Genomic DNA, 144,179 nt, shown 5'->3' on the forward strand with positions numbered 1-144,179 from the left:
AAGCCAGTACAGTTTACCAAATGCAGGAGTAAAGCCTAATAGCTAGCCAGAGACTAGCCTGATAGAAGTAGTCTGTGTTAGCTAAAGGTGGTGGATTATCTTCTCCAGCAGTCTAAGTTATAAAGTTTTCATAGAAGGTAAGCAACTAGAAGATAATAAGGTAATAAGTAACAATCAACATGATTTGTCAAGAACAAATCATGTCAAACCAACCAAATATCCTTCTTTGACAGCGTAACAAGACTTGTGCATAGGGGAAGAAGCAGTAAATGTGATATATCTTGACTTTAGTAAGGGTTTTGATACTGTCTCACATGACCTTCTCCTCAGCAAATTAGGAAAATAAAGTCTAGACAAACCTACTATAAGGTGAGTGCACAACTGGTTAGAAAACGGAAGGATAGTTATAAATGGTTCACAGTCAAGCCGGAAGGGCATAACAAGGGGGGTCCTGCAAGGATCTGTCCTGGGTCTGATTCTATTCAATATCTTTATAAATCATTTGGATAATGGAATAGAGTGTACACATATAAAGTTTTCAGATGATACCAAGCTGGGAGGGGTTGCAAGCACTTCAGAGGACAAAATGATCTTTACAACCTGAAGAAATGGTTTGAAATAAATAGGATGAAATACAATATGGACAAATGCAAAGTACTCCACTTAGAAAGGAAAAATCAAGTCCACAAATACAAAATGGGAAATGACTGCCTAGAAAGGAGAACTGCAGAAAAGTATCTGGGGGCTATATTGGATCACAAACTAAATATGAGTCAACAAGGTAATACTGTTGCAAAAAAACCCAAACATCATTCTAGGATGTATTAGTACATCTGTTATAAGCAAGACACAAGAAGTAATTTTACTGCCCTACGCAGCACTGATAAGACCTCAGCAGAAGTATTGTGTCCAGTTCCGGGCACCACACTTCAGGAAAGATGTGAACAAATTGGAGAAAGTCCAGAGGAGAGCAGCAAACCAGATTAAAGCTCTAAAAAACATAACCTACAAAGAAAGATTGAAAAAACTGAGTTTGTTAGTCTGGAGAAGAGAAGGCAGAGGGGGGACCTGATAACACTCTTCAAGTATGTGAAAGGTTATTAATAAAGACAGGGGGGATAAATTGTTCTCCTTAACAACTGATGACAGGACATGAAGCAATGGGCTTAAACTGCAGCAAGGGAGATTTAGGTTAAACATTAGGAAAAACTTCCTAACTCTAAGGATAGTTAATCACTGGAACAAATTTCCTAGGGTGGTTGTAGAATCTCCATCAATGAAAGTTTTTAAGAAAAGGTTAGACAACTAGATAATATTTAGTCCCGCCTCAGTGCGGTGAAAAAAACCCTATCGAGGTCCCTTCCAGTTCTACACCGCTATGATAGGCAAGTATCAGATAAAAAGGTGATATATAAACTAAGCTTCCAAACATGGACTAGTTAAAATAGATAAAAGGGTTGCTCTAGCATAGAGGGTGGTGGGAAGTCTCCTCACCTCCAACTGCCCAGACCACCATCTCCTTTCCATCAGAGCAAGAATTTCAATGGAAAATAATCACATGATTCTTCTACATCTCAGTAATCACCAGCAAAATGAATCCCAGCCCTTCCTGTAGGGAAATAAGTGGCAAAGGCGGTGGCAACCTATTAAAGATACAAGTATAATTCAAAGGTAAATCCAGCACCTTCCTCAAAGCCACGGGGGAAAAAACAAAACCCCAACAGGTTAGCTACGGTAGAGAGTGAAATGCAAACTTGAGCCCCAGTTCTCTGTCCAAGCTGAGCAATATTCCGTGCAGAACAAGAGGGGGAAGAGACATAGCTGGTTTTAAGCCACTTATGAATGGGGAAGTCTGAGATTGTATGCAGCCTTTTGTGTAGCTGTTCATTTGTATTTTATAGGAGTACTTCTTAGTAAGTCCAAAGGCAAAGTATACATGTAAATATTTGGTGTAATATTGCAGAACAGAAAGGGACAGTGGATTTTGGTGTGGTATTGTTATACATAACTATGTGTATAGCTATTGAGTTTAACTATTGTATATTCAGAGGTATTCAGTGCAGCAGGGTTATACACAGGTAGGGTAGGTCTGAGATTGTTATACCCAGATACATGGCTGGTTTGTGCAGCATTATGTTCAGGCTGAATTTATTCAGTGATTGATATTTTTTGAGAGATAGTACAGTGGAACTTTAGCCCTGAGGCACTGCCACTTGTTTCCTATGTGTTAGCTCTTCAAACAAGTTACAGACTGTCTGATTTAAGAAGAGATCTATTCCCTTTCCTCTTTTCATATTTCGGTTAGCTATGTTGTAATTTTCCTATGAGTCACAGTCTTTGCTGCTTCAGTTAATAACTTTTGTTGCTTTTTTATAGGTTTGGGGTGTATCTCCGGGAATGTAGCAGTGTAAGGTCAGTGGAGCTGCACTGATTTACACCAGCTGACGACTGGGCTGTGATTTTTTTTATTAATCTCTCTGGTTTGTCAAAGGTTTTATAAAGTCTGATCAAAGTGGCTGGATTTGGGGGCAGTGCTAGAAAATGTGTGTGTGGCAACTAAAGATGCCACCCAGGGCTTAAAGAGACAAGACACTGAACAAAATGGAAAGCTTCCCACAGTATTTTTTAGAAAAGTTATTTTGTTAATATTGCAGCGATTGCAAATAACTACCTGGCTTTTGGAGAGAAGCATAGCCTGAAGGGCCAAGCCTCAAGTTTGAAGTAACTAGATTCCCTAGAATGAAATGTTCACCTCCCATCAGTTCTAACATAGATCAGTTTGGTTCCATGCAGCTTGTTGTGCGGGGTCATTCAGGTCAGGTCTGACAGTGTGTATCCACCTGTGAGAATTACTATTTATTTGGGCTTATTTAAACCATACATTTAAAAAGTGCTCTGGTGCTAGGAGGAGGGCCCAACCCTAAAAACTTCTGGAATGTGCTGAGCAGCCTCAAATCCCACTGAGGTAGGGTGACCATCCGTCCCGCTTTTAATGGGACAGTCCCGTATTTAAGCCCTGTTGCAGGTGTCCCGCCTTTTTTTAATAAATGGGCAAATTCTCACATATTTTCTGCTCCCCGTGCTGGTCAGTCAGTGGTCAGTCGGCGCAGCCCAGGCCGTGTCTTGTTTGTGGCTGGCGAGCGAGTGTGGGAAGGCGGTGGCTCGTCAGTGAGAGCTCGTGGTGGCCTCAGGCCGGGTGGAGAGGTGGGAAGATGACACATCAGATAGGACGAGAGGCAGCCCCGTGTGTGAGGGGGTGGGGGTGGGTGTTACCCCTCGCCATGTGAAACCTTAAGCAAGGGTTCTCAATTGGGGTCTGAAAGTGCTTTTAGGGGGGTCACTGGGCACCAATGCTGAAACCCAGAGCCTGAGCCCCAGCGCCTCCCATGGGGCTGCAACCCTGATCCCCAGCGCCCACCGTGGGGCTGAAGCCGAAGCCACGGGGGGGTGGGGGGTTAAAACCCTGATTCCCAGTGCCTGCTGCAGGGCTGAAGCCAGAGCCGGGAGGGGGCGGAAGCAGGGGGGGGAACCGAAGCCCTGATTCCTAGTGCCCGCCATGAGGCTGAAGGCAGGAGCCGTGGGGCTGAATCTTGGATCCCTGGTGTTCTCCATGGGGCTGAAGCCCCCTGGGCCCATGGGCAGAGTTGGGGGGCATCGGGAATGTTGCCATCCCAAATGGCAGCTCCACACCCCCCACACCTCCTTCTCTCTCTTCCCTCTGGCCAGTTCAGAGGTGGGAAACTGGAGCTGGGCAGTGCAGGGCAACTGCTCCTCTGGCTGGTGTTCCCACCTCTCCTGCTGGCTGCTCCTCAGTTCCCAGCCCCCTTTTCTCATGCAGCGGGTAAGTGCCGTAGGGGTGGGGCTGGCAGAACCCTCAGGGAACAGGGACTGCTCCCTGCTCCCTGAGCTACCTCCTGCCTGCACACAGCCCCTAGCTACCCCCTCACTTCACCCTGATCTACCCCCTCTGCGCATGCAGTCCCCAGCTACCCCGCTCCCTGCACCCTGAGCTACCCCTTCCACGCACACAGCCCCCAGCTACCCCCCTCCCTGCTCCCTGAGCTACCTCCTGCCCACACACAGCCCCTAGCTACCCCCTCACTTCACCCTGAGCTACCCCCTCCGCACACACAGCCCCCAGCTACCCCGCTCCCTGCACCCTGAGCTACCCCGTCCCCGCACACAGCCCCCAGATACCCCCCTCCCTGATCCCTGAGCTACCTCCTGCCCGCACACAGCCCCTAGCTACCCCCTCACTTCACCCTGAGCTACCCCCTCCGCACACACAGCCCCCAGCTACCCCGCTCCCTGCACCCTGAGCTACCCCTTCCACACACACAGCCCCCAGATACCCCCCTCCCTGCTCCCTGAGCTACCTCCTGCCCGCACACAGCCCCTAGCTACCCCCCTCCCTGCGCTACCTCCTGCCCACACACAGCCCCTAGCTACCCCCTCACTTCACCCTCATCTACCCCCTCTGCGCATGCAGCCCCCAGCTACCCCGCTCCCTGCACCCTGAGCTACCCCTTCCACGCACACAGCCCCCAGCTACCCCCCTCCCTGATCCCTGAGCTACCTCCTGCCCGCACACAGCCCCTAGCTACCCCCTCACTTCACCCTGAGCTACCCCTTCCACGCACACAGCCCCCAGCTACCCCGCTCCCTGCACCCTGAGCTACCCCTTCCACACACACAGCCCCCAGATACCCCCCTCCCTGCTCCCTGAGCTACCTCCTGCCCGCACACAGCCCCTAGCTACCCCCTCACTTCACCCTGAGCTACCCCCTCCGCACACACAGCCCCCAGATACCCCCCTCCCTGCACCCTGAGCTACCCCTTCCGTTCACACAGCCCCCAGTTACCCCCTTCCCTGCACCCTGAGCTGTTTTCAAACTTTTTGAGCTGAGCTCCCCACCCCCTGCCCACCTTTGAGTTATAATTTTTGGTTGTCCCTCCCTCCCGTCACAACCAAGAAAGGCTGGGTGGCCTCCTGAGGTGCAGGGACGTCTCCAGACACCAGCACGTGCTTGGGGCGGCACCTTGGGACTCTGGAGTTTTTATAGCATGTTGGGGGGGCTACTGCATAGTTCGGATTGATTGCTGTTGAATACGAGCAATTTTACAAGGTGTCCCATATTCAGCATAGGGAAATATGGTTACCCTACATTGAAGCCAATGGGAGCTGAGGTGTGGCTCTCAGCACTTCACAGTTATCAGTGGTACCTTATCAGCAAGGGGCAGATATAAAGTGTAGCCAGGGTGTCCTTTGTAGAGATAGTGTTGTTATTTTAAGACTCTGTGCCATATGTAGGGACCCTGTGCTCTTCAGAGCCCAACAGATCCAAATTTATGTGCATCAGGGAGTAAAGTATTCTGAATCCAATAACTGTCTAAGACAGAGAGCATGTTCTCTAGGAGAAACATCTCAGGCGACCACCAGCCCCAAGACTCTCTGTCTAACCATCTGATTTACCACACAGTTTAGTACAGGAAGCTTCCTCCAGTTAAAACCTTTGGTGAAAAGATCACACCAGGCACATGCACGACTTACAGAACATGCAGGGCAGAGTTTAGCGGAAGATGACACAATTAATACATGTATCATTAAAAACCATGTTATAACAACGAGGAGTCCAGTGGCACCTTAAAGACTAACAGATTTATTTGGGCATAAACTTTCCTGGGTAAAAAAACCCCCACTTCTTCAGATGGGGTTTTTTACCCATGAAAGCTTATGCCCAAATAAATCTGTTAGTCTTTACGGTGCCACTGGACTCGTTTTTGTGGCTACAGACTAACATGGCTATCCCTCTGATACATGCTATAATAAAAGTTATAGACATGAGAAACATGTAGGTGCCTAAAAATAAACCCAAATGTTCCACAAAGTCACGGACAAAAGCTCCTATATTCTTTGGAGGACGATGTATGGAGAGGACATTAACCCCAGCGTTTAAATGCCTAATAAGGCCAGATGCTCAGAAAGCCATCAAGGCTGTGGGATAGGCTGCATTGTGTAATCAGGATATACAGTACTGGCTGCACACACGCCCCTTGCACCTTCTTCTACTCACTCTTGGTACTTTATTAGTATAAGTAATTTGAATTGCTGCACAATTAAAATGATAAAATAAGCAGAGGGGATATTTCTTTACCAGCTTCTTGGAGAAAAACAGACATAAACCTATTAAGTTGTGGCTGCATCTTTCGCTTCGGAGTTGCCAGCATTTTGTATTGTATTGGAAGTCCTGCAATATTTTGTACTTTGTTCTTAAAGCCCCAGCTGTTGGAGTCAGATTATGAGCCGAGTATCTCAACTTTCATTAAAAAAAGCAAAATAAGTCTCTCCCCCCCCCCCCCAGTTGTGAAGAATAACTTGAAATATGTGACTTGAGTGTACTCTAAAGGCCTAGAAACAAGATGGCAAATTAAAGAGGAGTGCAATTTTATTTTATTTTTTAAAATTCATTATTTTTAAGCTAGTGTTATGGTTTGGAGGGGGGGGCTGACTTGTGATTTTTGAGTGCTCTGGGTTGGCCCTATGGCACTTAAGAAAGTCTGATACAGAAGGAAAAATGATATCATTGGGCCAAATGCTTCTCTCAGTTATCTGAGTAGAAACCAGAGTGACATCCTCAATCCTGGTACTAAGCACATTCCAAACTAACTCAGCCTAAAACATTCCCAGTTATGCAGCGAAATGCAGCGCCCAATGCCCTCATTTTAAGCACCAACTCACCTCCGTGCCACCCATAGTTTCTATCTCACTTTTATCACAGTGAATTATTGACATAATGCTGATTCATGAAACGGATATGATAGAAAACTTTGTACCTATGCTAAATCAGAGGCACCTGAATGTAACGTCACTGAGAGCTGTACTGGCAATTGGCCAAGGGGCTAGACCTGGCTTGCATGTACATTTATCCCCAGTAGACGATTGAATGTGGGCCTTAAAATTATATGAGAATCATTTCTTTTTTCAGGGGCTGCTCACTGTGTGGCACGAAGCCTAAAGTGTGATTTCAGTCAACGAGCTCTCACTGCTCCCCTCTCAAGGAAAGTACAAGTTCAGGCCTTTCACACTTCTAATGGTGATATGACTTCACATTTTTCAAGATTTTTTTAAAACAGATCCAGCCCTGACCCCAGCTGATTGCCAACACAGATGTCACTGACTTTACCTTTGGGCACCTTCTTGCTTTAGCCAATAACAGCAACCCCCCCCCACACACCCCCGAACCTCTCCCCACTGACCCCTATGCCCAGCACCACCTGCCAAGAGACCCCTCCACTGAGTGGGGACAGGAGCGGAGTCCTGGGCAGGGGTCCAGGCAGCAGGGACCCCGGACCCTGCCGTGCAGAGCTGTGCGGCAGCCCTGACCTGCTGGACCCCGCCGCATGGGGCTGGGTGGCAGGGCAGCCAGGCAGCAGCCCAGACCCCGACCCCACAGGGCCGGCCAGCATCCCCGATGCCGACTCCAGACTCCAGCCCCGCAGGGCTGGCCAACAGCTTCAGACCTGGACCCTCAGGGGCTGTGTGGTGACCCCGGACCTCTGCTGTGTGGGGCTGGGCAGCAGCTCTGGACCCCAGACTCCCGCTGTGCAGGGCCTAGGGTGACCAGATGTTCCAATTTTATAGGGACAGTCCCGATTTTTGGGTCTTTTTCTTATATAGACTCCTATTACCCTCCACCCCCATCCTGATTTTTCACACTTGCTGTTTGGTCACCCTAGCGGGGCCTGCCGGTAGCCCCAGACCATGCTATGCGGCCTGTAGCACACAGCTGGACCACAGCTGTGCAATAATTGGACTGCATGCAGCCCAATGGGTTGAGAACCGCTGGCCTAGAGACAAAGCTTTCTGTCATTTCTACTGCATGAGTCAGCATAATCTTACGTCATTAACTTACTGTAATAAATGTGAGATAACAGATTTGGGTGGTACAGAAGTGAATTGGTCTCTAAACTGAGGAAGAGTTGTGAAATGCATTTCAGTGCATGAGTGGGAATACTTAGAGTGATTTGGTCTAATACGCACTTACACTTACTTATTTCCAGTCTATTGTTTTTCCTCCAGTTACCATCCCTTAACTAGGGAGATCAGATTTTTGAAGTGGAAAACCAGGGCAGTTGCCATGGTAGGTTGTGGGTGGAGAGACCAGTGCTCTGCCTGGACATTAAGAGGCACCTCCCCTCCAGAGCTAGCCATGTGCCCCACCTCCAGAAGAGAAACCAGGACTGTTACCTAAAGGATGAAGTGGGAGAAAACAGTCCTTACATCCCAGTGCTCCCTTTAGTCAGGGCTTCCACAGTCTCAGCCCCACCTCTTGCAGGCTTTGCTCCCTTTTTAATTTAGTCCAACCTTATTTCCTTATTGCTGTTCTGAGTTTCTGTCACCCTAAGTTCTTGGTGCTTTATCTTCTCTCTCTGTTCTCTGCTTCCTGTGCTTTCCCTCTTCCTTCAACCAGCATTACTTACACAGCTTTCCTCTTCTCTTGTACCAAGCTTCTTCTCAGTTTCCCACTTATCCTTCTCCAAGGTCTCTTTCCTTGCTCGTTCTCTTCCCACTTCTATCAGAGGGTGGTGAAAAGAGAGGGGAGACATCTTGACAGGGGAATGGGGTATCTGAAAGCAAAAAAGGAGCTGTTGGAAGGGAGAGGGGGAGGGGCAGAAATCAGAAGAGAAGTAGCTGGAGAAGGTTGGAGGCCAGAAATGGAGGCCCTAGGGTAGAGAGAGGGAATCTAAAAGTATGCCTGGAGTTCAACAATAGATGGGCTGGGCATGAGATGTGCAGGGAAGTGACCTACAGTGGAGACAGGAGACAGAAATGGAGCTGCTGTGTACCAGGCAGGAAATGATGTCAGAGTGCACAGCTGAGAAATGGCCCTCAGGAGCTCCAGAGCAGCACACAAGGCCAATGAGGCAGCCATGTCTTCCAGTACTCACTCAGAGAAACTGAGACTAACCCAACCAGCAGGGGAAGACAGGTCCCCTAAACTGGAAAATTCCCCGTAACCCAGCTCCCCCTGACTGTAACCATAATGCTGGCTAGCAAAAGGTTGGATCTGCCAGATCACCATGCTGGCCCTGACCCAGAAAAGCACATGCTTAAACATTAAGTGCTTTTGTGGATTAGTGCCAGCGCATACAGCACCTTGCAGCATTGAGCCCTCAGCGGGTATTTGTGGGCATAGACAATTTTTGGCTTACTAAGCCTATGGAGTCCTGATTTTTAGGAGTCAAGGGCCACATCCTGAGCTTGTGTAAATCCACATAGTTACTTTGACTTAAATGGAGCTATGCCAATTTATATCAGCTGAGAATCTAGCCCCTACTTTCTAGTTACAGCTGCTTCACAATCACTGTCTTATGCTACAAGTGACTGGTGACCTCTCTTCTGATGTTAATGAACACTTACAGTGGCATTCTTCAAACATATGTTAAAAATGGGTATGCCTTAATAATAGGGTGACCAGATGTCCCGATTTTATAGGAACAGTCCTGATATTTGGGTCTTTTTCTTGTATAAGCTCCTATTACTCCCCACCCCCTGTCCCAATTTTTCACATTTGCTGTCTGGTCACCTTACGTTATAATCACACTCCCAGTAATAGTGTTTTGTGTTTTCTAAGCACCTTCCATCTGATGTTCTCATACAGCTTTCACCAGCATTAATGAACCAAGTCTCACAACATCCCTTGGAGGTGTTCGGATGGGGAAACTGAGGCACTGGGAACCCCCAGCTCCCATTGCAAGCCAACAGCTACAGGGAAGTCAAGGGGAGCTGGGGGTACTTAGCACCTCTCCAAATGGAGCCATATGCATGCCAAAGTCATGCAGCAGCCAAGATGGATACAGAAACCAGGTCCCTCCCCTGCCCATGGCCTGTGACATCTGGGTGGCAGGTCACACACCCCACTACTGAAACGCTTCTCCCTTGTACAGCCGGGCAGCACCTCGCAGCACAATGCCGGAGTTCACTGAACAGCAGCTGGAAGCGACAACGTGCTGCACGCGAGCAGCTCCACTTGGCTTTTCTAACCTGCTTACTAACAACTACTATTGTCCTGGCGCTTTGCGAGCACTAAGCCCTGGCAACAGCTTTGCCCGGCAGCCCCCTCCCCCACACAAAGGGGGGGGGGGGGAAATGTGCACCGACCAGAAAAACAGCTGAAGCAGCCCGCAGAGGCTGCAGCGATGATCGACAGCGCCCTGCCACCGCAGACCCCGCCTCCCAACCCATTTGCCCCGCCAATCGGCAGCCGCGGAGCCCGCTGTCGTCCCGCGCCCGGCTTCCCAGCCCCCAGCCTTCCACCGGCGGGGCCCGGGCAAAAGGGGCGAGCGGGCCGCGAAACCACATTTGCATGGCCCAATGGGGCGGCCGCATGCAAATGAGGAAGGAGACGGTTGGCTGGATGTGGGCAGGATAACCCCGGCCGAGGCCGCCTTTGTCCCTCAGAGGCTGCGGCGCTGCTGGCGGGTGTAGCCGGCGCGGCGGGGGCAGGGGCTGCAGCTGGGGGGGCGCGAGTTCGTGTGAGGGTCGGGCTGGGCACGCTCCGGCGCCCCCCGCGGCTGCACGATGACGCTGGAGGAGCTGGCTGGAGAGCAGCAGGCGATGGGCAGGTACCGCGGGGCGGGGGGCTGCTCGCGGCGGGGTGGCCGCGCTGCCTGTCACGATCGCAGCGCCGGGGGGACGCGGGGATGCCGGAGGGGGGCGGGCGGGCGCCGCGCGGACTCTGCCCGGGGCTGGCTGACGGGAGCCGCGGCTTGTTCTTGCTGCTCTCAGGATGGAGGCGCCGGGGAGCGCGCTGGAGGAAGTTCTCAGCAAAGCCCTGACTCAGAGGAGCGTCACCGTCGGGGTCTACGAGGCTGCCAAGCTGCTCAACGTGTAAGTGAGGGGGCCGGGGGCCCCCGCCTGCCTTCTGCTGTTGTCTGGTAATCCCCCCCCCCCGGGCACAGCCGGCTGCCAGTCCGTGCGCCGTGCTGGGGGGGGGGGCGGCTAACCGCCTCACACGCCTGGTGTGCGGGGAGCACACCTGTGTGTGCGCGTGTGCAGCCGGGCCGGGCCGGGGGTGTGTGAGCACATCTGTATGTCTGTGTGTGTGTACGTGTGCAGCCGGGCCGGGGGGGAGCACATCTGTGCGTGCGTGTGTGTGTGTGCGCGCAGCCGGGCCGGGGGGGAGCACACGTCTGTGTGTGTGCGTGTGCAGCCGGGCCGGGCCCGGGGGGAAAGCACACCTGTGTGTGCGTGTGCAGCCGGGCCGGGCCCGGGGGGAAAGCACACCTGTGCGTGTGTGTGCGTGTGCAGCCGGGCCGGGCCCGGGGGGGGAGCACACCTGTGCGTGTGTGTGCGTGTGCAGCCGGGCTGGGGGGGGAGCACACCTGTGTGTGTGTGTGTGTGAGCAGCAGCGCCCGGGGGAGAGGCGAGCACACATGTGGGTGTGTGTGTGTGTGTGCAGCTGGGCGGGGGGGGGGGGAGGGGAGCACACCTGTGTGCGTGTGCAGCCGGGCCGGGGGGGGGGGGGAGGGGAGCACACCTGTGTGTGCGTGTGCAGCCGGGCCGGGGGGGGGGGGGGGAGCACACCTGTGTGTGCGTGTGCAGCCGGGCCGGGGGGGGGAGGGGAGCACACCTGTGTGTGCGTGTGCAGCCGGGCCGGGGGGGGGAGGGGAGCACACCTGTGTGTGCGTGTGCAGCCGGGCCGGGGGGGGGAGGGGAGCACACCTGTGTGTGCGTGTGCAGCCGGGCCGGGGGGGGGGAGGGGAGCACACCTGTGTGTGCGTGTGCAGCCGGGCCGGGGGGGGGGAGGGGAGCACACCTGTGTGTGCGTGTGCAGCGGAGCTGGGGCCGAGGGAGGAAGTACATCTGTGTGTGTGTGTGTGTGTGTGGAGCGGGGCCAGAAGTACCTCCTGTGTGCATGTACAACACTGGGGGAAGTACACCTGTGTGCATGTAAAGCCAGTAAATAGGGATGCATCTGTATTGACTACATGTATGTACTGTGTGTACACAGGTCTCACCTTGTGAACATGTGTGTGCATTTGGTTGCTTGTGGCTCAGACACATACCATCAGCCTGCATAATAGCTTTTGCATGTGTATAAGCTGTGACATTGTCTGTTTCATCCGTGTGTAAGCTGTGACTAATCAGGTTGTATTGTTTCATCCTTCAGGGATCCGGATAATGTGGTGCTTTGTTTGCTAGCGGCAGATGATGAGGATGATCGGGATGTTGCTTTGCAAATCCACTTCACCCTGATCCAGGCTTTCTGCTGTGAGAATGACATTAACATTCTGCGAGTGAGCAACCCAGGCCGACTGGCTGAGCTGCTGCTTCTGGGGGCAAGTGGGGGAGCTGAGCAGCCTGCAGACCTGCACTGTGTGCTTGTCACAGTAAGTGACCATCCCCTCCTTCCTCCCTCGTAGCAGGAGCACAAAAGACTTACTGGCACAGAGCTCCCTTTCTGCTGCTTACGCTGGGTCTCCGAGGCCTGTTTCTCACCTGATTACAGTTGGGTTTGCTTTAGAGATAAGCTAAGATATGCATTTGGGTAAGATATTGAACACACCCACAGCTTTATGGAGTTTGGGATCTGGGGTTCTGCCCATTTATAAATTCAAATTTGGGTTTACACCCCCCGACCCCAGATCTGGGAGTGCTCGGATCTGGGACTTGGATCAGGCCTATCTTTAACTTGCTATGGGGAATGACGTGCCCTTTTCCCTACTTAGTTATTTCCTGTACTAAGGACATTGCATCAGAGCTGTTCCTGATTTGATCATAAAGGTTTTCCCCATATGGGCATGTTCAAACATGTTCAAGATCCTGCCAGCAGCAGAGAGATCCTCATGAGTCACCTTGCTACAGCAGCCTCCTCTATTTGTTATTCCTTATTACAAATTGGCTCAGAGTAGAGATTAGATAGAACAGGTTAGTTGCTTTTAGAGGGGGAAGAATTTTTCATTGATGGGTTTTGGCAAGCCTGAACACTTTAATAATTTCTTAACTCTAGCCCATGGTCAAAAGTTACTGTGTACATTTCTGTGGAGAAAAATAGGGAAATAATTCAACTCAGTTGAAATTCATCAGCTCTTTAGAGACACAGAGCAGGAACTGGATCAATAATTTTCTGTTTAAAAAGTAGAGGAAGTTTATATGCATGCAGCTTCTATTTTCCCTATACTAAAAATAATCTTCAAAACCCTTGTTCCGTATTTCCATTATGCCCATACTGCAGAAGAAACATGAAAGGACTCTTAAGTGTTTGCTTTGCTGTTGTGGGTTATAGGTTTAGATGCAATAGTATAGGTGCAGTCTAATGGTAAAGCTATTTTTTACCACTTCTCTACAATATCCTGACACTCTCATGGAACTCTCACTGAAATCAGTGGGAGTTATAGCCCATCATATATAATCCAGTATTTTCAAATAAGAAGCCAGATTGTTTGTGTGTGGTTTTCAGCAAGATTAACACTAGAATGAAGCAATTTCAAGACGTCAAGAAAATGCCAGTACATAAAATAGGAATGTATTTAAAATGCTCTGACCACTAGATCACACCTCCACCACAGCCAAATTCTGAAGCCCTTACTGAGCTTTTAAATGTTGAATCCCTGTTGCAATGCAATCAAGTATATAGCATAGGATTTCACAAAACCTCTAAAGGATTTAAGGAGACTATTTGTATCAAACTACAATCTGAGTTCAAGGATCCATCTTAGCTTTGCTTTTGGATGTTAGTTGTATGTTAGTTAGTAGCATCGTCTTTTTGCACTAGTGATTTAAGACCATTCAATTTTGTTTTGAACAATTTTTTTTTTCCCCCCCAGAATCCCCATGCATCTCAATGGAAGGATCCAGCACTGAGTCAGCTCATTTGCTTTTGCCAGGAAAGTCGCTACAAGGATCAGTGGGTCCCAGTGATTAATCTCCCTGAGCGATGATGGCATTTGGATGAAAACTAATTGAACAAAATTGCACAGAAATTTTGAAATACTTTAGCAGTTGGTCAGGAAGTAAATCCCTATACCTGACGAATGGATTACAAACAACTGATGTCAAGTGGGTAGACTGAGATTGAACAACATGGTGTGTGGGACTGAAGGAAGTTGACTTTGCAGCCAGAAAGTTATGGGAATGAAAAAAGAACCTGTGCTGAAAGTTATAAGCAAGTGTGTCACTAAAGGAATTAAAAACCAGACAGGAAGATTTAAGAAGCTGCATGGTTGAGTTACTTTCAAAATGCACCAAACACGTTGAAGTTTTAAAAGTGCAACTAGTAGTTTCTGGTTTAAAACACCTTTAACAGGAAAGAGCAAAAAGGTTAATCAAAATTTTTTAACAAATTTATTGTATTTTGGGACGTTGATGCTCAAGGTTTTATTCTAAGGTATACTAAGTTATTTTATGATATTGACGAAGATTTTATTTATGCTATGAATTTCAGAACCAGAATACCCTTAAGCAACTGGTATACAACTACACCACTTTTTTAATAAAATAAAATGTTAAAACAGCTACATTAATATAATTTGTTTGAAACTGGATGGTGTTTATTTTACTGAAATAAAAATTTAAAAACCTCAAATCCTAGTGTTAACTTTTACTTTCTTGTCAGATTCAATATTCTGCAATGCTAGGGGCTGATTCTGCAGCTAGAGTTCATTTTAGAAGACAGGTATTTTATATACACAGAAGTTACAGGACCAAGCCTGAATGTGGGTTTAATTCCTAAACCCCATCATGGTTTAAAAAAAAAATACATTGAGAGTGAGGCCTGTTATGTATTATTCAAGCACTTTAAAAGCACCTAAGTAACTTAGGAGCCCAGGTCCTATTGAAAGTCAATGAGTTAGGTGCTTTTGAGAACTTTATACCAAGGTTCCTACGCTGAAAAGCAGTTAATGTCTTGGTCCATGAACCACTTAGCAACTCCTACCTCTTTTTGTATTTGAGAAGGGTAACACTGAGTTAGCAAAACCCACTTAAGACTTTCCCTGCTGGATCAACACCTGTTAGCAGGATGGGGAGATTAGGACAAACACTGCCAGTTCTGTTACAAGGAATCTATGCTTAGATGGTATGGAGCAGCCACCAAAATCAAAGAAAGACAAAAGAGGGGGGGTGGATGGGTTAGCCATTAGAATATCTCCATCAGCAACATGCACCCATATTCCTTACAGCCCAGCTGTACAGGACCTGATGAAGAAGGCCTTACAGGCCAAGAAGGAATTTAGAGGCTAATCCATCTTCGGCCAGGGTCATTGCCCAGAAACCCTGGAAGGACTGTCTTTTAGCATTCCTACCTGGGAAGACTCTCCTCATGCTCTCTCTATATGCTGCTTCTAGCTGGTTTCAGGCCTAGTTACACTTGACCTTTGGACAGCAGGGCATCTACTTCAGACACATGGCCTGGGGGGTACATAGGCAGCCAATATAACCTTGCAAATGGCATTCTTTCTGCAGCAAGCCTTGTGTCCAGATTAACTGCATGTAAAAGAAGACTGACAGGCAATCCATAGAGCCCAACCAAATTCTGTCCTCATTTACACCTTTGGGTTCCCCCAATGACCAGACTGAGTTTGCACTATGGGTAAGGCAGGGTAGAATATGGCCAATTTTAGTATGGTTCTGGGAAACACAGACTAATTGTAGGGCCATACTGTATGCAATACAAAAGTTTCATGTGCTGGTTCATATTCCATTAGGGTCAGTTTTTGGTGGGAGACAACATCTGACACCTAACTTTAGAACCTTTTTGATGCACTTGCTATCAGCGTGTGAGAATCTTGCACTATAAGACAGCTGCTTTTGGCTAATTGCAAACTTGAGCCCTGATCCAGCAAATGTCCCTACACACATTCTTTACTTTACTCCCAGAAATGGGACTCCTCCCAGGATTAAAGTTATTTACATGTGTAAATTTTTGAAGGATTAAAGCCTCAGTGGGTTAACTTGCCCCACTTAATATCCCTTCTGATTACTGCTGCAAAGGATATACTTCCTCCATGCCTCAGAGAAGTTCCCTATAAACATCTGCAAAACTACCTCATAATCCACTTTCAAATCTCACCTCAAAACTCTTTGTCCCAATGCCTACACAAAAATTGACAATACTGAGACCACAGGGGTGTTCTGAGACTACTACCTATCATGCTAACGAATACTGTCTCATTGTTTCCTTGCACTTCCCATCTGTTGTCTTGTCTTCTACTTTTACTGTAAGTTCTGTGGAGCAGGGACTATCTTTTTGTTCCATGTCTTTCCAGCACCTAGCAAAACAGGGTTGTGGGCCACGACTAGTCCTAATGGCTACAGTGATACTAATAATAAAGTTAAAAGGAAATGTTTATGGCCCCCATTTACTAATTTTTTTCCAGACTTAATAGAAACATTTTGTTATTTGAAACAAAGCCAGTAACAGTTTTTTAGTTCAGGTTTAAACATTCCCCTGCAGTGTTTGCATCCCACATATTACGTAAGTCCAGGATCACTAGAATGTGACAGTGATTCTAACCACAAGTGACACTGACAAATTTACACCAGAAAGGGTGAAGAGTAAATAATTCTAAGATAGCATTAGTGACAAAGGAAAGGAATTTTTGGAAAACATTATTTTTAACTTGACAATGTCTCTTTAAATTCTGATTTGCTGCTTTACCATGGCATTTAAATTTACTATCAGCATTTCAAACGTAAATACACACTGAAGACTGAAATGTGTTCGAAATTCCCCCTCACTCATGCCCATCTCAAAAATCCCCTCTCTTTCTGTTGTGCTGGAGGTAATTTAGAAGCAGAATTATAGATATTAAGGAAACAGTTTAGTCATCCCTTAAATATATGTGACTATAAACATGTAATTGGAGGTTGCTGGATCTTTAACCTTTCTTCAACTCCATGTGCCAGGCTTTGTTCCTAGTTCCTGAGTCAATAAGGTAAATGGTGTAACGAATGTTGGAATCAGTATCTGGAGGGTGTTATGTATCAGAGGGGTAGCCGTGTTAGGCCTGGTCTACACTAGGACTTTAATTCGAATTTAGCAGCGTTAATTCGAACTAACCGCTCAACCGTCCACACCAGGAAGCCATTTAATTCGAACTAGAGGGCTCTTTAGTTCGAATTTGGTACTCCACCCCGGCAGGTGGAGTAACGCTAAATTCGACATGGCTAGCTCGAATTAGGCTAGGTGTGGATGCAAATCGAACTTAGTAGCTCCGGGAGCTATCCCACAGTGCACCACTCTGTTGACGCTCTGGACAGCAGTCCGAGCTTGGATTCTCTGACCAGCCACACAGGAAATGACCCGGGAAAATTTGAATTCATTTTCCTGTCTGGGCACTTTGAATCTGACGTCCTGGCTGGACATCGGGGCGAGCTCCGCAGCACCTGCAACGATGCAGAGCTCTCCAGCAGAGGAGTTCATGTTATCTGTGAATAGAAAGAGGGACCCAGCATAGACTGACTGGGAACTCTTCGATCTGATCGGTGTGTGGGGCGAGGAGTCTGTGCTTTCGGAGCTGCGCTCCAAAACAGGGAATGCGAAGACCTACGAGAAGGTCTCCAAAGCCATGAGAGACAGAGGATACAGGCGGGATGCAACGCAGCGCCGCGTGAAAATCAAGGACCCCAGACAAGGCTACCAAAAAATCAAAGCGGCAAACAGACGCTACGGAGCCTGCCACCACTGCCCCACCAGTGACCGTGGACTCTGACGATGGGACAGTGTCGACGGCCAGTTCCTCGGTGATGTTCGCGGACGGGGAAGATGAGGAAGGGTTTGTGGAGGACGAGGCAGGCGAGAGCGCTTACAACGCTGGTTTCCCCGACAGCCAGGATCTATTCATCACCGTCACGGAGATCCCCCAACAACCCTCCCCGGCCATTAACCCGGACCCTGAATCAGGGGAAGGAGCAGTCGGTAAGTGCTTTAACCATGTTAACTTTTATTCTTAATATAACAGGAATCTTAACTGTGTGAAAAGGAGGGATCTCTATATATGGGGATAGAACAGAAATCATCCTTGGAGATCTCCACGAAGCTCTCCTTGCGTTAATCGAAAAGCATCAGCAGGAGGTTCCTGGGGAGAGCTGCCTTATTGGGTGCTCCGTGGTCGCACACTTTTCCGCGCAAGGCTTTCATGAGGTACTCAGGGAGCACTGCCTCCCCGAGCACGGCTGCATCGGGCCCTGGTTCGTGATAGATTTCACGCAGCATGCGCTCTCTATCTCCTTCAGTGACCCTCCTCAGGGTGATCTCGCTCGGAGACTCCTGCATCTAATTAGGTTAATTACTGTAATTTTACGCCTGGTCCAAAGTATTTTTAAAAAAATCTACGGACAGACGGCATAGCACAGACTCAGCACGCAGCTGCGTGACGAGCGTAATGGAAAGCCAAAGAATATAATGGACGCTCATGGAGGGAGGGGGGAATGAGGACGCAAGGTATCCCACAGTTCCTGCTGTCTCCGAAAAGTATTTGCATTCTTGGATGAGCTCCAAATGCTTCTAGGGTCAAACACAGTGTCTGCGGTGGGTCAGGGCATAGTTCGGCAGTTTGCGCACACACCCCACCCACCACCAGAAGTGAAAACAATCCTCTGTTGACTCTTTTACGTCACCCTATCTTTACTGAATGCTGCAGATAGACGCGATGGTGCAGCACTCAACACCAACATCCTTGCTCCCCCCACGCTATGGATGGCTGATGGTGCAAAAAGATGGAAATCCGTCCTCATCATCAGCCTATTGGCACATGGGGCAATGCAAAAGGGCTGGTAACCATGCCGACTAGCATCAGTAAGGTCGATCAAGGGCGCCTGTCCCTAATTTTTGATGGCAGATGGTGCAATATGGCTGGTAACCATCCTCATCATTGCAACAGGGGGCTGAGCTCCATCAGCCCCCACCCTTCATTGTAAATAAAAGATTCAATTGCCCCTGGACTAGCAGAGGGATGATGGGCTCCTTCATCCACACTCCTTAATGTCCTGCCTGGACTATCATTGCAGCTGGAGGCTTCCTTCCACTCATTTCTCACAAACAAGTCAGTGTGTCTTATTCCTGCATTCTTTATTACTTCATCACACAAGTGTTGGGACAATGGTATGGTAGCCCAGGAAGGCTGAGGTAAGAACGGAATGAACAGGTGGTGTTGTTGCAGGAGCACCCCCTGTGAATAGCATACAGCTCATAATTTATGCAGGATCGGACACAGAGCAGCTGTGCTCTCTGGTTCTATGATACAGTGGTTCTCTAGTATACTTGCCCATAATCTAGGCAGGACTGATTCTATTTTTAGATACCAAAAAGGAGGGATTGACTCAGGGAGTCATTCCCAATTTTTGCTTTTGCGCCCCTGGCTGCTCGGCCAGGGGCACTTATGACAGCCCCAAATGGGGCAGTGCAAAAGGACAGGTAACCATGCCCATCTTATTACCATCTTATTACCAATTTATGGTATGGTAGATGGTACAATATGGCTGGTAACCATCTCTGCTGTCATGCAAAAGCAAAAGCATGCTGCTGTGTAGCGCTGCTGGCCCGCCTCTGTCAGCGGCATCTAGTACACATACGGTGACATACACAAAAGGCAAAACAGTGTCCATGGTTGCCACACTATGGCGTATGCCAGGGCAATTCTGGGAAAACGGGCTTGAAATGATTGTCTGCCGTTGCTTTCCCGGAGGAAGGAATGACTGGCGACATTTACCCAGAATCCACCGCGAAAATGATTTCTGCCCCAGCAGGCACAGGGGTCTCAACCCAGAATTCACAGAGACAGCCTAGACTCAGTTAATTGTTCGCAAAAATGTATCTTTGCAAGGAATTCACTCCCTGTTTCCCATCTCACAGCTTCCACTGTCTCCAGACCTGCCACAGCATCCCCCTCGCAGAGGCTGGCAAAGATTAGGCGGCGAAAGAAAAAGACAAGGGACAAGATGTTCGAGGAACGTATGGGCTGCTACCTAGCAGAGGCGGACCAGCAGAGCCAGTGGAGGGAGACCGTCTCTCTGTGCCAGCGCTCACACAGCGAACGGGAGGAGAGGTGGCGTGAGGAAGACAAGCAGGCAACTGAAACAATGCTTGGACTAGTGAGGGAGCAAACGGACACGCTCAGGCGCCTTGTGGATGTTCTGCAGGACCGCAGGAGGACAGAGACACCCTGCAGTGTATCTGCAACCGCACTCCCCCGCCACAAAGTCCCATACCCCCCTCACTGAAAATAATCAGGAGGAGGGGCGGCCGGGGACGTGAATACTGTCACTGCACCACAGCACAGTGCTCAAGTACCCAAAAGCTCTCATACCCTACATTTGCCGAAGTCCTTCACTTCCAGACTCACAGTAGTCCCAATCCCAGTCCCATCCCCTAACTGTCTACTTAATTAATAAAAATGCTTTGCTGTTAATTACTGTTTCCGTTATGTTTTTTCAAAGAAGACTGTGTTTGAATGGGGGGCTGGGCAGGGGGTGGTTAATTGCATAGGACAGTCACCTTTCCCAGGGTACAGACACGGGGGCAGGATCAGCAGCGGGTCACACACACGGTGCAGTCAGTAGGCACCCTGGTCGGTTTTTGGAGGTGGTTTCCAGGATCTGTGTGGGCGGGGGAGATGTGACTTTGCAGCGGGGGAGGGCGGTTACAGATCTTATACAGCGGTCCTTGTCCTGGACCGCTGAGTCACGCAGCTGAGGAATCTGTATCCGTCGTCCTCCACCACAAGGTCACATATCCGCCCGCACACAGAATTCCATAAAGAGGGATGGCAGGCTCCGTTGAAAGAAGCCTTCCGGCACTGCGGACCGCTCTAGGAGCAGGAGCCTGTCATTCCTTGAGTTTAGAGGCGGTCTTTACATCAACGCACACCCTACCCAGCACAGCCTGCGTCCCAGTTTCAACCCTTTCACGAAAAGTCATGAATAAAGAAACCTTTCTTAAGTAATAATGGGACATGTATTTTATTTTTACACGTGTGCTGGAAGTGGGGGTAACGGGGTGAACGGGGTATGTAACCGAAGAGGAGAGTCAACAGTAACTGGGTAAAGAAACAGGGGCAGGTTCAGCTTCTCTGTAAAGAAACTGAACAGTCACAGGTCACGCTGCTCGCTGGTATTTGAAGAGTTCCTTGTCGCTGTCCCAGGCGCCTGTATAGGGCTTCATGAGCAAGTGCATTAGCGGGCAGGCTGGGTCCCCGAGGATGACTATAGGCATCTGCACATCCACAACAGTTATTTCGTGGTCCGGGAAGAAACTACCTTCCTGCAGGCGTCTGAGCAGCCCACAGTTCCTGAAAACACACACATCATGAACCTTGCCCGGCCACCCGACGTTGATGTTTGTAAAACGTCCCCTATGGTCCCCCAGTGCTTGCAGCACCATTGAAAAGTAGCCCAATTTCTCATCAGCTGACTGTGGAAGAGGTGGACGATAAAGTGCGAGGAGGAGAAAACGGCGATGATCGCAGCGGGCTCCGTGCTTAGCAGTGCTGTGGCGTCCGCGCTGTCACTGACCAGAAAAGTGCACGAACAGATTGCCCGCAGGCGCTTTCAAGGAGGGAGGGAGGGAGGTTGTGATTGATGGTTCAATGACGACACTTACCCAAAACCACCCTCGACACATTTCTCCCCCCAGCAGGCATTGGGGGCTCTACCCAGCATTCCAATGGGCAGCGGGGACTGCGGGAACTGTGGGATAGCTTCCCACAGTGCACCGCTTCCAAAGTCGACGCTGGCCCCGTGAATGTGGACTCAGAAATTCGAATTAGTGTATTTAGTATGGATACACAAATTCGACTTCATAAGGTCGAATCCACAAATTCGAACTAAGTTGATTCGAAATAGTCTTGTAGTGTAGACAAGGCCTTAGTCTGGATCTGTAAAAAGCAACAAAGAGTCCTGTGGCACTTTGAAGACTAACAGATGTATTGGAGCATGAGCTTTCCTGGGCTTGAAACTAACTAACCTCGTTATCTCTAGCCTGCTTCTTGCTTGCTTATATATACCTGCCCCTGGAAATTTCCACTACATGCATCCGACGAAGTGGGTATTCACCCACAAAAGTTCATGCTCCAAAACGTCTGTTAGTCTTTAAGGTGCCACGGGACTCTGTTGCTTTTTACAGTATCTGGAGGATTAGCTACGATCCCTATCTGTCCCGAGCCAGTAGCTTCATTTTATCCTGATCAGGCATTAAAGCCCCATCTACACAACCAATCTAATGGTGTGAGCAGAAATTTGTCTAGCACTCTTAGGAGCATCCACCTGGTCTAACACTGTCTTTTTTGTTGGTAGTGTTATAAAATATTATTAGGGAAGCACAGCACAGACTGACAGTGTGCTACAATACAGACACTCCTAACTGTGCCAAACCACTATGAGTGGGCATGGATAGACTTGTAGCATATTTGGAGTCTTACATTAACAGTGCCCAGACAACATGGCAATTGGCACAGTATAAAAGCCTAGGTAGAATAAAATGGCATAGATCTTAAAACTTACTGCTGTGTGAGATCTGCCCCAATCACAAATCTGAAGGGCATGGGAGTAGAGCTTCCATGTCCAGTCACTTTTCTCCAGAGTTAGAACATAAGAATGGACATACTGGGTTAGACCAATGCTCCATCTAGCCCAGTACCCTGGCTTCCGACAGTGGCTGGTGCCAGATGCCTCAGAGGGAATTAACAGAACAGCTCAATTTAGCAACTGATCCATTCCCTGTCATCCAGCCTCAGCTTCTGGCAGTCAGAGGGTTAGGGAAACTCAATGCATGGGGTGGCATCCCTGACCATTTTGACTAATAGTCATAGATGGATCTATCTTCCATGAACTTTTAAAGTTCTTTTTTGAATCCAGTTATACTTTTGGCCTCCACAACAGCCCCTGACAATGAGTTCCATGGGTTGACTATCCAAGTTAGTTGTTTTGTAATCACATACAAAAAATCTCAATTTCCCACGTAATGTCAATTGTAGCAGTTATTCATTTCACCATCTGAAGCTTGTGCATGTTACTGATGCTGAATAGTTGCCCTGCTCCAACTCTTCTCAAGGCTGTGTTTCAGCAGAGGAGATGGAGAAAATGGTTACTAACCTCCATAATTATTATTCTTCAAGATGTGCTGCACATGTCCATTCCACCCACGGTGTGTGCGTGCCCCGTGCACAGCCATTGGAAAATTTTCCCTCAGTGGTATCCATCGGGGGCGGCTCAAGCACCCTCTGTTGCTACGCGCCAGCAAAAAAGGGCCCAGTTGCCCCTGAGCTCCCTCAGTTCCTTCTTGCCAGGCAACTGTGATGCAGAGGAGTGGGTCATGGAATGGGCATGTCCAACACATCTCAAAGAACAACAGCTATGAGAGATTAGTAACTGCTTTTTCTTCTGAGTCATTGTACATGTGCATTCCACTCCTGGTGACTCACAAGCCGTAACGTAGAGGAGGGATTGGAATTCACATCCACAAAGACTGTAGTACAACTTGGCCAAATTTAGCATAGTCTCTGGAGTACTGAGTAACAGCATCATGGGATGCAAAGATGTGAACTGAAGACCAGGTTGCCGTGCTACAAATGTCCTGGATTGGGACTTGTGCAAGGACTTCCCTCGAGGCTGCTTGCAATCTTGTGGAATGTGCCATCAGCGTGCCCAGCAGCAAACATGAATGCAGGAAATCATCCAAGATGAAATTCTTTGCGAAGAGACCAGGAGATCCTTCATTCTGTTTCCTAATGCCACAAATAGCTGGGTCTGACAAACAAAACTGTACTGTCCTGTCTCTGTAGGACGCCAACACTCTTCTAATGTCAAAGGTGTGCAGATGTTGCTTCTCTCTATTCACATGTGGTTTGAGATAAAATGCACATAAGTAAATTGACTGGTTAATATGAAAATTAAATACCACTTTAGAGAGACATCTCAGATGAAGGTGCAAGTACACCTTATCCTTAAAAAAGATCACAGAAAGCATTTTGGATGTCAGAACATGCAGTTTGGCCACTCTCCTGGACAAAGTGATAACTACCAGAAATGCCTTCTTCAGAGATAGGTGTAGTAAGGAGCACATTCATACAGGCTCAAATGGTGACCCCATGAGCTTCAACAAAATTAGGTTAAAGCCCTTCACAAATCTGATTCTCATATCACTAGTAAACAAAGAATGGGTATCCACATGGGGATGGAAAGCTGTTATAGCTGCCAGGTTGACCTTGATAGCAGAAATAACTAATCACTGCTGTTGATTAGTTAGTCCAGGATATGCATGGTAGAGAACTGCATTGACAAGACCCTGGATTGAGGAGACCAGATAGAAAAAAACCTTCGTTTTGATATGGAAGCAGGCCTGGTGGAGGGCTTTCTACTATTTGGTGAACTTGCTCCACGCAAAACTCCTCCCTAGGATTTAGCCATAAAGCCTCCAGGCCATTAAATGAAGGGCCCACAGGTTTGGTGGAACAGCCAACCATGATCTTGGGAGATCAAATCTGGGTGCAACAAGAGTGAAACTGGAGGTGCCACTGACAGATCCAATAGAGTGAGTACCAGTGCTGGCATGGCGATGCTGGGGCTATTAATGTAACTCAGGCCTGGTCCCACTTGATCTTCAGCGCCACTCTGTGTAGAAGTGGGACTAAAGGAAAAGCATAGTAGAGCTTGTTCATCCAGGAAAGCCTCTGCGATGGAACTGGGACTGTTGCCTTGGAGGGTGCAAAATTTTTGGCAGTTCCTGTTGGCTTTGTCTAGCTAGGCGTCCCCACTGTTGAAAAACTTATCTGGCTACATTCAGGAGCAGAGACATCTCATGGTGGCTCATAAATGATCTGCTTAGGCAGTCCGCCAGCTTGTTCTGCACCCCTAGAAGGTAAGAGGCTTTGAGATTGATGGAATTGGCCCACACAGGCTGAAGCGGCTCTTCCTCCGCTAGCTGTCCAGCAGGGTCCTCCTGAACTACCTCTAGCTGCTCGGTATCAGGCTATAGAAGAGGTAGTGCCTGATGAGTAGGTGCCCCATGCCTCTCTGAGGACAAAAAACAGGAACGTCTCATGTATGGCCTAGAAACCAGGAGGGAAAACCACAGGTTCCAATAAGGCTGGACTGGTAGTGGGTCCAGTGACCTCCTGGCCATTCACTTGATGGTACTACTCCTGCTGAAGGTTCCCTAGCAGGGGAGTAGTGCCTTAGCGGAGAGTAGGGAGAGCAGCTCCAGGGCTGGGAAACATAAGAGCCAAATCTCCAATTCAGAGGACGACGACTCTCCCTCCCCTGACTGAGGAGGGGCTGCTCCCTGCGATGTTGGAGTCCAGTGCAGAGTTGGAAGTAGCACCACCAACATTGCAGGCTTCCCTTTCAACAGTACTGGTGGACGTGCAGTTTGAGGCAACAGAGGTTGACATGGTACCAAGCGCTGCATCAATGCTGATGCTGCCCTCCTGCATCTGCTTGTGTTTAGTGCGCGGGCTCCTGCACCGCTGGGCATACTGGCACTGAAAGGCTAAGCAGCTCTCTCGCTGCAGCAAATGCAGCCCATTTTTTACTGGCCATAAGGACAAGCGATGGGAGGAGGGCGGAGAGGAGCAAGCGGGGGGCGGGGTCTTGGGGGCAAGAGATGGCACAGGAGCAGGGCCTGGGGAAGAGGTGGTGCAGGGGCAGGGCCTCAGGGGAAGGCCAGTGTGAGGTTGGGGCTCGGCCTGGTGGGTGGGACCATGGTTTGGGCACCTGTGGCACCCCCACTTTTAGGGTGCTTCCGCCGCTCCTGTATCTTCCACTAGGCCGATGCTGGTCTCGGGATGGTGCAGTGCCGTAGATGCAGAAGGCACTCCCTCATGCTCCGAACAGGACTGTGCCAGCCTCACTGCCAGAGTTAGCCGAGCCAGCTTGGAGAGGAGTGCTTAGGTGTCTGCTGCACTTTACTCTTATGCCCATTCCTAGATGACTTCGGTACCAGTGACCATCCCCTCTTGGTGGTCTGCTTACAGGTCTTGTACCTCTTCTTAAGCACTAAGGAGGGTGAGCAGTGCCGGGACTCAGGCCAGATAGTAGGCACACGTCTAAACAATGCTGAGGCATTTGCTGCTGAGCCTGATCGATCAGACTCTGACAGAGGTCTCATGGCAGCCTTCGTGAGCAAAAACTTTAGCCTGGCTTCTCTGTCTTTCCTTGTCTGAGGCTTAAAGTCTTCACAGATCTGGCAATGATCCTGAATGAGAGCTTCACCTAAACACTTCAAGCAGTTTGAGTGTGGATTGCTTATGGGCATTGGCTTAGTGGAAGATACAGGAGCAGTGGAAGCACCCTAAAAGTGGGGGTGCCACAGGTGCCCAAACCATGGTCCCACCCTCCATGCCACCCCAAGCCCCTGCCCCCACCCCTTCTCCCCCAGGTCCCAACCTCACACCACCCCTTCTCCCTGAGGCCCCACCCACACACTGGCCTTTCCCCTGAGACCCTACCCCTGCACCACCCCTTCCTGAGGCCCTGCTCCTGTGCCATCTCTTCCCCCCTGCTCCAAGACCCCACCTCCCACTTGCTCCTATCTGCCCCCTCCTCCCATCACTTGCCCTTACAGCTGGTAAAAAAAATGGGGGGGTGGACATTATCCCCCCCCTTCTGGTGCCACCTGGCAAGAGATGCAGGGCTTGAAGCCCAGTGACTGAGGCATCCCTCACTACTGAGTACCAGAAAAACACTCCAATGGGGACCAAAAAAGAAAATAGCGTAGATGGTATAAGTTTAACTAAAAGCTATCACTATAAACCATCTACAGTTAATTTATAATGAACACACAGAACACTTGCTAAGGCAAGCACAGCAATTCCAACAACCGTCATGGGTGGTAAGAAGGAGCTGAGGGCGCTCTGGGGCAGCTTGGCCCTTTAGGCCAATGTGCAGGGGTGTGCCGCAGCAGGCAGTGCTTCAGCCACCCCAGTGAGGGAAAATTTTTTTGATGTGTGCAGGTCGGGTGTACATCAAGAGCAGAATGAACCTGTGTAATCCCTCGGAGAACAGGAAGTTCTTTGTGGCTCTTCTCACTGAAAGGCATTTAGCATGTATACAAATATAAGCTGTTTTCTGGAAAGATATTGTAAAACAGCTGTGGCTACCTGCAACATCACTGCTATCGCTTTGCAGCACAATATAGCTACTCTGAACTTTGTGGCAAGAGTAGGGCTAAAATACACATCCTTCCACTCCAGAAACACAGATCTCTAGTACATGATCTAAAAGAGAATCTCTTATCCGTTTGCAGTACATGGCCTATGACACAACTGAATAGTTTGGAACCCACCCCATACAGGCTAGTGGTACACAGAGGCTAATTCATTACCAGATGGAAGTTTCAGACTAATTATTACAGATTCCACATCCTCCCAATTATTGTGAAATAATGTCATGGAAAAAGACTTAAGCATTCAGGGGGGCCTATTAGTTTCTATATGACATCTAATGACTAGAGTACAGGTCTGGGAGTAAGTATTCACGAATACAATTGGCTGGCTCCATCCTCAACTTACTATGTGACAATGGGCAGGACACTTTTTATTACTAACTGTAAGCATGCAGGCAGGAAGAGCTGATGTAAGACATTTTGGATCATTCCTGCAGAATCCTAAAGTCTTCTTTTATTTATAATGATGAACTTAACCACACTCCGCCTCCATGCATGAAATTAATGTATTTCCCCTACATGAGTGCTATTGGATTTAGTGTGTGCGAAGCACTTTGCACTTATCAACATTCTAAAACCAAAACTTTTGGCTGAGAGCAGTAGAAATTCTAAACTCTTTCATGGCAGGCTCAGGGCTCTTACTTCAGAAAGTGTCTTGGAATTGCTTTATGACTTGGATGAAACCCTTTGGCAGCCACGATTTCTCACTTTCCCATGACTCACAAAGGCATTAGATGTGCCCATATGCAAAATGACTGGAAAGCAGCACAGTTAAAGCCAAAATAAACACATCCTGACCCCGTTGACATCAATGGAACCAGGTTTTCACCCTTTTCATGTCCCCACCTATGATTTCCAATCATTTTAATTGAAGAGAGTAAGCATCAACAAATGGGCATTTTGTAATGCTGCAGATTAATTACTAAGTGAGTTTGTGAAAATAGTAATATAAGTAGACCCCCCCTTAAGTGTAGAAATATTTTCCATTGCATTATATGCCCCAGTCCTACAATCAGGCCCATGACAAGTCCCACTGAAGTTAGTGGGACTCCCTGCAGATGCAGGGATCTGCTCACATGAGCCATGATGTGGAATGTGTCGTATTTGCAAGTGCCACGCCACCAGTAGTTTAAAAGGAGTGCACTGTGATAACAGCCTGATCCTGCTCTCACTGAAGTCAACAGTAGTTGTACCATTGACTCCTACCAAACAGGATTGGCCATTAGGTCAGATCTCTTATGCTCAGGGACATTGACAGATTGTTTTGACTCTCTGAGCCTGAACTACCATACTGAAACATGTTCTTGATGTTAAAAAAAAATTCAGTCGAAGAGCTTTTCGTTTGGATTTAAACCTCCCCCTTCTCTGTTTGGAACTCAAACACGGAACCAGTGCCTGAGAACCAGAACCAGACTATAAAATGATTATAAACTAAAGTAAAATGGGACTACTCTTCTGTACTGTACAAATTGAGTGAAATACAAGGAGCAAACAGCAGAAATACACCTCTACCCTGATATAACGCAACCCGATATAACATGAATTCGGATATAACGTGGTAAAGCAGCACTCCGGGGTGGGCGGGGCTGCGCACTCCGGTGGACCAAAGCAAGTTTGATATCATGCTGTTTCACCTATAACGCGGTAAGATTTTTTGGCTCCCGAGGACAGCGTTATATCGGGGTAGAGGTGTACTGTGAAGTTGAATCTTCTTTTAAAAAAAATCAGTTTTAATAACGTTGGGCAGTAATTCTATAGAGAACTAAGTATTTGTTTTAAAATCATATTTTAACTCAATAGAATTCCTTTCCATTTGAATTTCTGCTGTCTCATTTCTGCATGCTGCATCACATGGGGGCTTTTGCAGGATCTGTGTAAAGGAACATTAATAGCCCTTAGGTACTAGTTTAGATGGGGCCCTGTAACTTGCCTTAGTGCTCTGCATGTGCTCATTGATGAAGGGCATGCTTGAAAGTTCCCCTCAGTGCTGTGTTTATCATTATCTGTATAGCAGTAGCCGTGTTGTGGCTGCCAAGTTGTTCAATGAATTTCAGCAGCTGTTGCTTCCTTCTGGAATGGGCACAATCTGTGGCACCAGCACAGCAGCCCCAGATGGAACATTAATTTAGAGGAGCTTTTTCTATTAACATATATGAATGACACATGGATTTGGGATGAAGGAAGGATGGTGTTCTAGCAACGGGGTAGGACGCGGGAGATCTGGGTTGTAAGCATTCAGGAGAGAGAAGTGCTTCATACCTTTGGGGAGGTGAGAATGATTCTCCCCGAGTCCCCTATTCCAGTGGGAATATGGAGTTTATTTCTAGCCTGGCCAGACTGAGATATCACCCCTTAAAAGTTAATAATTTTTATGGATTTTAAAAGTTTACTAGTTATAATTTCTCTCTGCCTCTGAGGGCTGTGCAACTGGACTAAGACAGACCAATTTTGTAACTGGAAAGACATGAAAAATAATATTAAAATTGGTATGTACTCTTACTATGGGTTTTTAATAACAAATAAGCATCTAAACCAATTTTCCAGTAAAATATGTGGCATTAACAAAATGCCTGATGGTTTGGCATGAAGTTTTTACTACTGGCAGTCAGTTGGGATGATTTGCATAGCCCACTGGTGCTCTCAATGCTTGGGCCAAACAAAACATTTATACAAACCTGCTCATTGAGAGTGTGTTAAAGAGACAGATCACACTCACACAGGATAATCAGGAATACAAATTATAGCCTCAAATTCTATTTCACGATAGTAGAACCTCACAGTTACGAACATCTCAGGAATGGAGGTTGTGCGTAACTCTGAAATGTTCGTAACTCTGAACAAAATTATAATAGTTCTTTCAAAAGTTTACAACTGAACATTGACTTAATACAGCTCGAAACTTTACTATGCAGAAGAAAAATGCCCCCCCTTTGTTTTTAAAAAAAATTATGTTTAAAACAGCACTGTACTGTGTTTGGTTTATATTTTTTTTGGTCTCTGCTGCTGCCTGATTGCATACTTCCAGTTCCAAATGAGGTGTGTGGTTGATTGGTCAGTTTGTAACTCTAGGCTTTGTAATTCTCAGGTTCTCCTGTATGAAAGACTTAATAAAAGGGAACTAGGGAAATAGAAACAAGATTTAAAGAAGGCCCAATGGGTAAATTTCCAGGATATCAATAGGCCTGTCTTATAGTCATGTTTGGGTTTTGTAGAAAGACATGCACTGAACTACATGTCTCCCACCAGAATTTAAGCAGGGGTCCTTATAACTCCGAAGGGATAATACTGAGGAAGTAAGAAATACCTTTGAGCCAGGGGAGCATTTGAATCAGAGATCCTCATGCAGGGCTGAATCTGGGCTGGCACAACTCTACTGACCCCAGTGAAGCTCCGCAAGAATAGAACAGGAAAAAACAAAACAGTCCTACTCTTCCAAGCTCTGCCCACTTGAGATACCACTCACTAGAAAAGCGTGCAGCTGTTCCAAATATGATCCTCCATGCTCTGCTGGGCTATGACTTGGGTTCCCCTCTGTGCAGATCAGGTATCTGTTAGGCTCTGCTAGCTTAATGGGCTTCGCTCCTCCTCGATTGTGGAGTTAGGGGAGGAGAGAGACACCAACTCTTCCAAATGTTACCAATTAATGGCGCCACATATTATGTCACTTGTTCACCATGCGGATCTTCATAACATGATCTTCCCTCTCCTTCCCTACAAGTTTTGATCAACAGTGAAAGACAACATTCACATTTAAATTTATTCTCATTCGGCAACCAAGTTAACACTCCTTTGAGATGAGCAGTCACCGTTTGAGTTTCTCTCAGAGCTTTTAATTCAGGTTCTCTGCATGAACAGGCAGAGCTCTCTATCTGCTACATTTTCACTTTTTTTGTTGTTGTTTTGTAACCACAAGGTGAGAGAGACTTTTTTAAAAAGAGAAAGCTAAGACTTGGCGCATAAGATTACAGTTGGTAGTAACACTGCACATACACAGCCACCCTCCCAATTTAAACCCTGGCGCTTAGCAAAGTTGACCTATAGAGTGAGTCATTCCTTTCCCTCCACCCTCACCCCAAATTTACATCTAGTCTGTCTTTCTTCCAAGAACATCGTCTTTGTCAGTGTTTGACACCATTGTGCTGAAAGCCTTCGGACCCTCTGGATGGTTGACATTTGTCTAATTCCTCAATAGGCTCTGTGCTTTGGAAAGTGAACTGAACTACAATGACAAGCTGAAACAATATACAAAGTAGTGATATTTTTAATAAAGTATTTCATATCCATGATATTGAACATTAGCCATCCATCAAATTCTCTTGGATAATAGTTTTTTCTCTCATAAGAAGCCCTGTTCCATACAAAGACCACAATGAACTACTTTAAGAGGCTTACTGGTGAATGGCAAAATCATGTTAGAGAAAACAAAAGGATTTCATAAAGCCATTTGTAAGTCAAAGGCAAATCATTGTGACAACATTCATGTGAATCTGAAGTTACAATTACAATACAAAACAACACAGTATTAAAACAATCAAATTAGTAAACCCAGAGGGGGCGGGGAACCAAGCAAATGGGCCTTTTAGTTTAAGAAAAAGAACCCTAAAATTTTCTGGAATAATATCAGGTTCATTTTACATCACAAAGATTTTACATTTGAGGTATCTGCACTCAGAGCACTAAGTAAGTTGCAGTACTGTGGTTCCGCTTAGCTAGCCTGGCTGAAAATCATTCCTGCAACCTCCAATATCCCAACAGCTATGAATTTGGGGTGGTTTGGTTTTCATTATTTCATCTCACTAACTAGAAAGTCCATATATCTTCCCAATTCTTCCCAATCTGCATGACTCATTCTCTTCACAAGTTCATCAAACAAAAAGGTCTACTTTATACTGCATTTTGTATACTTAAAGAGTAATATAAAAACATAAGTAGCTGTTTGAACCTTCAGATGACACTACATATTGTGTTTAAAATACAATACACAGAGTTTATTTAAAAACCTACACAAAAGTAATCAGAAGCAGTCAGTGGTATTTTACTGTTTTATTATAGTTTCCATGTGTTTTAGGCTAAAAGTTAGAAGGCATCTGAAAGAAGCTGGCACCCTATTTCTAATCATATATATGTGGGTAAAAGGGCAATTATGTTCTAATAAAAATCTTTTGCTATTTAAATGCATAAGTTTAAGAAGGAATTAAACAGTTGCTATTTGTCCTTGCATTGCAAAGATGTCAAAAGTGTATGAAAAAAGTAGAAAAATACACTTCAGATTAAACAGAGGTAAATAGATCACTATTAACTCATCCTTTAAAAACAGGCATACATTGTGGCACTATGAACATTTAGAATCCTAATATTTATGAAGATACTTTCAACAGGTTACAAGTACAGTATGCTAGTCACCCCAAGTCTCATCATACTCCCACTGAAGTCAATGGCAAAATTCTCATTGACTTCAATGGGCACTGAGTCATGTCCGAGTTTATGAAAATATTTCCAGTAGCGTATGTTTTATGGCAACGTTTGTGATAATACTTTAAAATGTATCATTTACATGTTTTGATTCAGTAACTTAAAAAACACAATCATGGCACTTATGACTCCAGTTGTAAAAATGCTGAATAGATTTGGATATGGAAGTCGTAACTGAACAAAATGGATTCAGGTCAAAAGAAAATCTGCAGTTTAAAGAAGTCTGCAGTTCAACTCATTACTCAAATTAATGCAACGTAAGTAGTTATAAGACGAGTTTGTAAAGTTCGAATTTAGCTGAATACTTCTGACATGAAATTCTATGAGTAAGAAGGAGCATAAACCAATTGCTTAGAAATGGCCAAAGAGAAAGAGCCAAGTATCAAAATGACCTTTGTATCACCATATTTGCATACATTACATTTTCATATATTCATTTGGGTTCTAAACGGTTCAAACATTTAGCCACAAATTGCTGACAACACGGGCCATAATAGATCAACAAAAGGGCAATATTTTGGTTGTAAAAAGTTACTTTGAAAAAACCAAGATATTACAGAACTGAAGAAATACAGCATGACTGCTGCTAGTAGCTCAGTTATGAACGCATATAGCTAAGTTAATTACTATTTTTAACAAGACGCATTATAAAATGACTGAAATATGGTGAATACAATCAGTGAAAATCTGGATTGTTTTGAACTTATTAGAAAAATATTCTAATTATAAAAATAATTTGAATGTCAGCACAGAACAATCCGTGCATTTATTTTTTCTTACAGGATGTCTCAAATTTAGATTTTTGAAAGGAGGTGTGTTAAAAACATAACATTATTAACAGTGTCTATATAATTTAATACAAAATTAGACACATGCAACATAAAACAGTAAATTAAAAGTGGTTAATAATTTCTGTAAATATCATTACAGAAGATCACAATTTCAGGCATTGTATAGCTGGCTATAGGGAAACACCCCCCCCACACAAAAAAACATTGGTAACCTACTAGAAGTCAGTATTGTTTTCTTTCCACTCACTTATTCCATCAATACACAAGACTTGTATATAAACTTTATTAGGCTATTTGTACATCAGTGATGTTATGGAAAGGCCATCCAATTACAATTGCTTGATCATAATCTGGATAGGATTTGGCTTCTTTTTCCTTAAAAAGAAAGGGGAACTCAATTATTAAAAGAACCAAATCCTGGATCACTGCACAAAACCTAAATGAGACTTGTACAGGTGACCCATGTGGCTTGGAGTGATAGAATCCTCCCCCTCACCTTAGCCATGGGGCAAGAGAAACACTAGTTCCAAAGTGTTGGAGTCTTACTGTAGCCCTATTAAAGGAGCTACATTGATCATAACTTGAGGAGAAAACTTAGAGGGGCAGAATAAAAGGGTTAAAATTCTCCTTTATTGGACCCTCTAAAAAATGAAAAATTACATAAATCATCAGAAATCTATTGATTCTTGACACAAAAACAGATTTTTCACTTTTTAAAAAGAGTTAAGACATAACTGAAGGTAAAGGCATGAACCTATGGAGTTTATCAATAATTGCAGCAGCTGTTTGCAAGGAGTCTTGTCAGAGAATGCACTTCGGAATGTGTATATACACACAAACACATATATATACACACACACACACACACACACAAAACCAATACATAAATACACTAATTGAATACAAATACACTCATTTAAAAAAACTACAGTAAATTAATCTTGAATAAGAGCCATATTACTTGTCTATCTTGCTGATTTATAGGCGAAGATCAGGCAACTTTGGTCTTGATTGTGTAGCCTAATACCTTAAACTGAAATGCAGATACTACACATTTTTAAAAAGACTTTCACCTCATCCAGCCCTCTCTTCTTAGGGCTGGTCTTCACATACAGCGCTGCAGCAGATCGCTTTAGTGTAGTTAATCCACCTCCCAGAGAGTCAGGAACAATGTTGACGGGAGAAGTTCTCCCGCCGACAGAGTTGTCTACACAGGGGGTTAGGCTGGTATAACTACGTCACTCGGAAGGCATGGATTTCTCACACCCTGAGCAACATAGTTATATCGACATAAAAGCCAACACAAGGGAATTACCAGCTGCATGCCACAGACCCCATTCCATTTTACAAGAAATAGGATAATTTAGTTTACAATCTTCCTTCCCAGTAAAGATACTATAAAGAAAAAAATCGTAAAAATTCGTTTACACACATAGTAAATACACTGCTGTTTTACACCGCTGATATCAGGTGACCATAAGGTTATTTCTCTAATAATTTGCTTGTAGTCTGTTTTGCTTGGGAAAGCTATGGAGGTACTTACTGCTCTGCTATAATATAATGCATGTTTTTTTATCCTTGAAAGGGTTTTCAGAAGCAGGTATGCCCATTAGTAAAGGATCTTTCCTGGCATGTTCTTCACAATAGCACATGAGATCTGCTGATGCTTTTGATACCTGGCAAAAAGACACAAAATGGTAAATATTCCCAGATCATTTGCAATAGGATGGAATGGGCTGTGGGATGCATCCATAGCTACAGTGAATTAGTTCGGCATATGGAAGAACAGAGTTTGAGAAATCCATAAAATCTTCAGGTCCAGAGCTAAGGCTACCGAGCATAATGCAAAGGTTTCTGTGCTTTGCTGCTTGGACTGGCCTTGGTGAGGTTGGTAGAATGGGAAAAAAAGTAAGCAAAAACAAGGATAAGCCAGGATGCTGTGTCTTTAAAGGTACTTTGGGGTTAGTTTGGGAAGATAGGAATGAGTAACTTTACATTTTGCTGAGATTTGAACAGCAGGTTCAGAACAATCGAGCAGGCTTCTAGTAAAAAGATTTTGTATCTTTAGACATGGTTAATAATCACTGAAATGTCATCAATTGACTTACAGTTCCTAGGAAATTGATTCAGTCATTTCCTTGCAAGATATTGCATGTTCCTAATCTCTAGCTGACTGTAAGAAAAGTACCTACGTTAGGTGTATTAACCAATCTGCTGATCTTTGGACAGTTGGTAGTCTACAGAGAGTATTGATAAAATGGAGAATGAAAGCAAGGAAAGGTATGTTTAGAACAACAACAAAAAGCCAAATCTTAATAGGTGATATTTTAGCTTAATCAAATTCCTTAACCACTGGGGGGGGGAGGAAGCAGGGAGAAGTTTGGACTCCTTGTCCACCATAATTTAGGTGCATCCTGTCTCAACTCTCTTCCTCCTTCAAGAGGGCTACAAAACCTTGATTTACCTGCAAAGATTTATACAGTAAAATTTAAACATTCAAAACGAACATGCTCAATTGGAAAAAAAAAACTGCTTTACATCACATCTCATCTTCCACCCACTATGTATTATAGATTTAGATTATAAATTCCCAGTAGCAAAGATTTGGTCTACTCACACGTCCATAAAGTACCTATTATACTGTTGGTACAATTTTTTCTATAGCAACAATAAAGAAATCTGTAAAGTTCAGTACCACAGGTATGAGTGAAACTACCACATTCAGAGATAACCCCTGTGACGTATACTGCATAATAAAAAAATATATACATATATATTGGGAGTTTAGTAAAATATACCTGCCGTAATTCACATGGTTCATATAAAAAAAAGAGAAAGATCAGTAAGAACATTTCTCACCTTTATTCTTTCGATAGAAGCTTCTATTCTTAACTGCTGCACAGTTCTTCGTGCCTGAGCTATATTGTTTGTTGTGCTAGTTGTTTTGCTAGTCATTTTCAATGAAATCTCTCAAACTCTGTTAAAAAAAACAATTGGTTATTTTTCTAAAAAACTGCATCCCTGTATAGAGGCAATGCCATATGCTGAAAAAGGAATTTTAGTTCTTTTATGTGAAATGTTGACAGATCAGATATTGTACATAGAAAATACCAGCAAGAAAAAAAGTGAACACTGTTGAAGCGTTTATGTATCTTTTTTTCTCCCTAATTCCAAGCCCATTAATATGAATACAACCTCCACTAATAGTTTCTCCACTTGTACTCCCCCCCCCAACAGCTTTTTATTAATCTATTTATTCCCTTAAAGTTGAAGACATTCATACAAAGTATTCCTATGCTCATTTTAAAAACAGACATCTGCAAGAAGATTATGGAAAGTTGTATACTGGGCCAGATACTAGCTTTAGAGCCACACACAACTCTCCAAAGCTAGAGTATTATTACTGATTATCATGGGATGAACTCTGCCCCTAGGCACAACCCTGAGCAAGGGGAGGTTGTGGAATCTAGACTGTGCCAGGAGGCACTATGTCAGAGATAGATGCCATTTCTCTCCTGCTGGCCTATGGTTCTCTTGTAGGAGGAGGAGTATTTTACAACCATCCTTACATGGCACAGCATCCTTTCCCCAGGCAGATCTACAGGTCAGCAGAGAAATGTCCCACTTGCTCATTAGGAGAGAGAATGTCATGTGTGCACCTCCAGCTCTCCCCCACCCTCCGCCCTTTACCACACACCCACATAAGGTTATGTTTGGATTTCGTAGTGACTTAAGAACAATCTTCCAGCTTCTCACAGAAATCAGACATAACAGCTGCCAAAGTCTAGAGAAATACTCCCACTCCACACCCCAATATCCCTCCCAACAATCACCCCCCCTACCCACATGGCTGGCTCAAATGTGTTTTTGGTAAAAAGAGTGAGCAGCTTTGAGACTGATCATACTTTTCTTCTCAGGATGAGAATTTGAAGCAGCACTCATGCCACACAGTTTTAACAGTGCTGCACTTGGACACTACCCATTGTGTTCAGTTGATCTCAGCAGCAGCACATGACTGCAATTTGATCAAAGCTTTTAGACATTGACTCTACAGTGTGTAAAGTTAGCCTCTGTGAAGGCATGTGAGTGATTAGAGTGCAAGTTTTGATCACTGTGACTAAACCAGTGCCACTAAATCAGAGTCATGCACAGAAACACCAGATTTGCTCTCAGCATCACAGACAACCAAATCCTAAGTAGTAGTTAATGAGAACCCTGTGTAAGGCCACACTGCGACAAGCATGAGAGCAAAACTGTCACTGTGCCAGATCCAACTCAATGATAATGAAGAAGAAAAAAAAGAAAGAAAACTGCTGTCTAAATCAAAATTGCTCCAAAAGTAAATAATTAAGCATAACTGTTTGCTCAGACTGGTGTTTTCATCTGGCAGGCATAATGGTGGTCTCTTTACAAAGACTCTTAAAAGATTGCACTATCATGGCCACAGACGTGTATTTCATAATGTCTGTCTGCTCATGATACATTACTCTGCCAACCTGACACCATTCACACTTCAATAGCTATCAAATCACAGGGTGGCCTCTGACAGTTGTGTAATAAGCAAGTTCTAAAGACGTCATGTAATCAAGTCACTTTCAGTTTGTTACACATGCAGGGAGGACAACAGGATTGCGGAGGACTTCACTGCTCAACTATTGTTCCCCCTGCCCCCATACAGGGGCGGCTCCAGGCCCCAGCACGCCAAGCCGCGGGGGGCACTCTGCTGGCGCTGTGAGGGCGGCAGGCAGGCTGCCTCCGGCGGCTTGCCTGCGGAGGGTCCGCTGGTCCCGCAGCTTCGGTGGACCTCCCGCAGGACCAGCGGACCCTCCGCAGGCAAACCGCCGGAGGCAGCCTGCCTGCCGTGCTTGGGGCGGCAAAATCCCTGAAGCCGCCCCTGCCCCCATAAGTCCTGCTGAAGCATAATCTTTGCAAGGTCTTCTTTCTAAAAGACTTCTGTACTTTGATTTACCATCACTTCCTTATTACAATAATACTGTAATAAAGGTGTAAAACACTGGAGTGCTGGCAAGAGATGGATCTTTGTTTCCTGACCCTCATCATAGCCTAGGGTCATGGACACAAAAGGTAATACCTCTGTTACATGGCTGGGGTCAGTATCCACTCTCAGCTAGCTGCAGTTACACTTTTTTTTTTTTTTAAAATAAAGGCAAATGCAAATGAAGCATATCATCAGTCAAGACCAACCACAAAACAATGCGGCAAATTAAACAACACATGAAGAGAGACATCTAGGATGCATAAGGGTACTCTTAAAAAGATCAATAAAGATGGGTCCAAGGAATTTGCCTATTTCATGATGGATTTAATCACTACTGAGGCTGAAGTCTCATTTTTTGAGCAGAAAATTTTGAGGCTTTGCTAAAGGTAGAATGGGCTATACTGGAACTCATAGCAAAGACAGACAATCCTGGCCCTTATGTTCAAAAAATTATCCTTGATGAGCAACTGCAGCTCCCATTGAAAATGCTGGCCTAAAGTGACTTGCCTGAAGCCTCAAAGGGAATTATTGGAAGAACTGGGGAAAGATCCCCTTGGCCTAGTTCTCCAGGTGCTGAACACAGTTCCTGTGCACTTTGGTTGGAGCTAGCTTGCGCAGCACTCCCAAAAAGCAAGACTGAATGAGTCCTGGCATCTAGTTCTCTGCTCTAACCACTAGACCATGCCACCCATGTAACTCTCCACCTAGCAAGTGTCCTACATAAGAGCGAAGTATAATTATTATTTATTTTAGGGCAGCAACATTCGTGCCATTTGTCCTATGCAATCTAAGTTGTTTCTCATCTCTGTAGAAAGTACAACCTACACTTCAGAAACAGGCATTATTTCTGCTGAAACAAGCACTGATCAGAGACCAGCATGAGGAGAGAACAGGCAACTTGAGCATTTTGCAGCATCAAATTTGAAATAATATGGTCATTCCACTAATTCCTTATGCAGCAGCAAAGAGATTAAACTAGTAAATTTTACCCTCCACAAATACTTCTAGAAAACAGAAAAACAAGTACAGTAAAACCTGCCAAGAGTGACCACTCATGGGAGTAAGCAAATGTGGTTGCTTGTAAGAGTGGTCTCTCTCCAGAGGTTTGCACACGAGAGAGGGGTGGCGTTCCGTGGCCTCTGCACGTAGTCACTCGTTCCTTCGTTTAGCCCCTCATACGGCAGGGATGACAAGTAAAAAAGCCAGAATTTAGAGAGGCACAGGTTTAGCTCTGTTTTTTATAGCCAAATGGTATTTCTTCTGCGTAGTGAAGACCTTAGCCTGCGGGTCATTGCAGATGGCAGTTTGGAGGGGGTTGGACAGGGAAATATTAAGGTAGAGGAGCACAGCTAATAGAACAAAATCAACACAAAAAGGTATTTGTTTCAGCAGTGCTATGGCAATATTTTGAATATGCCTTTACGGTGCTTCTATATCTAGATAAGCAAAAAAGAGGTGGTTAGGACAAAGCCACTGTGCCAGGCTGTAATTTAGACTATGTCAATCTTCTCTGAAAATACTGGCATGTCTCTAATAGGATTTGTATACAAACTCAGCAGTGACAGTCTTATTCTCCACAGATGTTGGTGAATAATCAACTACTGCTGTGCTGTGTTTAAATTCACTTATACGACAACTCAAACATTAAAAGAACACCTCTCAAAGACCCTAAATATAGTATTTCAGAGGAAGTTTCATATTTCTCACCTTTGTGCAGCTATCCAGACAACCCCATTCCCCCCCACCTTGATTCTTGCACTTGTCTAGCCAAACAAGCATGGCGTTATTTTATTCTAACAAAAAGCATTATTCCCCCGCCCTTTTTTTTTTGCACATACTGTAGTTTTCAGCCTGTTCAGCAGCACCTTGCTTTTTAAAAAGCCCTCTTTGCACAGAATAGTATAGAGCATTCTCTCCCTCTCTGAATTTAAATCGTATCCAGTACTTTTCTAGATCTGATCAAACAGTTCTACATTGCAAAGCAGCTACGACATATCAAGACTTAGATACATTAACAATAGCTGTGATATGTGCAGAAAGTATATGAAGTTACAGTATTTCAAAACTCTCCCTGCTAGCTTCTTGCCAAATATGTACTCAGGACTCCTTATAGTCAGGGCCGGCTCCAGGGTTTTTGCTGCCCCAAGTAGCAAAAAAAAAAAAAAAAAAGCTGTAATTGCAATCTGCAGCTGCGGCTGGTCCTTCACTCCGAGAGAGAGTGAGGGACCCGCCGCCGAATTGCTGCCGAAGACCCGGACGTGCCACTCCTCACCGTTGGCCGCCCCAAACAGCTACTTGTTGGGCTGGTGCCTGGAGCCAGCCCTGCTTACAGAGAAAGCTGGGCAAGCAACAGGCTCAGATCCTGTCCCAGCGCAAACACAGTCTCCTCCCAACTCCCTTGGCCTCTTCATTAATGTCACTGCTCTCCCCAGACAGTGACATGAATAATTATCTAGTATTTCCATTAACTGTGAATTCCACGTAATCAGGACTAAAGGCCATCTATAGTGGCATTCTAATTTAGCAGATTCTACTATAAATAATGAGCTGAACATATATAATAAAGATGTAATTACTCTGAGGGCTCCCAGTGACAAAAAAGGAGCAAAGAGTGTGTGTTATGTTCATGCCATGAGTACAAAGAAAATATCAAAAGTAACCAATCTTCATTTACACATATTTTGATAGCTTCTTGTTTAGTAAAATACAATCACTAGTAAAGAAAAAACACTCTTTACAAGTGTAAAGAAGGTCTTGTGGCTAAGGCACTGAACTGGAAACCATAAGATCTCTATTCTATTCTGCCATGGACTTCCTGAGTGACTTTGGGCAAATAACTTGATCTTGCTGCACCCAGTTTAAGTAATAATACTTCCGACCTCACAGGGATGTTATGAATGTAAATCTATTTTTTCAGGTGTATAGATACAGTGAATGCCATAGAAAGGCCTATAATAATCATATCTAGCCTTAATTTCCCTTAGTAATTATTTGTATTACCGTGGCACCTGGGAGCTCCAGGCATGGATCAGGACCTGACTCTGCAAGGAACTGCTCAAACACAGAACAAAAAGACAGTCACTTCCCCCAAGTCACTTACAATCTAAGGCAGTGATGCCCAAACTTTTCCTGTTGCACCCCCCACTCCTTACCAGTAATGGAATCTGTCCATGCTTCCCCTCCATTACTGCACAACTGGCTCAACAGAGGAGCTAAGACTGAATCACAGAATATCAGGGTTGGAAGGGACCTTGGAAATCATCTAGTCCAACCCCCTGCTCAAAGCAGGACCAATCCCCAACTAAATTCCCAAATGGGCCCCTCAAGGATTGAACTCACAACCCTGGGGTTAGTAGGCCAATGCTCAAACCACTGAGCCGGCAGAGCTGGGGACAGAACTGTGGCTGAGGGAGGAGCTGGGGCAAGAGGCAGAGAGGGAATGAGGGCAGAGAAGGGTTGGAGGAGAGGGAATTAAGGCAGAGATGGCCCCGCCCACTTCTGCCTCCTCCCCTGAGTGTGCCGCGTCCCAGCTTCTCCTCCCAGCGCTTGCCGCCGCGAAACAGTTGTTTCGCGGCATAACAAGCTGAGGGTGGGAGGGGGGAGGAGCAGGAACGCGGCACGCTCAAGGGAGGAGGTGGGGAAGAGGCCGGGGCAGGGATTTGGAGGAGGAGTCCAATAGGGGCAGGGAGGGGGCAGAGTTGGGGCGGGGACTTTGGGGAAGGGGTTGGAATGGGGGTGGAAGGAGGCGGGGAAGGGGGTGGAATCGGGGTGAGGGTGGGTCGAGCACCCACAGGCACCAGGAGAAGTTGGAGCCTATGCACGTGCTGTCCTGCTTGAGGTGTTAGACATACTCTAAGTATAATAAGACATGAGACAACAGATGAATACAAACAGGCGGGGATTACAAGGAAACACAGAGACAACGTTGGTCAGCATGACAGGCAGTGGCCTCTGCACACCAGCAGTCTAACTGTTATCACTTGGGGAAGGGTTCCCACTCTAGACTCTCAGCCTCCCCAGAGATCAAACCACTGCTGCTCTTCTCTGGAGTGGTGTGTAGTTCTGCTGCCAGCATGTGGTAAGTTCCTTGCAATAGGACCAGTTCTCTCTAGGGCATGGCACTCAATTCTCCCCTTCAGAACCTCTTCCCTCTAGGAGTACCTTTCCTAGGTTCCCTTTCATGGTGAGCTCCCTAACCAGCTTCCCCAAGTATCCCTCTCCTCAAGAGCTTCTTGTGTTCTGGGACCGCCAAACTGAGCCCTCACAACCCTTTATTAAGCCCAGGTGTTCCTTAGCTTATTAACTGCTGCCACCACCTCGGCAATTAACTATTCAAAGGTGGATCTGGATTGGCTCATTCTCCTTAGTGGAGCCTGTCACAGGTAACTGGAGGCCTGACTCCCAACAGAGGGCTAGCTAACCTGTGACAAGGGGGTTCTGGGTGTGTGCTGGGGAGAACAGACATTTAACAGCATTAGGATGCATCATATTTAAATATACTTCAGAAAAGTATATTTTACTACAACCCATCTGAACTGCTGTATCACTGATAAGCACTAAGATATCTGTGGGTAACAGCTGTCTTTATAATCAAGCTACTGTCCATTACCAGTTTGACTCAGTAATGCCACGAACGCTGCTTGAATCAGGTACAAGGTTAAGCAGTCTGGTTTCTGACCAGGGCACTTTTTTATAACTTGTCCAGTCCCTCTGTTTTTCTGGGCCATGTGAAGTGGCTATTTCATTGGATTCCCACCTGCAGTGTAACGGCATTGCCCTTGCTATCACACTGATGGGTCTGCTTGGTCAGCACTTATGGTTGGCACTCTGCCAAATACACATGAATCAGGAGCAGTGCACTTCAGGGGATTGAACAAAGTGGAATCTTACATTATCTGTGTCACACACATCTACCTGGCAGACCACTCTCCCAATTTTGTATTTGGCTTGGTTATTTAGAATTTCTTTTTTGCACCCTTGGGGAGTTGTGTGTATATGTGGGATAACAGGGGTTGCTTCTTATGCTGCTGGTTCGGAGAAAATAAGTATAGAATTAGACACTAAAATGAGGAATGCTCTAATAAATATGGAGGATAGATTCCTACTCCCCACAGTTACTCACATTGGGATGGATTCTGCTGAGCAAGGAATACCCTCAACTTCCATTGATTCAAAGGAGGCTAAGGATACTTGACATCTCAGAAGATCAGGTTCATTACCGAACATAAGGGCTTGGAGTTTGCATGATTCCTTTTCCCCTTGGGATCACTATGTCAATTGACTTTTCAAAACTTGGTCTCACTATCTCCTCTTGCTAACCTGAGAGAAGGATTACATACAGTGACTCACATAAGTCTCCCATTGGCCGCGGCTGCCAGCTCTCAGGGCGGGGGCAGTGTACGGAGCCCCGTAGCCATTCTTCTGCCTAGGAGCAGTAGGGATGTCACCACTTTCAGGGAGCCATGTGGAGTCAGGTAGGGAGCCTGCCGACCCTGTGCCAACCGGACTTTTAATGGCCCGGTCAGTGGTGCTGACTGGAGCCACCAGGGTTCTTTTTTTTTCAACCAGGCGAAAACTGAACACCTGGCAACCCTACTGAAGATCAGAAATGCCAGTTTATAGAGCTTTCCGGCTGGTAAAGTGCCGGATAACACAGCATTTACTGTATAATCACAACGATGAATCAGGAGACAATTCAAAGATCATCAAAAGCCTGCTGCCATTCCCACTGAAGTCAGGAGCAGAACTCTCATCAACTTCAGTGGGAGCAGGAGTATGCTGCACATAAGCAGAACATAAAAAAGTGAAACAGCAGAGTATAGAGCTTTAGAATGAATGCTGTCAGCCTTCAGCAAGCTACACACAATACAAAAGCTTTTCCAGCTGGAAGAAAGCCAAATGCACAATGTGGAAGGACTCTACTTAGCATGCTGGTGGTTAGCTTAATTAGAAAATGACAGACAGTGCCTCCTATTGAAAAGCAGGCAGAAGGGACATTAAATAACAGATTTCCAAGTATCATTTCAAACTTATTTCCTGGATCATGCATGTTAAAAAATAAACACACTCATAAATCTCATAGATCTAGATGAATCTGGCCATTTAAATAATCACTTTCACAACACTGACCTACTTTTCTAGTAACTCCCTTATTTCCATCAGGGAAAAGGAGACTAGAGAAGAATGAAACAGAATAAATTTAAATGATGCTACCACTCTAAATGGCTGACTTTCAGCAAATATGACTGAAGGAGTTCTATAAACCATCATGCCAGTTCAAAGATTAGGATAGTCTCTAGTGCAGACACTGCATGCAGTATTTTCAGAACTGAACTGGCTGTGGGTTACGTACTATCCAATTCACAAAGTATTTCCATCAAGGGTTTCTGTATTTCAGCTTTCCTTGGCAGAGCTGGAGCAAAGATGGTGCAATTTGGAAAGAAAATGCATCTCTCACGGTTGTATGTTGGGAAGGCAGAGCAGACAGCACACACTGCCAGTCCTTTCAAACACAGATCACTACCAGAAGGAAGTTATCCAAATTCCGTGATAGGAAAAAAACTTATTAACTGATAGTTGCAGTACAGGTTGCTCCCTCATCTCCAAAGTTTACTGTATCACTGACCTGACCCTAGACTTTTTTCAAATTTACAAACACTCCATTTTACAGAAACTTATTCAGCTTTGACTGTCCTCAACATAAAATCTTTCCAAGACAAAAACCCAAATGGTGATAGTGCTTCCTTTGAAACAGTTTGTTTTCAAGGGTTTAAATGTGTTATTTTTTGTAATACAATAGCATCTAGAATCCCCAACTGAGATCTAGTTCTATTATGCTCATATTGTGCACTGCCCATACACATAGTAACAGACAGTCTCTGTCCTGAAATTCTGAAGAAGTACCATTAATCTGCATATGAAAATCTGGTCAAGTAACAATGCATTGTGACCATTTTTATCCTGAATACAGAGGTGTGATCCACAGAAACTACAGCATACAGTGCTCCATTTGGGATGGAGAAATGCATGCTGAGACGTGCTATCTCCCCAGGTGAAACTTTCCCACTTATGATGAGTGTGACTACAATCGGTTCCATTTTTTGCAAATCAGCAGTGCCTATCAGGCTCCTGTAAAATTGTGAATGTGGCCCAACTCCAACGCCCAAACTGATTTTGTCTTTTCATTTGGTAAATATTGATTCTTTCCTCATTTGCAAAAGAGCTGAAAATCAGCGTGATTTCTGGATCAGGGTGGGGAGGAGAGGGATGAGATGGGATGGGATAAAGGAAAGGTAGGTGGTGCAAAGCCCTAATTCCCTAGCCTTTCAAGCTCTGTGGACCTATATTAAATTCCTGATTTAAGTCACACATGAAAAAAAGTCTTTGGTCACAATTGGCAGACAATGCTCAAAAGAGGTGCAGGACGGGAGTCGCTGAGGTGCTACAGGTCAGGGCTGTAGTATACTGGCCGAAATGAGTGGAGCAGCTCATACAGCACCTGTAAGGTAGAACTCACTCAGTCTGCCCAAATCCCACATTTGCAGGAACAAAAGTTTATCTTCTTAAATTTAAAGGGAAAATAAGCCCTAGCATTGTTAACTGCTTAATCTGGTATAAGCAGTGTTTAATGTGCTCTGGGAACAGTGTCTGTTTTTGAGAGGTGAGAAGTCTTTATGTAATTTGGCTGTGCAGAAGACGGTCAAGGGTTCACAGATGGCTGACACATTATGTGCATCAACATTTTGACACACAAAAAAATCTAACACATACTAAATCACCTTCCAGTCTGGCCTACCATCTATACCATATTAAATTAAAATATCAGCACTATTTGGGAGACATTCCTGGTAGTAGTGTACAGTGTGTGCACACTGAGGAAACTGTGTTACCCAGCTATTAAAATGCAGTCAGTATGGCAGGGTTAGCAATTTCATTTGCAAACGACTTGAGGAGAAGATTTTACTGAGAGATCAATTCATTTGTCTGAACATAATGACAATTCGCATATGAAAAATATTCACAAGGTAGATATTTTTTTCTTTTTGGCTGGGAAACAGCATGCTATTATTTGAGCAGGATGTCTGGTTTTGGTGGTGGTGAAGTGTTTTCAGGTGCACTTTTTATTTTTGGAAAATACATCCTAACTGAAAACTGCTGAGAATTAAGAAGTCAAGAGACTTTCTGTTTTGGTTTATTATGCGGTGAATTACCCATCTGTTGACTCACCATATTTAAAGGCTTACACAGCAAACAGACTATTTTTTACATACAAGATAGTCATAGCCAGCTCAATAAGGGATATTTTTAAGTGACATTGGTCATCCAGGAATATATTATATAGTCTATCACAAATATGGAAGAAGAGTTTTTAAAATGGGAAGAAATAATTTAATACTGAAAACAGCTTAGTCTAGTTTAAAATCTTACACTTACTGATGCCTAAGTGAAAACGTTTTAGTTCCACACAATCACAAAATAAGCTGTAGTTAGCAATCTAAAGAACTCATAATAGTTCCGATTTCCTGTTGTGCAACTACAAAAGCGAAGCCAGTCCCATGAGAGCACTGGCTGTTTTGTACCAGACATGTGTGAGCAATATGCTCTTTAAGAGATTGCTTACCAGAAACTTACAACAATGCCCAAACCAAAGTTCTTATGACACTATCTCCCAGACAGCACCTGAGCTGACATGTTTACAGCTCTGCCAGTAAAACTACTCACATGACATAGCTACACCACTGTCCAGTGAACTGAGCCAGGAGACTGGAACATTACTGGACAGTGACTCGCCACTATTTAAAAAAAAAAAAAAAGAGGAGTTGGCTTAAGGAGTTAGAAAGCCAGAACTCGTGTACAACAACAAACTGCCTTGGTTTTACAGCAGCATGTTTAAGATTAAAAACATCATTTAAAAATAAAATGCAATTTTAAAGAAATAGAGAAAAGACTTCTGTTAAGGTCTTACTCAAAAACCCATACATATCTCTTTCCCCCATACAAAAAGCAATTAGTACTTATACTACACGAATCCACTAATACATTCAGGGCCTAAACCTACATTCTCTACTGAGTCAAAGTTCCCAAAGAGTTCAAAGAGGAGTTTTGCCTAAGGACCACAGGATCAGACTTTTATTTATAAATTAAAGCAATTTTTCTTCTATAAATATAAAAAGAATCTTAAACTGTTCACTTCTACTGGTGCTGCAGTTATAAAGAGCTTAACAAGCTTTTATTTCAATTTACACAAATCATTCCTCTTTCACTAGAAATGTTACAAGTAAAATTTGACAGTGAATTTTTATATTTAGACGAAGCCCCTAAAACTAGGACTTTATCATGGAAATACTGACAGAACCCTAACCATAGCAGAACAAAAAGGCACAGCTATTATATCAGTTTTCCTTTTATATGGGTGGAGAGTTTACATTATTAATTTTTGATAGAAATTTGCGCTATGGGGCCGTGTTCCCCTTCATTAAATAGATTATTTCATCATGCTGTGAGACAATCAGAGGAAGAAAAGAAGCACTAGAGAGATACGACTCAGCTCCTGTGCTGGAAAGTAAGGCTGTTTTCTGCAAGAAGTAGTCATGTGCAATTTCAAAATAATACTAATTGATTTCCCTGCAGTTAAAGTAAGCAATTTTAAAGCCACCAACTCCCATTCAAGAGATTTTCTATGTTAATACTATTAATAAGAGAAATAATACCCAGAGAAGATAGTAAAAATAAAAATGGACCAACATTGAAAATTAACTCAGCAAAAAAATATGATAAGGAATATTAAAGGCCATTTTCTCCAGGTTTTAGTTTTTAAATCAGAAAATGTAAAAGTCATACAGTAAGAAAAAGTAGGAAAAGTTAACATTAACAAAGAACATATTTATTTGGATAAATGTATTTTATACTTCAGGCAATCTCAATGCATTTGAAAAAGATCAATTGATATTACTCATCATACAGGCCAATACCTGTGTAATTATTGCAGAGAATGCATTTTTTTATGTGCTACTATGTCTGCAAATCAAAAAACCCAAGATACACATCATATGTGGATGTTTTGAACTGAATGGAGATTGAGGTGTTAAAGATAAATCTCTGGAGCAAACAGATAAATTTAAGAGCAACAAGTCACCAGAACCAGCTGCTGTACATCCAAAAGTTCTGAAGGAAGTGAAAAATGCGATGGCTGAGTGGTTTGTAAAAATATGCGTGCACACATAAAATCAGCAACTGTGCTGTACGATTGGACACAGGCTCGGGAGAGTAGTTTGATATTATGATTAGAGTTAGACAAGGCCATGAGTTATCACCAATCCTCTTTGGATTAGCAGTAGACTGGGTGATGAAGCAGGAAACAAAAGGTATCATGGATGCTGTAACCTGGGTTAACGGAGATGAGCTAGATAACCTTGACTTTGCTGATGACGTTACTTTACTAAGTCTAAAATGGAACGGAATGACTGTCCTTGCATCAGAGGTAGAACAGGAAGCAGCAAAAATTGGATTGAAAATAAATGTAAAGGAAACCGATTTACAAAGGTAGGACAACGGATGCAAAGATGTATGTGGATGGAACAGAAATTGAACAGGTAGAAGAGTTCTGTTATCTGGACAGCGTGATGACATTCAAAGGTGGCTGTGAAAGAATAGGCACATAAGAGTAGGAGAAGCAAGCACCACTTTTGGAGGATAAACAATATCTGGTCACACAGAGGTCTCCACACCAAACTAAAGGTCAATGCATTCTACTGAGCATGCTACTGTACGGAGCAGGGACTTGGCCAATGACAATCACTAACAAAAAGAGATTAGAGGCTGCCCATCACAGATGGCTGAGGAAGAGACTACACATTTCATTGAAAGACAACATAACAAATGGGAGAGTAAGGGGGCTAACAGAGCAGGATGTTCAAAAAAAGCATCACAGAAAGAAGACTCAGGTAGTTGGGACATGTCTTCTATCTTCCATACGGCATACACGCTAAACAAGCATTCAACTGGGTACCGAGGGAGGAAAGAGAAAGCAAGGAAGGCCAAGGAAGAACTGGCAGAAGACAATGAGATAGGATATTGAGTGTGCTGGCATCACTTGGGAAGTACCACAACTAGCAAGTGACTGTCATCAGTGAAGGAACTGGACTACCCAATGTGTCAGAGGCACAGGAGGAACTAAGGCCTAAGGTAAGGACTGTACTGAAAGGGTACAAGTTAAACGTAATACTTTTACACAAACAATGGCTGTTGTTGCCACAAGGATATTATGTGATTGTAAAGGGGCAGGGAAGTGTGGTCCAACTACATTGCCTGAGATTGCCTGAGTTTGAGAACTCAGGTCCTAAACTGGACTTCTCGCAGATTTTTTTAAAAAACAATTTAAAAGAATCTAGCCAGATTGAGAGTTGTATTCTCTAGGTAAGTTATTAATTAATTGTATTACAATAGCACCTAGGAGTCCCAGTCACGGGCGACAGCCCTATTGTCTTAGGCCCCGTGCAAATGCCTAGCAAAAACATGGTTCCTTGTTGCAAGAATAAAATGTGCTTGTTTGAACATACTGTTTTTTGTTTAAGACAAAACTTCCAGCTGCTAGCCTGCAACACATGCTGTTAGATAGGACAAGCAATACAGCCACTGAATTTGATATTAAGTACATTATTATCCATATTCAAAGATTTATTGGTTATCAACAGAGCAAATTGATTGTATATTTTTAAAAAAATGTTTGGAGTAAAGAAGAGGTATTTGCTAAGTGGTGTGAAGTCCTTTCCCAGAGAGCCTGGATCCACTCCAACAAATACAATCCGAACTTTGGTTCAATGCATCTCAATTTTTACTTAATATACTATAAAATTTTGTTCTGTGTTTGTACAGTGCATAGCATGGTATCCTGATTCATGACTAATGCTCAGAGGTGCTACAACAATACAAAAAAAAGTTGCAGGGGGGGGAAAAAGGAAAATCTTTTCTTCTTAAAATGGAACACACACTTGATGATTTCTCTACCTTTTCCATTAAATCTTCCTTGGCCAAAAGAAAAATAGGTCAAAGAGTAGCTACTAAAAAGTTTAAGAGCTAAATTTTTCTCTCAGCTTCACTGATGTAAATCCAGATTAGCTTCATTGAAAAATAGTTTCTTTCATTTAAAAAAATGGAGTTACGCTGGATTTACATTGTAAAATTTGACCTTAAAAAGTACTGGACAAAAGAAAATTCTAATAATGACCTTATTAATAAGTTCCACTGTCCATTTTCTTAAATAGTTAGGCTTTTTGGTAATTCAGACATACAAGACATTGATGCCCTTTGGAAAATAAATTGCCCAATTTGGTACTGAACCTATACTATTTCTTCCCTCATCTTCAAATAAACATAAGCAGCAGCACTACTTTACATAGTCCTCCCAAAACTGAGTAGATCTCTTCTGCAGATTTTTTGAACAGAATACAGACTAGCTACGTGATTTTAAAGGTGGGCTGGCTGCCTACATAAATTCCTAATTTTAAGAGGAGTTTTAAACAAACCACCAAAATACTACGCAATAATCTTTTCCTTCAGAATCGAGGAGTATCTACACTACACAAACAGCCACAAAAATTCTCAATGATAGTATTTGCACTCTACTTCAGACTATGGTGATGAACAGTTTGCAACTTTATATACATTTTGAACACAACTCTGAAGAATTTATATATTTATTTGTGCTCAAAGTTTAGGAGAAGTATTTTCTTAATGGGCTATTGAGCAAATTATTCTTTAAAAAGCTCCTCAAAGAGGTAGAAATAGGTCATGCTTCCAATTACAGGTAAATATGCAGACTAAGACAGTGCAGAAACTCCTTCTTGAGGCACTCTTTGCTGATGACTGTGCCCTCATGGCTCACACTGAAAATGATCTTCAGCACATTGTCAACAAGTTTGCCGAGGCCTCGCAACTCTTCGGACTAACTATCAGCCTCGGAAAGACAGAAGTTCTCCATCAACCTGTACCTGGATCAAATGCTTCTGTCCCAAGTATCTCCATTGATGGCACTCAGCTTAAAGTAGTGGAGAACTTTAAATACCTGGGTAGTGTCATATCCAGTGATGGATCACTGGATAATGAGATCAACACACTACAGCCAAGTGCTTGGCTTGCTTTGGATAATCTGCGGGTCAAAGTTTTAAACCACCACAACATCCGGATGTCAACAAAACTGCTTGTGTACAGAGCTGCTGTTCTTTCATCAATTTTGTACGGGTGTGAAACATGGACACTATATAGGCATCACATCAAGCAGCTCGAAGCATTCCACATGCGTTGCCTCCGCAACATCATGAAGATCCGCAGGCAAGACAAAGTGCCCAATCTTGAGGTCCTCGAGAGATCCCAGATGACAAGCATCGAAATGATGATCATGAAGTCACAGCTACGTTGGACCGGTCATGTCAGCCGCATGGATGCCAACAGAATCCCCCGCCAGCTTCTCTATGGTGAGCTCTCCCAGGGCATCCGGCATATAGGTCATCCACGAAAACGTTACAAGGACACCATCAAAGCCAATCTGCAGTATAACAGTATCAAACACAGGGACCTTGAGGACACCGCCAGCGACAGAACACAGTGGCGTGCAACAGTCAGAAATACCTGCATCGCCTTTGAGGAAGACCGCTGCCGGTCTCCTACAAGAGGCATGCGAACGACATCACAGAGCACCAGCAGCGCACAACCCACTGACTGCAAACTTCCCATGCACCATCTGCAGCCAAATGTGCACCTCTAGAATTGGCTTGTATAGCCATCAGAGGGCACACCATGAGACCAACAATAGATGATTTGCTCAGATTTGTCATCATCGGATCGATGGACTACCAAGACTCCCATCAGCAGGTAGAGCATTACAGTACAAGGACAAAAACATCAGGAGATTCCAAGTTTTCCTAGTAATTTTCTCAGTAGGATACCCATTGATGTCATTTCCTGCTACATTTAGATTCGCCTTACACCGGGTGGAGGGAGTTGATCCCCATTTTAAGTACTGCACTTGGTAGTGGTTTGGGTTGCATGTGGTGTAATTGGAAAGAATGGGTGTGTTAAATATACACTTCTACCCCGCTATAACGCGGTCATGGGGAGCCAAAAATCCCTACCATGTTATAGCTGAAATACCGCTATATTGGGGTAGGGGTGGCAGGGCTCTGGCAGTGATTTAAAGAGCTCCAGGCTCCAGCCCCTGTAAGGAGCCCCAGGCCCTTTAAATCATCAGTGGAGCCCTGCTGCCATAGCCCTGGGGTAGGGGCAGCAGGGCTCCAGCAGTGATTTAAAGGGTCCAGGGCTCCCCGGAGCAGCCGGAGCCCCAGGCCCTTTAAATTGCCAGCAAGCCCCGCTGCCGCACCCCCGGGGTAGCGGCGGCAGGGCTCCAGCGGTGATTTAAAGGGCCTGGGGCTCCCCACAGCAGCCGGAGCCCCGGACCCTTTAAAGCGCTGCCAGAGCCCCGCTGCTACATGCGAACCCGTGTTATATCGGGTCGTGTTATAGCGGGATAGAGGTGTATTCTCAAAAGCTTGCTTGAACCCTGGCATTGTTGAAATGGACATATTGTTTTCTACTCATCAAGAAAACTTTGGCATCACTGTATTATAAAACATCTACATGCAACTGTAAAATTAGAGAGAACTTTACAGAACATAAGTAAGGCACATTTCCTACCCCAAAGACCTCACGGTATACAATCAATACAAGACAGTTGTTATTTAATATAATATTGTGTTCACACCTTGATGTCAGCCACGTAAAGTTCCATTCTGCTAGATGCTGCGCAAACATATAGCAAATGACAGCCCCTGCCCAAAACAACTTGCAATTTAAGGCCATGTCTATACATACATCACTGCTGCAGCACATCTGGTGAAGATGTTTTATACCAATGGGAGAGAGCTCTCCCGTCAGCATTAAAAAACCCACTTCCACGAGTGGCATAAGCTATGCCAGCGGGAGCTCTTCTGCCGACGTAACACAGTGCACACAAGCTTATGTCACACAGGGGGGTGGAATATTCACACCCCTAGCAACATAAGTTTTGCTGACATAGGCTGTAGTGTAGACATAGCCTAAAATATTAGGCATAAGCAGCAGATGAGATAAAGAAGTGAGTGGAGTTAACAAAAATGATACGATGCATGCAAGTTTTAGCCAGGCAGGAGCAGTAAACCAAGTCGCCACCTATTTAGCCATAGGTTAAGGACAACAATTGAAGAGAGGGAGGGCCTGGTATTTACTAATGATGAGATGAAGGATTTTCTGAAGAAGTGGAATTTAAAGAGGAATTTGAAAGAGAGTGAGGACTCTTGGTGGCAGGGAACAAAGAGACTGTTGCACTCCTGGGGCTGCAAGAGAGAAGGCATGAAGCTGAGATTGGGAGACAGGAACAGAGGGAGGAGTAGGGAGAGGTTTGGGAAGAGCATAGGGAGTGAGATGGGGATAAGAGAAAGAGAGCAGAGATGTAGGTAGGGACAAGATTACGTAGAGCCTTGTGGAAGAGGAGCTTGAACATATGTGATGAGACAGGAAGCAAAAGAAAGGATTCAAGGAGAAGGTGATGTGGAATGCAAGCATTCCTCCCGTTCCTACTCCCCCCAAAAAACCTGGCTAAACACTTCCATGACACTCAACTGTATTAGAGTTTGTCTGTGCCACTGCAGTACTTCAGTGTAGACACACACTACTGCAATGGGAGGGGTTCTCCCATCAGCGAAGGACTGTAATCCACCTCTCTCAGAGGCGGTAGCTAAGCTGATTGAAGAATTCTTCTACTGACCTGGTGCGGTCACCACCAGGGGTTGGATCAGCTAACCTATGTCGCTCAGGGGTGTGGATTTTTCACACCCCTGAGAAATGTAGCTGGGTCAACCTAACTTTTTAGCGTTGACCAGGCCTTACTTACAAACTACAAATAGGAATAAGATAATCAGGTTTATCTGTAACCTTTTCTGTCAAATGTGTTAAAGACAGAGCCCTTTCAGATATCTGAAAGGGCTCTGGAGACAATTCATCTTCCAATTTGATGATGATCATTTCTTTTGGGGGGGGGCAAATCGACATCAAACCAATCAGCAATGAAATCGTTCAACTTGGCCTCTTTAAACTGTGACTACCCTATACTCACAATCTGAACCATCACACCACTCTGTTGAATTGATGCTCCCATTACTTCTGAGCCATGGATCCTGAACAACCTTAATTCTCCAGCTACTCCCCCAGAGCAGCATCTTCTATTTTGTTGTGTGCTCTCTATCATGTTTTGTCCTTTTTTACCCTGCTTTGTCTTCCCCTGGCTCAGTTGTTTTCTCTTATTGCCTCCACACTCCAGCTTTATGGCTGAATGATGGAATCAACTACCCACTGGGAAGATGCCTTTTTTAAAAAAGTGCCCTGCTCCAAAAGAACCTGCCCTAGGGCTCATGATTTACAGAAATATTAAGCCCTTTTGAGCATACAGTTGGATATTTAAGGTCAAACCTGGACACCAGGAAACATTTGTACAGATGTACTGGTCACACTGATTTTGTATGGAGCCATACTCAGCGATTGAGTACAAACCAAATCAATGGAGGAGTTCAGTCGCATATTTGCACTGCAGTTGTTATCTGCATCAATCCGTCCTAAAGAAGTTCTTCCCTTAAAAAAATAAGAACTTATGAAAAATAAAATAAATCACCTAAACCAGAAAAGAAACAAAGTTTGTGAAGGAAAATTAATCAGCACTAGAAACTAGCAAAATCGCCTGCTCTTTTCTACGTATTTCAAAACTATAGAAGTATCCACTGTGCTAAAGCTCTTCATTTAGCAAGAGAATAAACAAACACCTAGAGCATACCAGATCTGCCGATGTGCAGGCTTAACTCAGCCTCTGGGGAAAATGTCTGTTTTTTCCATAGAAAAATGAAGAGGTTTTAGTTTGTTTCTACAATGACCTCTACCAGGAGAGAATTACACTGGTAAGAAAAGGTTTAACAAACAGGGGAAAAATGTGTCTTTTAATGTGCATTTAGTGTGTTATGCATATTCACCCTTTTACAAGCGATAACAGAAAAACACATACACAAAGTTAAAACTTTTCTCCCCAACTAGAATGCATACACTATTTTCAATACATCATCCTGCTTCTTTTTGCAGACTTTGTTAAATGCCGAAGATACAGTGCTATAAGCGTTTAAAACAACAGTCTGAGCAGGTATATGGCTCAGCCTTAAAGCCGAGTTCCAGCTGGGATAGTTAAAGGCCAATCTATCTTTTTTTTAAACTGACTCTTAGATTTAGGATTTATGAACAACCTGCTGAGTGAAGTGTAATTAACTCACTCCTGTAAAAGTACACAAGGGAATTCCATCTCAGCATTCCTTTGTAGATAATTTGATATTCTCTACAGTTGCATAAATTCAGCTGATGCTCTAGTTTTAAAAGAATACATCAAAAATTCTAGTCTAACAAAGACCTAAATAAAGATTAAGAATAAAATATTGAGTAATTTGCCACTATTTCTTTTGACAGAGAACTGCGTTTAAATTGACTAACTTAACAATGCAGATCCAGCAATAAACCAGACTGAACATAGAACCACAGTGAGCATTACAGTACTTAACACGTGTAATCTTAATACACCAATTAATGGTGATTTTATCACCATGCACTGTGAAAATCCACAGTATGAGGCCAACTGTAACAGGTATCCAAAGTCACAGTCTATGTGTGGGTCGCAAGTTTCTAAGTAATGTTTTTATACAAAAAGTAATATCAGCCTGAAGTAAAACTAAAGGCCATACCCTACACTGCTATAGAAACACCACAGGGGCAGCAGAATTGCCAGGAAGCTCTGGGATGAAGGTGTCCTTTGAATACACCCCTGAATACACTGAGACTGGGGAGGCTGCACGGTGGAAGGGGATACTGCCTTCAAATTGTGTAAATCCCAGGAACCTTGGGAAAAAGATGCCCACATGATATGCTGAACCCTCAGTGGTACTGCAGGGCTCCCCATGACAGTGCACAACCTTGGCCATGCTGCTGTTGGCTCTTCACTGAGGGCAAGGGCAGCTCCAGGCCCCAGCACGCCAAGCGCGTGCTTGGGGCGGCATGCCGTGGGGGGCACTCTGCCGGTCGCCAGGAGGGCAGGAGGCAGGCTGCCTTCGGCGGCATGCCTGCGGAGGGTCCACTGGTCCCGCGGCTCTGGTGGACCGTCCGCAGGCACGCCTGCGGGAGGTCCACCGAAGCCGCGGGACCAGTGGACCCTCTGCAGGCACGCCTACGGGAGGTCCACTGGAGCCGTGGGACCGGCAACCGGCAGAGCGCCCCCCGCGGCATGCCGCCATGCTTGGGGCGGTGAAATGTCTAGAGCTGCCCCTGACTGAGGGTATGTCTACACTACGAAATTAGGTCGAATTTATAGAAGTTGGTTTTTCAGAAATAGTTTTTATACAGTCGATTGTGTGTGTCCCCACAAAAAATGCTCTAAGTGCATTAAGTTGGTGGACTGCGTCCATAGTACCGAGGCTAGCGTCAACTTCCGGAGTGTTGCACGGTGGGTAGGTGTGGGTAGCTATCCCACAGTTCCCCCAGTCTCTGCTGACCATTGGAATGCTGGGTTGAGATCCCAATGCCTGATGGGGCAAAAAACAGTGTCATGGGTGATTCTGGGTATATGTCGTCAGCCCCCCTGTCCACGAAAGCAATGGCAATCATTTTGCACCTTTTTTCCTGGGTTACCTGTGCAGACGCCATACCACGGCAAGCATGGAGCCTGCACAGCTGACCGTCACCGTAAGTTGCCTGGGTGTTGGCAGATGTGGGACTGCATTGCTACACAGCAGCAGCTCATTGCCTTTTGGCAGCAGATGGTGCATTACAACTGGTAGCCATCATCGTCATATTCCTGGGTGCTCTTTTAACCGTGCACCCAGGTGAGGTCAGTCAGGGGTGCCTGGGCAGACATGGGAGTGACTTAGCCAGGTCATTCCCATCTTCTGCCGAGCACCCAGGAGATGACAATGGCTAGCAGTCGAACTGCACCATTTGCTGCCACCCTAAAAATGTAAAAGATAGATGGAGTGGATCAAAACAAGAAACAGACCCGATTTGTTTTGTATTCATTTGCTCCTCCCTCCCTCTATGAAATCAATGGCCTGCTAAACCCAGAGTTTTGAGTTTGATCCTTGAGGGAGCCATTCTGTGTGACAGTTGTTTGCGTTTCTCCTTGATGCAAAGCCACCCCCTTTGTGGACTAATTCCCTGTAAGCCATATAGTCAGTCGCCCCTCCCTCTGTCAGAGCAGACAATCGTTTTGCGCCTTTTTTGAGCCCAGATGCCATAGCACTCTGATCATGGAGCCCGCTCAGATCACCGCGGTAATTATGAGCACTGTAAACACCACGCCATTATCCTAGAGTATATGCAGAACCAGAACCTGCCAAAGCAAAACCAGGCACGGAGGCGACGGCAGCACAGTGACGAGAGTGATGAGGACATAGACATGGACATATATTCCCTTTGTTCATACTTTCTCAGAGTACATATGTCTATTAATTCTTCATGTTATAAAATGTGTAGAGAATTTTTTCCTGCTACTGAGATGAGGATGTGAACCTTTAGTATATCTCAAACAGGATGAATTTACTAATACACTGATGGATATTTAATGTACCTTATCTAACTTTCCAGAGAGAAACTACAGTCTAGAACAGGGGTAGGCAACCTATGGCACATGTGCCGAAGGCAGGGCCGGCTCCAGGCACCAGCCGAGCAAGCTGGTGCTTGGGGCGGCAGATTCCAAGGGGCGGCATTCTGTCCAAACCATTTTTTTTTTTGCGTTTTGCCACTTCCACCACCCCTGCAGGTTCTCTTCTTTTTGGTTTGCTGCTCCTGCCGCCCTGTAGGGGGCGGTGGCGTGGAGGAGGGGAGCTGCTGGGAGTGGTGCCAGTCTGCAGCAAGCCCCGCACAGTAGCCCGCCCACCGGAGCGGCACGGAGCCCTCCCAGCAGACGGCGGGGCGGGAGGGGCCGCATGGCGAGCGCCCCGCTTCAGGAAGCCCTGGCCGCCCCCCTTCTCTCTCTCTCCCTCCCCCACACTAGCTGGGGTGTGCACTCCGCTGCCCGGAGTCTGCAGGGCTGGGAGTCCCCCTGCACCCGCGCTCCCACTTTCCCGCAGGTATTTTTGGTTTATTGGTTTTTCTTCCCTTCACCGCGCCGGTCGGGCGGTTTGTTTCGCATCCCTCCCCCCGCTTTGCTGTTTTGGCTGGCAGGTTTGTTCCACCCCCTCGTTGCTCCGACCGGCCGGCAGATTTTGTCCCCCCCCTTTCGCTGCTCTGGCCGGCAGGTTTATTTCACGTCCCCCGCCCCCTTCATTGCTCCAACCGGCCGGCAGGTTTCCCCCCCATCCTTTGCTGCTCCGGCCGGCCGGTTTCCCGTCCCCCCTCCTTTGCTGTTTCCGCTGGCTGGCAGGTTTGTTCCTGCGCCCTCCCGCCCCCCCCCTCGCCGCTCCCACCCCCCGCGCTTTTTTTTTTTTTGCGCTTGGGGCAGCAAAAAAGCCAGAGCCGGCCCTGGCCGAAGGCAGCACACAAGCTGATTTTCAGTGGCACTCACACTGCCCGGGTCCTGGCTACCAATCCAGGGGGCTCTGCATTTTAGTTTAATTTTAAATGCAGCTTCTTAAACATTTTAAAAACATTATTTACTTTACATACATCAATAGTTTAGTTATATATTATAGACTTGTAGAAAGAGACCTTCTAAAAACGTTCAAATGTATTACTGGCACGCGAAACCTTAAATTAGAGTGAATAAATGAAGACTCGGCACCTCACTTCTGAAAGGTTGCCGACCCCTGGTCTAGAAGATCACCTTTAACTTAAACCAAAAACCCACCTAACATCATCCTCTGAGCCAGTGTTTCCCAAACTTGGGATGCCACTTGTGTAGGGAAAGCCCCTGGCAGGCCAGGCCAGTTTGTTTACCTGCCCCGTCTGCAGGTCTGGCCGATCGCGGCTCCAGGCCAATGGGAGCTGCTGGAAGCAGCGGCCAGTATGTCCCTCGGCCAAGTTTGGGAAACGCTGCTCTGAGCCATGCCATATAAGGTAATCCATATGCCATTTTAGGTCTTAAATTACTCAGCATGATGTGATCATCTGGCATGTACTCTGCTGTAGCCACTCTGAGCTAATGAAAGCATAAACAGAAGATAAATGATTCTTAACCATTCCACAGAAAAATATTAAGCCTGAATATGGCTACATGCTTTGCAGAATGTTGACATTTTTGCATTATCAACTACTAATCATACCATCAAGGCAGCTAAATGTAAATATCACTTTGCCACAACACTTTCCCCACACTTACATAGGATTTTCCATAAATGATTCACCTGCATCAAGGTGATTCACCTGAAAATAAAGTCAACAAAGCAGGTGATGTTTCCCACAGTTCTTCAATGTATTTAGTGACCTCTCACAGCACATTTTCAACATCCATACAACTAAGATTAAAACAAATGAAAATAAACCTTTGTTAGAATTTAAGAACCCAATTTTTAAATAGGCCTCAACATGGCCTCTAATATTTTGGACATATTTAGTGGTTCCTACAACTGCCATACATTTATTATACTACTACTACTACTACATTATAATAATTTTTGCATTTAACTAATATCTTCTGAGAATTTCATAGTGCTTTGCAAACATAATTAAATTAACTCTCACAATACCCTTATGAAGATGACTGGCATTACACTCAATGGCATTTCTCTGTTTGTCTGTAACATGACAACTTTGGAATTCATTGGATGTGATGTTCAAAAGTATCTTGTTTCTTTGATGGCATTTCTCTGTCTGTAACATGACAACTTTGGAACTCCACATCCAATCAAACACCTTTTCTGTTGAATGTGGATTTCACTACCACCTACTCTACAGTTGTCACCTCAAGATTAGACTACTGTTATGCTTTACACAGTGCTGTACCTAACAACTATTCAGAAACCAAAGTTAGATCAGTTAGACCTGCCTGCCGCCTAGTGTGTCAGCAGCATATTACACCAATACTCTGAATTCTGCAGCAGTTCTTTATTAGTTTTTATGGTGGTAATTACATTCTATTTCTGATCTGAAAACGGACTATAAAAATGACATTGTAGAGTTCCATGTTTATGGTCTCTGATTTCATATTAAATGTGCTCACTTTACAAGTGAACATTTTTTCAAACTGCCAGCTCTGCAAACTCCCCAGTATGGGTTCAGATGGTTATCACCACCAGCAACAAAGGTTCTGCAGGACAAATTACACATGTACCACCCCTTCATTTCTAAGTTGTGCCCTCAGGGATACCTGTGCAATGACCTTATCTTCTAATTATGTTCTCAGTGACGCATGTGAACCGCACTACCCTTACATGGAAATTTGTAGACAAACTGGTAGATGATACACAAGGAGGAACAGAATCCAGCTCAGTCTCTCCTTCGCTGCTTTGACTCTTCAGAGCTAACAGGAGTAAAAAGCAGTGAACTTACTGTCACTTAAATCATCCGTTTTTCTTCTGAATACTGAGATAAAGCAGATCTGTTGAGTAAGCTATGTTTCACAATACATCTGCTCCTTTCAGGTGTTGGTTTTGAGCTATAAAGCCACCTGCTTCTCTTGAGAGTCTGCCACAGCTACAATTGTTGGAGGCACTTGAGCTGGGATCTTGATTAAAATGGGAAGGGCTTCTGACAATGTGTTTTTTATGAAAGGACCTGGACTTTGGAATTCACCTGAGCCTCAGGGTCTGAAACAGCTCAAGTTTATTCCCTGGAAGGCATGCTTCAAGACAACAATTTTTTCAGGCATTTGGGGTCTTAAAAGGTATGGGGTTTGTTGGGAGGGAGGGAGAAGTGTTACCTGAGTGCTGGTTAGTTAATTTAGCTATGGGGGTTCTGGTTGTTCTAGACCAGGTTTGCTAGTTTAAAATGAGTTGTGTAATTTAAAAAAATTGGCCTCAGCCAAAATTTTCAAACTTGAGAGGCTAAAGTTAGGCACCAAAGTCCACAGTTAGGAACCTAAAATAAATGGCCTGATTTTCAAAGCGATTGAGCACCCAACAAAACTGGTCAGCCTATAAAACCTGTGCTGTGTACAGGTATTTAAATGTCTCTGTAACTGAAATTTCACAATCCAGTTTGACTATTTTCAGGTCCCTGAGGGAATTACCCATTGAAGGACCTTGTAAGAATACCTGACATTGCCACCCTACTGAATTGCCTGGTTCCCTGCATTGGAATTTGCCTAAAGGACTATGTTTAGACTCCTTGAACTTTTGAAGCCCAAACACATCTTTATGGATAAGCTTCCATACAGGCAGCCTGTGGTGATCCAGTGAGGCTCTTCCTGAAGTGACAGTCCTTCTGCACATCCTCCCTTAAGGGTCCTAAACAAATAAACTCATTCAGAGTTTAACACCAACACTGGACTCAATGCTGTGCAATACACAAAAACACAGTTAATCCTTGCCAAATGAGGTCATGCCAAATGAGTTTGCAGGCCCCAAGACGGAAAAAAACATATGCATGTACCTAACTTTATGCACAAGTACTCCCAGGGAAGTCGGTGGTGCTACTAATATGCACGTTCAGGTTTGCAGGATCATGCCCTAAAAGAGACCCACTAAATAAAAACATGCACCAGGAACTCCAATGATGGGAATAAAAAGGGTTTTATTTGTTTACGATCTATTTAAAATTTCAAAGTCACCGAGGAGTTAAACACAACAGTGTGGGGTCAAGTTGATGACCTAATTGAAAAGGACTTATTTAAAGAATTTCTGCAAAAGTAAAATGTCACTAAATATGATGCATATTGCAAAGCTATTAAATAATTAAAATACTACAAGAGTTCAAGTTATTTTGCTCTGTGTAAAGTCTCAGGCAGTCATGAAGGTTATGGAAAATGTGATTTTTCCTGATCTGATATAATCACTCCCACCTTTTCCATGGTATTGCTTTGATTTTTTTGTTTGTTTAACATCAGCTACCTTAAGGAGAAGAGGAACACTGCTGACAAGTGTAACCCACTGCTGTACTGAGTGCAATCTGCAGAGGACACAAGTCAATTTACAGATGCAGTTAGAGAGCCTTAGCTTTTTGGCTCAAACTATAGCAGTTCATGGTTTTAGTTCTGGAGGTCTCCAGTTTGCTCCCTGGTGTGTCAGCCAAGATGCCAGCCGTCCCTAGGGTAGGGATGCATGCTCTGTAATGCCAGTCAGATGATTAGCTCTCCCCTTTGCTGTGCTCCAGGACTGGAGATCCACAGTGCAAGCAACTCACTGCTAGCTAGCTGGGCCAGTCTCATCTTCACTGCTTTGGATGGCTGGGGTTCTGGATGGCAGGCTCCTCACCGCTGTCTGCTTCCTTAACAAAATAGTCTAGCTACCCAGGCACTGCAATATGAGATGTTTCATAATCTAATGTATAGGAACAAAGAGAGGTGGGGTAATTAGGCCCAGAATAGTCACAACGACACCTAGCGGCACAAATGAGGGGGAGAAAAGTAATTGCCACAGCTGAAGCAGCACCAGGACCCAACAAAGACAGCAGAGCTAAGGGGATGGCATCTGCCTATGCTATCAAACCCCCACTGCTCACCCCCAGCTCTACACCAGGGTGGAGTGGCAGCCCCCCCCATCAGCTCCCTGCTCCCATAAGTTCCCTGTGCAACAGCCGCCCAGAAGGCTTATCAATTGCCCGGCAGTTCAGCTGTCCCTCCCCCTACTGCCGTGTGCTGCTCCTGCCCTCTGCCTTGGAGCTGCTCCCGGGAGCCTCTTGCTTGCTGTGCGGGGGGGAGGGGGAAGAGAGGTGCTAATGTCAGAGTGTCCCCCTCCTCCCCGCTGCTGCCCCCCACTACTTTACCCCTGTGACGTTGCACTCTATATGGTTTTATAAATATATGCTAATGAGTGAATATAACGTAACTGGAATATGCTTCATGCGAAAGGTCTCTTGTAAGGTATTATTACAAAGTTTATAATCTACTGGGTGTGGTCATCCTATTTGTATAAATGTATCACTCTTGTATCTGAAACTAGAAATATGAAATAAAACTCTGAGGGCCTATTGTAATTATGCAAAGCGTGGGCCATTAATGGTGGTTTGGAATCTTGATGACTCCCGTCAACCAGGACAATTGACTGTGGATGGCTCTGTTTGCAGACACGCCTTCCTGTGAGTCAGGCTGGGAGGAATGAAGGCTTGAAGCCTTGCAGTGACATGTGATCATGTCACCTGAACTGGAATCCATCTTTAACTTGGTGTCTTTCCATTGAGGAGGGGGTGGGAACCCAGAGAGGGACAAAGAATTCCCGCCTTATGCAAAAGATATATAAATGGGTAGGTCAGAACAACGGGGAAGCCATCATTAGGAATTCCCTAGCTACCACCTGAGCTGGAACGAGAGCTGTATGAGGGGAAAGAATTGTGCCCAGGCCTGGAAGGTGTCCAGTCCGGGGGGGGGGGGAGGGGAGGAACTTACTGAAGCATCTCTAATGGTGAGATTATATGTATTCAGTTTGATTAGACATAGATTTGCGCATTTTATTTTATTTTGCTTGGTGACTTACTTTGTTCTGTCTGTTACTACTTGGAACTACTTGTATCATACTTTCTGTATTTAATAAAATCACTTTTTACTTATTAATTAACTCAGAGTATGTGTTAATACCTGGGTGAGCAAACAGCCGTGCATCTCTCTCTATCAGTGTTATAGAGGGCGAACAATTTATGAGTTTACTCTGTATAAGCTTTATACAGAGTAAAACTAAGTTATTTAGGGTTTGGACCCCATTGGAAGTTGGGCATCTGAGTGTTAAAGGCAGGAACACTTCTGTACGCTCCTTTCAGGTAAGCCTACAGCTGTTAGGGGACATGATTCAGACCTGGGTCTGGCTTAAACCAGGCAGGGCACTGAAGTCCTAAGCTGACGGGGCAGGAAATCAGGGGCAGAAGTAGTCTTGGCACATCAGGTGGCAGCTCCCAAGGTGGGTTCTGTGATCTAACCCGTCACAACCCTATCTCCACAGAACTGGGGGGACATGACAGGGCTCAGGATGGAAGGAGCTTGCTGGCTGCACTGTCGTCTCAACTTGCTGAAAAGGCAATGTATTTAGAGTGGTATCAGCGTACTTAAAGGGGCAATGCACGTCTGTCCGACACACAGTATGTTTCTCTGTCTCTCTCTGCCATGCTGTCTCCCCTCCCTCCATTTGTGCTGCCTTGTAGAGTGTGAGGCTACCATTAACAACAACGTGTTAACTCTTGAGGGCTCAGCCAAGTGCTAGTTCATCATTTAGCAGTATCCCACCCTCTGACTCTACCACCTCAACCAAGCTTCACAATCATCATTGCTGTGTACAGTATTAAACTGTTCAAAAACTTACTGTACATTATATAATATAGTTTTTTATCTCGTGGAAAAAATTTTCCCTGGAACCTAACCCTGCCTTTTACATTAATTCTTATGGGGAACATCATTTCACTTAAAGTAGCATTTTTCAGGAACATAACTACAATGTTAAGTGAGGAGTTACTGTATCTGGTCAGGTCTCCCTACTGGTCATACCCAGTTTAGTCAAAATGTCAAAATTATCCATCTTATTATCCAGCCTTATTAAAGACAGTCCAATGCCCTATACAAGTCCAGCGTCAATTTCAGCAGGTGATGTCCACATGTGCTCTGTCGTCCCAATGGTCTGGATCATCCACAAGTAAGAAAATTGACACAGCCATTGCAGCCATAGAATTGGGAAAAGCAGTGGGAAAAGATGGTATCTAACCTGAGTTCCTATATACCTTAGGTCCACACACATGGAAATGGATGATGCAGCTTTTCACCAACATCCTGTAGACCAGTGAAATTCCTCACATGTGGAGAGAAGTAAAGGTCATTGCAATCCTAAAGCCTGGAAAACCTGCAGATCACTCTTCTAGTTAATAGGCCAATCTCCTTCTTGACCACCGCCACCTACAAGCTGATGGAGTGTATAATTCTGAAATGAATTGGGCCCACTGTGGATGCCAGCCTACCCAAGAAGTAAGCTGATTTTTGACTGCAGAGAAATAGCTGCAACCAAGTCCTGCGCTATGCTTATAAGAAGCACACCGGATTTATTTATTTTTTTAAAGGGAAAAAGGCAGTATGCTGCATTTATTGAAGATACACCAACTAGCATATGCATTTACCAAAAGGCTCTGTTCATGCTCCGACACTCTTTAATGTATACATGAGCGATATACCTGAAACGATAGCTCAGAAGTTTGAGTATGCCGATGATTTGGCACTTGCAACTTAGGTCCATAGCTTTAAAGAGCTTGAAATGACCTTAACATCTGACCATAAGATCATGGAGTACTTCCAAAGGTGGAAGATGAGATCAAATCCAAGCAAATCAATAGTTTCTATTTCCCCACTTGACAATACAATCACACAAAACATTAACTGTTTTTTGTCATGAAACTGTTATGACCCAAAACTAACATATCTCCGTGTCATTCTTGACTGCTCACTGACTTTTCATGACCACCTCAAGAAAGTAGCCTCTAAAGGTAAGATCTGCATCAATATTATTCAGAAGTTAGTGGGAACAAGCTGGGAATCAACTGCCTCAGTGCTATGAACACTGGTCTCGGCAGAGTTGCAGAGTACTGTGCACAAGTGTAGACAAGAAGTTGCCATACCCAACTTGTGGATGAGCAGCTGAATCAGACCATGCAAATCATCATGGGAACTTTAAAATCAATACCTCTACTATGACTTTCTGTATTAGCAAACACTGAACATCCAGCTATCAGCCGAGATATAGCCACAGCATGAGAACTTAAACGTGCCAAAGACATCCCAGAACTTCCGATCCAACTGGTTATGGATAACATGCCCGCAAAACACCTGAACTCATGAAAACCACTGTGCACCACACATGACCACCTCATGTCTCTGGATCTGGCCAGGGAATGTCATACTTCCTACAAGCACACTTGGAGCGGCTAGAGACATTCCATATGTGCTGTCAGCACCAAATCCTGAGCATAAAGTAGTTTGACTTAGTGTGAAATGTCATAGTTTTGCAAATATCTGGCCTTCCTTCAAGACCTCGTTATATCCAAAATCAGCGTTACTTGCTCTTCAGCCACATTGCCAGGTTGGACAAAAATACCCCAGCATATCATGCTTTCACACTCTCCATCAACACGTGAAGTGGTGCATGCCCTGACACTTCCTGGTGCCACCCATGGGGCCTACCCAGAGATTCATGGATTCACAGGATTGACTCCTATCTGGCAACTTCACCACACACCTGATATGGCATCATCCACCATAGTCGCTGTCATTAGTGTAACAGTCTTTAGTAGGCTATGGATGTTTGATAATGACTCCCCGCTCCCCAAGCTAACAGGCCTCTTGCATTCTCTCAAAGAAACCTCTGTTATTTCAAAGCTGGACATCAGATTCAGGCTTGCTCAGCTGTCACATAGCTAGCCTCATTTCTAATTATAAATGCAAACAGAAAAATCTTAAAACATAGTTAGTTTCTCTCTTACATAGGCTTCTACTTCTTTCACTTCCTTGTAAACTCAAGGGTTTTCACTGCCTTCCTAATATTAGAACAAGAGTGACACCTAGTGGACAGCAAATAAGTCAGATGTATCAGACTATCAACAAAGTTGATACTTGGAATTTGTAGTCCTTTATTTTATATTTTTATTTTGAGTTACATTAAAGAGATTAGTGTAATAGAAAAACTGTGTGTTGAGAAGAAACCTTAAAGGTTTGTTCTCATCGAGAAATACAGGACATGATGCTAAAATAAAACATGGATTAAGAAACAAGATGCCTTACAATCACTTGGATTATGAGCTATTTGAGATGGGATTGTCTGTTATATGAAAGTACAGCTCCTAGCACAATAGAGCTTAAGGGTGAGATTCTGTGCTGTGCCAGAACACGCAGCCCTGGGGAAGGGAATAGTTAACATGGCCTTGAGTCACCTTTCTGCCCTCCTGATCCTGCATTGTTTTGGGGGACAGAGGTCCTAGAGAGTAATTTAAGACAGCCCTTGAGGCCTATTTTTCAGAAGCCTCTCTGGTTGTCTTAAGGGCCACAGTGCTGCCTAGAATCTACCATGCTGCATGCTGTGATCCCACCCTGACACACCGACTACGCTAGGGCTTGCAGTGGAGTCTTCAGAAGGTAGCCTTCTGGCTGTCTTCTGCATTGCCTGTGCCAGGACTTCTACAGCCCCTTTATATGGGGTAAAACAGTTGGAGTGACATAATGGGGTGAGAGCAGGGCTGAGGACCTCACCCCTCCTTCTGGACTCTTGGTGCTACACCAATACAATGGATTATTAACAATAATGCCAATGGTTTACTAGTGGGGATTGAGTAGACCGATGTTTTTTGAATGCACGCTGTTCAACATAAAGCTTTTATAGCTAAATAAAAAAAAGCTCTAGAAAATCCCTGTTGTTTTGCACCTTTTAAAGATTTTTCCATTTTCTGTTTAATAGAAAAATTTTACATGCACTAATTATTTTTCATATGTCCTATGATTATCCCAAAAGGATTTCCACTCTAATATAATATGTACGGTACAGTATAAAAGACTGTAAATTTCAGTATGCAAAGTGAAACAGAAATAAATGAACTGAGATATGGTTTTATACAAGAGAGAGTTGAAGTCAGTGGTTTAAGCATGGGACTGGAATACCCGTTTACATCTTGCTTAGATTCTGATGTATATTAATACATTTCACAACCACTTCCATAATAAATAGCACAACAACATTTAACTCTTGTATCGCATTTTTCATTTGTGGATGTCAAAACACTTATGAAGGAAAAGTATCATGTTCCCCACATTACAGATTGAAAAATCTGAGGCACACAGAGGTATAGTAACTTTTCCAAAGTCAATCAGTTCAGTGCATGTGCACAGTGAGAGAGATCCCTTTTTAGAAGGAAACAGTTTTCAGATTCTTGCTTTCAAGAGATTATTCAGAGAGAGTACATTTAAAAAAAATTAAGCACCATTTTCACCTATCTTTTAGTTTGGCTATATTCCTGAACAGCATAAAAAACCCTACTAAGGTGTAAGGAAATGAAGGAAAGCATAAGGCATTTACTTCTAATTTTCTCAACAGGATTCAGCATACTGGATACTCAGTTAAGGACTGATTCTTCAAAGCCTTACTCCCAAGAGTAGCTCTTATGCAAGTAGTCCCACTGACTAACAGAGCTACTTCTGTGATTTAGGCTTTTTAAGGTCAAGCTCTCCTTTAGCATGTCTGGGGGGGATGAATGGCATGTGCAATTCTGTCAAGCACAACTGTTTGGTGGAGATGCAAATAGTGGAGAAAATAGGTCTTTTCCCTCCTCCATTTTTACTGATCACATTCCGAAAACTCAGACCATTACAGTAAATATAAGTATCAAAATGAAAGTTGACCCCTAGACCTAGTTACTTTGAAACCACTGTAAATTATCTCATTCAGGTAATATCAACAAAATGTCATTTATAAGAAAAATTCGTACTCCTCAAATTATAGTGAGATTTCTCTAAATCTTTCTCTAAGGAACATACCAATTACACTCCAGATGGTGCTGTCAGCCTAATCTACAATTGGAAAGTTTTCCGATCATCTAAAAAGAAGTCTCTCTCTCCATCAAAAATAGCTTACCTTACAGCATGTAGGGCAGAGATGGTCCCGTGGTCAAAACACTGGAGTAGGAGTCAGGAGATCTGTGTTCGGTTTCTAGCTCCGCCACACAGTGGGTGTGTTACCTTGGGCAAATTCTTTAACCTGTAAAACAGGGATAACATCCACTTGAAAGGGTTGATGGGGGCTATTTGTCGAGTATTCAAGGTCCTTGTTTGGAAGGCACTACATAACTGCAAAGTCGAGGTTTTATGAATTTATCAAAGATTTTATTTTTGACCATTTTATTGGTTCTGTGACAAGGAAGAGAAACCCATATAGAAAGAAGTGTTATATTTCAAGACTGTCAAACAAAATTAATTTATTTTAGCAGACACAAATCAGGAAGTCATCTGCAACTGACGGACTGCCAGTAAACTGAATGAGCAAACCAGAAGCATAGGCGCCGACTCCGTGGGTGCTCCGTGGCTGAAGCACTCACGGGAAAAATTGGTGGACCAGCAGTCAAGCTCCCCACCCTTCCCCTCCTCCCTAGTTCACCTCCGCCTCCTCCCCTGAGTGTGCCGCGGCCCCGCTTCTCCTCCCAGGCTTGCCACCTGTAACAAGCTGTGGGAGGGATGGGGGAGGAGCGGGAAGATGGCACACTCAGGGGAGGAGGCGGGGATTTGGGGAAGGGGGTCCAATAGGGGCAGGGAAGGGGCGGAGTTGGGGTGGGGACTTTGGGGAAGGGGTTGGAATGGGGGCGGGGCACAGGCAGAAGAGGGCAGGGCAGGTGTGGAGTCGGGACGCAAGCACCCACCAGCACCAGGAGAAGTTGGCACCTATGACCAGAAGGAGCATCATTTCTCAGCTTAGGAGAAGAACCCCATCCAAAGTAGCAGATGACACTCAGAAATTACCATTAAAAACACTGGAGCAGGGACGTTATCTCCTGAAATTCAGGCATCAGAGCAGCACACAGAAAAATGAAGTACAATCCAGGTCACTACATTTTTATTCAGGCTGAACTGGTATTGATCAGATGTCTGACATGCCTGCTTCTGCGCATGCTCTCTCACTCTCTCTCATCCGCCTCCCCCGAACAGCCATCACTGCTGGTTTTGGAGGTACGGTCCATAATGCATAATGTATCTAGGTTTTTATATGGTCTCCATCACTGTATTATCTGAGTGCTTCATTTCACACGAGATAGTACCCTAATAAAAATCATTTGTCAACTTCTGCCTACCCACTTCCCCTTAGGAAAATCAGACAAACTGACTCTCGTCCTCCATGATCACACCTACCCTGTACTTACGTGAATTAACAACACACGGTTTCAGGGTTTTATAAATAAATGGGCAACCAAGTATCCCTGAAAACTGACAAAGTCCCTGTCGGTTTTAGAGAAGATATTGTTTAGTCTTGATTTTTGTAAACCCCAGTAGACTGGATAGATAACTGAATTTTTGGAACTGACAGTGAGCTGGGAAACATGTGCGCACTTCAGGGACCATCCACAGATTTATCGCGTGATCATATCCCCACTCAATTAAGCCTCACAATCAGCAACCCTATGAGCCAGCTCTTCCTCAGACATAGGCCCTTGCCTATTCTATGGAAATCTTCCTAAAGTTTCCCATCATTGCTGACATCTGTTCAGCTCCACTAGTGTTAGCATCACTGGAAGTCTTAGTATGGATGGGATACCAGCTGCGGCTGATTCTTTTATGATTAATTATTATTAACAAACAAGTGTTGATTAGAGCTGCTCTGAGAAGAGTTATGACACTATGTTAAAGATGTCAGCAGCCCACCTATACCAAGTTTCCTAATATGCTAACACCAGTGAAGCTAAACAAGTGTTAATTATCGTGGAAAGTTTTTAGAAAGTTTGCATAGCACAGACAAGGCTGTACAATCAGATGTGAGCAGAGTCTGAGACTCTGAGCGCTGCTGCAAATGGCAAGTCTACAGGAAGCTTGGCTGTCATGCAGGCAGTTACTGACCTAGACTTGGAAGTGCCATCCATGCTTCTGTTCACCTCCCCTACACCTTGTAAGCACTGGACTGTTGCTGGGCATTAGGGATGATTGTGGCAGAGCAAAAGGGAGAAAAAGGATTGAGAGTGGATGTGTGAGAGGATATTTTGCAGAGGAAAGACATAAGGGAATAACTAAGGAAGGAAGGAAGGAAGATGAAAAAGGCTGAAGCAAGGGAAAAGACAGATGAGAAAGGAACAGAAGAAAATGGAGAAATTAGAGAAGATAAAAGCATGGAAAAATATGAGGAAAGAATGAACATCCAATACATTTAATTTGTTTAGTAGGTTCTTCATAATAAAAAGAGATTCAGTCGCTACTATTGCCTCCCAACCAAGTAGGATACGCAATTTATTCCAGAGCAACAAGAATGTTCAAATTCAGAGCCAAATATAAATGCTGATTTTATTTATTTTACTCCAGAGTAAAATTAAGGCAACTTGGTTTGAGAAATTGAATATCATGCCTTTGTATATTTTGCAATCAAAGACAGAAAAGGGTGTGTGCTGGAAACTTACCTAGACAAGCAGTCTTTCCACTTGTCCCAGCTTGTTCAGGTTTAATCAGAGTAGTAAATCTGTAACACAGTAAAATTAAAATATAGATAAACCCATAGTATAAGAAAGCCAAAGATTAGAATCGAACACTAACATTTCTTATTACAAAGACTACAATATTTTGAAAGTTTCCTTATAAACAGGCAAAATAAAAAACAAATTAAAAAAAAACAAAACACCCCACACACGCTGTATTCACCTCCCAAAGCATAAACCCAGTAGCGGCTATGGCCACAGCACAGGAAGTTTTCCCAAAGATGAGTGAAAAAAAATCAGGAAGTCCCAAAGAAGCCGCCAAGAAGAACAGTTTTACATCTCTGCTCCAGACCAACTTCTACTGTTATGTCTACAAGAAACCAGAACAGATTTATCTAGCCAACAGATAATGGCTAGAAGAGGGCCAGTGAGCATACATGGTATCTACTTAACAGATAAAACATAGGAAGGATTATTTATCTCCCAACTCTTCATACTTTTCTTGTCTTTTCCAACTGAGCGCCCTATGGGGCAGGAACGGCATCTTGTGTTTGAAGTGCATAGCATATAGGTGACACTAAAGCAATCATAAAAAATAATAGTACTTCTATAATTCTGAAAAATGATCTGAACCCAGACCTCTTTGAAAAGTCAACTGGAGCTTGGTCTACTTTTTGGCATAGCTACATCAGTCAAGGTTGTGAAAAAAGTCACGCCCGTTTGACAGCTATGCTCAGAAAACACCCAGTGTAGAGACAGCTCTGTTGACAGAAGAGTGCTTCTGTCAAGGTAGCTAACATCGTTTGAGGCAGTGGTGTTCCTGCACTAGTAGAAATAGTCCTTCTTTGGGTGTTCACTGAATCTATATTAGGATATTAGCCAACACAGCTATGCAAGCATAGGCTCTGTGTTGTACACGTAGCCTCAGTGTCTGAAACTCTGGCCCCCATTGAAGTCAATAGCTGAACTCCCATTCACTACAACAGGGTCAGGATTTCATCCCTTTTCCTGCTCCTGTTTATTGACTATTGAACATAATTGTAAAGAGAATCTCAGCCCCTCCCAGCATCAGGCCTTTAGCAACAATCAAGCTACTCACTCCCCTACCACATATTCTTTTTATTACATATTCAGTCTCACTTTAAATATTATGATAAAAATGAGCAAAAAATTTAAGCTTTTGGCTAAAAGATTTTCATACGGTTTAATGTGTAGAACAAAAAAATTATATTAATTTTTCATTTTGGGAGAGATTATTTTTAAATCAAAGAAAAATGCGTAAGTGCACAATAAAAGTGTATGCTAGAACAGAGTAGAAACACTTCTAGCTAGAAACCTAGAAATAATTTTTCTGCACTGTCAGAGCAGAGCCAATAAACCTCAGTGCACAAGCAATGGAAGAGTGAAAGGTCAGTTTCAGGCATCCTGGAGAAGAGAGAAAGGTTGGTTTCAGGCATCATCAGTGAGAAAATCATGATTTAAATAATTGGGAGAGAAACCTTTTTAGAGTGTTTTACATATTTTTTGTTTTCTCACATCATAACTAAGGATCATGGGTATAATTCTTCTCCCTTTGCTTTTGGTGTAATGTTCTTGGCAAGTTGCTGCACTCACTATCGTGGTTTTTTTGTTTGTTTGTTTTTTAAAGGAGTAGTAGTAGTTGTAATAAAACGTTGATAGAGGGTTAAGGAAATCAAAATTTTTAGATGCATAAAAATTTGCGCTTTCTGAAGCTCACTGCTCCCAAAGCTGAGTTCCTAGAGAAGGTGGAAGGTTTACTGGCTTTGTCTAACCTAAGATTTAAAAGTACATTGCTAGACGGTGTTAGCGAACCCATTCTAGCTGCCTAGTGTAAACAAGGCACACTGCCTGTAACACACGCTAAACCGGTCAGGTTGAAGTGGTGAACCTAAGTTTTAATGCCATTTTAACCCATATTAGGAGTATGCAATGTTTTGTCTACGCTAAAGATTTTCAAATACGTTAATTAAAAGGTACTGGTTAACATCTAACATTCCCTTAAATCCTCGTCTAGACCAGGAGGTCTCAAGAAATTTTTTGGTGGTGCCATTCTGACAATTTTTCCTAAAATACTTAATTAACTTTAAAGAAAAAAATGCACACATACAAGTCCAAATCATAATTCATTTATGTAGATTTTTATTGCAGACTCAATAATAATGTACAGTCGTCTCGACTCTTTACTGGACCTAAACAGAATAGAAACAAATGTGATTTGGACATCCTTGTTTTGTTGTTGTTGTTGTTGCTTACACTTTTTTTTTTTTTTTAAAGACTTGCTAGCTAACAAGTCTGTTTCTGTGAAAAGTGATATCTGTATGTTTGTTAACACTGCTTTGCCTCCTTCCCCATCATTGCCTAGGAATCTGTGGCCGCACAAAAAGCCCGTAGTGGCCACATGCAGTCATATTTGAGAAATGCTAGACTGTAGACAAAGCCTTAGGGTATGTCTATACTGCAATAAAACACCTGCAGCTGGCCTGTATCAGCAAGCTCACAAGGCTGAGGGGCTATAAAATTGCAGTGTAGAAATCTGGGCTCCAGCCACGCCCAGGTAGTGGGACCCTGTGAGGTGGGAGAGTCCCAGAGCTCAAGCTCCAGCCCAAGTCCAGAAATTTATACAGTAACTCCTTGCTTAACATTGTAGTTATGTTCCTGAAAAATGCAACTTTAAGCGAAACTATGTTAAGCGAATCCAATTTCCCCCTAAGAATTAATGTAAGGGGGGGGCGTGTTTAGGTTTATATATATATATATATATATATAACCAACGCCCCCCCACACACACACAGACACACAAAGTTTTAAACTGTACACAGCAATGATGATTGTGAAGCTTGGTTGAGGTGATGAAGTCAGAGGGTGGAAGAGGGTGGGATATTTCCCAGGGAATGCCTTACTGCTAAATGATGAACTAGCATTCGGCTGAGTCTTCAAGAGTTAACACGTTCTTAATGTAGCCCCACACTCTAGCAGGCAGTACGAATGGAGGGAGGGGAGACAGCACGGCAGACAGAGACACACACCCTGTGAGAGAGAAATGCACATTGCCCCTTTAGGTACCCTGACACCACTCTAAGTACATTGTCTTTTTAAGTAGATCAGGAAGTTGAGACAGCAGCTGCGGACAGCAAGCTCCCTCCATTCTGAGCCCTGTCATGTCCCCACCCTGCTCTATGGAGAAGGGGTAAGCAGGGTGCAAGAGCAGGGGGAGGGGGACATGCTGATATTAGCCCCCCTCTTCCCGCCTCCGCCCCCCACCCCCAGCACAGCAAGCAGGAGGCTCCGGGGAGCAGCAGAGGGCAGGAGCAGCACAGGTCAGTGGGGAGAGGGACAGCTGAATTGCCATCAATTGATAGCCTGCTGGGCGGCTGCCACACAGGGAACTTAGGGGAGCAGGGAGCTGACAGGGGGGCTGCCTGTCCACCCTGGTTCCAAGCCCCCACCAGCTAGCTCCAATGGGCTGCTGTTTCTGCAAGCTGTGGACAAAGCAGGCAGCTGCCAAACGACGTTATAAGGGAGCATTGCGCAACTTTAAGCAAGTATGTCCTCTAACTGATCAGCAACGTAACAATGAAACAATGTTAACTGGGACGAATTTAAGTGAGTTAATGTGTACTACAATTATATAGCCTCGCAGCCAGAGGCCCTGTGAGCCTGCTGACATAGGCCAGCCACGGGTGTTTTATTGCAGCATAGACATGCCCTTGCAGTCCCAGTTTCCTCTAAAGTCCCATGATCCCAGAAAAGAGCTCTCAGAGAGTCTTGGAGATCTAAGATCCATTGGATTTCATTGCAACCAATGTTCACTACTGCAAGAATGGTGAATTTTGGGTATGATTACCTGATATTGTATTTAACATCAATCTCAAATGTTTGCTTCACTGAAGATTAATTTAAACTTAAAACTAAGACTTAATCACAGCTGTTAGGAGATCGTGATTTAATAAAGTCATTGATCTTGAAAGAAAGGTAATGGGAGCAGGTATGATTCAGAAGTATAATTTAGCTGAGGCCTCAATCGAAAATAAAAGAAAAAGTTGTGCGCCACCACATGAATGACTAGATCTTTTCTTTATTTGGGTAAACAAACCTGGGTGTCAAATTAACTGAAGACTAATGTGGCACTTTCATACCTTGTCAATAATGCTTTGGATAACAGAGCGTGGTCAAATACAAAAAGTAATGAAACTTTTACTAACGAGGACTATATTACAAAAAGGTTACAAATAACATTTTCATTAATTCTTTATGCTCATATTGATTTGATCCCAGAAGTTATGCATGTAGAGCCAGGCATAATTAGTACTTTTTCAGTAACATATATTGAAATAGTTCTGTAAAAGAATGAGAATGTTATTTTTTCCAGAGTTAATTATAATGTGCTTCAAGATATCTTTCAGTACCAGTCATATACTGCAAGTTATGTATGTAATTTTATGTGTGTATTTATTATCAGTACTGATATGTTATTCTCTTCTTAGGCCAGGTCTCCACTACAGACTTGGATCACTATAACTACGTCGTTCAGAAGTGTGAAAAATCCAGAACCCTGAGTGAAGCAGTTATGTCGACCTAACCCCCAGTGCAGACAGTGCTATGTCATCAGGAGAGCTCCTCCCATTGACATAGCGAGGTGAATTAAATATGCCGATAGAAGATCTCCTGTCGGCATAGAAGCGTCTTCACTTAAGCGTGTACAAAGTGTAAAAAAAGAGCTTTTTCATATATAACCCTTTATAGCCCAATGTAGATGCCCTCCATCAAAAAACACAGGATGTATACTACACACACTTGGTGACTATTACATTGAAAATGTAGATGAGGAACAGATTATTCATTACCAGAACTGAAAGAAGCCATAGGATCTGGGGAACTGTCTGAATTTTTTGCAATTAAAACAAGAAGCCTGTGCCAGTGCCATTGGAGAGCTGGAGCAGAGCCATGGCTCAGTCTGGTGACTGACAGTTTAATATAATTAGCTAAAGATTTACACTTATTGCTGTGCATGAAATGTAAAACAAGTTTCCAGCACATCAGAAGTAGAATGATGCATAAGTACTGACTATTAAACTAAAAACAGATACATAACTCTCTCCTCCAGCTAGCATTTAAAAAAAAATGTTAAATATAATGCTAACATGTTAAGGATGAAAAGGTTTAGAATGTAGTAGACCAACTGTTTTTCTTGCTTGAATCCTTTTTACTCAATAAACTGACACTTAATTGTGTATACTTGTGAGAGCACGATACATTTTAAAGCAAACTTTTAAAGACTTAGGCTTTGTCTACACCAGCACTTTTGTCAGCAAAACTTTTGTCGGCCAGGGTGTGGAGGAAAAAACAAAAACAAAAAAACAAAAACACATGCCTGACTGATAAAACTTTTGTCGGTAAAAGTGCTGGCTATGGACAGCATCTGCCACCGACATAGCTACTACTACTTGGTGGTGGTGGCTTAATTATGCCTACGGGTGAGCTCTCTCCTGCTGTCATAGAGCGGATATATTACAGACCTTACAGTGGTACAGCTGTCCCTGTAAGGTCTGTAATGTAGACAGAGCCTTACATACTCAACTGTAAAAACGAATGGCCCTGCTACTCATTCTCTCTGAAGAAGTGAGCAGAAGAGCTAAGAAGTGTAAAATGAGTCAGAAAATTCCCTAAAAGGGAGCCTGGAAAAATGCAGAGAGGCTGAACCTCTGGGCAGAGACGTGATGTTTGGAATACTCCCGCCTCATAGCCCCCAAAACCACCTTACTGAAGAGGGAATAATCACCCAAAGCTATGTGTACACAAAACCTTGCTGAGTTTCCTGGGCTCTTGGTGTTCCCACCCTAGGGGTTCCATCTCCCGGGGTGACCGGGTACAATATAGCCCAATATAATTAACAAAGAACAATAAAAATGCCATTAATTCAGTATCGAAGGCAAAAAACGTTGACTAGCAAAACTCAAAATTATTGTTTGCAGTAAAATAAATAAATAAATAAATAAAAAACCAAAAAAAACCCCCAAAAAACCCAAAGATTGCTGAATTGCAACAAGTCACTTGTACTCTCTCTCTCCTGGGCTTCGGCTTCAAATCTTTAGCAAGCAATCTTTATCTGCTTTCTGAAAGCTGAGGAAAAACAAAGGAAATCACTAATGTAATGACAAAGAAACAGATACTTCAGGAATTAATCTGGCATTACCAAAATCACATAACCGGTAGTATGTACAGAGAGTTTAGCTACACAAGTTGCCATATATATTTTGAATAATGAGCATGGTAGGGAATTTTCAGTTTAAATAAATATACAAATAAATACTGCCATAAATTAATGGCCATTTTCCACTCCAAAAATGTAATAATTCAAAGTTCTTATCAAATCAACCAGTGATTAAAAACCACTACTAGTATAACTGTGATATAGAAAGCAGGGCAGAACTCCCCTAATAAAGCTCCCCTCCCCAAAAGATTTTCTTGTGAAGCTTTCAGAGTAAACCCACACATGGGGGGGGGGCAGGAAATGAGGCAATGGTGCTGTAAGATTGACACCTCTACTCCATCTCTTCCTCTGGCATAGTAGAAGCTCTCCCCTACAGTTCTGAGACTTGGGACTCCAGATTTTTTTTTTATTTTTTAGGTTTTAGGGAGAGGACAGAGAAAGGAAGCACCTACTTTCCACATCCTCCACTTCTGCTGACCCTGTGACTGTATGAATAGGAGTACATGTTGCCTCAAACCACGTTAACTCTTTCCAGGCCTCTCTGTGGCTGCTACTGAGCAGCTGGTGGGGGAAATTACCTGATGGCACATGGCAACATGGTTATAGGAGGATGAGCCAGCGGAGCAGCTGTGCATAAACTGAGGGGCTTAGTGTATCTATGAAGATCCATATGTAGCCCCACTGTCAACAGAACTATTTCAAGAAGAATCCTGAAGTTTCTCTCCCCTTTTCTGCCCTTCATGACAGATCCATCTGACTGAGGTTCCCTTCACTTACAGAAACAAAGGGAATGATTGTAGTCCAGAGTAACTTTAAAAAGCAAATATGCAAGTTACAGTACAGCTGCATAAAAACTACTTGAGGCAAAATTACAGATATACATCAATATAGGTAGTAAGGGCATGTCTACACATGAAAGCTAAATCTGGAGTAAAGGAGGGTGTGAATTTAACACAAGATAACTATTCCAGAATAACTCCATGTGTGGATTCTCTTATTTCACAATTAGAGTGCCTTTTTCCAGTTTAGTTTAAACCACTTCCAAAACAGTGACAACTAACAGGAAATCTTGAACGATTTAGTCATAACACAACAGATACTTAAATAAATATTTAGTAAGTCATGAAGGTATTTTTAAAAACATGTTCCAAAAGCTTTTATAAATACCCAATGCTACTTCAGTATGGGCGCTGCTTTTCTACTCACTGGGGGCTGCCATTTCAGTACCAATCCCAAAAGGTGGCTCAAATCTGTTGATGCAGCATATAGTCAGAGAATCTACTTTACCATTTGCAAGCACTGAAAATCTAAGCCTTTCAAAACAATTGTGAAGTAGAGCTTCTAGTTTTAAAAAATATTTTGATTAATTTCCTAGTAGTTCATTTAACTGTGAAATTAACCAAAGCCTTTATTTTTTTTTTTAAAGGAACAGAATTTACCTAACAACATTTATGAAAGGCTGATTCCAGTGCTTGAAAATGATGGAGGAAATTTTGAACTTTGGCTCTCTGTCACACTGTCAAAAAAGCAGCTTGCTTCTTTAATATTTGAATAATACTGGAGACTTAAACCTAAAAACTTAAAAAAAAAACAAAAACCCCTTACTCTTCTTTATTAGGTGAGAATATAATCTACAGGAATGAGCACAGGGTTAGGACCCAGGAACTCAAACAAATCATGGCCTGCCATTGGTGTACTATAACCAATTCATGTAATACTTCTATTTCCCAGTTTCCGCATCTATAAAATGATATATACTTTCACCAGTCTTTACAATATCCCAGTGAGATAGGAAAGTCTGAACACTGCTGTGAACATTCAAAAAGCAATTTAGGTATCAAGTATTTCCATTAGACTAGGAAACAATAGAATGCTTGTCTCATACTTTCCACTGCCCTCCACAAAAATCTGAAACATCACTCTTTCCTCCCGCAGAGTCTCTCATACATTTCGGACACGTATTTAAATACCTATGTAATAAATAATATCAATTTTTGTGCAGAAGTAGATGGCACTCACCTGGGAAGTACAGTATGCTACTAAGCAAGTGAATTTTGGGAAATTTCAGATTCATGTCAAGACTTTGAAGCTTAGATTCCTTTTAAGAACCACAGGCACATTCAGGTAAATTTTACCTGAATGTGCCTGTGATTCTTAAAAGTTCCAATTAAAGAGGAATCTAAGCTTCAAAGTTTTGACTTGGATCTGAAATTTCCCAAAACTCAAAGATGTTCAGATCTGGAGTTTGGAGCCATCTTTAATTCTCATTGTGCCATAACTTAGAATTCATCACACAGTTCAGCTGTTGTTACAGAAAATACTAGACAACACTGAGAAACTGTGTAGCAAAGGCTGAAGTAATAAGAGACTTTACACACTGAAGTCTCTCTCTGAGCCATTCCATATAATTTGCTTTTTTATTTTGTTAGTCCATGTGCACAGAGTACAAAAGGACAGTATTTATATCTCATGAATGGAGCCCATTTGCTATGATCTCCAAGTAACCACTTGTTCTTCTCCTTTGCCATTATTTCTGCACCCTTGGGCAACATCAACCTGATACTAATGGATTTGTTTCTTAGCACTATTAACTGATAGGCGTGACCAACAAAAGTGAATGGTGCATAGATAACATGGTACATAACATTAGAAATCTGTATGAGAAGATTTTTGGCATTTCTGCTCTGCGTTTCTAGCTCATGCAGCCACCCTAATTTTCACTGTGATGTGGCATCAGATAGTTGATACAACAAATTTACATGGGTTGAAGGACACATTCAAACCACTATATTTATGTCCTTTTGATTGGTTAGAGGTTTTCCCCCTAGTCGTCTTTAATATGTTTTAAGAAATGGCTAAAAGGAAGAAAATGTGCTCTGTGCCATTCAGTTATGTAGGTGACGACTGGTCCTTTTCACTCTGCCAAGAAGACTTGCTGTACTTCCAAGAGAAACAATGGCTTGTTTAGGACCTCTCGCATGAACTCCTAGTGTCAATTAATAAAAAATGAAAAATTATATTGTTTTTTAATTAAATTTCTAGCACTTATGGCAAAGAACAAAACCTTCCAAATGTGGAGTGAGTGTGAACCAATGCATTGTTTTTTTTGCCAAATCTGCATATAAACTGCACCAGTGAGAAAGACCTCTGGGCAGGTTCTGTGCCTATTCAGAACTTAGAGCCAGTCAGAACATTGTCATTTCAGCAAAATAGGTTTTCATTGAAACCAGAATGTTTTGTGCAGATGTATCAGTTTAATCTCCATAAATCAATCAAAAAGAACAGGAGTGCTTGTGGCACCTTAGAGACTAACAAATTTATTTCAGCATGAGCTTTCGTGAGCTACAGCTCACTTCTTCGGATGCATAGAATGGAACACACAGACAGGAGATATTTATACATACAGAGAACATGAAAAGGTGGAAGTATGCATACCAACAGGAAGAGTCTAATCAATTGAGATGAGCTATCATCAGCAGGAGAAAAAAAACTTTTGAAGTGATAGAAGGTGTGAGGAGAACTAAACATAGGAATAAACAGAGACTGTGAATGGTTGGGTCATTACACTAATTGAATCTATTTCCCTATGTTAAGTTCTCCTCACACCTTCTATGGGTCATCTTAATTATCACTTCAAAAGTTTTCTTTCTCCTGCTGATGATAGCTCATCTCAATTGATTAGACTCTTCCCGTTGGTATGCATACTTCCACCTTTTCATGTTCTCTGTATGTATAAATATCTCCTGTCTGTGTGTTCCATTCTATGCATCCGAAGAAGTGAGCTGTAGCTCACGAAAGCTCATGCTGAAATAAATTTGTTAGTCTCTAAGGTGCCCCAAGTACTCCTGTTCTTTTTGCAGATACAGACTAACACGGCTGCTACTCTGAAATAAATCAATCCGTTTCCAAGAAATGTTTGTCAGGATTCCGGAAGGTCTTTAGGTCTGGGGCAGGAGAAGGGTAGGGGAGAGGGGGAGGAGAGATGTGAACAACACCTTTATTCACTGTAAAATAAATCACATTTAAATATATTCAAAATGTCATTAAATATGTTAAATATACATAAAGAAAGGAATAAATAGCAATAAACGCACCCCAAACAAACATTACACATGGATCACTATGGTGTCACCAGAATCAAGTTTGCTCAAGACATTATTAATACGTCAGGTCAATCAAAACATATCCAGACTTCAAAGTGAGCTTATAAAAGGTAGCAAACCCACAGCCCAGGCAACGATCAGCATGCAGAACAACTCCAGCACATCACACCCCTTTACCCCCATCACTTTGTCCTTGGGAAAGTTCAGAATGACCAGTTTGGCCTGATACAGTAACACCAGCACACACCAAAATAATAATAATAATAATTATTATTATTATTATAATAAAAAAAACAAAAAAAAACCCAAACAAACAAAAACCAAAAACAGGCTGTGTATTGCACTCCCAGAATAAACTCAAGTTTGGAGAAAAACAGTTCCCAGCCATTGAAAAGCTACCGCAAAAAAACCAAAAAGATTAATCAAATGGGAACAATTGAGGAAAAAATGAAACTGCATCCAAATAGGATAGAACAGGATCTTGTAATTGGGAAAGAGAAGGGAAATAGGTCTCCAGTACTGCACATCATGAAGGTCCCATTTCTTGGGCAGCAGGGTAATTACTACCCCATGACAACTGAGGGACAGCTCCTTCCCCTGGAAGCACTCCAGAAACCACTCAGGAAAATATCAGGACCAATAAGATCCTAGAAATATTTATAAAATGTAGACAACAGCCCATCTATTCCTGAGGCTTTGCCTGTAGAGAGCTGCTGGACCACAGAGCTCCTGCAAGGACAGAAGGGCTCCAGATGTTGTTCCTCACTACCGAGACAGGGCAACCCGTGGTGCAGCTCCACCACTGCCAGCATGGTCACAAGACTCAAGTGAGTACAAAGCACCACAGAAGGATACAGATGCTTTCTGGATTTCCACAGAATCAGATGTCAGACATGCCCTGGGCAGCTGGAGACAGTGAATCTGCTGACAGTCCGCAATATTCCTCTCCAAACCAAAGAAATTTCTCATGTCATGCAGCTGAGGGAAATGGGCCCAAACCAGAGCTCCCTGCAATGTTCTCCAGCAAGCGCTCTGGAGGCTCGTATTTTGGATATCAGGTTCCCAACATCAAGGCTGCCATGAAGATCCACGATGTCCCATTCCAGGGCACGCAGCATGACACAAGGCCCTTACAGCAGCCTGGGTGTAGTATTGGCAAAACAATTGGATTTGGACCTCTCATGTTCTGCCACTGTCTCAAGGACTCCTATAAGGACTTCTGCTGCTGCCGCCAATGCTCCCAAAACACAACTAACGCCTGGGTGAAATTCAGGTCCTGAAACAATTTGGTGATAAAAACACCAGTGGGAAGCACAGGCAGGATAGGGGAGAGAAACACTGACAGAGACATAGTGATGGTCAGCCAAGTGAGTGGGAGACAAGCAGAACTGAAACAATCATACTGGACTTTACAGCATAAAAGCAATCCAGTCTAGCCCCCGAGATGTGGTTGGGGTGGCCTTTGAGTCAAAGTACTACCTAACTCCCACTATCCACTACACTGAACACCCATCCTTCTACAGTTTGGCCCTGCTGAAGTACAGTACCTGCCACACTGAACTCCAAAGGACAAGGCTGCATATGATCCCTGGACATACACAAATCTTTAACCGTCCCAGGATCTCACCTCCTCCTGGGACCCTCCCTCCCCCTCAATATCATCCACAGTGCTGATGTGTTTGTCTCTCTCTCTCTCTCTCTCTCCCCCCTCAGGTTGTTGTTTTTAAAATAAAATAATTATGTTGGTTGGAAAATCTTTATTCCATTAACTGAAAGCAAAAAGAGCCCTGCAAAGCAACAGGCAATTTTCTTAAACCTTCATAGTTCATTGTCTGCACCAATCATAATCACCTCCTAGCATCCCAAGCACAGCAACAAATATTAGTGGCTTTCAGCTTAAAATTGCTGCCTCAAGGAATCCCTCCAGTAGCCCTGGTCTCTGGCTGTTCAAATTCAGGCTCCAGGCACTGAGCCTCCACGGTCCAGCCCTGAGTGAAGCTTTCACCCTTCCGTTCACAAATATTATGGAGCATACAGCACACAGCTATAAGCATAGGAGTATCATCATAGACAGCGCCAGTGGGCCTTTAAACATCCAAAAGCACACTCATTCATTCTGCACTTGCTCAGCCTGTTGTTGAACCTCTCCTTGCCGCTGTCAAGGTTCCCCGTGCCTGGGCTCATAAGCCATGGCATTAAGTGGTAGGTGGGGTCTCCCAGGATCACAATGGGCATTTTGACTTCCCCTATGGTGATCTTTTGGTCCAGGAAGAAAGTCCCTGCTTGAAGCTTCCTGAACAGGTTAGTGTTCCAAAAGATGTGTGCGTTATGCACCTCTCCGGATCAGCCTGCATTAATGTCCATGAAACGCTCACGGTGATCCACAAGCGCCTGGAGAACCATAGAGAAATACCCTTTCCGATTAATGTACTCTATGGCTAGGTGGTCTGGTGCCAGAATTGGAATGTGTGCGCTATCTATCACCCCTCTGCAGTTAGGGAAGCCCATTTGTGCAAAGGCATCCACAATGTCACACATGTTGCCCAGAGTCACAGTCTTTCAGAGCAGGATGTGATTAATGGCCCTGCACACTTCCGTCAACACAAGTCCATCGGTCGACTTTCCCACTCTGAACTGGTTAGCGACCAATTGAAAGCAGTCTGGAGTAGCCAGCTTCTACAGTGAAATTTTCACATGCTTCTCCAATGGCAGAGCAGCTCATTCTCGTGTCCTTGTGCCACAGGGCTGGAGCAAGCTCATCACACAGTCCCATGAATGTGGCTTTCCTCATCCGAAAGTTCTGCAGCCACTGCTCATCATCCCAGATGTGCATAACGATGTGATCCCACCACTCAGTGCTTGTTTCCCGAGCTCAAAAGCGGTGTTCCGCTGCGGTCAGCTCCTTTGTGAATGCCACCAGCAATCTCGTGTCATAGCTACTACATGTGGCAAGATCAATGTCGAACTCCTCTTGCCTTTGTAGTTTAAGGAATAACTCCACTGCCACTCATGACGGATTAATGAGAGCGAGCAGCATATTGGTCAAGAGTGTGGGTGTGATGGGTTGGATCACAGAAACCCTCTTGGGAGCTGCCACCTGATGTGTCAAGACTACTTCTACCCCTGCCTTCCCTGCCAGCTTGGGACTCCAGCACCCTGTCTTGCTGAGCCAGACCCAGGGTCTGAATTACTTGCCCCAAAGCTGCAGGTTTACCTGAAAGCAGCTAACAGAAGTGTTCCTGCCTTTAACACTCAGATGCCCAACTCCCAATGGGGTCTAAACCCAAATAAATCCCTTTTACCCTGTATAAAGCTTATACAGGGTAAACTCATAAATTGTTCACCTTCTATAACACTGATAGAGAGATATGCACAGTTGTTTGCTCCCCCAGGTATTAATACATACACTGGATTAATACATAAAAAGTGGTTTTATTAAATACAGAAAGTAGGATTTAAGTGGTTCCAAGTAGTAACAGACAGAACAAAGTTACTCACCAAGCAAAATAAAATGTGCAAATCTATGTCTAATCAAACTGAATACAGATCATCTCACCTTCAGAGATGCTTCAGTAAGTTTTTTCCTCAGACTGGAACACCTTCCAGGCCTGGACACAATTCTTTCCCCTGGTACAGCTCTCGTTCCAGCTCAGGTGGTAGCTAGGGGATTCTTCATGATGGCTCCTCCCTCCTTTGTTCTGTTCCACCCCTTTATATATCTTTTGCATAAGGCGGGAATCCTTTGTCCTTCTCTGGGTTCCCACCCCCTCCTTCTCAATGGAAAGACACCAGGTTAAAGATGGATTCCAGTTCAGGTGACATGATCACATGTCACTGCAAGACTTCATTGCCCACTTGCCAGCACACATGTATACAGGAAGACTTACAGGTAAAACACACCCATCTGCAGACAACTGTCCTGGTTGATGGGAGTCATCAAGATTCCAAACCACCATTAATGGCCCACACTTTGCATAATTACAGTAGGCCCACACAGTTACATTTCATATTTCTAGTTTCAGATACAAGGGTGGTACATTTATACAAATAGGATGATCACACTCAGTAGATTATAAGCTTTGTAATGATACCTTACAAGAAAGCTTTCGCATGAAGCATATTCCAGTTACATTGTATTCACTCATTAGCATATTTTTATAAAACCATATAGACCGTAACATCACAGTCGGATCCATTCTTGCAGACCAAAGAGGCAGAGCGCACAGTGCACAAACCATTGAAAGATGGCGCCACATGCGGACAAAAGCACAGAGATTGCTGGGATGTGAAGCAATGCATCACGGGGTCCTGGGACAGGACCGAGGATGCCCCACGACTCCTTCCACCTTCCCACAACTCTTAGCGGCAGAAGAGGAAGAGATGCTATGCAGGACAGCTGCCCGGAGTGCACTGCTCTGAATACCACTGCCAGTGCCGCAAGTGTGAACATGCTATTGCACAGGCAGCTGACAGTGTGAACACACAATAGCAGTTTCCCATTTAGCGCTCTCTGAGCAGCACTGTAACTGCCAGCGATGTAACTCTGCCAGAGTAGACATACCCTTAGTTGAAACAGCTGTAGCTTTAAGAAAAACACCAAATATCACAAGACTCAGATAAAGTCAATGGAGCAGGCAACACTGCAATGGTAAACTTTACTTTGCATTCATTAACAATGGGGGCAAACAATGCTTAAATTGTCACTTGATTGTGAGTCAAGTGTTAAACACTACTTGTCCTCATCTACACTGACAGCAAAATCGTGCCTAGGCACCTAAAGGTTGTATCCTGGTACAACCAAATATTCTAGTGAAGACAAGCTCATATCAACCTTGTTGGAAGTTTTAAGGAAGAGACCAACTTAAAGAAAGAAAATGTGCCATCAAGACAGGAAAGGAAAGCAGGCGTAACAAAAGCAAGTGGGAGAGAGCAAGTTGGGCTTTTTTTTTTAATGTTTTAAATAGAGAGTTGACTGATACATTAGTTGCAGGGTGTATAGCAGCATAAGTATTTTTCACCCTAGCTAGACTTACCTAATATCTACTAGCTTGAAGGTTAAATTTTCAAGCTCTATAATAAAGAGGTTAAGTGAATTCTTATTTTGCTAAATCTTTATTATCTTTAAGAACTATACTGCACTACCATTTTTAAATGGTACGTTAGAGGTATGTCTATGCTGCAAAATATCTGTGGTGTCAAGTCTCAGGATATGTCTACACTGCAATTAAAAACCCGCGGCTGGCCTATGCCAGCTGACTTAGGTGCATGGGGCTCACGCTAAAAAGCTGTTTAATTGTGGTGTAGACATTCTGGCTCAGGCTGGGCTCTAGGACCTTGCAAAGCTTAGAAGCCCAAGCCTGAACATCTACACCACAATTAAACAGCCCGTGAGCCCAAGCCTCAGGAGCGTGAACCAGCTGGCACAGGCCAGCCACAGGTGTCTAGCTGTGGTCAACACTATCCTCAGAGTTCGAGTCAACTGACTCAGGGTCACAGGGCTAAAAATAGCCGTGTAGATATTCATGCTAGGGCTCTGAGACTTGCTGCAGTGTTTTATTTATTTTTCTGTGTAGATGTACCTTAAAGTATTATAAATAACTATAATTGTCAAAATAAATGAATAAAGCACATTGTGTCATTAGCATTAGCCTTCCTTTATATCATTTGTTCCTTTCCTGATTCATAAAATTCAGGGATTTTCAATGTCTCCCCAATCATTAATGCAAATTATTGAACTGTTGTCCTATGTGTGAAATTTTATAACAAGAGTTCATATACATACACATGAGGTAAGTTTACACATACGAACTCATGTCTATATATTTATTAGGGCTGTCAATCGCAGTTAACTCATGTGATTAACTCAAAAAATCATGATTAAAAATTAATCATGATTAATTGCACTGTTAAACAATAGAATACCAATTTTTTAAATATTTTTGGTTGTTTTTCTACATTTTCAAATATATTGATTTCTATTACAACAGAATACAAAGTATACAGTGCTCACTTCATATTTTTATTACAGATATTTGCACTGTAAAAATGATAAAAAATATGAGGTGAATTGAAAAATACTACCTTATTTTTTAAAGTGCAAATATTTGTAATAAAAAAATATAAAATTAGCACTATATACTTTGTATTCTGTGTTGTAATTGAAATCAATATACTTGAAAATGTAGAAAACACCCAAAATATTTAAATAAATGGCATTCCATTATTGTTTAACATTGTACACTTTATTGCGATTAATCTTTTTAATTGCTTGACAGCCCTAATATTTATGTTTTTAAGTTATATACTTACTAAAACCCATTCAATTATTTTTGCAAGTTTATACAAGTGCAATACTTTAAATATGAAAGCAGAGTTATTTTGTGAAAGACAAGTCAAAGATTCTTTAAAAACTGTGCATCCAGAGTTTTCCAAGTTATGCTAAACTACTGCCACATTAGTCTATTTTAACTATGCCTGTGTAAACTCAATAGCCCATTATTAGTCATTTTTTTTTCTTTTAACTATGTAAATCCAGCTCAGCAGGCTTATGCTATTAACACGGCATATGCCGCTTTGGGCAGATCCCTCTGTAGTCTTCCCTTTTCTTGAGAGAAAAAGGAAAACAAAGCAGCTGCAATGCAACACAAAATATTTACTCTTCTGCACCATTTACATAAAAGAGTAGGCCAAGTGTGGCCAACGGGACTGCTCATGAAAGGCTTATTAACTTGAGTAAAGATTGCACCATTATTTCTGTTGTGTATTAATAACTCAAAGCAGAAATGAATTATGACAGCCACAGATGAATCTCCATATCTTTTCTAGACTTACTATACATTCCAGATGAAATAATATGGTCAACATTTCCATCTACTTTTACATAGATTCATATTAATCAAATGTGAAAACAATAGAGCAAATAAATATTTGACAAGCGTAATACTTTCATTTTGCGTTATGCAAAATTCTCTAACTAAACTCCTGCTCCCTTAAAGTTATGTTTTAGAAGTTAAGAGACATACAAACTGATAGCATATATCAGGGTAAAATACCTGCCACACTTAACTACAGCTAAAGTTTCTTTGCAAACATCCTAAAAACATACACAGTATCATTGCAAAAGATTATCTTCCACAAATGCTTATTCTTTCAATTTAAGCTGATATGGACTGCTCTGCAATAGAATTTCATTTATTCCACCGAGACACTGAAGTCTAATAAATTGTGAATTCCTGTTTATGTAAACTTGACTTAAAAAAATATAGAATGGAAATTTTCTTCCTGAAAAGCTTCAATACTTATTGAAATGATTAATGACTTAAAGCAACGAGCCAGTTTTAAGGATTTAAATTCATAAACACAGACAGTTCAAATAGCGTGTAACTGTCTATTCAACCAACCGTTAAGAAAATTTAAGCATGAAAATGTAACTACACAGAACTGAAATCTAAACATATCCTATTAGGGATAGGCAGTTTACGGAAAACATTTCTGGAGACTTCCTACAGTGCATTTAATTTTTAAATAAAAATGTTACAATTGATTTAAATGACTGGATTCCTGTCTGCTATGTACAAACAATTTAAAAACAAATAGGCATTTGACAAAAAAGAAAAAAGAAAAAATTTCTAACATCTAATTCAATTGATGGTCTCCTGCCTAGGATTGCAAGGCAAGATGTCATGAACGTGAAATAAATATATGAGTTTGTTCCACATTAGGATAAGATCCTGTAAATATTAACTGCCTAGTAATTGTACCTCCATTTAACTTGTTCACAGGATATGGCTTGCAGTGTTTTTTCTTCAACCAATGCCTACCAACTATCCGCCAAGTCACCTTCTCTCCCCAGACTCAGGCTTTGGCTACACTTGCATTTCAAAGCGCTGCCGCGGCAGCGCTTTGAAGCGCTAAGTGTAATCAAAGCACCAGCGCTGGGAGAAAACTCTCCCAGCGCTGTCCGTACTCCACTTCCCTGTGGGGAATAACGGACAGCGCTGGGAGCACGGCTCCCAGCGCTGGGGCTTTGACTACACTGGCGCTTTGTAGCGCCGCAATTTGCAGCGCTGCAGAGGGTGTGTTTTCACACCCTGCTGCAGCGCTGCAAATTTGTAAGTGTAGCCAAGCCCTCAGCTATTAGCTACAGTTCACAGTACTTCGGAAACCAATCCCTGCACCATTGCTCGCCTCCCACCCACCTACTATTTATCTAGATGTTGCAGGCCAACCAACACTTTAAGATGATCCAACCCTTTAAATCTAAATATGTAGCAGTGGTGTGCTGTGTAGGAAGGGAGCATTGCCTGTTTTGGCAGAGGACAGAGTAATTTTGGATTCTAACCTTGGCTCTGCAACTCACTGGGTGACCTGGTAGCCAAATCAAAACTTCTCCATCTCTCAGCTTCTCCACCTTTAAATCGGACAAAATAAAACTTATACACCTCACAAATTTAGCGCATGTTGAGATCTTTTGATGAAAGATAACATACAAGTCTTATATTTGACTTGGGGAGGACAGATAGCTCAGTGGTTTGAGCATTGGCCTACTAAACCCAGGGTTGTGAGTTCAGTCCTTGAGGGGGCCACTTAGGGATCTGGGGCAAAAATTGGTCCTGCAAGTGAAGGCAGGGGGCTGGACTCAATGACCTTCCAAGGTCCCTTCCAGTTCTAGGAGATGGATAAGATAATTGGAGATATACCTATCTATATTATTTCATACAGGGAACACTGGGCACAGCAAAACATGGGGGCTGTACTGGCTGCTGTGGACCCAAAGAATTTTTATACCTTTTAAAAGAAATGTAATTATATGTAAGACATCAGGAGGTTCTGATGGGAGTGAATGTTTTTAAATTGCTAGATATTTATGCAATATCTATAGATATTGACAGTGTTCCTTTAAAAAAAGAAAAGAAAAAAAACAACTTACCTCCAGAAGAAATAGAGAGGATATTCTTTACACTTTTAGAGAGACTTCCACCAAGGAACACAACGCACTGTGAGTATCAGTGAACCAAGCTGCACTACACTCCTTTGAGTTAGGGAGGTCTCATTTGCAGGAGAGGAAACTTAAATGCAAAGAGGTGCACAGTTCTGTGCCTTAACCACACACAAAAATACTTATAAAATGACACACCCTACCAGAAAAGCAGTTTGGGCTTCTCAGATGAATATGTAATTGATGCAGGATAGTGGAAGTGGACTAGTGTTAATTTATAAGCAATTAGCTCCCACCATTTTATTAAAGCACAAAGATGAATGTCAACCTGGATCAAATTAGAAAGAGTAATTGAGTAAGACTAGATGATATAACTTTGATACTTTCACACAAGAACACTTATGCATTGCACAGTACATTTTCTTCCGGTTTTGTTTAATTTAATTGTAAAGCGGGCTTTCTACCACTTCCACTGGATGACTATTCTACATAGCAACAAGTCTCCTGGTCATAAAATTCCACCTGATATTCAGCCTGCATTTTCCAAATGATACCCAATGATAAACAATTCTTTTCCCTCCTTGGTATTGACATCCTTCAAATACTTGCCTTTTTAGTATTTCCTCATTCACGCCTGATTCTGACACCCTCATTTATGTTGAGTAGTAATTTACTCTGCAAGCAGTCCAATTCAACCCGACTACGTGCAGAGCAAGGTGCTGCGGGAGTGAAGGTATCAGAATCTGGCTCGGAAGAAATCAATTCCTCTAGAACCATAATAATTGCCCCCCCCCCGAGTTTCTAGCAGTGAAAGGCTAATTAAGGTTTATTGTTTGTAGTTAATCCTATATTAACACTAGGAATAGTATAACTCACCTTTGCTATTTTGCATTACATTGAGTATTTAATCTCAAATAGTTAAATGAAATGTACAGTTGCCTTTGAGCCTCAATACAAACTGCCCAATCTCCACTCATGTGAGAAAAGTTGTTCCAGACATTGTTTTCCTAAGAACGCCTACCTGCATGAGCATTCGCAGATAACTATCTATTAAGAATGCAAGATCCAGCAGGACTTCATTTAACATGTTACAACTCCCTGTTTAACAAGGGTGGGTCACAAACAGCAAGAGGCCGATTCAGCAAGGAACTGAAAATACCAGTCTCTGCATCTGTAAAGTCAATGTTTAAATACCAGCCCATATGAAAGAACGGGTTTTCTATATACATTGCCCACCAAGATAAAATTCAGTTTTACATTCTCCAAACATCCAAGGATCTCACCCTTCACTCTAACTGTCAACTGTTACCAGATGTTGTATGACAGAACAGTTAGCATTATTTTTTCACTCTGCTTAATGTACAAGAACAAGTTTATGACTAAAACTGAAACTAAATCATGTCCAAGTGAAATGTTTGTACTGCAAGTTTTAAAAAATATGGAAAAGGGAAAGATGGTGTAAACAGAACAAATTTGCTTTCTATTGCACAGCAGCCCAGCTGACATCTAAATAGCAGGGACAAAATTATTGACCTACACATACGCCTCGTACTAGTATACAGTACCAAAGTAGCACAATTGTGTTCTGACTACCAGCAGCCCTCCACAGCCCCCTTTCTAAACTTATTATTCCTGCCAGGAACATGCAGCAATATGTGGTGTTGTGTCCAAGGGACACAATATCATCACCTATTAGTGTAATGTTACTAAGGCTATGTCTACACTGGCAATTGAACAACAAAACTTGTGTCTTTCAGAGGGTTAAAACACCATTCCCTCATCCCAAAAAGAGACAGAAGTTTTGCTGCAACAAGTGCCAGTGGGAACAGTGCATTGTCAGCAGGAGCACTCTCCTGCCAAAAACACAAATGCCACTTGTTGGGGGTGGAAGTTTTTTTAAATCAGCAGGAGAGCTCTCTCCTGCCAATGAACAGTGGCTACACTGCACGACTTTTAGCAGCATGGCTGTAGCGACACAGACATGTCACTAAAAGCTGTGTAGTGTAGACATAGCCTAAGCAAATATCCATTACATTAGAACATGATTAGAGCAGACTAAATAATCAATTTTTGGTTCAATGGCTGAACTGAAAAAATCTAAAAAAATGCTGTTAGTTTCCAAACTAAGCTGATTTGTTTTCATTTTTTCCCCTCACCAAAATGAGTGGGGGAAGGGAAGGGAGAAATCATTCAGGTCAATTTAACTCAACGTAAAAACAAACAAACAAACCTATCAATTTGACTTTAAAAAAAAAATCCTCAATTTTTTATTCGCTGAAACTGCAGTTTTTAGCAAATTTACCGTTTGCCAAAAATGTTCACCCAGCCCTAAATGCAATCTCTTATTAGGTGTACGTACAGCACCTAGCACCATGGAGCACTGATTTCAATTGGGGCCCCTAGACACTACTATAATACAAATAATTATCATGATGGTGGAAAAAGTAATTAATTAGGTCATATGTGCATATCATGTGAAATTAGCAGCTGTGCACATGTACACTGAAATGTTAGGTCACTTTACATTTTTAAGAACTCTGGAGACTGGACTTTTCAATAGCAGATCTAGAGAGACTCTATTCCCACCAAACAATAACTGTCACTGTGTTTCCTTTCCCACTGTGATTGTGGATGATCCTACCATACTCCCTTTTTATGTGGATAATGAAACCATTCACAGATTACCAAACCCAGCAAGAGGCCACTTCAGGGAACTAAGGCGGGGGATGCTGCAGCACCCCAAGGTTTTGTGCAGGGCCCCAGCCCCAGCTGTGGTCCCAGCCTCAGGCCCCTTACCCCATCCACATCCCCCCACCCTCCTGGAGCCACGGCCCAGTCCTGGCCCCAGCTCTGGGGAGCGGGGGCACGGACAGGGTAAGGGAGGTGCAAAGTAAAAAGTTTGGGGACCACTGGCTTTCAGCACCCCCACTGTTCCAGTGCCACTGGTTCAGCAAGACACTCAACAGGTACAGGTTGGTGGTGACTATACATTTGGAAGACAAAACAAGATGGAGAAATCTGCTAATCCACAAAGAAAATTCAGTGATTCACATAATTATATTAGTTGCACACTGGATTTAGTACAATATATGTGAAAGGTGAGGTCTTCGGTAAACAATGGAGTGAAGAGGCACAGGAACCTGCAACATTTCCTCTCTCACAGTTTGCCATTTTTAGTCAGTACATACGGCACTGCTCAGCCAATGGGTGTGCATGCCAAGCTGGGCATGTCCACACTGATCAGGAACAGTAGTCCCTCCACAGGGTCAAAATGCTCCACAGCCAGGACTTAGCAGCCTCAAAGATGAAGCATCCCTACTAGCAGGTTTTACACGTGGATCCAAACAGTTATGAGTCCACCTGTCTCTCCCATCTTCAAAACCTACCCCTGCACAAGAAAGCATAGAGCCCCAAAGAGCTGTAAGTGCAACAGGTAGGCGCTGCAGACTGCACAGGGTTCCACTGCATTCTGGATCTTCTGCACATCCAGAATGGAGGGGGGAAATCTGCCTATTATAGAGGAAAGCAGAGGCAGACATGGAAAGACAGACCATAACAGCAGTCTATAAGCATTGCCTCCCTTCACCACTTTCTTGATATCCTCTATATTGTTTTTCCAGTGAGAATTTTATATCCCAAAGTTTGTAAATGGGCTCCTAAATTTGCCATTTTGTTGCCAACTGCCATCATGAAACAAAGCAATTTGTTCATACTTAGGAAAGAAACTACACTGTCCCCTCCAACTAACTTAGTTGCTCTTCTGTGGGGAAAAAATAAATCCTGAAACCCTCATTTGTTATATAGATACACACACAAAACACTACTACTATTGAAAGTCACTCACGGTAATTTTCATTAATCCTCTTTTAAACTCACTGATCGTTCTTATTAATCCTTGGAAGCCAGACACTGAAAAATGTTCACTTATCAAGCAAACCTTCCCCCCCACTCATTTACACATCCAGTCACATGTACATACTGGTTTATAGTTAGGAACAGAGGAATTGCCACATCAGTTACAGAATTATCCTATGGTCCATCTGAAATACCATTAAGAACTCGGGCTAGGACTTCTCTACATGGGGAGTTATTCCAGTATAGCTATTTCTGATTTATTCTAGAATAAAGTCATCCACATATAGAGTTAGCACGTCCCCACATGGATAGATAATCCACTTTAAATTCCTAAATTAGTCTGGATTTATTTTCATGTGTAGACAAGTCCTTAGAGAGATTAGGTTTAGTCCATGCAATATCACCACACTGAGGGAAAAAAGCTGCCTGAGTCCAGCAGTAATAAAACTGGACCAAATCCAGAGAGACGCCAAACCACCTGCCAGTTTGGTTTCACTGGGAATTGCAAGTCCTCAGCCCAACTCAGGATTTGAGGAAAGACCCTGCTCCTTGCTCTCATGGAAGTTAATATATTTTATTATTGATTTCAGTTTAAGCAGGTTCAGACCATTGGTCCTTTATACACTAAAGCAAGAGGGCTGATTGTCATTTTTATCCTTTATTTTATAAATGCAGATGCTAATTTCCTTTCTAGATGGCTCTAATCCTTTTATGAACCTTGCTAAGTTACTTGCTTATTTCTGTGGCAGCAAGTTTCACAAGTTAATTTTATATTGCATAAAAAGTACTTTTTATTCATTTTAAAATTTGTCAATTTCATTTAGTCTCTGTTTGTTCTTGTATTATGAGATAGGGTAGGTCAGTTCATTAGAACCAGGCTGCTGGAATAATTCCTATTGGTTTGCTTCCACTGCAGGGCCTAACCAACAGACCAAGCATCAGGAGTTGGGGAGCTTTGCCTGTACAGCAACTGAGCTACTGCCTTCTATAAAACCTATGTTGTTTAATATCTTCCAAGACAGACCCAATATCTCAAGAACACATAAGCCTGCTGGGGAGCCAGCACCCAAGATATTCCACAGGTTGTATGTACTCTTAGAGCCACAGACACATTGTTTATGAGTTAGGCTCCAAGGTCCTGAGCTTTTGCAGGATCAGGGCCCAAGAATTCAGACTTTTAGTACCCACAGAATTAGTTACTACATAATTACAGATCTGAATTATACATATTATTTAAAATGAAACAAATAGCTGAAAATGTATGTTTGTATAACTCCGTATCTGTGCTAAAAGATTAAAATAGAATTAAAGTATGTATATTTTGAGACAGAAATGTATCCTAAAAAAAGAGTTGAAGTTAGAAGTCTCAAAACAATTTTGAAGTTTCATTACTAAATGCATGTACCTTGATTAGCTTTATAATTGTCCAGATAAGATTGCTTTATTGCACTACTTAATTTCTAAGGGAAAGCAATTCATGAAATGTATTCTGACACTTTAGCACTTGATTAAAGAGCTCCCAAATTGTTCTAATATATACAATGGGGGGGGGAGAGGGGGGAGAAAGAGACGAAATAGGGGATTTAGAAGTCATTAACTGTATACTAATCCTTTAATCTCATTTAGTTTGTGATGGACCAGCACAACTACTACTACACCGTACTGATCACTTACTCATGGAGTTTTATTTTCAAGCTGATCTGCAATTAGCGTAAATACAAACTAATAACCTATTATGATTAGCTCTAAATTAATTGCAATATTGGGGAAAATGTGATAAATCACTTTAAATATTATTCTATACATAATGCTAAAAATACAATTCAAACAACATCTAGATGGATGTTAAAGAATTTATCTCATTAAAAGCATCACGAATATTAGCCTGGCATATGATATTGCAGTTTAAGAATATATATAAATCCATTTTAGTCATAAGACAAGTCACAAGTTTTGGTGAGGCACATTTTGATTAATAATATTAATATAACATGTTTCTACTTCAATGAACTAATTAGACCCAATCTGCAACTTGTTGCATGAAGACAGACTACTGGACCAGCATAGAGCCCCAATTAAGTCCTTGTCTGCCCATACAAATAGTTGCAGGACTGCGGCCTTAATCAACACAACTTTCCTTTGTGGAATTTTGTGATTCCCACTTTACAGATGTGGAAAATGAGACACAGCTTTAAGTGATTTGTTCATGGCCATACAGCAAATCAGTGTCAATGCCAGGATTAGATTGCAGCAGTTTCTGACCCCAGCCTCATGCTCAGATCACTAACAAACACTATAAAGACATACTGAATAAAAATTAATCACAATGGATGGACAAGGATACTTATTCCAAATATATTTTTGTTTAATAAGAATTTTTATAGCTACATACGCAGTGTATTTTTTTAATAAATGAGTGGGGGTTTTAGTAGGGATATGTAAGTAACCGAAATTAAATAAAATCAGTCTAAATATATGTTGGCTTTAATGCAAAATTGTTTTAATGAATTTGTGGGCGAAGTTAAAAAAAACCACAAACTTGCTAACTGAAATGTTTGCTGATTTAGATCTGTCATTATCCGATTTATCCATTCACTTCTGCAGCTGAAACACCAGAGACTGCTACCCACAAGCATAAGACGATGTGCAATATTTCGAGGGTTTAATACACTTTAAAGGCAGAGCCAAACTTTTTCTTAAAACAAATACACTTTTTGACATCAGCTAGAAGATTCTCTATAGGCAGTATACCAGCCTCTGAAACAACTGTCATTACACTAGTGACTGTAAACATTCTGTCCTCAAAAGCAGCATGGGGCATAGGGGATAAATAGGTAATAAGGATGAGAAGTAAGATAATAGAGTTTAGAGCCAGATGGAATTTTCAACAAGTTACATGTTTCCTTCCCAGCAGCAAACAAGCCAAACACGGCAAACAGGCAAACACTAAACATGACAGGACACGTTAATTAACTCCCTTCTTTCTGTTACCACATTTCTCTTAAGACTAGTTTTGCCAGTCTATTCACCTAGGGAAAAAATACAGTAAATATTCAGTAATAAAGTGGCAACTATCACCAGACAATCCCTAGACAATGTGTTCTACCATAGTTTTAAGTCCTGTCATATCTTGGTCGTCAATGGGAACAATTATTTCCTTTTCCTACCTGTAACAGTATCAAGGACTATTACAAAAACAACGAGGAGCTCGGAGGCAACATAAGGTGCCACCGGACTCCTAGTTGGTTTTGTGCATACAGACTAACACAGATACCCCCTCTGATACAAGGACCATTACCTGATAAATGTAGCAGTATCACAAAGATGGGGCAGAAGGTGTTTGAGCAGGGTTGATTCAAATCTAAGGAAGTGGCTGAAGAGTCAGCAGCAAGTGGAAAACTAGACTAGCCAGCCAGGGAAGGTGCTATTTCCACACCTGCTGGGAAGGTCCTGTAATAAGTCACTCCCAGTACCCTGCCAGCACTTCCAACTCTGGCACTCCTATAAGCAGGCGCAGACTCCATGCAGGGAAAGGAGTTCAGTAACCATTTGCCCTGTACTAACCACACTGGAGGAGCATGTGAATATCACCCCTCGCTCTCGCGTGGCTGTGGGTGTGGGAGGAGTGTCTCAGGAGTCATCACCTCGGCTCTCCCCCAATGCCAGCCACGCTGGGTGTCTCAGGAGTCACCTTCCCCCAGGGCCAGCCTCAGCAGAGGAGCGGTGGGGGTCTCAGTCACCCACCACACCCGCCGAGCCGGACACGCCCGGGGAGGGCCACAGCGGAGAGCGGCCGCACGGGCACAGCGCGGGCCACTGCTCTGCTGGGCGCTGTCAGCCGCGATTCCCCCCCAGCGCGTGCGGGCCGGCGGGGGGGGGGCTGCGCCGAGCCCTTTCCCTGCCCCCCGGGTGGGCCGCCGCACTCACCGCCGGGCGCCGCGAGCCGCCGCCGCCCTCTCTGCCCGGGACTCAGCCTCTGTGGGCGACCGGAGCTGGCCGACCTCTCACCCGCTCCTCCTCCGGCTGCTGGCTCCGCCTGGCCCCGGGCGGGGGAGGCGGCGGCGCTGGCCGAGCCCGGAGCGGTCCCGCCCGTCACAGGACCCAGGGTTTGCCGGCGCCCGAGCCAGGCAGGGAGACGCCCTCTCTGTGCCCCTCGCCCCAGGGGGCGGGGCGCTGCCTGCTGCCCCCTCGGCTGGGAGCTTCACCGAGTGACGGGGCGCTGCCCCCCGCCCTCACACCGCCCCCGTACCAGGGATCCCTCCGCCCCCCACCACAGCCTCGCACTGCCCCCGTGCCAGGGAATCCCCACCCACCTCGGCGTCATAACCCCCGGCTTCACCCGGCCCTTTTCCCCCCTTGGCGTCATCCCCTTCCCCGCCCTCATATGGCGCCCCCGCCCCAAAGTCTCGTACGCCCCTGCCAGGGCATACCCTCCCACGCCCCCACACAGCCACAGCCTCACTCTGACCCCCACCACCCCCACACACTGCCCCACATCACACCCTCATACTGCCCTAGTGCTAGAGCATCACTCCACGCACACCCCCGACATGGTCTCACAACCCCAGTGTCAGGGCAGCACATTGCCTCTCGCTACGCCCAGACACTGCGCCAGTGGGTCACACTGCCCCCAGCAGTGCTCTCACGCCACCCCAATGCCAGGGCATCCCACCACCCTCCACCATGCCCTCACACCAACCCCACTGCACCATCACACGGCCTCAGTGCCAGGATTCATACCACGCCTCCACTCCCTCAGACCACTCTTGTGCCAGGGCATCCCACCGCTCCCACAACACCCCACGCCCTGCCCCAATGTCAGGGGGTCATACCACCCCCACCACCAGGCCCTCACACTGCCCCAATGCCAAGGCATGATGGCGTGTCCCGCCCAATGCCATCATACCACCCCGGTGCCAGCATGCATCCCACTCCCCTATACCCTCGCACTGCTCCAGTGCCAGGGGCATTACTCCTCTACCATGGTTACTGGTTCTCTGCAATATTGCTCTGCCCAGTGTTCGCAGAGTGGAAAGCATAGCAAAGCTTGTGACGAAATTGCAGGATATGCTACATCTACTGTTAAATAAAGACTTGTTTAATCCACCAACTGGGCGTCTGCCCTCACGTTGCCCATTGTGGATAAGTTTACCAGGCGAGGGATTTATAATAAAGGATGAGTGGTGAGCTTCCTGGTCCACAGAGAAAATGACAATTATCTTTTCTGAGACCCCACTCAATGTCAACCCAGGGTTGATTTACCACTAAGGCAATGGAGCCTTCTGAGCCAGTTTCATACTGGACATGGAATTTGTGCTGCAGCAGAATTTCAGCAGTGTTTCAGAGACAGTCCACTATGTCAATGTGGGCAGCCCCAAACTATGACACACATTGTTGAGGACTACAAAATGACTCAACTTACTGGAGGTCTTTGTGCCTTGAACATAGTTCATAAGAATGCTGTGGCTTGGCTTGACCAAATTACATACACCAAATAATAATAGTGCCAGGGTGTCACTCCACCCCACACACACCACCCCTATGCCAGGGTGTCACTCTACCCCCCTTCATGCCCTCACACCACCCTGGTGCCAGGGTGTCACACTGGCCACCAGTGTGTGTGAGAGAGACAGAGAGAGAGAGAGACAGACAGACAGACAGACAGAGCACACTTTTCCTAAATCCTGTCACTCAATGAAGCCAAATTAATTGGAGCTGTAACTCAATTGTTTTCAATGCAGTTAGAACAAGGATTATTTCCCCCCATATGTTCAAACAAATTTAGGGTTGAGCAATACAGAAGGGAAAATATCCAGTTGCTGCTTTTAATTTAGCTTTCGACCAAATCACTAACCACAGCCCAAATAAGTCTTTGTCTCTGCTCTGGAAGGACCTAATTCTGAGGAGATGCTCATCACTCCCGACTCCCACTAATTTAAAGAAAAGTTGATGGAATTCAGCACCCTACAGGAAGTGCTCAGCACCTTAAAGATTAGGCCTGGAATGTGCAAGGACTTGTCTATGCCCAAACTGGTAAAACTTGCCTTTACTTGTGATTAGCTACTTCGACGCTATGAGTTACTCAAAAATACATGTGTTTCCAGAAGCAAAGAAGAGCATCTGATTAAAGTTTTCTAAAAAGTTAACACTTGCAAGCCAGAAGCAGCCACGTTATAACACATCACATTCAACTTTGTATTTAAAGGTGGACCTTCCTTAATACTATATCAAAATTGGAAGAAAAAAAAGTTTGAAAAGAACACCCAAAGATGTATAGTTTGATTTTTACACTTTGCTATTAGTAAAGATATTTATGTTTTGAAAGAGGGCTTCTCTCTCATGGCCTAACTAAGCCTTTTGTTAGGTCCTGCAGGGAAGTCACAGTCCCTAACGTTAAAGTTGAAATTGCCACATATAAAATGTATTGTGATGTCACAAATTCAGTATCATAGGCCAAATTCTGCCCTGATTTGCACCTATGCAGCTTCACTGGGAGGAATTTGGCACTATGGGTAAGATGAAAGAACAGACAAGTTGTGAAGGAGAAAAAGCTTGTTTTACTACAAATGGCTCCTGTAGTTACCAAACAACATCATGTGCAGGACAGACTCTGCCACTAGAGAACATATCAGTTGTGAAACAGATATTTTAGCCAAAAGGCGAATATGAAATTAATGCAGAATGTGTCCCTAACCTGCCTGAGAATGAATCCATCAATAGACTCCTCAGTTGTGGTGGGCAGAAGAAAGCACTTTGAGTTTGCAGCTATGGTGCAGTACACTTAGCTTGAAGGTACGCACCCTACAATTTGTCAATTCAGTTTGTAGTTTAGGAGTGTTCTTGGATTCCTCACTGATGCTAAGATCTCATGTAATAGAAAGTATTACTCATAGATGTTATCATTTTCAGCTGGCTAGGAGACACCATCACATCCTGACCTTGGTTATTCATACTTTTGTCATGTCCAGTCTGGACTACAGCAGTGTCAGAGAGTTCGGGGTGCAATCCAGACCAGTGAGGGGTTGTGTTACTTCTTACCCTGTAACCCTGAGTATCCCACAATGCTTTACCACTGTAGCTCCCAATCTAGGAGCCATCCGCTGACTTTGAGGCAGTAGGTCAGAGCCTCTTTCCTAGACAGGGCATCTGCCACAATAGTTTCTTTCCCCTTTATATAGAAAAAACCTGTTTGTCACCTTTGTCTGTTTATAGTCTCCTGGACATATCATCAGAGAGTGTCCATGATTTCACCTACCGAGGTGTTACAAACATTTTACAGTGACATTAATGGTCAGTGCACAATTAGATTTCATTAGCCAGACATATTATATTACATGTCACCTTTTAACTAAATATTGTGACACCAGTGCGTGAGGTGTAATGAGTATGTCAGGCTTGACAAGAGTTGCTAACATGGAGTAGTGAACCACAGGTGGGCCTGTGTGTCACAAGCAGTGCAGTGCATTTGGACATGAAGTCATCAGCTTTTAGGAAACTCCAGCTAGAATTTTCCTCAGCCACTACATCAAACCCATGCTCTGCTCTCCACACTTCCTGTAGAACAGTGAATCAAATTCAAGATCTTGGGCATTATCTTCAAGGTGCCGAATGCCCAATATAACTAAAAGATTGCCTAAAGCTCCGGGATGAATGCTACAACTCCACTTTTCAGACACAATGGAAAATTCTACCATAAAGATAAAGCTCAATTGTGCATGTAACAGGGTCGGACTCACCCCCGCGGCGCCTCCTGCTGGTTGCTCTGGGAATTGCTCTGTTCCAGCATTCGGAGCGCCCTCTGCAGGCTGGTGATCCACCTGTCTTCAGGCCCCCGTGTCCCTCCCTGGACCCGGTGCCCTTTTACATGGGGTGCTGCCCCCTAGCAGTAACCCCTTTCTCTCTGGGTCTCCCCTTCTGTCTCAGGGAACCCCCACCCTCTATCCCTACCTTGCCTCAGTCTTTGGCTACTGCCAGTCATTGTCTAGCCCCACACTCTGGGGCAGACTGCAGTATCAGCCTACTCATCACTGGCAAGGAGGGTTTGGACCTGCTGCCTTGGCCTACCCCTGGGCTGCCCTCTGCAACCCCCAGTACCTGTTGGCCCTCTGCTAGGCTGCAGCCTGGGGCTTTCTAGGCTGGAGCTCCCCGGCTCCTCAGCCTTTTCCCCAGCCCTGCTTCTCTCAGGTATCCAGTCTCAAGCTCCCTGCAGCTAGGCCCATCTCTCTCTATCGCCAGAGAGAGACTGTCTGGGCTTCTGGCTTCCCTGCCTTCTTATAAGGCCTGTGGCTCAGTTTGGGGCGTGGCCTCAGCTGCAGCCACTTCCCCAATCAGCCCAGGCTAGAGCAGCAGCTCTCAAGCCCTGTCAGGCCATTTTTAAACCCCTCAGAGCAGGAGCAGGGTCCACCCTGCTACAGCGCGAGAGACAGTTTTCTTGGGGACTGGTCCACGACTGTGGAGTGAACTCCCACATGAAGTAAGGACCATCATAAACTTCACCACCTTCAACTTCAAGTGCAAGGCAAACTTAATTGATCTGCCTTGTCTAACAAACACACAGGGTACGTCTACACTACGGGATTATTCCGATTTTACAGAAACCGGTTTTGTAAAACAGATTGTATAAAGTCGAGTGCACGCGGCCACACAACGCACATTAATTCGGCGGTGTGCGTCCATGGTCCGAGGCTAGCATCGATTTCCGGAGCGTTGCACTGTGGGTAGCTATCCCGTAGCTATCCCATAGTTCCTGCAGTCTCCCCCACCCCTTGGAATTCTGGGTTGAGGTACCAGTGCCTGATGGGGCAAAAATCATTGTTGCGGGTGGTTCTGGGTACAGCCTCACCCCTCCCTCCGTGAAAGCAGCAGACAACCGTTTTGCGTCTTTTTTCCTGGGTGAACTGTGCAGATGCCATAGCACAGCAAGCATGGACCCTGCTCAGCTCAATACCGCAATTGTGGACGTTTTAAACATCTCGCGCATTCTCATGCAGTCTATGCTGAGCCAGGACCTGCAAAGCTAGGCGAGGAGGCGGAGGCTACGGCAGCGTGGCGATGACAGTGATGAGGACATGGACACAGAATTCTCTCAAACCGCGGCCCCCTGTGCTTTGGAGATCCTGATGGTAATGGGGCAGGTTCTAGCCATTGAACGCCGATTTTGGGCCCGGGAAACTCACAGACTGGTGGGACCGCATAGTTTTTGCAGGTGTGGGACGATTCGCAGTGGCTGCGAAACTTTCGCATGCGTAAGGGCACTTTCATGGAACTTTGTGACTTGCTTTCCCCTGCCCTGAAATGCCATAATACCAAGATGAGAGCAGCCCTCACAGTGGAGAAGCGAGTGGCAATAGCCCTCTGGAAGCTTGCAATGCCAGACAGCTACCAGTCAGTCGGGAATCAATTTGGAGTGGGCAAATCAACTGTGGGGGCTGCTGTGATGCAAGTAGCCAAAGCAATCATTAAGCTGCTGCTACGAAAGGTTGTGACTCTGGGAAACGTGCAGGCCATAGTAGATGGCTTTGCTGCAATGGGATTCCCTAACTGTGGAGGGGCGGTAGATGGAACCCATATCCCTATCTTGGCACCGGAGCACCAGGGCACCCAGTACGTAAACCGCAAGGGGTACTTTTCAATGGTGCTGCAAGCACTGGTGGATCACAAGGAACGTTTCACCAACATCCACGTGGGATGGCCGGGAAGGGTTCATGACGCTCGTGTCTTCAGAAGCACTACTCTGTTTAAACGGCTGCAGCAAGGGAATTACTTCCCAGACCATAAAACAACAGTTGGGGATGTTGAAATGCCTGTCGTTATCCTGGGAGACCCAGCCTACCCCTTGATGCCATGGCTCATGAAGCCATACACAGGCAGCCTGGACAGTGGTCAGGAGCTGTTCAACTACAGGCTGAGCAAGTGCAGAATGGTGGTAGAATGTGCCTTTGGCTGTTTAAAGGCGCGCTGGCGCACATTACTGACTCACTCAGACCTCAGCCAAACCAATGTCCCCTTTGTTATTGCTGCTTGCTGTGTTCTCCACAATCTCTGTGAGAGTAAGGGGGAGACCTTTATGGCGGGGTGGGAGGCTGAGGCAAATCACCTGGCCACTGATTACGTGCAGCCAGACACCAGGGAGATTAGAAGAGCACACCAGGAAGCGGTGCGCATCAGAGAAGCTTTGAAAACGAGCTTCATCACTGGCCAGGGTAGGGTGCAACTGCTGTGTTTGTTTCCCCTTGATGAACCACCACCCTCCTTGATTGACTCATTCCCTGTAAGCAACCCACCCTCCCCCTTCGATTACAGCTTGCTTAAGGAAATAAAGTCACAATCGTTTAAAAATCATGTATTCTTTATTAATTCATTATAGAAAGAGGGAGAGAACTGAGAAGGTAGCCCAGGTGTGGTTTGGGAGGAGGATAGGAGGGAAGGAAAAGGCCACTTAAAAAATTTCACATTAATGACAGCCTTTTGGTTGGGCTGTCCACGGGGGTGGAGTGGGCGGGTGCACGGAGCCTCCCCCCACGCGTTCTTACACGTCTGGGTGAGGAGGCTAAGGAACATGGTGAGGGGGGAGGGTGGTTATACAGGGGCTGCAGCGGCACTCTGTGATCCTGCTGCCATTCATGAAGCTCCACCAGACGCCGGAGCATGTCAGTTTGATCATGCAGCAGCCCCAGAGTTGCATCCCGCCACCGCTGATCTTCCTGCCTACACCTCTCATCTCGAGCGTCCCTCCTATCCTCACGTTCACTGGCATCTTTCCTGTGCTTTGCTACTATGTCCTTCCACTTATTCAGATGCGCTCTTTCATTGCGGGTCACTTCCATGATTTCGGAAAACATTTCTTCTCGCATCTTTTTTTCTGCCGCCTTATCTGAGCTAGTCTTCAGGACGGAGTAGGGATGCTTGAAAAATTTGCATCTGCATGAGGGAGGGAAAAAAGGGAGCGAAGTATTTAAAAAGAAACATTTTACAGAACAATGGTTATACTCTTTCACAGTGAACAGCACTATTCACCTTACATAGCACGTGTGATTTCACTACAAGGTCGCATTTTGCATCTTAATATTGAGTGCCTGCGGCTCTGGTGTTACAGATCTCACAGACGCAGGTCCGGGCATCAGAATTCAGCTTGCATGCGGCCATGGTAAGCCACTGTCTTTCGGCTTCTGCAGCCTTCATATATACAGTGCTTTACCCCTCCCCGCACCGCATGGCTGGTATCATGAAAGCTCACTGGTAATCACCCCCCTTCGCCCCCCCCCCCACCGCGTGGCTAGTAGCTGGATCCCTGGTAGCCAAACGCGAAAAAGCTCATCGCTATTTCACTCCTCCCCTCCCCCCGCTTGGCTACGTGCAAGGAAGGATTTTTTTTAAGCAGCAGGCCACAAACCCAGTAGGAAAATGGGCATCTCTGTCCCCTTAATTAAATTCATGATTTTCAACCAGGTTACCCTGAACGATATCACTCTGCTGAGGATAACACAGCGAGATAAAGAACGGATGTTTCTTGAATGCCAGCAATCACCGGGACCATACGCAGCTATGCTTTGTCATGCAATGATACCTGATTACTTGCTACATGCATGGCATGGTAAAGTGTCCTACCATGGTGGATGGAACAAGGCTGCCTTGCCCAGAAAACTTCTGCAAAGGCTTCTGGAGTACCTCCAGGAGCGCTTCATGGAGATTTCCCTGGAGGATTTTCGCTCAATCCCCAGACATGTTAACAAAACTTTTCTGGCTGCGAATGCATCCCAAGTCCTCAGGGCAAATCAATCATTAAAAAACGCTTGCTTTTAAACCATGTTTTATATTTACAAAGGTACACTCACCAGAGGTCCCTTCCATGGCTTCATTGTCTGGGATAGTGGCTTGGGAGGGCTGGGAGGATAATTCCGTCTGGGTCAGAAAAAGCTCCTGGCTGTTGGGGCTAACGGAGTGCTGTGTGCTCTCTGCAAGGTCGTCCTCCTCACCTTCTTCATCGTCATCTTCCCTGTCCGCATAATCCTCAGCCATGGCTGAGATTACAACCCCCACCTTGGAATCCACGGATAGGGGTGGGGTAGTTGTGGCACAGCCCCCTAAAATTGCATGCAGCTCAACGTAGAAGCGGCATGTTTTTGGCCCTGCACCGGACCTTCCATTTGCTTCTTTGGTTTTCTGGTAGGCTTGTCTGAGCTCCTTAACTTTCACTCTGCACTGCACTGAGTCCCTGCTGTGGCCTTTTTCCATCATAGCCTTGGAAATTCTTTCAAATACTTTTTCATTTCGTCTTTTGGAACGCAGTTCTGTTAGCACTGAATCCTCTCCCCATATAGCGATCAGATCCAGTACCTACTGTGCAGTCCATGCTGGAGCTCTTTTTCGATTCTCAGGAGACTGCATTGTTACCTGTGCTGATGAACTGCTCTGTGTGGTCACCTGTGCTGATGAGCTCTCCACGCTGGGCAAGCAGGAAATGAAATTCAAAACTTCGCAGGGCTTTTCCTGTGTACCTGGCCACTGCATCCGAGTTCAGATTGCTGTCCAGAGCGGTCAGTGGTGCACTGTGGGATACCGCCCGGAGGCCAATACTGTCGATTTGCGGCCACACTAACCCTAATCCGATATGGTAATACCGATATTAGCGCTACTCCTCTTGTCGGGGAGGAGTACAGAAACCGGTTTAAAGAGGCCTTTATATCGATATAAAGGGCCTCGTAGTGTGGACGGGTGCGGCGTTAAATCGGTTTAACACTGCTAAAATCGGTTTAAACGCGTAGTGTAGACCAGGCCACAGCAATGTGTATATTAAAAAAAACAAAACTAAAGAAAGCCCTACAAAACCCATAATTCTCCTTCTGGGGAGAATTTGAGAGGGAGACAATGAACCATATGTGACAGATACTAGACATGTTGCACTACTGGAAGGCACTCTGATATTATTCTGTTCTGAAAAGAATAGAATCCCAGAGGCCCCAGATTTCTCTCTGGATTAGAGCTATCAGGAATAAACACATCTGGCCACCAGAAGGCACTGTCTTCATGAAAATTCACCCTTGGGAACATTTGTTTGACAGTTGTGAAACAACATAGGATCAAGTGTCAGAGTGCAGTGATGAGCTTTAAGGGAATGGCTCAGTAGACACTGAAAATTGATTATTTAGATTTTAGAGAGTTAGGGCTGGTCTACACTGGCAACACTAAAGCGCTGCCGTGGCAGCACTTTAACGTGGCCTGTGTGGTTGAGGCACCACTTCCACGAGGGACCCAGCGCTGGTGCCCTGTCTACACTGGCAATTTACAGCGCTGAAGCTTGCTGCGCTCAGGGGGGTGTTTTTCACACCCATGAGCGAGAAAGTAGCAGTGCTGTAAATTTCCGGTGTAGACAAGCCCTTAGATTAGAGGATTACCTCAAACCTGAATGCTGAATCTAGGCCTGAGGTGATCTTTTCTTCTGAACCTTTTGACCAAGATCAACAGTATTAACCATTTAATAGCTGTCACCAGGTAATTTTGGCAATTTCCTGCTTAGAGCCCTGTCCTGTGGACTCTTGTTCAGAAGTCCAGTTAAAGCTGAAGGGCATTCTATGCATGAAGGATTTGCAGGATCAAGCCCTTAATCCTATGTCTATATAAGCATTTCTCAGGAAATCTCTCACCATTGCACTACCATCAGTGCAGCTCCATGGATAATATTGCCAGCATAGAGAGGGCACAAGCATTATTACTATCATGCCATCTAACCCTGCTCAGAGCAGATCTGTATGTCATGATGGTTTAAAATTGCCTGTGCCTTTCAACACTACCACTCCTACTGTTACCACCCCCCTGAAAACTGTGCCGCTGGGAGATTTAAAAACAAAGATCAAAACCAAAACCCTAGAGTAAATGAGGCTCTATTGTCTATGTGCCAAATATTTGTCAAGTTTGGTCTTCACTTGTGCTTTTAGATACAATGACAGCAAATATTGAAGCAATTCAGTCGGCAGTTGCATTCTATAATAAGACAAAATGTACTGTATAAATACAATGTAGACTTAATTGATAAAAAAAAATATCAGACCAAGTTACTAGTTTTAGTTACTGCTGTTTTGTTTTGGTTACTCTGCCATTACATTCATTTCTAATTCAGTGTCCAGGGCACATTCTTTAAATAATTAAAATTAAAAAAAAACCCACCACCACCCTCCTGTCTTTCCCCTCCCTCCGCCCCAATTACATTTGACATCTCCATGACACTAATTCAGCTGAATTATAACTCTTCTCAGCATAATCAGCTCTTAATAATTGATGTTGATTCATCAATCAGGGAATATTTATAGTAGGTTTGCTGGCTAGGCTTCTACATTTTATTTGTTGCCATTTCTATTATATGTTATTGTCATAAACAGATAGTTAAGGGTTAATGCCTCTTTTACCTGTAAAGGGTTAAGAAGTTCACCTAGCCTAGCTGACACCTGACCAGAGGAACCAATGGGGGGGATAAGATGTTTCAAAAGAAAGAAGGGAAGTTTCCTTTGTTTAGAGTCAGTTTCAGCAGTTTCAGTTTCAGCCGAGTGGAAAAGATCAAGGAACCAGCCTCTTATCAGAGTAGTAAGTTTTAGAAAGGAATAAATAGATTTATGTTTATTTTCTTTTGTAAAATGTCTTTGTGCAATTAGGGGAATTATCAAATTGGGTATTCTTGTGTGTATTAAGGTTTTGCCCAGGGGAACATCCTGTGTTCTAAATCTGTTGTCTGTGAGATCAGCTTGTATGCTGTCTTCCAGAGGTTTTTTTCTTTTACCTTTCTTTTCTTTAATTAAAAGCCTTCTTTAAGAACCTGATTGATTTTTCCTTGTTTTAAGTTCCAAGGGGATTGGATCTGGACTCACCAGGAATTGGTGGGGGGAAAGAGGTGGGATGGTTAAATTCTCCTTGTATTAAGATCCAAAGGGTTGGATCGGTGTTCACCAGGGACTTGGTGAAGAAGTCTCTCAAGACTATCCAGAAAAGGGAGCTAGTATTTGAGAGTGGTGGCAGTGAGACCAGATCTAAGCTGGTAGTTAAGCTTAGAGGTGTTCATGCAGGTCCCCACATCTATACCCTAAAGTTCAGAGTGAAGGTGAAAACTATGACAGTTATAGTTTACTAATTTATACGCCAGAACACTTCAGTTCTATAAAAGAAAGTGTTTTACTGGCCATTCATAAGATTGCCCATAGCAGGGTTTCTCAAACTTCATTGCACCACGACCCTCTTCTGAGGACAAAAATTACTACACAAGCCCAGAAAGGAGGCCCGAAGCCTGACCCCAACCACCCAGGGCAGGGTGGCCAAAGCCCAACACCTGATGCCCTGGGGGGCACCAAAGCTTGAAGGCTTCATCCCTGGCTGGTGAAGCTCGGACCTTGGCTTCAGCTCCTGAGCCCCAGCAAGTCTAATGCCAGCCCTGGCAACCCCATTAAAATGGAGACACGACCCACTTTGGGATCCTGACCCACAGTTTGAAAACTGCTGGCCCACACAATATTGCATTGGGAATATCATGTTCACTAGTTCATTATTTAAACAAAACAAGACACAGATTCTGCTTGCCTTGAGGCCTATGGGCCTACTCAACATAAGTAAGGCAAGCAGGATTTAGCTTGGGGTAGGGAGTGGATGTTGCTTGTTTCAGTCCAGTCCATTTTCTAGTAATAGGTGTCACTACAGTTGGAAGCTTGTTAACAGTCTCTTTAGAGAGGCCAAAAATTGGCTGGACATGAAGATTGACCTTTTATTACACTTAGGATGATTCTATCAAGTCCAAGTTGAAGCACACTACATAGTTCATATGGCCCATGCTGAGATTTTTCCGGTGATAGAGAACTTCATTCTGTAGGGCTGCCAACCTAGCACTTTCACAAGCACCAAGCTCACATAAAAATGTTATAAATCATTGAGAAAGTCTAGGTAAGCAATCATATTTTATTAAACTAATGATAGGCACATAGAGATTTTTATCCAAGAAAATCAAAGCACTTTAGAAAGGTGGATATTATCCTCATTTTGTAGAAGGGTACATTGAGGCCCAGAGCAATGAAGTTTCTTGCCCAAGGCCACACTGGAGATCTGTGACAGTTGTGAGTAGAAACCAGATCTCTTGCCTACCAGTCCTTTTCTCTAGCCCCAAGGTGACATTGCCATTTTATACAGGTGGCATTCAATTTATTCTGTGATGGACACTCCAGCCAGCCCTTGGGTAGATCTCTAGAACAGACCTTGGCATGTAATCAAGTATCTGCAAAGTCTCTCTTTTGACATTTCAACTACTAGACCATAGAGCTCTGGAAGCTGGTGGATTCCCAATGAGCACTCTTACACACCTCTCAAATGAAAGGATTTGCTAGGGGTAGCAGCAAAGACAGGATACCAACATGCTTGGTACAGTCTCAGCCAATAACAAGTAAAGACAAACCCTGTAATTTCTAACTCAGCCCCCTACTGAGCAGTCCCATAGAGGGGTACAAGGGCAAATTTACCTTATGGGGTTCTTAGGCCTAGTACTGTGATGCCTCTTCTAGTTCATCCTTCTGATAGCAATTAAGTCTAGGTTAGGGTTGCCAACCCTCCACGATTGGCCTGGAGCAGGAGCGGTGCCAGGGTTTCTGGCACACTAGGCAGAATTCGGGGGGCAACATTTTGTACGCTCCCCCACAGGGCGTGCGGGAGCTTCCGGTTCCGCTCCCATCGCGCCGCCGAAGAAGGACCCTCCGCCGAAATGCCGCAGGTGACAGCGGCAGTCACTGAGCTGCTCAATTGCCTGCTGCTGTTTTCTGCGGCACGTTGGCAGAAGGTCCTTCTTCGGCGGCGCGAGGGAAGCGGAACCGGAAGCTCCTGTGCGCCCCGTGGGGAGCGCACAAAACGCCGCCCCCCAAATCCTGGCGCCCTAGGCGACCGCCTAGGGTCGCCTAAATGGAAGCGCCGGCCCTGGCCTGGAGTCTTCAGGAATTAAAGATTCACCTTTAATTAAAGATGTCATGTGATGAAATCTCCAGGAATACATCCAACTAAAATTGGCAACTCTAGTTGCCCCCTTAAGAAGGTTGTGAGCACCCACAGCTTGACCAACTTCAGTACATTTTAGTCCCCATATCTCTAAGGGCTTGTTCCTAAGGGAGGTTAGTTTAGCGAATGTACAAACAAGGATCTTTTGAACAGTTAAAAGCAGTTATTGCTAAAAGCCAGCCACATTACTTTTTATGCCTTTAAAATACAGGAGGCAATATTTATCAGATGGAAAGTATCAAGATTTGGGGTGGGGGGAAGTGGAGGAGAGAGAGAGATGTGTGTGTGGAAATAATTGAAAAATGTAAAGATTTGATTATCTCTTTGTCACAATAGCTTGAGTTACACTTAAATGGCCATAACATTAATCCTGCCTTCCATGGGATTATTCCCCATGCTTAAAATTAAGCAAATGCTCAAGTATTGCGATGTTAGAGCCTAACTGGGTAACTAGTGGAGCTGGTTGAATTTTTTTCCATCAGAAAACAACAAAAACATAGCTTTCAACCTCCATTAAAGTTTACACACAAAACTTTCATTTGGGTCAGATTTCTCAGATTTTAATGAAAAACAGAAAGTGAAATATTTTCAGTAAAATTTTTCAGGGTTTGGTTTTACACAAACTGAACTTTTTTTTTAAGCCAAAAAATGGTTTTCAATTGGTGACACACTTATTTTTAGCTTAGCTGTTTAATCAAAAATCTTAACGTTCTGAAGAATTCCCTTCCCCTCCCCCCCCACCCTTGAAATTTCCCGCAAAAACTGGCATTTTTCCAACCAGCTCAAGCAACTAGTCATTTGGGTTGAAAGGAGCATTGCTCTCTAGTGGACAAAACAGATAAATAAAAATAGATAATTGGGTGACTGATTTATTATGACATGCATTCTGTGTCACTAAATCTCTCAACGTAATATAATTTTGAAGAGAATGTCTGAAAATAAAGTGATGGTGAAGCCAATGGGAATTTTGCTGTTGGCTTGAGTAGGCCAGGATTTCACCTACTCAGTCAGTTCAGGATCAGCACACAGGCCCTAATCCTGCAAACATGAACATTGGTAATTACATGTGTTAGCAATCCCATTATACAAGGTTGAGAGGGGAGGGTGGTCACTTCATCTCTCTGTACCTCAGCTCTCTAGCTGCAAAATGGGAATATTAATATTTCCTTTCACCCAGCCATACTCACCTTTTTAGACTGTAAATTCCTCCTGTGTGTCTTTACAGAACCTAGCACATTGGGGGCTGATTATGGCTTTATTATGTAATACAAATACATAAGCCCAAATATGAGGAAGCCTCAGTACAAGATCTTACATGAAATCTGTTATTCTGTCCACAAGCAGACAATGCTTACAGCGTGATTCTGTACTGTATAGTTTGTTTCTCTCCTTCAGGGATATCAATGTCTCTCTACATTTGTGGTTATATGCAAACCAGATTTCACTCCTAGTTTACATTCTGCATAAAATGCTCCATTTCATATCCTTGCATTATAAATGTTGCCATGAAAGTTTTGTGGGAAACGTGAATGGAAAAATGTAGTTTCATCAGCTCTTCAGGTTCATGTAAAAATAATGAAACTGATCAATTGTTTTACTTATGTCTGGTTTAGACTGTGGTTGATAGTTTTTGTAGGCAGACCGTCAATGTCTTTTTGTCTGCCTTGAATGTTTTTCAAAGCTAATAAATACAATTTCCAGAAAATGTCATTCCTGAATTTATTAATCAAAACTAAATAGTGCTATTTAAATAATAATGCATTATTATTCTGAGACTGAAAATATAATTACATCCTAAAAACATTCCAGATGCAATTTAGGGCCAAATCCTCAAATCTAGAGGACTTTGGATCCAGAAGATATTGTACAGTTCCAATGTCCATGAGAAAGTAGGGGAGAGTAGATTTCCAGGTCTGTGCTCTACCTTGTGAATCACAGGCATTTGATCCCAATGCTCTCCTGGCTTCGGGAGGTGGGTGGAAGGCTGAGGATCAATCATTATTAAAAACATTCAAATTGTTATAAGCTCCTAGAGGTGTCAGCCAGGTTGGTGTCCCATTCTACTAGGCAGGTAGGCACTCCACAAACATACAACCCCTGCTACAGATTGCTTACATTGACGGTGTGGACATACTAGCCATTACATCCTGCAGAGGCAGACCATCTACTGAAGTGATTGCATCCATTAGGCTGGATTAGTGGCTTTGAAGCAGCTCTGCTAGTACTGCTCAGTAACACGAGGGAAAGATTCCTCCCTCCTCTGTTACTTAAGTTGTTTGCAGAAGACAAGATTTACTCCTTAATGTTAAAATGTAATAAGCTGTATGTATATATTTAAGGTTCAAGTTTGACTTCTTCACCACACCCGCAGATACAAAATTAGAGAAAACCCAATATTAAATTTGGGAGTCCATAAATTACAATCATCCCAAACTGAACCCTATTAATGTACATCAGCTTAGCTCCATTGACACCATCTGAGAATCTGTATCTCTCTTTTTGGAACAGGTGCATAGGACTTTTTGCTGACACATTTGTCTCTGTTACTTTTTTTTTTGAAGAAGATATGCACCTAAAAACTTTGAGGCACTACAGAAAAACATGGCTGGCTTTCTGTGTAGTTGGCTGGGACTCATAAGCAATAGTCCCCTTTAGTAGTAAGGAGAACACAAATGTGTTCCAAGATTACTATTCTTGAGACATGCGACTGATACTATATTCTTTGTGTAACAAGTAAAGTCAGCCTCTTAGTCACAGTGACACTCACTCCAGCAGAGGAGGGAGTATTGCAGTATTGTCCATAGCCAGTGAAAAAAGTACTCCACAGATCTTACCATAAGTGGGACTGTGGCTTGGGAAGATGTGCAGCCACTTCTAGACCTTCTTCTCCAAATATTGCAGCACCAAGCTACCTTACTACTGAAGTCAGTTTAATCGGCTACCTCTATCCCACCCAATATGTTGTCCTCCAGCCTGCCTTTCTCAGCACATCAATTCCAAGTCTTGGTTATGAGACTGACATTAATCTGTGCCCAGCACCCTACCTATGTCTGCTGAAAAAACAGGACTGTTAGTCTGACTGAGATGCATGTGTTATCTATTGTCCCATATGTGATAATCTCCCCAGCCCCGTTCTCTTCAACTCATCAGTGAACTCACAGAAAGCCAGCCATCTACACAGGATAGCACTGGAATGAGAGGATAATGATCTCATTCCCAGTTTCATAACAGGGAAGCGGAAAATCCTCTATGAGCCAACTATTTTCTAAGTTGAGGAAACTGTAGTCAAAGTCAGATTTTTTTTAAACTTGACCAAATATTTAATTTTTTAAAAATTATATAGTACTGACCAGTTGGATAATATGATGAGCAACAACAAAATGTATTGAACAAATATTTTTTCTGGTGTTTGACCAGTTCTAATATATATCTTCTGACAAAAGATCAAAATAGGTAGTTAATAGTTTTTGGAAAGGTAAAATGAAATAAAAACCAGATGTTTGAAAAGATGACTAAGACAGTATCTAACTGTTTGTACAATACATAGCTCAATAGGATCCTAATCATGGCCTTTGGGCACTACTGTAATATTAATAAAGACTAAGGCATCAGCATTAACTCCCCAAAAGTACTGTAATAGCATCACTTCCATCTCTGAGTGATTCTATTTATCACTAGTGCAAACATCAAAACTTCATCAAACATCAAAATATAATCCCAACTATACATATAAAATGATGGGGTCTAAATTAGCTGTTACCACTCAAGAAAGAGATGTGGAGTCATTGCGGATAATTCTCTAAAAACATCTACTCGGTGTGTGCAGCAGTCAAAAAAGCGAACAGAATGTTGGGCATCATTAAGAAAGGGATAGATAATAAGACAGAAAATATTATATGCCTCGATATATAAATCCATGGTATGCCCACATCTTGAATATTGAATGCAGATATGGTTGTCCCGTTTCAAAAAAGATATTAGAATTGGAAAAGGTTCAGAAAAAGGCAACAAAAATTATTAGAGGTACAGAACTGCTTCTGTATGAGGCGAGATTAATAAGACTGGGACTTTTCAGCTTGGAAAAGAGACAACTAAGGGGGGATATGATAGAGGTCTATAAAATCATGACTGGTGTGGAGAAAGTAAATAAAGCAGCATTATTTACTCATCATAACACAAGAACTAGGGGTCACCAAATGAAATGAATAGGCAGCAGGTTTAAAACAAACAAAAGGATGTATTTCTTCACACAACACAGTGTCAATGTGTGGAAGTCTTTACCAGAGGATGTTGTGAAGGTCAAGATTATAACAGGGTTCAGAAAAGAACTAGATACATTCATGGAGGATAGGTCCATCAATGGCTATTAGCCAGGATGGGCAGAGATGGTGTCCCTAGCCTCTGTTTGCCAGAAGCTGGGAATGAGTGACAGGGAATGGATCACTTCATGATTACTTGTTCTGTTCATTCCCTCTGGGGCACCTGGCATTGGCCACTGTCAGAAGAAAGGATACTGGGCAAGATGGAGCTTTGGTCTGACCCAGTATGGCCATTCTTATGTTCTTATTTAATGAAGGAGGAAATAGTTTCATTTGATTTCACTGTCAGCCTTGGGCAGAAAACTCAACAAATAAGGTGATTCAAAGTTTTAAAAATAAACAGCAGAATTAATTTTAAGTGTATTCTCACCCTGAAAATAGAAATACAAAGATCATACAATTCTAATAGAATGCTAATAGTTGATTTTTTTTTTTTACTTCTCTGGCAATTCCAAAGAAATAAAAAAAAAATCATTTTGGGTCAACCTGAAAATAATTTGGGGAAGGGGGGAATATTCCAGCAACTGAAAAGTTACAAAATAACTTTTTCAGACAAAGTATCAGGTCAAACAAGGTGTTTCATTCTACTCAATATAAGATTCTTTGTTTCAGCTTTAGGCATCTTTAACTTGAAAAATAAAGGCTAGATTCACAAAGGAGTGGTGGTGCCCTGCCCAACAGCCAGTGGTTAGGGCACTCACCTGGAAGGGGAGTAAAGTCCATGCTCCAGAGTGGGGATTTGAACCTAGGTCCCCACAATGAATACCTAGCGACCACCCTAGTGACTATTCTGGGGCAGAGTTAGCCTCTTTTGTAGTCTCTTCCACTACACTGGAAATACTCCACTAGAACTCGACTAGCTTGCGTGAGAATGACCACACTGCAAAACACTATGTCCTTTGATTAGCAGCACAGATTGATTGGATTAGCTGAGTGATGGGGACACTACTATACCTTTTTCCCACCTGTCGTTGGCCTTGTCTATTTAGACAGTAAGCACTTTGGGACAGGCACTGTCTCCTACATTTTGTTACAGTACTTAGCATAATGGAACAAGAATCTCAGCTAGGATTGGGACCAGGAGCTACCGTAATACAAATAGTTTTTCAAAATGTTATTTTGAAGCCAGCCTTACAGGTTGGAGGGGCACCAGAAAAAACAATATTCTCACCCCTTCCCTTCCTGTTAAGTCACCTTTCATAGTCATTATAATGAATTCCAGTGCAACAGTGCATTCAGTCAATGAGCCTGAAAAGATTTGCTGGTTCAGTTTAGTTAGGACATTCCCAGGTTAAGATCCTTATTTGAACATATCTGAACTGCATTAGGATCCAATTCCATGGGATGTTAAGTGCCCTTAGTCTCCCACTGAATTCAAGAGGAGTTGAGAAGGCTGCATCAGGCTCTTAGTTACCAATGTAAAAATCAGCCCCATTGAGGAGAGTCCCAGAAGGTCACGGTTTTAACAGGTTCAGAACTAACACAAGAAAAAGACCTCTCAGCTGTACAATTATTATTTTAAAGCTAATCAAACTCTTTTGAACCCTAAATAGGATTCAGATTGTGTATGAGTTTCAGATCCAGCTACACCCATTTCTAGTCATGACATCCCTCAGTGAGATGGCTCAAGTGTAGAAATGTTTGATCAAGAGCAATCACTCATTTTTTAAAATGGATAGCCTGGCTGCAGAGACAATAGACCCTCAGCCTACAGTGAGGTCCATTTTAATCCAAGCAGCCTGCTCCTTATTAGAAAGGTGAGAACAGCCACAATCTACTCAATTTTAAGTTATGAAGAGCCCTTGGGCTCCTGCCAAGTTACCAGTGCTGCCATCAGTTGCGCAAATTGGGGGTGCCCACACTGAATGGAAGTCCTTGTGTCCTCTCCCCAAGCATCACTGCCTCTTACTGGATACTTGTGAAAGTTCTTTCCTGGATTGTACATCTTGGCATGTTAATCAGATGCTTTGTTTTACTGCAAGATGTAGTCTTTAACATTCTCTGCAAGTCAGAAATGAAATAAAACTGGCGTAGGTGGAGTGTCTGGGGAAATGAAACTGCTCTGGCACAAAGAATTCAGACAAGTCTGGAAAGAGAACAAGGGAGGTTTCCTTCTGACATAACCAATAGCCATGAAAAAGTAATTGTTTTAAAAAATTAAAAATACACCACCTGTTGCTTTATTTAATTATGGGTTTGCTGCTGCTACTGCATTGGAAATCCATGTCTGGTCTTCCATTCAGTTTGGCCAGACAGTAACAGCTTTGCTTGTGTTATTCATTACCACAGTTACACCTATAATTTACAGTAGTTCAGTCAGTGAAATAGAGCAGTGCTCAGCAAATTAATCTGAATCTGGTCTATATAAAGGTTTCAGACAAGTTGAGGACAAATGACCACTCCTGCTCCACCTCCTCAGTGGGGTTGGGGTTTGATTGCTGAACTGTTTGCACAGCCCTGCTGAAGTATCCCAGGCAGACAGTGCAGGAGGCCATGGAAGAGAGGAGACAGGGGCAGGGGGGAAAAATCACTTATAAAATAAGCAGGGCTCACAGGTTCCCCTACAGAAGATTTCTGGGGACAATGAGTACAGGAAACAAGTGCAAAACAGGGGATTTCTGAATGTGGAGTTTTCCCACAGATTTGCTATTAAAGAATTGTTAGAAATGCTTAACAGCACCTGGGCTTTGCCTACATTAACAATTAGTCATCCTTACAACATGCCTGGGAGAGTGGTATTTATCACCTCTATTATACAGATGGGGAAATGAAGCGAATAAGCAACTTGCTCAAGACCAAAGTTAGTGAGTGCAGGGATTCCTGGCCCCCTAGTCCCATATTCAAGGTAGATCTTCACTGCAAAGTTAATGTGGGTGATTGGCACCTATGACACTTCCAGGGGTACCCAGGGTTGTAAGACATCTTGCTACCATCTGCCCTTAGCGTGAAGAAGCCTTGTCTTGTCAGGGGTCAGCTCGCTGACTCCACCTGCCATGGGCAACACAAGCTCTCCCTTCTAGGCCTACACAGGCCCTACTCACTCTCTCTCTCTCTCTCTCTCTCTGAAGGTTAGCTATAGGCACGCGCCAACTCCTAAGCATCTCACCTAAGCATCCAACCCCTGTTCCACTGGACACTCACAGAATTCACAGATTCACTGCTTCCAAAGAAGCAGTATACCCAAGTTTACCAGTTCCACCTCAGATCAACCACTCTGCTTTACACATAGCATGTAGATAGGTTTATAGTGAAAAGTAGTAAAAAAAAAAAGTTTTTAAACAAAGTATAGCGATTCAAATTACCTCATGTAGAAGTATTGGAAACAAATGGCTACACATAAAATAAAATTATAACATGCATTCTAGAACCTAGATTTACTTAACTAGATACTTTCATGTCTTATAGAGCTATGCTAACCCAGCCTTATTCTAGTGTTTTACAGCCAGGCATGGCTGTGACTTTCCATTCATAAGACAGACACACTGTTAGCATGCCTCCTCAGTGAAGGATCCAGGGTATACCTCCAAACGCCCCCGATATACCCCAGCCATTATCTTTATTCATAAAGTGGATCCCTTCCTGTGTTTGTTTCTTCCTGTAAATTTCCTCTTAAAGATTTCACAATCTCTTGATTAGCATTCAACTCAGTATGTAAACAGGCATCCGTTGTGAGACATACACAATGCCCAATATGCACATGACCAGACACAGAGAGAAGCATCTGTTACCTCCTGAGTGAAAGGAACCTGTATGAGACATGTCCCCTCCTGGTTACCTGCATTTAAGAACATAATTTATAATATAGAAATAACTCCTTACATATTATCCAGACATACATTCACAGTGGGCTCTTGGTAAAGACCTCGCCTGCCACCCTATAGTGAATTATTATGCATATATTGACCCACGGGATCCCTGGTAAACTTTATGCACCCCATTCCCTCTTCTAGCTGGTTCCTAGAGATTCCTGGGTCACAGCACCCACATTAGCCTAGCCACAGTGTGAGCAGCGCTGCATTCACATGTGTGTGTCACTAAAACCTGTGGAGGCATAGCCGATATGCTCTTTGTGCTGCAGTAAGCTGAGCTGCTCCATGATTCTCTCACAGTAAGTGGTGGGAGAACCTGTGTCTCTTTCTGGACACACAGGGGGATTTGTGGGAAGGCATGGGAGGACTATCAGCACTTGAGTGGTTTAACCTGCATCCTCACTGCAAAGCGGGTGGGTTACCTGCCTGAATTAAAGTGGAACCCAGCTCTAGTCTATAGCCCCAGGCCAGCCAGCTTGCCCAGGTTGAAAGCACCACTCAACTCTGGTCAGAGGTTTGCGTGTGTGGCTGGAACCTGGGTTGGGGCAACCCAAACTCTTACTCAGGTGTTAGCCTCAGACACAAAACCCACATAGGTTTCCTTTGGAGGCTGGCTGGAACTTCAGGAAGGAGGGTAGCAAACAGGCAGGGTGATCACTAGTATTCAGGATTTAAAAAATAAAAATAAAAATGGAATCCTTATTCCCAAGGCCGTTTGTGGCCTCTGCAGTGAGACGTACAGTTATGCATCCCTCGGTCCCACTTCTCCACAAAGTGGAAGCAGACAATTGACTGCAAGCTTGGCTGGTGGCCTTAGTGCAATCCCTACTCGACAGGTGCCCACCATTAAAGTTTTTGAAAGTGCCTAAGTGATTTAAGTCTTATCTACACATAAAAGTTGTACTGCTTTTAATTAGACCAGTCTAGCTAAAGTGATACAACTCTCCTAGTGTTGACAGTTCATACCAGTAGAACGGTTCTTATATCAAATGTAGCTTATTCCCTTCAGGGAAGGAGAATAAGATATACTGGTATGAGGCATTTTTATACCAGTACAAATGCATTTGTGGTATGGAGTGTACAGGTCTGTCAGTAAAATTTTTCTTTTAAAAAAAATCATACATCTAAACTAAATAGTTAAATCTGTACAAAACTGCATAGCCCAGGCCTTAGAAGCATAAGTTCTGTTGACTATGACAATCATAATAACCATTAACACTATTTTGCACTCTCAGAAGAGGCCAGAGATTCGGCCATCTAAGGAGTTCCCTTCTCACAAAACAGGATGGGTCCCTTCACATCAGGACTAAAGCACAAAGTCAGGGAAGTATGGGAAAGCTTGTCCTACTGCCTTACCTTTTCTATAGCGAAATCGAGGATACGCTTCTCCAGTGATGGAAAACGCTAAATCTAGATTTGTTTTTTTATAGATCTTAGTTATAGGACAGTCAACAGTGGGTCCAGAAGATTAAATTCCTCTGGGGTAGTAAATAAATGCGATGAGACTTATATGTTTATATAAAAGGCCATAATGTCTCAAAAGGATTCTTATATAATTTAAATATCTTTTGAAAACAAAGAACAAGAAAACTACAATTCGTAGTCAATAACTTTATAGTTCTGACTCCAGGCAACAGAAGTGAGGAAAGTTAACTATAAGGCTGAGGCTCCATTTTATACTCCCACTGTTTGACTTTTCTTTCACAAGGATCCCAGTCAAGATTCAGTGTGAGGCATCAGTCTTAATTTTGTATTTCTTGGATTTTGATAGGTTTTTGGTATCACAATCTTATTACTTAAACATAGTAAATTGCAACTTTGCCAGCTATCCTAGAGAGAGACACACGGCCCAACTCTCCCTAGAGTTGTGACTGCAACTTCCCTTTTTCCTCTAAAAACAAATGCTAACGTTCATTATTTATGTGTATAAACAATAGCACCACTCAAGTTCATTGTGCTAAGCAATACACACAGACACAAACACACATAGAGAGAGACCCTGTCCCAAAGATCCTGCAGTCTAAATAGATAAAGGATGGGAGGAGAAACAGAGGTGAAGTGACAGAGGTTTGTTGAAAAACAAACAAACAACTAGAGATTCATTACCATAGAACCACGGTCCATTACTTATTACTTGACATTTCCTTAATATAGAAAAAAATCCTAACTTCAGTCTCCTGCTTTTCTTAAGTGAAATTTCTAAATACTTGCTATGACTTAAAACCTGTTTAAGGAAAAGCAAACAAAACAAAAAATCCTTTGTTCTCCCAACTTGCCTCTAACAAGTGGCTGTGTTTTAACTTAGGTAATTGTGAAGCCCTTTTATTACTATTTGATTTTTCTCCAACTTTGCCCTCTTTAGCCCATAGTGAAATGCATGAAATCTGTTTTGAATGTGAATCATTAGCACCAGCAGCGCCTCTAGGATTCAGTGCTCATCCATAATTTGATCTTTTCCTCTTTAGTGTGTTCAGTCACATTTGCTGAGTCCTTATTACTTCACATGTAACAAAGTTTAGAGTTCAGCCAAGGGACATGCTGCAGTAACAAACCATGAAAATAAAAAGCTCTAGTCTCAGCAATGCAGTTTGGTCATGCTAATGCTATGGGGGTTTTGTTTTGTTTTGACTGAACAAAACAAAATCAGATACAATGCATCAGAAGAGTAAATCTGTTGTAAAGTGTAGACGATCTAATTCATAAACAGTTAGACATCTCTGCAGTGCCCTAATAAGGAGATTAAATAAATTTCATTAAAGGAGCTGCAGTAAGAGCCTTTTAAATCTTTCTTACTGAGATCTCAGCTATTAGAGACAAATTTCTTCAAGAAATTATGCTTTTGGACTGAAAACTAATTAAGATCTGGCTTTGTAAGCTAACTGGGGCATCTGTATAACAAGGCCAATTGTTTACTTTCTGAAATGGCTAGAGAAATGAAATTCACCACTCTGGGTACATGAGAAAACGAAGAGTATTGAGCACCGAGGTCATATCCTTTCAGCTTCCTGTCCAGCCTCCCTTCCTCTCCTTCCAAGGAAAAGGTATTTCCAGGAAAGTACTGGAAACAAAGATAGGTTTGTGTGGCTTCTGGGAAGGCCATCAAAGCATCAACCATTCTATTCAGAAGGTTCTTCCCAGAATGAGGTTCATTGCACTGTTCAGAGTACCTATGCTAAGGAGAAGTAATATTTGCCAACTGCCTTCTCCATCACAGGGCCCCAATATTAAGAGGTGCTAAGTAGCTACCATTACCATGCAGGCCTAAGTCTTTAAGAAAAAAAATGCATTTAGAGCAAGCCATCTGCAACTATCTAAATGAGAGAAATATGAATGATTGCTTAAATCTCCCATTAACTCTGTTAAGAGAACTGTTAGATGAGGAGCAGCCAAAATCTGAGGCGGCCAATGAGTGCGTGACTTTCAAATAATTACATTTCTTGGATGAGCATATTGCTTTTTCTCCATCAGAGAATGAGACAGCACTTTATACAATACAGAAGCAATAGACCTTGAAATGAAAAGTGGAGTGCGGTAGCTCTAGCTAATCAGTTCTATAGCACTGGAAAGCGCTTCCAGCGTTGCTGCAATCAGGTGGGAAAAATCACAACCACAACAACATTAACATGACTAAATTAACATTAGCATCATCATCTTGGTTCTCAATGAGCCATGAAAGAAGGTCACTGCTTGAATGTGCTGTCCTAGAGGAAAGGATTGCACAGAGGGAACTTAAGTGACCTTCCACTGTCTCTCAGACAAGGACACAGCCTTAAACTCGAAAGCTACCACCAGCAGGGCTCTGCTATCTGGACAGCCAACAACAATTTGTCACTCTCACCTAGTCCCTCTACAGAGCCCCTTGTGGCATTTTGAAAGCTACCATGCAGCTGAGGACAATTTAGTCTCTACTTGAGCCACACAGGGCTGCTGCAGGTCAGAATTCAAGTAGAGCGGTGTGCAGAAGCTTACATAGTACTCACCGGACCTATGCCTGGCTCTCACCAATACCCTTATCCCATGCCCCTGTGTCATACTTTCAGGAAGGTACATTAAGAAAGAGTTCGAGTCTTGCTAGGGTTACCAGCTAGCAAGTGTGAAAAATCAGGATGGGGGCGGGTGGGGTAATAGGCACCTATATAAGACAAAGCTCCGAATATCGTGACTGTCCCTATAAACTCGGGACATCTGGTCACCTTAAGTCTTGCTGACAGATTAACATATCTAAGCACTAATTTTCCCAAGGAGTCGCATTCATTTTCAGGGGGCTTTGATTTATTACTCATCCCTGAAAATTGCCCTCTGAGAGGAGGTGAGAAGTGAAGCTACTATTTTGGCACCTTAGCCCTAGGGTTAGAAATGCTCTTCCAGTTCTTGTTCTCCAGCTACCTCATAAGGACAACAAAGCAGTACAGATGTTATCTCCCCAGAGACAACTAGGATGCTTATGAGAGCCACAGGCTGAAACCTTGACTTCAATTCCAGCAACGCATAGTTTGCACTTTCCTAAATTGTTACTCCAGAACAATTATTAGAGATGGACCTGAACCAAAAACAGTCTTTATTGGAGTTTGGATCCAGATTCAACATTTGCAGCTGGGGCCCATCTGCAATAGTGATTATTTAATATCTATTTCAGCATCATGTTATCATAGAAACAATGCTGCCATCTTACAAGTGGTGAATTCATGCAGTATATTTTCATTGTGACCTCTGCTGGGTGTCTCTAGCATGTGCAGTACACTTCGGAGGCCCTGATTTAGAAAAGCATCCCTGTTCAGGACAGCACCTGAACAGGTGCTTAATTCCAAGCACGTGTTAAAGTCCCATTGAAGTCAATGAGATTTAAGCACATAGACTAAGCATGTTCTTAAGAGCTATTCTACACATGAATGGATATAAGCATGTGCTTAGGTGCTTCCCTGAATCAGGGCTAAATATGGAGATCTGTATTTTTTTTAACTGGTTGCACTTTATATTTACTGGGAGTAAAGTGAAAGGTGTCAGCTCTGTTCTCAATGTGCATCAAATATTACCCAGCTCAGGGGGTTCCTACTGCAGGCCAAAGTCTATTACCCATCTTTCTCTGGTGACAAAAAAACCAAGAGATATTTTAACTTACCTGTCAAATAAGTTACTCATCACAGGTCAGTGGCTGAGGAAAATTCTGCAAAGCTACTGTCTATATAATCACATGGTATGTTGTCTCCATCACAAGTCATTCAAAGCCACTGTTTCTTGTACACAATGTACGTAATTTCACTACCTTGTGACGTGTGATTGATGGGTTCGGTCACAGAGACCCCCTTGGCACTGTCACCTGATGTGCTGAAATTACCTCTGAGCCCATTTTCCCTGCCAGCTTGGGACTTCCAGAACCCTGTCTTGTTGGGCCAGATATGCTAGCATGCTGCAACATAGACCCAGGGTCTGGTTCACGCCTCCAAAGCTGCAGACTTAACTGAAAACAGCTCAGCAGGGTACCTGTCTCCAGCACCCAGACACCCGGTTCCCAATGGGATCCAAACCCCAAATAAATCCATTTTACTCTGTATAAAGCTTATACAGGGTAAATTCATAAATTGTCCGTCCTCTATAACACTGATAGAAAGATAAGCACAGTTGTTTGCCCACCCCTCCCCCAGTATTAATGACTTACTCTGGGCTTATTAATAAACAAAAGTGATTTTATTAAGTATAAAAAGTAGTATTTAAGTGGTTTCAAGTAATAACAGACAGAACAAAGTAAGTTACCAAGCAAAATAAAGCAAAAAACACACAAGTCTAAGCTTAATACATTAAAAAACTGATTACAGGCAACATCTCACCCTCAAAGATGTTCCAATAAGCTTCTTTCATAGACTAGACGCCTTCCTAGTCTGGGCTCAATCCTTTCCTCTGGTACAGTCTTTGTTGGATCCAGCGGTGGTAAGCAGGGGTTCTCATGACTGTCCGTCTCTTTAGTCCTGCTCCACCCCCTTTTATAGCTTTGGCACAAGGCGGGAATCTTTTGTCTGTGCTGGTCCCCACCCCTGCCTCATCAATGGAAAAGTACAAGGATTAAGATGGATTCCAGTAGCATATGACATGGTCACATGTCACAGTAAGACCCCTCGTCTCCATTCTTCCTGGGTTGGCCCACACATATACAGGAAGGCTTGCAGGTAAATAAACCATTTACAACCAATTGTCCAAGTCAATGGGAGCCATCAAGATTTTAAGTCACCATTAATGCCCACACTTTGCATAATTATAATAGGAGCTCAGAGTTATATTTCATATCTCTAGCTTCAGATACAAGAATGATACATGCATACAAATCGGAGGAATATATTCAGTAGTTTATAACCTTTGTTATGGTACCTTACAAGAGACCTTTTGTATAAAGCATATTCCAGTTACATCACAGTCATATTCATAAGCATATTTCCATAAAACATGGAGTGTGATGTCAGTGTGACCTGGTTCTTCTATTTGTTTTAGCTATAAGCCATTTTATTTTGTAATATCTTAAATCTGAACCTGATCATCCCTCCCAAAAACATTCTGGACTCAAGGACTCAAAACAAAATCCCACAGCTGGACACCCTCCCAAAGTTTTGAGAGAGGTCAGAGGCAGCTCTTTCTGTGGCGCAGGCCCAACTTTAGGAAAAATTAGATATGAGGGGAAAAGACTGGCTACTATTTGCCCTGATTTTTCAATGCTATATAAACTTACATTTGACAGGCTTCACATCAACAACCAAATTAAAAGATCCTGTGATAATTCTAAGGATAATTGTACTTTTTTCAGTGCATGGAAAATTTTTAAACTCACAAATTGAAATGATTATTTGTATTGCGGCAACATCAAGAGTGCCACTCATGGACCAGGTCATTGTAGAAAGACAGAACAAGAAGACAGAACCCAAAGAGTTTAATTGCATAGTGAGAGTGGTGGCTCAGGGAACTAAGGAGACACATGTAGAGCAGACCATAGTTTGATTCAGATAAAAGTGTATTGAAAATTCAAGTACACATCTGTAATAACCACCACTGGATAAGACAGTCCTGAATGTACTTTTTCCAGTCGCTCTCTGGGGCCACATTGGCAAAAATAAGGTTTAGCACTGTAATCGTGTGTGACCGGGGCTCGACCCTCTCCGAGGGGCGGAGGGGAGCCACACCGACTCACTACACAGTGTCTGGTCTGGGCAGGTCCCCGGTGGTCCTGGGGCGACAAACACAAAATCCCAAGCCGCGGGCCCTCTGGCTCGGGGCTGCGCAACACTACAGAGTTAAAGGGGCTCAGACCCTTTTGGTTCAGGGCTGAGCAAACAATCAGTTGAGTACATATGCCCAGCTCCTACGCCTGAGCGTTGGGGTGAAGGGGAGACTGCCACCGGCGAGTGGGTGGCAGGGGGGACGCAGGCCCACCCTCTCCACTGTGTCACAACCCGGGGCCCTAGCAGCGGCTATCGCTGCTGAGCGGTCAGTGGGGATCCTGACTGAAACACTGACATAGGTTTGGTTATGTCCACAGCCTGACTGGGGTCGGCTGCCCCCGAGCTACTTCCAGTCTCCCCCTCAGGGCTTACCTGGTCCGTGGCATCAGCCCCCAGCCAGTCCACCAGCATGGGCTCCTCGCGGCCAGGGCTGGGTGGCAGGTCCAGCAGTTCCTCAGGGAAGTCTGGCCAGGTGTACGCCGGCGGCTCCTCCGGGTAGCAGCAGGGACGGGGAGGCTCCAGCGGCTCCTCCGGGTAGAAGGCATGGGGAAGCTCCGGGGGCTTCCCCAGGGTAGTGGGCGCGGGGAAGCTCTGGGGGCTCCTCCAGGTAACGGGTGCGGGGAAGCGCCAGCCAATCTGGGCGGCTGCCCTGGGTCCTGGAGGTTTCCGAGTCTCGAGCTCCCTGCGGCACGTCTGCTCCCTGCGGCGGCTGGCCCCCGACTGAGCTCTGACGGCCAGCTTTTATCCTTCCGGGTTGCCGCCTGACCCTTGAAGGGGCGGGCTCAACGCTCCTTGGCCCCGCCCCCTCAGGCTTCTGGCTAGGTGCTCCCTCCGCTGGGCAGACCGACTCACTACAAGCACATATAGATATAATGTAAAGGTCGCAGCTACCAGAGATGGGAATCATTTTGCTACTAGATCTTAATCTTGCAAACCAGCTTTTTCTGTTTATATTTATTTGTCACAAGACAAATGCAGTTGCTTTCTTGGTCTACCATGGATTTCTACGGAAACATTACCTTTAATTTATCAGAGTGTGAGGCATGGTGTACCCAAACACACCAGACAACAATACCAAGTGCCTTGTATCCAACACAGTCTCTGTAATAAATGAAGTGTGTGTGTGTGGGGCAGGGGGGAAGTAGCTCCCTTTGAAGGACACCCAGCCAGCCAGTTAGCTGTAAAATCCCCCTTGGTAGCTGTTCTCTGCTTGCTTTACCTGTAAAGGGTTAAAAGTCCCCTAGGTAAAGAAATGGAAGTGGGCACCTGACCAAAAGAGCCAATTGGAAGGTAGCACTTTTTAAAATTGGGAAAGAAACTTTCCCTTTGTCTGTTGCTCTCTCTGGGCTGGAGGGACATGGAGCAGCAATGTTCTAAGCAGCTTTAAGCCAGGTATGATTATAGATTATCAATTCATACCTCGAACCTACTTATCTGAAGCCTCAGATATGTAAGTAAAATTAGGGAATGTCTAAAAAGATGTGATTAGGTTTATTTCTGTTTATTTTTTAAGGCTTGTGGACTCCTCTGTGCTAACTCCAGATGCTTCTGTTTGCTTGTAACCTTTAAGCTAAACCCCCAAGAAAGCTATTTTGGGTGCTTAATTTTTGGAATTGCTCTTTTAAAATCTAGCAAAAGCCTATGTTCCAGATGTATTTTCCTCCTTTTTGTTTTTAATAAAATTTACCTTTTTTAAGAACAGGATTGGAGTTTTGGTGTCCTAAGAGATTTACGCATGTTTGATTATCTGGTAGCAACAGCTAATTTTGTGTGTGTGTGTGTGCGCGTGCGTCGTCCGTCCCCCCCCCAGGGAGGAATTCCCAAGTGCTCCTTCCTGGGTCCAAGGGTTGTGGGGTTTTTTTTTTCTGTTTTGTTTTTGCATTTGGCTGGTGACAATATTTACCAAGCCAAGGTCAGAGAAAAGCTGTTTAATACAAGCCTGGAGTGGCAAGTATTAATTTTAAAATCTTTGCAGGCCCCCACCTTCTGTACTTAAATTGACAGAGTGGGGATTCAGCCTTGACAGTCTCCTTCAAAAAAATCTTTGTGACTGTTTATATCTGGCCTTCAGTGACACGTCAGGTGAGTAGCAGCCAGTTGCGGTGAGTGGGCGTAAGAAGGGTGAGACAAGGGATCAGCCCCACAACATTTGAAGAATATAATATGGCTGATGCTCCATTGCCCTCTGCCTTGTGCAGCCAGTTATACCAATAAAAGGTGGGTTAAAGGCCAACATTCTGATCTTGTAGTGTTTTTACACTACTCTCCATTGGTGGGAATCATTGCAAAAGGCACAGAGCAATGGACACTCAGGCCTAATGTCTATTGGATGCAGGCTTCTGCTCCCAGTCAATCCAAAGTATCAAGAAAAGATTTTTCACAGCCATGTTCTAATTAAATTCATCAGAGAGATTCAGGACACCACAGACTAAACTCAGAACAACACGGGGAGGACTTCCTTCAGTCCAGGTTTCCCTCAGTAACAAAAAAGTATTGCCCAAATCCAATATACCAGATAAGGCCCTTTGGCTTCTAGGTAAAGTTTCTATTGGCCTAAGCCAAGCCAGGCACTGACAGCAAACAGCAGTGGTATTCTACACTCACAAAAAGTAGTAATAGTCTTCTTGCCCACCACTGGATGGAATCTGTCCACCCTTCAGACCTGTTCAGCGAAGAGTGGTTTTCACAGGAAAGGGAATGGGGTTTTAGTGATATTTTGAGAGCCTCCATAACATTCTCTTATTGACCTTTTCTAAAGTGTAGAAGCCTAGAGGAGGTGGGATGTGAATAAAATGGGAGAACACCTAGGGAAAAACATGCTCTCAGCCTATCATTGCCATTCAGTTTAAGTGTGTAAATAACAGGCTACACACTGTGCAAATGATAAGAAGTTCCCACTCTTTGTTATTTGTTTTGAAGCAAAAATAAAACCCTCAAGGAGGAGAGCACAAAAGTGGATTGCCTAAATTCAGTTAAGACCATAGATGTGGCCAGGGGATCTATATTGCTGAATCAAATGCCTGCTGACTGGAATTTATTATTTTGTGACACGACCAAGATCAAGGTAATTTGAAATCTGAAGTAAGAGTTGCATTTATGTCTGAAAGACAGTGGCTGAGGGCCTGATTCTGACCTCATGGTAGTTTTACACCAATGTGTAAAGACTCTACTGGGTCTGATTCTCAAATACTTTGCTCCAGCATTTCACACTTGTGCAAAATGCTGCCACTCTTATTTGGGAAGCATTTCACATCCATTTTGCAAACTTATAAGTGATTACACAAGGAACAAAGCAAGGGGAAAAAAATCAGGCCAGTTGACCTGAGTGGAGTTAAACTGGATTTCCATCAGCAGCTGACATATGAATCAGATCCTGTGTAATACTGATGGAGAAGACTTCTCATGGAAATGCTGTCCCTGAGATACTCATCACATCATCAGAGTAGGACAAGACCCCATGCAACCCTTAGGGCTGGTCCACACTAGCTCTTTAAATCGAATTTAGCAGCATTAAATCGAATTAAGCGTGTACCCGTCCACATCAGGAAGCCATTTAATTCGACATAGAGGGCTCCTTAGTTCGACTTCGGTACTCCACCTCGACAAGGGGAGTAGCGCTAAATTCGACATGGCTATGTCGAATTAGGCTAGGTGTGGATGCTAATCGATCTTAGTAGCTCCGGGAGCTATCCCACAGTGCAACACTCTGTTGACGCTCTGGACGCCAGTCGGAGCTTGGATGCTCTGACCAGCCACACAGGAAATGCCCCGGGAAAATTTGAATTCCTTTTCCTGTCTGGACAGTTTGAATCCCATGTCCTGGTTGCTCATCGGGGCGAGCTCAGCAGCACCGGCAACGATGCAGAGCTCTCCAGCAGAGGAGTCCAGGCAATCTCAGACTAGAAAGAGGTCCCCAGCATGGACTGACCGGGAAGTATCAGATCTGATTGCTGTGTGGGGCGATGTATCTGTGCTTTCGGAGCTGCGCTCCAGCAAACGGAATGCAAAGACCTTCGAGAAGGTCTCCAAAGCCATGACAGACAGAGGATACAGCCGGGATGCAATGCAGTGCCGCGTGAAAGTCAAGGAGCTGAGACAAGGCTACCAGAAACTCAGAGCGGCAAACGGACGCTCTGGAGCCCAGCCCCAGACATGCCGCTTCTACGAGGCACTGCATGCCATTCTCGGTGGGTCTGCCACCACTGCCCCACCAGTGTGCGTGGACTCTGAGGATGGGATAGTGTCGACGTACTGTTCCTCGGAGATGTTCGCGGACGGGGAAGATGAGGAGAACGAGGCAGTCGACGGCGCTTTCCCCGACAGCCAGGATCTCTTCCTCACCCTCACTGAGATCCCCTACCAACCCTCCCCAGCCATTACCACGGACCCTGAATCGGGAGAAGGATCAGTCCGTAAGTGCTTTAAACAAGCTAACATTTATTTATTAAAAGCAGCTAAGACCAACGAGTTAACATTTTTTTAGTAATTAAACAGGGAGAGACATTAGGAGAACAGAAGGTCTACATACAGGGGGATGGAACTTTTATCTTCATAAGATTACCTCCAGGAGAGTTTCCTGGAGATAATCTAAAAGTCTATGCAGGAGGTTCCTTGGCAGAGCTAGCTTATCGTGTGCCCCGAGGTAGCACACTTTGCCTTTCCATGCTACAAGCTGGAACTCCGGGACCATTGCCCTCACGAGCATGGCAGAGTAGGCCCCTGGGTGGTGGTGGCTTTCTTCCAGCATGCGCGCTCTCTCTGCCCGTGAGACTCTCCTCAGGGTGATCTCTCTCGCACACTCCTGCATGAAATTAGAGTAATTGGGGTACTATTAGTAATGGGAGCGCTTAACTGTTCCTTTGCATAACAAGAAGCCTCACTTAACAGCCACGTGCTGCAGTCTTCAGAGTGGCAGCATACAGGGATCTTTCCCAGTGAACAGCCGCGAAGGGGTGCAACAGGGGCCGAGTTTATGCTTTCAGGATTGCTTGCATCAAGAGGACAGAGCTGTACATTCACTTCTATGAATCCAAAAGTGTTTGGCTTACCATGCCTTGCTGCTACACGAATTCTTCTTTCCTGCAAAGGTTCTCTGATCTGCAGCCCAATACCCCAGGCAATGAAAGCGCATTCAGAGAAATCGAACTTTCCATTAGTGAGTGTGCATGAGACAGGTGCTGTGCATACTCTTGTTCACAGACACCGAGTAGACTATGTTTCTTTGTATAAAAAATGTATCATTGTAAGAAATTCACTACCTTTTTGACATCACACAGGTGCAACTGTATCACGACCTGATGCACCATGCCCCTTACAGATGATGGCGCAAACTAGAAGGCGTAAGAAAAAGACAAGGGACGAGATGTTTGCTGAACTTATGGGCTGCTCCGGAGCCGAGGCGGGCCAGCAGAGCCAGTGGAGGGAGAACTTCAGTCAGCAGCACCGCTCACTCTGCGAACGGGAGGACAGGTGGCGTCAGGAGGACCAGCAGGCGACTCAAACGCTGCTTGGACTAATGAGGGAGCAAACGGACACGCTCAGGCGCCTTGTCGATGTTCTGCAGGACCGCAGGCAGGAAGACAGAGCCCCCCTGCACTGTATCTGCAACCGCCCACCCCCGCCTCAAACTCCAATCCCCCCCTCATAAAAAATAACAAGAAGGAGGGTCACCAGGGGCCGTGAAAACTGTCACTGCACCACAGGACAGTGTTAAATTACCCAAAAGCTATCAGTTACTACATTTTGAAAAGTCCTTCCCTTACTGTGTTCTTGATTATTAAAAGTAGTTTTCTGTTACTTACTTTTTCCGTCATGGTTTTTTACACAACGCTGTGTTACATGTCTTGGGTGGGTCGTTGGGTGGTTGAGGGGGTAGTGTAATGCATAGGACAGTCACCTTTAGCAGGGTACAGAGACGGGGGCTGGATCAGCAGCATGTCACACACACAGTGCAGTCAGTAGGCGGTTAGCTGGTATGGGAGGTGGTTTGCAGGTTTTCTGTCGTTGGGGGTGGTACGTGCATTTGTAGCGGGGGAGGGGGGTTACAGATGTCATGCAACGGTCCCTGTAATGGACCGCAGAGCCACGCAGCAGAGGAATCTGTATCCGTCCTCCCCCGCAACAAGGCCACATAGCCCCCGCACACAGAGTCCAAAAAAGGAGGGATGGCAGGATCCGTTGAAACAACCAGTCCGGCACTGCTGACCGGTCTGGGAGCGGGAGCATGTCAAACCTCGACTTTAGAGGCGGTCTTTACATGACCACACATCCTACCCAGCACAGTGTGCGTCCCAGTTTCAACCCTTTAACGCAAAGTCATCAATAAAGACACCGTTGTAAAGCTACAGTGGAGCACGTACTTTAATTTTTAAATGTGTGTTAGAAGTTGGGGAAGCAGGGTGGACGGGGTATGTAACTGCAGAGGCTAGTCAACAGTAACTTGGTAAAGAAACAGGGGCAGGTTCAGCTTCTCTGTGAAGAAACTGAACTGTCACAGTTCACGCTGCTCGCTGCTATTTGAAGAGTTCCTTGTCGCTGTGCAAGGTGCCTGCATAGGGCGTGACGAGCCAGGGCATTAGCGGGTAGGCTGGGTCCCCTAAGATCAGTATGGGCATCTGCACATCCCAAGCGTTATTTTGTGGTCCGGGAAGAAACTACCTTCCTGCAAGCATCTAAGCAGACCAGAGTTCCTGAAAACACGCGCGTCATGAACTTTGCCTGGCCACCCGATGTTGATGTTGGTAAAACGTCCCCCATGGTCCACCACTGCTCGCAGCACCATTGAAAATTAGCCAAATTTCTCAGCAGCTGACTGCGGAAGAGGAGGACGATAAGTTGCGAGGAGCTGACAGAGGCCACAACTGCAGCGGGATCCGTGCTCGCAGTGCTGTGACGCCCGCGCTGTCACTGAGAAGAAAAGTGCACGAACAGATTGCCAGCTGGCGCTTTCAGGGAGGGATGCTGGGCGTGATTGACGGTTCAATGATGACAGTTACCCAAAACCACCCTCCACACAATTTCCCCCCCCCCCCCAGCATGCATTGGTGGGAAATCCCAGCATTCCAATGGGCGGCGGGGAGTGCGGGAACTGTGGGATAGCTTCCCACAGTGCACCGCTTCCAAAGTCGACGCTTCGCCCGTTACTGTGGACTCACACAGTCGAATTACTGTATTTATTGTGGATACACAACTTCGACTTCATTAGGGCGATTCCAGAAATTCGAATTAAGATGAATCGAAATAGTCTTGTAGAGTAGACGTACCCTTAGAGACACAACAGCCTTGTAGTTTCAGATGGGCTTCCTCCCTTCTCCCCCCCCCCAACCTCCTGAAGTATCGGGGGTGGGTAACAGAGTTTAGTCACAGGCCACTGACATGATGGTGAATCCAATGTGCTCTAATCTACACTAACCACCAAGTCAAGGCCAGCATCATGCCAGCTGATCCTCCCTGTCAGAGCTCATTCTAACACAAGTCCTGCCATTCCATGCTGATAGGCAATTGCTGAACTCACTTTGCTGGGCCAAAAACTTTACAAAAGTTACTTTTGAAATACACATTATGTTCCTGACATGTTCCTCATTATTCTCAGTCCCTGTAATAGTCGTAAAACAGTGGTGAAACTTGTCAAAGTCTGCTTTCCACATCAACTGATTTGAGATGCAAGATCTAAATCCTTCACTTGGCTGACACATATGCAGCATATTTTCTCACCCATAATGTTAGACATATTGTACTACAGGGACAAGAGAACTGGCAAATCTCATTTACCATAATCTGCACTGAATTAAAGCAAGGGATTCAGTTCAAGAATTTGCCAGTTGCATATAAACAATTTAGGTTCAGCTCTGCAAGCTGCCTACTGCTCTCCCCTTCTATTGGCTATGCTGGGAGTTTAGGGTACTCAGCACCTCTCAGGGTTGCACCCATGGTAAGCTAGGCATGAGGTACTTTGGCAACCATTCTTCCTTCATGTCCTTATAGTTAATTGAGATTGTCTGGGCTAACCCTGCTAGGGCTGGGCTACACTAGCAGGGGGGTTCGAACGAAAATATGCAATTTCAGCTATGCTATTCACGTAGCTGAAGTATCTTAGTGCAACTTACCTGGCTGTCCTCATAGCAACGAGTTGTCTGCCGCAGCTCCCCCATCGACTCTACTTATTCCTCCTGCTGAGGTGGAGTATGGGCGTTGATTCGGGGATCGATTTATTGCATCCAGACGAGATGCGATAAATCAATCCCTGATACATCGAACACTACCTGCCGATCCGGTGGCTAGTATAGACGTACCCTAAGTTTCTATCAGAACTGCTTCGGGGGAGCTCAGCCTACTCAGTTCACAAAGCTCCCAACCTGCAGATATCCCTGGAGTCCCTACGGGGCTTCCTTCACAACTGTTCCAGGCAGGTCTGTACAAAATGACCATTTCCCCCTCCCTTTTCTTCCCTTTGTTTAGAGGATTTCTTTTTTGCCCAGGTATTTTTATGGCTCCCCCCCCCCAGGGATTGAGCCCAGTCTCCTTTAATTTTTATTTATTGCACAGGGTCCAGGCTGCTAGTTAGAGACAGATGCTTTGTAAATAAAATAAATAGGTGTCCACAGCCAGCAGCTAAGCAAGGACATTTTCTTCTCTGAGCTTGAAGACAATAATAAATTCTGCTCATAGCATCTAGAAGGTGAACCAGAGGTAGAAGAAACAATGAAATAGAATTGACAAGTAAGGCTTCGTGAAGTCTTTTCAGCTGACGTCAAAGCCTTCTTACATGATTTATACCCTGATCCTGCAAAGTCATGCACCGGCATTGAAATCAATGGGACTATTCATAGTAATAAAGCTTAGCACATATGTAAATGTCTTGAATAAGATCCTGACCCCACGACTTTGTATATGATGCAGACCAAGATGAGATGGTGAAAAATTAGTCTCAAAACACAGCCACTAATGACACATGCCATAACTGTTGTATCAGAGAATTGAGTGGAGTGTTCAATCAGTTAATGTACTTTTGGCTCACAGGGCCTGTTTTCTTAGTGAGGAGCTAGACCTACTTAGACTTAGGACTTAGACCTACTTCTTTTCCAGTCTGCCTCATGCATACCTGTGCAGGTAGAATCCCCATGGAGCATGTATACTTGAAATAATTAAAATATATATACGCAGTGTCATTCTGCCCTTCCCATCCTGGAAAAACTCCAATGGACTTGTGGGACTGTTGCCAGTCGCGGACTGAGTCAATATTGGGTGTTTGTTTCATTTTCTTCCTGTATGTGGCTATAGATACTAAGCTCTTTTGCGCAGTGACTGACTTCCTGGTCTGTGTTTGTACAAGTCCTAGCACAGTGGAGTCCTACTCCTTGAGTGTAATGTAATACAAGTCATTCAGAGAAGGCTGATGATTAGAAAATAAGTTAATTTTCAATTAAAATGTAAGGTGCTGTGGCCATTTAAACATAACTAATTTGGTTATTAGGCTCATCAGAGGCTTTCACCAACATAAGGCCTCAGCAGCATTACAGACCCGACTACAGCCATTGTTCTAAATGAAGGGATAACACTTGCCACTACCTTTATTATTGTCCCTTCCAAGTAGTACTGTCTAGTCCAGGTTAAGGTAAACAGAGGAACCGTATTTATTTCCCTCCTGCTACAGCTATGTACATCTTCAGTGAATCCTTTTGATTGTATTCAGCCAATATATCTAGAAAGATTTCTGTGAGCAGAAAAGGGAAGGGACTTTACTGGTGTCTTGATTAAAGAGGACAGTTTACAGCTGCCTGCCTTCAGAGATAGCTGTGTAATTAAAAGGTCACCGTGTTTAAAGCTCTGTTCTTGAGACTCATTTCCTGTAGCTCTTCTGCAATGCTGCCACGCCATACTGTGTAAAAAATGGCTCTGAATGTAGCACTCACACAACGCTGATGTTTTGCAATAGAAAATTGCTTTGTCACAGGGGCTTGACTGTCCAGACATACCCAGTAATTTCTGCCACTGATGGCTTGTACTGCAACATGATCCACTGTTTGTAGGCAATCTTTCTTCCCCTTGCATTTTGTCATGTAAAAAACCAGCATGATCATATAATTGACATTTAAAGAAAAACAAATGATGTTTCATATACATAATCCTGCTTCCCATATTATTTCAAAGCAGCTGAAATCTTGTGGCCCAATATGAATTTAGTGACTGATTATTCTTGACAAATAGGTAATAAATGGCTGAATGGATTTCAGAGGTAGATGAAAGGGAAATGTGACATCTGTATAACCACCATCGAATAGCAGTAAGAGACAATCAAGCACAAGACAGGCAATTACAGTGGTAATTGAAAGTAAATGAAGAGTTACAGCAGTGAGCTTTGGGGAGAGCCACAGTCCACATCTCAGAAAATAGAATAGCTTTCAATGTGGGAAAACAGACAGCTAGAAAGGGAGAACAAACTGCATAGTGTACCTATAAAATGTGGCAAAAGCAACAGCCTGGTGCTGTTGAAAAGGTGCTGAAGGCACAATTTTAAATCACCACAAACTGAACCCTCATTTATATTTCTTAGATCTGTGAAACCCCATGAAGCTTCAGGTTGGGGGTGGGTGATTGCATTTTAAATTAGGACAAGGATTATTGTACAATGGAGAACCATAGTGCTGTACAGTCACAGATTTCATGGCACCAAGCTATTCGCTATAAACTGGCTCAGAGGGCTCTAGCTACACAGTAGTGTTGTAGGGCTTAACCAGGGTAGCAGGAGGCAAGAGTTCTGGTTCTGTTTCCAGCCTTGCAGTACTTGCTCTGACCTTGGGCATGTCATTTAAGCCTAGATTTACAGAACTGGCCACTCATTTTGGGTGCCCAACTATAGTCAGATGTTGAGAGTTGCTAAGTACTTAGACATCTAATTGAAGTCACTCAGAATGGTGGGAGGAGGCAAAGGTGGCTTAATGCTTCTTTGGCACCTCCCAAATCATGGGCCAGAGTGGGGTGCCCACTCAGCAGCTTCCCACACTTAACTATAGTTTGCTACACTGCCCCAGAATAGCTAGAATGCATCGTGCCCTGGCTACACCCCATCGCTCATGTCCCTGACTGGGGGGCCAGGCCAGTGGTGCTCTCCTCATCTCTCTCCACTAGATTGAGTCCCTTGAAGGGGAAAACTACAGTGATGGGGTCAGAAGGCTATGCCACAAAGCGGGAGCAAAGTCTCACTGGATTAAGTATCTCAGGCAGTCTTCCAATTCACCACCCAGACGGTGCCACCTCCCCAGTGGCTGGTAGCAGAACCAAGGGCAGGGGCCCTATGACAAACAACACTGTGCACAACCCCAGACTCCATTGCTGTTTCTCTGGACTGCTGCCTACCTTTCTTCTCTAGCTTCAGCCCCACCCCCTGCTTACCACTGGAGTGCTCTCTGGTTATTTCACCCTTCTTGAGCTCTTGCAAGAGCCTGTAGTGCATGACAGGATCCCAGGGCCTAGTGTCTCCCTAGATCTCCTCCTCTCTTGCCAACACCCCTCCTCTCAGGGCAGTGACTGCAGAGCTCCTTCCTACAGCCCCCTTCTTGTGCTCCACTTCCTGGTGTTGTACCAGCTAAGCTTACCCCTGCACAGCTGGGCTTCATCAATTAGACCTTTTCAGCCCGGATTCTCTTCCAGGTGCAGCCTGTCACAAGGTTAATTGGCCCTTTTTTACTTACTGAAGCCTCCTGTAAGATAAACAGCCCATCACAGGGCCACATAAGGGATGGCATATGACTATTAAGCCAGTCCTACACTCAATTGCTGTAAAGGGGCTGCAGTGGAACACAAAACTGGGGCTCATGTGAGTTTATACAGTGCCTAGCAAAATGGTCCCTAATCCAGATTTGGGTCACTGTTACAACAAATTGCAAAGTCAGTTTCTTGTGGGACTGATGGGCTAAGTCACAAGTGTGGGTATTTAGGGTCAGATTTTCTAAAGCACCTAAGGGATTTAGGAGCACTAATACCATTAACACACCTTCACTATGCATCTATGATACATGACTTTTCAACTATTTCACATGGCTTAGATCCATTACAGTTCTTCTGATGCTGGCTGCTATAGGATTATCTCCTAGCAAAGTCTACTTAGATTGCCTTGTCTGCATCGGAAGATGTGTGCATATATAGAGAACAAACGATCATAGTCAAGATCTACTATGTGACTCTGAGAGGAGAACTGTGCCCTAATGCTTGGGAATGACTAAATGGTGTTATTAGCTATCATCTCATCAGCATGCAGCACCACTTCTTCTCCATGCGGTAGCAGAAAATGCAAAAATGAGAAGGAGATAAAAGGATGGGGGAGGAGGGAGAGGGAAATGTGGTACATTTGGTCACCCAGAGCCTCAGCTGATGTAAGCCAGCACAACTCTTTTGAAGAAAATGGTGCTACACTGCTTTACCCCAGCAGAGACTTTGGCCCATTCTTTCTTGTGCTGCTACCCTCATATACATGGGGCTCGTACTGCCAGTGGGTCAGCAGTGTCATTACATACAGCAGCCTGTAGTGGACACACAAGCATTTAACTCTTGCATTTTCTAGACAGCTAACGGAGGAACCCCACAGTTCTTTCACAAAGGCCACTAGCACGAATCCTTCTCAGTAGGCACCTAAAACAGAGCTACTGCTCTCCCACACCATCCCCAACTCTGAGTCACTTTGACTGTGTGATTCTCCCTGCCTGGCAGCAATTTCCCTCACCTTTGCCATTAGCCCCCTATTTCTAAGTGCTTGAAAACATTCATTTGAACCAACAAATGTTGGTGCAATAAAAGATATTCCCTCACCCACCTTGTCTCTGTTTTAGTCAGAAAAGAATTCTGTGGATTTTTCAAGAGTGAAGTGAAAGATAGAATTTGAAATGGCTGCTCTCAACAGGTTCCCTCTTAGGTCTGAGGGTATCTTGGCCTGCCTGTTACCCAAAGACAACAGGGGGTTGTTCAGAACATGAATTAATGACCCCAAAATGAGCATCTTACCCATTCTGTTGGATGCTGAATAGACTCTGCTAAAGGAAAGGATGCCAACATAGAAATGGAGAGGATGAGGGAAGTGGTGCTTCTTAAATCTGCTGTTCATTTCTTCTCCAGTAGATCACCTCTCCAATCCAAGCACAGCAAGCGGCAGGGGCTGTGATCTGTAATAGTACCTGTCAAGGTACCTGCAGTGACTTAAGAGCATAAGTACCAAATTCAAAGCACACTGTTAGGAACCAGGGCACAAACTTCAAAATGGGGTAAGTTCTATACTTGGATTTCACCAATCAATTATCATCAAGTGTTAGGCATTAACAGCTTAATGCAGGAGTCACAGACTTGGGTACTCTGATCTATGTTTTCACCCAGGTAAGATCATCTTTGTGATCCATGCTGGCTCACACCAAGGATCACAGCAATATTCAGGTTATTCCCTGTCAAAGAACTGCTCACTTTCCCCAGGTCAAATCGCACTTTAGCTCTCACACCAAAGACAAAGCTTGCAGCCAGTCCTATAACAAACTATGTAAAGGTTTATTAAATAGGAAAAATAAATGAGATTTACAAGGTTAAAGCAGGTAAATATACACACACAAATGAGTTACAAACATTTTGTAAATGTGGGAATGGTCCTGCTACTGTGGGGAACTTTCCTAACTTCTGCACTACCCTGGTGAAATGGTCTAGTGGAAGGATTTGAGTCCTTGCTCCCATTTCCTTTACCCAGAGGCCTCCCTGCCCTTGAGGACTCCCCTTGTACCCTCCTGTCTGGCAGAGTCCTTGTAACCCCAACAAGGCTGGCCCCAGGATTCCTGGGGGGTTCGACCCCCAATCCTGCTGTGGTCACCTAGGTCAGGGACTAGGGTGTCCCCACTCCAGGGTACTCTCTCTGCACTGGATGCTTTCCTGACCCACTGATTATTACATATGATTTAAAGCAACACAGTTTAACTAACAATTAGTTTAAAAAGAATAAGGAAAAATGGGAAAGGCTCTGGTTGCTGCAGGTCTGCTCTCTCTGGGCTGTGCTCTGCTCCCAGAAGCTTAGCTTGGGCCCCTGCTCTCTCCTTAGCTCGGCCCCACTCTGTCTGATCCAGGCAATTCCAGCTCACATGGAGGAGGATGGGACTCCCTTGGCCTCCAGACTCCTTGATTAGCCTGCCTGCCCTGTCAATCAGGCTGACCAGGAGCATTGGCCTCTCCCCATTGCCCCTGGGGACTGTCAGTCTCATGGTCCCGATTTCCCATCGACCCTTCCCCTTTTGGTACTGGGAGCTAGCCAACCAAACACTCCATTGAATGTTAGTAAGGGGATAACAGTCCCCTTACATTAAGTTTTAAAAAGTAATAGAAGCTTCTACAATAAGCAAGCTGTACACGTCCTGTAGGGTTAACCCAGGCTAAGCAGCTGGGGACCTCTTGCTTATGCCTAGAGCCCTGCATGGATACAAATGTATAGCTGTGGATGCAGATATCAGTGGATATAAATTGGTATCTCCAGAACCGCAGGGTTTTCCTGGGAACCACAGCAGCGAAAGGAACAGAATGTGGGGCCTCCACTCCCAGGAGTCAGCACCCTGCGTTGCAGCTCCTCCAGCACGGATGCACCGCCTCCAGCCCTGTCCCCAGCCACTCCACACAGCTGTCCGTCTCCCGTCTGGGGCAGGTGTACGCCGCTTGCACACACTAGTGCAATCAGGGACAGCTGCTGGTGAGCCTGGTGCCCGCCCCAGTGGGTGGGGCTAGCAGCAGTCAGAAGGGCTGCCAACATGGGGCATTGGCTCCTGGGAGCAGCGGCCCCACATTCTGCTCCTTTTGCCAATGCAGTTCCCGGGAGAACCCTGCAGCTCCACGGATACGGATTTATAGCTGCGGATATCTGCATCTGCGGGTATACATTTGTATCCTCACAGTGCTCTACTTATGCCTAGAAAACCTTGCCTCTCCATGGGGGTGTGGGGGGGTGGGGGAAATGTATTCTGTCCTCTTTAGTGTTCCGCAACAGTAAGACTAGTGTCCACAGAGCTTTCCTGTTGGGCAGGACATAACATGTTCTGTTGGAGAATAGCAATTCCCACTAGTTAATGGCTCCCTCCTGTCTGGTGATTGACACAGTCAGCAACTTATAAGGTAATATCTGAGTGGTTGTATTGCAACATCTGTATCCCATGTAGTGAGATTAATGCATACAGCAACTCACAAACATTCAATAAATCTAACCACCAAACACATTCTTATAATTCTAGTACTTATTTTAACAAGACCAACAAGTGAGCCAGAGAGATTTCAGCCATGTATTTGTCAGTATTATGAGACACAGGGACCTTGACATGAGCTGGCACCTGGTCTTCACAGTATCTTCAGGTTTCAGAGTAGCAGCCCTGTTAGTCTGTATTTGCAAAAAGAACAGGAGTACTTGTGGCACCTTAGAGACTAACAAATTTATTTGAGCATAAGCTTTCGTGGGCTACAGCCCACTTGATTGGATGCATGCAGTGGAAAATACAGTAGGAAGATATATATACACACACACACACACACCATACACACTCTAATAAGAGTTATCAGTTAAGGTGAGCTATTATCAGCAGGAGAGAAAAACTTTTGTAGTGGTAATCAAAATGGTTCATTTGCAGCAGTTGACAAGAAGGTGTGAGGAACAGTATGGGGGGAAATAAACATGGGGAAATAGTTTTACTTTGTGTAATGACCCATCCACTCCCAGTCTTTATTCAAGTATCTTCAGTGACAGAGCAGTCATGGAGGACAAGTTAAGGGTGACAGGAGCAGTATTAACTCCCATGCGGATAGCTACATAGTTCTGATGGTACTATGCTCTCCCAGCCCTGACCCATCCCACCACAGCTATGGCCCTGCCTGACCTCATGGAATGGGACAGGGGGGCTTCCACAAGCTCTAGGGGAGGGGAAGAGCATGCCAGGGAGGTGCAGCCTCCTGCCCAGTTACAATGTAGGGATGGGAGGTTAGGAGGAAAATAAGCCACAGACGTGTTCTCTTCTGGCTTTGATACCTCCTTGCTCACCCAGTTCTCGGGGGAAATTTCAGCCCCAGGTCTCTGGTGAATTAGGTCCAGAGGATTGGTTACATCCTTATTTGCTTTCACAGTCTCTTTCTCTTGCAGAGCTGTGTCCAAGATAAGCCCATAGTGCTGGGCTGGTGGGATCAGCCTTTATTGGAAAATAGTGTACAGAAAAAGGACACGTGTAATACGTCACAAGGTGTCCCATAAAAAAGCCTTATCTTATGTAGTGTACATTAGAAAGGCATCTATGCACTGTGCAATAACAGCATAACATGCACAAGCTAAAAGTGACTCTCAAAGTCCACCTTTCATATGAATCATTTAACTCAAAACATGCAACCAAACTGAAATGTTTGGTCAAAGAGTGCATATAAATAGAAAAACTGCCCTAAATGGATTCCCCTCCACTAAAAAAAAAAAACAACCAACCAAACAAAAATCAAATAAATTATATTTAATTTTATATACACATGCTTGTATGAGATGATCAGTGCGGTGTTTGACTATTCTGATTTACATACTGCATGTGAAATTTCCCTTCCTCTCTGTTTTGCTTCTAAACTGGGCATGTTAGTAGCTTCAAAAGCAGACAAATTAAATCCATATCTACTGTGAATAGACAGGAGAGATGGTCCCTGGGTGCATTATATTACATTAGCAAGCAAGTTCAAGCACCATTTGATAGGCAATGTACAAACACCATAGAAACCAGTTCATGCCCTTGAGGCTTTGCAATCTAAGGAGACAGAGGAAGTACTGCCCCCATTTTGCAGATGAGGGAAGTGAGGCACAGAGATTTAGTGTCTTACCCAAGACCACCCAGGAAGTCCATGGCAGATCTGGGACTGGAACATATCTCCTGAGTCTCCATTTAGTGCCTTAATCACAAGACCATTCTTTCCCTCTACAGAGAAGGCCAGCCCAGAAATGCTGTTGCTAGGGTAATGAGTATCCTTTGCTATGTTAATAGCCACATAAGCTATCCTTCTCT

The 144,179-nt window shown here is 44.1% G+C and overlaps 2 protein-coding genes across 8 annotated transcripts; one reads left to right on the forward strand and one right to left on the reverse strand.

The window, feature by feature from the left end:
- Positions 1 to 10,489: 10,489 nt before the first annotated feature.
- On the forward strand, positions 10,490 to 14,588 carry GADD45A (growth arrest and DNA damage inducible alpha). The gene is made up of 4 exons (XM_045026078.1): positions 10,490 to 10,626; positions 10,790 to 10,891; positions 12,174 to 12,393; positions 13,831 to 14,588. Exons 1-4 carry the CDS (start codon positions 10,583 to 10,585, stop codon positions 13,942 to 13,944), a joined length of 480 nt encoding a protein of 159 aa, XP_044882013.1. The 5' UTR covers positions 10,490 to 10,582; the 3' UTR covers positions 13,945 to 14,588.
- Positions 14,589 to 31,404: 16,816 nt separating this feature from the next.
- GNG12 (G protein subunit gamma 12) lies at positions 31,405 to 99,020 on the reverse strand. 7 transcript variants are annotated; one of them, XM_045028377.1, is made up of 6 exons: positions 98,737 to 99,020; positions 71,667 to 71,725; positions 69,149 to 69,271; positions 36,284 to 36,401; positions 34,968 to 35,100; positions 31,405 to 33,799 (listed from the first exon to the last, which is right to left on the reverse strand). In XM_045028377.1, exons 4-5 carry the CDS (start codon positions 36,377 to 36,379, stop codon positions 34,975 to 34,977), a joined length of 222 nt encoding a protein of 73 aa, XP_044884312.1. In that variant the 5' UTR covers positions 36,380 to 36,401; positions 69,149 to 69,271; positions 71,667 to 71,725; positions 98,737 to 99,020; the 3' UTR covers positions 31,405 to 33,799; positions 34,968 to 34,974. The 7 variants fall into 7 exon arrangements, with proteins under 7 accessions (XP_044884312.1, XP_044884314.1, XP_044884310.1 ...); XM_045028379.1 differs by lacking the exon at positions 98,737 to 99,020 and adding exons at positions 90,358 to 90,426; positions 90,946 to 90,995 and having other exon boundaries at positions 33,180 to 35,100; XM_045028375.1 differs by having other exon boundaries at positions 33,180 to 35,100.
- Positions 99,021 to 144,179: the final 45,159 nt, after the last annotated feature.

The sequence above is a fragment of the Mauremys mutica genome, chromosome 8 (assembly GCF_020497125.1).
Source record: "Mauremys mutica isolate MM-2020 ecotype Southern chromosome 8, ASM2049712v1, whole genome shotgun sequence".
NCBI lineage: Eukaryota > Metazoa > Chordata > Testudines > Geoemydidae > Mauremys > Mauremys mutica.

What these genes read in the sequence shown, in the direction of transcription:
- GADD45A (XM_045026078.1), top strand. Translation starts at nt 10,583, where the DNA reads ATGACGCTGGAGGAGCTGGCTGGAGAGCAGCAGGCGATGGGCAG. An exon ending in GAGCAGCAGGCGATGGGCAG is followed by an intron (nt 10,627 to 10,789) that starts GTACCGCGGGGC and finishes TGCTGCTCTCAG; the next exon opens with GATGGAGGCGCCGGGGAGCG. An exon ending in GCTGCCAAGCTGCTCAACGT is followed by an intron (nt 10,892 to 12,173) that starts GTAAGTGAGGGG and finishes TTCATCCTTCAG; the next exon opens with GGATCCGGATAATGTGGTGC.
- GNG12 (XM_045028377.1), bottom strand. Translation starts at nt 36,379, where the DNA reads ATGACTAGCAAAACAACTAGCACAACAAACAATATAGCTCAGGCACGA. An exon ending in CTTCTATCGAAAGAATAAAG is followed by an intron (nt 35,101 to 36,283) that starts GTGAGAAATGTT and finishes TCTTTTTGCCAG; the next exon opens with GTATCAAAAGCATCAGCAGA.